Genomic DNA, 142,591 nt, shown 5'->3' with positions numbered 1-142,591 from the left:
TTGGGTCTTCTGGAAGTTGTCTGGACAAACGATGGAAAATAACACTGGGGATTGAAGATCATCCCTTGGCAATCTTGTTGTGCATTCCTATGCGCTACAGAAGGTGAAAGGCTATCAGCTCTTTTTTCAGCTGAGGTTTGTTCACATGAAAAGACGGGGCCACAGAAGCAGTCCATGAGATTAATTTGGGTTATGTGTTGTATAAACCAGAAAATTGGGATAATCGACTAGATCATGATTCAGTTTAGCAACGAATAAGGGTGTTATGTGAACGGTCTCTGTGCTGTCTGATTCAGATGATGATTATGGAAGTGGCCCTTCTGTGCACTGGAACGATGTCCTTTCTTTGTATGTCCAAACTCAACTTAAGTGGGTTTTATTTATTATTGTTTTATTCAGTTTGGATGCCGCCCAACAGTAAAATAACATAAAAAACAACAAAATATAGAACACTGACCAAATAAGTACAAAACTAATTACAGAATAATCACAGGATGACAATCCAACAACAAAACAAACGAAACATCATAAACAGGAGAATCCCATCCACTCTACCCCAATAGCCAGTACTTTAAGGGTTTCCAAACATCATCCGGGGGAGAGCCATACATATCTCAGGGGTGACCTCAATCCAGAGATCAGGCACCACTACAGAGAAGGTGCACTTCATGTTTGATCAGTGGTACCCAGAACACACTCACTCTGCTGGATCATACTGGATGGGCAGAAACCATGGAAGATCAGCTGCCCTGCAAGTAGCTGGATGCTATGCCATGTAGGGCTGTATAGGCAATTACCAGCACCTTGAATTGCACCCAGAAGTATATTGGCAACCAGTGCAACTTGTGGAGCAGAGGTATCACTTGGTTATGCCAAGGAAGCCCATCACTGCTTGCACCACCACATTCTGGACCAGTTGAAGCTTCCAAGTGGTCTTCAAGGACAGCCCCATGTAGAGTGCGTTGAAATAGTCGAGCCATGCGAGGACAAGGGCTTGAGTGACTGTCTGGAGGGCTAACCAATCCAGGAAAGGGTGTAACCGATGCACCAGAAGCGGCTATGCAAAGGCCCTCTTGTCCACAGCTGCCATTTGGTCTTCAAGCAGGAGCCGTGAGTCCGAGAGAACCCCCAAGTTGCGCATCACTCCTGACTGAGGAAGTGCAACCCATTCAGGAATAGAGATGGAAAATCCCAGGATCTGGGCAGTCCCAACAGCCACAGCCACTCAGTCTTTAGGATTGAGCCAGAGTTGGTTTCTCCCCATCCAGGTCCACTCAGCCTCAGGCACTGGGACAGGACGTTACTTGGTGGCATGGGGTCGAGAGATATAATTGGGTATCATCAGCATACTGATAACACTGGACCCCAAACCAGTAGATGATTTCACCCAGTGTTTTTATGTAGGGATTAAACAGGAGGGGAGAGAGTGGGGTGCCCTGTAGCACCCCACAGAGGAGGGAGTGACCTCTTCCCTCGCCAACACTGAATGGAATCAACTGCAAAGGAAGAGAACTACTGGAGTTTATTCAGAAGGATACTGTGGTTGATGGTACTGAAATCTGCTGAGAGATCAAGGAGCACAAGGATCGATGTACCATCCCCATCCCAGATCTGCCACAGATCATCAACAAGCGTGACCAAGGCTGTCTCCATATTAAATCCTAGCCTGAATCTCAACTGGAATGGGTCTAGATAATCTGCTTTCTTCAGGTCCTCTGTAACTGCAGCCTGACCACCTTTTCAACTACCTTCCCTAAAAATCTAAAATAGTTGGGTCCATAGAAAACCTCTTGAGGAGGGGATGCACCGCAGCTTCCTTCAAGGCCACCGGCAGCTCCCCTCTCAAGAGGCCGAGATCGCTGCTTGGACCCAATTACAGGTGACCTCCCTGGTTGCTTTTTTTTTTTTTATCCACACTCAATCGTTACCGATTCTATGGCAACTGCCTGGACAAATCCCTGCAGTTTTCAAGGCAAGGTGTTTTTCGGAAGTGGTTTGCCATTGCCTCCTTCCTAGAGCAAAGCCCAGCTGGCGAGCGCAGGAGGTGGGGTTTCCGTTGCTTCACGCCTTTCTCAGGCGTGCGTGGATTCCACGTTACCAGCAACTGCTCCCCATCTGTGCAAGCGCTGCCAGCATTTTCCTCCCACCGGGGTGAGAGTACCCATTTATCTACTCACGTAAGGTTTTGAGCTGCTGGGTTGACAGGAGCTGGGGAGGAAGCAGGAGCTCACTCTGCTGCGTGGAGCTGGGCTCGAACCGCTGAAGTGTCGACATTTCTGGCCAGCAACTTTTAGCGTCATTAAGCTGCTGCGCCACCACGTCAGCTTAATTAAATAATTAAGGTTGCTTAATGAGCCATAAAGGGTCTGGGTCCAGCAAACAGGTGGCTGAGCTAACTGCATAGGGAACTCTGTCCACTTCCACGTGAGTCACTGGCTTGAATTCATTCCAGATCACACCATCAGACTGGGCCTATGGCACTTTGGTTAGACCTGTCAAGTTGGAATCCAACTCCGAGTGGATTTGAGCAACTTTATCTGCCAAATAGACAGAATATGCTTCACAGCATCCCTGCAGATGATCCTGTGGCCTGTCTCTATCCAACAGGGACTGGGTCATGCTAAACAGGCTGTCTGGACAGCTGTCAGCGGATGCAATTAAAGTGGAGAAATATAAATGTTTTGCTGCCTGTATCACCATGAGGTAGTCTCTTCTGGTGCTTCTTCATCTCCCAGAGCTTCTTGCTAAACCAAGGTGCACTCCAGGAGTGGCCCACAGGGAAAGGCTGCATCCATTGGCCCATTCCAGGAGGCAAGCAAGGCTTTACCAGCATCACCCATCAGATCCTTAGAGAAAACCCCAAGCTCCATCTGGAATCCAGTAGGATCCATCAGTTGACTGAAGCAGGCCAGTCAAATGGGCCCTATCTTCCTGCAGAGGAGGGTGGCACCAGTAAGCCAGAAGGCAATCAGAGAGTGATCTGTGATTTAGGTAGTTTAAACATGACTTTTTATGTTGGCCTTTCTCAGCCACTAAAGTACCCTAAGATTTGTCATCTTAATGGGTTAATTTAATGGGTTATTTGTATTTGGTTATGCACAGCTGAAGCATATTAGGTTGGGTTAGCTAACTACCAGTCCCTCCCTCTTGTGCAAGTAGCTGCATGCAGAGAAAAACAGACTTACTTCTGAGTAAGAGTAAGTTGTACATAGTAACAATGAAAACATCAGCATGCCCATGCTTTTTAACAAGAACATTTCTTGTTGCATCTGCTGTAATTAAAGAGTTAGTCATAATATTAGTGTTAATTTAACAGCATTAATACATTTTGGAAGATTTGCTGAATATTTGCGATGAATGAGCTTTTTTGCAAGATGCAAATGAGCAGAGAATTCCTTATACCCTCCCTCTAGTGCAGACACTAGAAAAGAAATATAAGAAGGCAATATATTCGAGAAATGCCATCTAAATTCTACAGATACTGTCTCTCTTAATGTAATCTTAACCTACCATTTTAGTAATATTACTGCTTCAAATGACTGTGTACAGGAAGCCTTCTCATGTTGCTTAACGTAGTAAAACATTTGTTATATTTGTATAGCACTTACTTTAGCAAAGCTGCTGCTGCTTAGAAGTAAGTCCCACTGAATTCAAGGTAAATGTTTATTTGCAATCTCAATTTATTGAAATAAATGGGCTTAACTACAGCTGACTTCATAGGACTAGGCTGCTAGTATCTCACCTTTATTTTCAATTCTCACCATAGGTTCTCATCTAATTTGTTCTACCTGTGCATAAGTTTATTATTTCAATTTTTATTCCCAGTTAAACTGTTTCTGTTACTTTCAGTTATATCCTTGGCTGCTTCAGAAGATGTACATAAATTGCCTGTGTATAATGTTCTGTTTTCAGCCTAACAAATATTTCCCTTTCAGATAATATCACTGACCATCCTATTTGTTCTCATGCTTTTGATCTTCATTCTATTTACACTGTCATGTTTTGCATTTCTTAGCCACTATCTTTCCCAAGGACAATTATTTATGCCTTTTTTCATTCTTCCCGCCCTAAATCTAATGACACTGATTTCTTTTTCTTGTTAATGGTCAACTATTTAGTTATGGATTATTTCTTTGAATTGTCAAAAACTTTTAACGCATGTAATGCATCCTATACTTGCAGAATTAAAGATTCAGACCAAGTGTCAAAATGAAAACGGTTAAGCTCATGTCCTCAATGGCTACTTCCTAACCCAAATACTTAATTTTTTGTTAACATATCTTACCATTTTGTACCATCTACATGGCTTACTTATGCATACAGATATCTGCTTTCCTCCAGCAAAAGCAATAATAACTGGGTGTGAGACAGTAAAATTAGTACTGAGCTGTTCATTACATTAAGCATGCTTTAAAAAAAAAAAAAGCATGCTTAATACTGCCACTTCCCTTTCCAAGGAAAAGCAACAGCTCAGCAGCTGGTGAGGCATAATGATTAAATCATAAGTAGCATTCTATTCTCTTTTTCTGTGTTTTATAGCAGCAGTCCTCCAGATTTTCCCCCAAATGCCTTCTCCCTCCCTTCACTTATTTACCAGAAATGGCTTAATGTCTCTAAGCCAAACGTTCCCAGTCTTTTCCTTTATTGCAGTGTTGTCCAAACTTGGCCACTTTAAGATGAGTGGACTTCAACTCCCAGAATTCCCCAGCCAGCTGGGGAATTCTGGGAGTTGAAGTCCACTCATCTTAAAGTGGCCAAGTTTGGACAACACTGCTTTATTGTATGCAGACTGCTATAGTACTCCATCACTGAAAGCTATTGAGGACCACTTAGGGTTACCAATATGTCTCCTGCAGGTGATGAGCCAGCATCTAATGACCCTAAAATTAAATCAACAAATTTAAATGGCTAAAATCTCAAGAGGAGGAGCAGGTTCAAGAGATTTTGGGGTTACTTCTTCAAATCTTGTGAAATGAAGAGCAAGTACAGAAATATCTGGACTAGCGTGATAATTGGAGCAGATCTGCACAGCTATTGGAAACAGATGCCTATAGTATAACATTGAGTAATTTAGTAACCTCCCATTCTAGCATTCCCCCAAATATATGATGGTATTATATGAGATGATCTCTTCGTAGAAAGACATCAATGATTGCTTAACTCTGAGCAATATACTTCAATGCATCTCTGGCTGGAACCGTTGTGCAGGAATGAATGAATGAATGAATGAATGAATGAATGAATGAATGAATGAATGTGTATATAGTAGAAGTCTAAAGCATTTAAATGCCAAGTATTACTAAGTCTTTAGTGACTCAGACTCCTTAAAACTTAAAGCACCGCGTTTGTACTTTTTTTTAATGGCAGAATGTTGCAGCTTTTGAATTTTGTTACAAGAGTAAGAATATAAACAGAAAATAAGAACTATAGTCTCCCACTGTAGAACAGTGCTTCTCAACCTCAGCGACGTTAAGATGGGTGGACTTCAACTCCCAGAATTCCCCAGCCAGCTTTGCTGGCTGGGGAATTCTGGGAGTTGAAGTCCACCCATCTTAACGTCGCTGAGGTTCAGAAATGCTGCTGTAGAAGAATATCACACTTCCCATCACGGTGCCGTGATGTCCCAACAGCTCCACACTTACAGACTCACACCCATCCTAGCTCAATGCCTGAGGAAAAGCCAGGTCTTCATGGCCTTCTGGAAACCTTATTGCCATTCTGTCTACACATTTTGTTCTCCCACTGAAATATTTATATCCTCTCATCATGCCTTCTTTTCAAGGGGCTCACAGTGAAACTGGCCTTACCCAATATCTTGAGTCCATGAAATAGACCAGAAATAAACAGGCGATTGAACCTTGGCAGTATGAGCTTTATCCGTACATTAACTTCACTGGCTTCCGGTCTGTTTTCAGAATGCCGGTTATGATCTGTAAGGCTTGTGATTTTAGAGCACTAACGTGACGGATTAGACGTTTGGACCTTACCATTTTGTGCTGAGACTTTCCTCCATGTAGCTTTGCTCAATGAATTCTGCATATACTTGAGAAATCATTTTTGCAGAGGTGGTACCTGAGCTATGAAAACCCCACCCATCAGTGGAAAGAATTTATTTTGTCTTGCCTACAGTTTTTGTGTTTATGTTTTATGTATGCATTTCACGCACTTTAATTGTACACAGTATCTTATACAGTTGCAAGCTATACTCCTTGTAAGAATATAGCTGTAAAGAAGCATATACCTCTATCATCATCATCATCATCATCATCATCATCAAGAGATTTTTATCTTGCCTTTTTCTTATTTATAACTCAAGGCGGCGGACATACCTAATACTCTGCCTCCTATTTCCCCACAACAGCAACTCTGTGAGATGGGTTGGGCTGAGAGAGAGTGACTGGCCCAAATTCACCCAGCTAGCTTTCATGCCTAAGGGAGGCCTAGAACTCACCATCTCCTGGGTTCTAGGCCAGCCCCTTCACCACTACACCAAATGGGCTCTATTTTTAGGGGAAAAAAATTAACAATCATTTAGTAATGACTTATGAGAAAGTCTTGGTCCAGTACTCTTTACATCACAAACAGGCTTTGTTTTTAGGCATTTGAAACATGTCACAATTCCTCTGTGCCAAGTTTGAGCAAGACTGTCATCTCTTCCTGTAAGATTTCCAAGCTTCCATATCAGTTTTAGGAATAATAACAAAGATTTTAACTTTCATTATGTAAGAATTTTGTTGCAGGCAATAAGCATCTCTAACAAGGACTAAATTATGAGCACTGTGTTTCCAGTACCAGAAATTTACAATGATGTTTCATGTTAAAGTTACTGTGGGACTCCGAAGCAATATTAACTAGGTGAATCAACAAATCTACTAGCTGATTAATGATGGTAGGGTAATTTTAAGAGATAATGGCAACTTTTGACAGGCCAGCTGCAAATTGTTATTTTTAAGGTAATCTGGCTTTGGTATGTTGGAATAGACATTAAAGATAGCCTTTTCCTGTAATAACTAATAGAAGGTAATGATTGCAACCCTAGACCAACCTTCAAGTGCCCTTGAATGCAATAAGAATTACTTTTGAATAGATATGTATAGGATTGTATTGTAAGTGACTAACAACTTACATTTCTTATATTAGCAATACAAATAAGATAATCCCAAAAAGAAAATAACAGAAACAGAAAACATGGGTGGTGATGGGACAGTGGGAGAAAATATGTATTATTTATTTAATGAATAACATTTATATCTTACTTTTCGTTCAGGAAAGTTCTGCTCTGTCCCTGAAAGGTCAGTTGGATAAAGGATGCCCTATAGTTTCAAGTTAGCTTTGTGATATGACTTGAGTCTTCCCAACAATAATCCACCCACTGATTACTGTATTTTTATTTAGAGAACAAAAATTATTATTGGGGTAAGAAAATAATAAAAAGATTAAAAATATAGCAAGCGTATGCTTGGACTTAACAGTGACTTTCTTTGTTGTTTGCCCAGGGCAAACTATTTACATTACCTTATAATAGTTCCTTTGAAGTGTGAATTAATTGTTCAGAATATTAATTACAGTCGAGTTAGGCATGGCAAGTCCATGCCTGATTTCTAATATCCTCAGAAATGTTACCTTAATTTGTAAGAAAAGGAAGGTTTCCCACTGATATGGTTAGTGGGTTTTTTTTTTTTTTGTTCAATCTGTCAAGTAAAAAAGTAAACTTGCATATATAGTACCTTTAATTGGCCCAGATATACCATATCTATAGAAGAGTTTATGTAATTGCAACTGCATTGTTAATGCAATTATAGTTGTCTTAAACAGAGTTATAAATGCTACAGATTTGCAAAAGTTCAGTAATCTGATTATTTACCTCTGTCACACAATTGATGCATTTGCTTTTATCCTGTCTTTCAGTTCTATCCAATCATGACTTTCCTGGTCTTTCCCTCTCTTTCAATTCATTCTTTATACATTTGTTTTGTGATTCAGATCTCATTCATTCTCTTTATAAAACCAAACCATTTCAATGTACTTCTTTTGTGGTGGTCACTCACTTTTGTATTCCAGCCACTTTCATACAACACCCATTCATTCTTGACCCTTTCTCTTATTTTAGTACACACACTCCTAAAGTACCCCTTTCCCTTTGCATTCCACATAATTTTATGTTTCTCCTTGACATTGTAAATCTTAGAATCATCAAGCAGGATTTATTCTTACTATTAAAAGGACAAAGAAAAAAAAACACATCAGCATAATACAAACATACTGCTAATTATATCCAAAAGCAGTCTTAGGAAAAGCTGATTTAATACATAGGTAAGTGGATTGAACTTGAATTAGTACAGCAAAGCTAGTTTAGATGAAAGTTGATAATTCAAAGATAATCCATTTAGGCACAATGTCTCTATCTTTCAATTAGGATAATTAAAGAGAAGATGGTTTTTAGTGGAATTTTAATCCTTCTCAGAGGGACTAAATATACCAAAGAAGCTACTACAACATATGTATCTCATTGTACTTTTTAAATAATATTAAACTATCAGCATAAGAGTGGCTCCAGCTTTTGTTGAAAGAGAACATCAATTAGAGCCACTCCTTCCACTGATCATTTGTCTAGGATGATATGGATATGGTTACAGGCATAAGGATATGCTTGAGATTTAAGAATAAGACATAAGGCCTTTTAATGTGAAATAAAAAGAAAAATATTTATTTCTAACAACTCATTTTATCTTGGGACTCTCATACAAATATGTTCCATGTTAAATGGTTTATTTACTATATCTGATGAATGTGTTACACTATTGATCTGCTAGTGTTTTCATGTGCACATAGTACCAGTAGAAGCCTTTTTGGTTTTGAGCTTTCCTTTTAATTAAGAAAATAACACATGTTCTTCAGAGTATTTGCTTACTACTGTGAGTCAGAGGTCTCATAGTTGATGGCTATGGATCTCACAAAATATGATGATGATCTCATATTGAGAGGCTGGATTTTCAAACATAACAACTGAAACCCTTTAACAGATGTTCAGCACTAAAACCTGTTAAGAACAGATAATCCTCAGTTAACATGTTCTGAGTATTAGCTGCTTAACAAACTCTTGTTTTGACTTGGTTTTTGACAGATTAAAATTTCAGTGTTTGGCCACATTGTTAAAAACTGGGATTTGTTTAAAAGATTTTTAATCCCCTTTTTTTAAAACAATGTCAGTTTATTTTTATGTAGAAGTCTACAGAATCTGATTAGGATATGAACAAAGAGTCTGTATTTTTATTACATTTTGCACAATTTAGTCCTTTTTTAAAAAGTATACAATGGGACTTCACATCTAAGTAAACTTACACAGAATTGGCCTGATAATAAAAGGAATGAATATATTTGAGCTTGGCCATAATTAAACTAACCATGTCTATATATACACTTCATCCCAGATACTTTTGTAGTTTCTTGTGTGCAGAAGAATGCCACTGTGCACTCAGATTGCATGGGTAAGAAAGTGTTTTCCCCTTGAGTTTAGCATCGGCAACATCTCTATACAGTATACAAGTGGAACTGTCCTGGCAATTCTGTCAGTTAGCAAATCTGACTCAGGAACACACATATTTGGACAGGAGCCAAAGGCAGAGTTTGCTATCCTAAACATATCTGCTAGTGAATAAATCAGTCGGACTCAGTAGAACCTACGATATACATGCTTAGCACTGCAGTGATGGAATACTGAACAGTGTATCTTCTAGACGTAGTTTACCCGCTAGTTCATTGCCTTCACCAAGGCAAGCAATTCCATTGTAAACACATTTCAACTGATTCCTAGGAGCCTAGTTTGTGTGTAACTAGCAACGGGTTGCAAGTTACTGGCCACGATTCTCAAGCATTTAAAACCGACGCATACCGTTTATTCTGAAGTGGTGGTTGCACTATGTAGAATTTACATGTGGGCTGTTTTTGTACTCATTCAGTAAATCTGATCCACTCTCTAGAGCCACACATTTCTAATGTCTTTTTTAAAACAAGGACTCCTGATTGTAATGAGTACTAAAAGTGCTAAAGGTATTACTCTTTTTTTGAGAGCTATACTTAGAGTAGCTTTATTCTAGATGAAATATTACACTGTAGATTCTGTAAATCAAAACATTCCTAAAATATTTCCTGGGGATGCTCTAGATTTAAAGAGCCTATTTTCAAAACAATAGCAAAATAAACAAACCAAAACCATGCATTTATCAATGCATGATCAATTTTAAACATAATAACAATACAGTACTGTACCTGATTATCCTGATGCCCGTCCAGTAGCCACGCTTTCTGCAACTGAACTTTACTCTGCTAGAGCTTCTATATTAAACTCCTTCATCTTTTCATTTTTTTTTTTTAACGAATGTCAGTACAAGCCCAGGCAAACTTTAAATCCAGGAAAATAAAATTAAACACACACATCAAAGGGAGACAAGCAGTGCGACCAAATGCCTGTAATCTGATCAGTGATCTGTTGCCATACATCAAAGGCTGTGCCTTTGAGAGAGAGAGAGAACTTTCTTCTTTAGCAACCAGTAATACTGTGGCTTCCTCTTTTTCTTACATATATTTAATAAAAACTTATCAGCACAGGTCAACCTACCCTCTTTTTTGCTTGGAAGGGGGAAAATCCGTCTTTCTTGGAACTGAAAGCCTGGGTCTGTAGCTGGTCTGTCTTTTCTTTTTTTCCTTTTTCTTTTTTTGTTCTCAAGCTGTGCTCCTCACAGATTGTGTGTTGGAAGTTTTCCCCCAGTGCCAGCGGGTTCCGCTTAATGCCTTTCATCTCGCTGAACTGATCCCATGACATCATTCAATGCTGTGGGACTGGTTAGAGAACTATAATACAGCCTGTGGGGAAACACAGCTGAACTGCAGCAAGAGTCGGTGTGGTTTTTAATCGAGTTAGCTGTTGTAAACAGGGCAAGAAAGTCCTTTCAAACTTTCTGCTGTTTGGAATGTTCGTACGAATTTGCAAAAGGGCTGGCCCATTTTAAACGCCCTCGTAGGATGAAGTCTGTTAATGTTCAAGTAAGGACATTAGCTGGCATGGCGTGTGACTTCCATCCAAATTTCCCACACAGACCAAAAGGATAAACTTGTCAGTTCATTTGCAACAGCTGCCAAAAAATTACTACTGAAACCAGCAGAAGAATTTCAAAAAAATAACCCATATATAAATTCCCACACTTAATTCCAGTACTGATAAAATTTTAGAGAAAAATGTATTTATAAAGCTTCCAATGGTTATGCGACTTAAAATTTTGTTGGGGGATTTGTTCAGAATAAGACCAGCAGCCAAATTCTATGCATATCAATTCAGAAATGTCCTGTCCCCTAGGAAATACACATTGAATTAATGAGCTTTGTTACAAAGGGCTCCTGGGAACCCTTGTGTTGCTTTGCTCCTCACTGCAACTGGTGCAAGAAGTCTTGTGCAAGATAATTAATTAATCTTTCTCTGTGAAAAGAGTCCATACCTTGATCTGCCTGCCCCTTCTTGCTGATTTGTGGCAAGGAAACCTGATCTGGCTGCTGGTTTATTTTCTCTCCTTCAAGCAGTTGTGACGGGGAAGTGGCTGTGCAGTTTTTGGGCATTTCTGCCAAGTGTGGTTTGGAATGGAATGTTCACTTTGGTTCTTCCTCTGGTGGTGCCCAAACTGCCTTTGCACAAGGGGCAACATGTGGATATGAAAGTACTAATTTGGACATACAGTAATAAGCATGGGGACAGGAAGCCCATGATACCTTTGTCTGAAGCCATTCTAAGGCCCACCTTCTCAAGAATAACAAAGCTATGTCCATTCTTCTCTGTTGGAGGAAGAAATTACAGGAGCAACAAATCTCTTTGTATATTGAAGCGTGACGATCTATCCTTCTTAAGGAGGCACTGTTGTTTTGCATTATACTGTATATTGAACAATATTTATGATTCTGTCAGCTTGCTGGATTTAGATTTAGGAACAGGAAATGTTGATTCAGTCTCACCATAAAGTTTAAAGGAGGAGAAAGAGAAGGGCATGTGCATTATGTAAAATAGATACTGGATCAGGAAATAACATTTCTGATGGAATTTTATATACATAAGATCATATTTGAAGCACCATGTATTGTTCTGGTCATTCTGTCTAAATAAATGCACTACAGGGATAGAAAAGAAAATGGAAGCTTTAACGCAAATGGCACTTTTTAGTTTAGGAAAGATACATTGTGAGCATGATAAAAAAGTTTTCAGGATGTAGAATAGGAGCAACCAAGTGATGTCCTCTTTATTTTTGGTGCCTTTGAGTCAGTTTTGACTCCTGGGCAAGTCCCTGCAGTTTTCTTGGCAAGATTTTGGAAGTGGTTTGCCATTGCTTTCTTCCTATGGCTAAGAGAGTGACTGGCCCAAGTTCATCCAGCTGGCTTTGTGCCAAAGGAGGGACTAGAACTCACAGCCTCCCAGTTTCTAGCCTGGTGCCTTAACCACTACATCAAACTGGCTCTTGACCTGTTATACTAGTGTTCTTATAATCCCTTACCATTGACTCTGCCAGCTAATGAGAGTTGAGGTGCAACATGTTTGGCAAGTGGCAAGTTGAATACCCTTGGTGTAAAGAAAACAAATAGAGAATTTTTCTCTTTTTTCCTTAGGATCATGTAGTTCAACTGATTAGGCAGCAGATGCTGGACAGACAAAATAAAGTACTTGCTGCAACACATTAATTTACAGAATTTGCTGCCACAAGATATGAAAGTGGTTGCTACTTTACATGCCTTGAGAAGATGTCACTGAATCTTATAACTCATACCTGATCATCTTTAGATTAAGAGTATGCATTAAATACTGGGACTGAGCAAATCATTTGAATGCCAGTGTCTCACATCTTATCAGAGATTCAGTACATTATTTAAAAAGACTCACAGGTTTTCTGAGCATGCATGCCCATGCACAGATGATATGTTGGGATGTTTCTCCAAGTGGTTTTGTACAGCCCTACTAATAACCAGCTTCTAGCAAACAGCCATGGGATAGATTATGGCTTTAAAGCTCTACTTGTGGTCTTTCTGGGGGCATCTGATTAGCTGCTGTGGGAAACAGAATGGATCTTTAATCTAATCCAGACAGAAATGTAAAATATTCAGATTTTATAGTAAGATTATACACTATGCACAGCATTTGTGCTTGGTCTAACAAGGTCATTTTTTTTATGTTATAAGGAAGTTTTTGATTTTGAAAAGCTATGCTGGGAGGAAGAAAAGCATTTCTAAACAAGAGCTTTCAAATACCGTATGTATAATTAGAAGAGGCCATGTGTGAGGGAGAACATTCATGTTCCTTGCTACTTTTTGTAGAATGCTGCCTCCAGATCTTCAAGCACATCTCCACAGTTAGAAATTGTCTTTTAAACTAGAATAAAAGATAAGTTTTTAATGTCTTCTAAATGTTAAGATGATGTGAATGTGCAAGTATGTTTTCTTAATAGTGCATAATCTTATTAATAAACTAAATGCATGAGACTATCTCAGTAGCCTGATTGCAGGAACAGGAAACATTTAAATATGGCTGAGCTTCAATTCTCAGAAGATTCAAACAGCATGGCCAGTGGTTCAATAACATCTGGAGGGCTTTAGGTTCCATATTCCAGCTTCAGTGAATGTACTTGATGTGCTTTGTTTTTATTTCAGCACTCATACACCACTTAACTGAAGAGATTCCAAAAATGCTTTACATTATATCACTAAGAAATAAGAGGTTCCCTTACATTAGGCTTACAATAGAGAAGACACAGCACAAAAGGCAACAGGTATAATGAAAAGAGAAGAAAACAAACTGAGCTTGCAATTTCCAAAGTTATATATTTATTATAAAAATCAGTTTGAATCAAAACTGTTCAGCAAGGGAAGGAACTAAACTAATTAAAGCTAATCTTAAATCTAAGCTGAACTGGTGGTTCTCCTTATCATCTTTCCCTTTTCTGCAGTCAGTCTAAGTGTTTTCTTACAGTGACCAAGGTATTAGTAATTTTGACTGTTACAGATTCCTTGATGGCCAAGCCTTAGCTCTTCCAACATGATGTAGACTTTTATGAGACCCCAAAACTTAGTGATACAAAAGTTCATACATTCTTAATTTCAACCCTTAATAAAAGTTGAAATTAGGGGTCATAACATCTTTGTATTTTTTCCATGTGTTGATAAATGAGAGGACTATTTTAGTGTATAGTATAACTGAATTTACTATAGTGTTAAACTTGGAATGCAAATAGGTTTATTTTAAAAATATAATAATTAGCTCATTTATTTTGTTTTTAAGACTTGGGACACAATCCAACCAAATTTTAAGAGGCAGTTTGAAGAGACATCTGAAATGTCTCCAGTTGACTTCAGTCGACTTTAAAGCATTAAATTAGGCTAGAGAGATACCTTACTTTTATATAACTTATATATTGCAATTGCTGAGATAAGCTGTCCATTGACTTGCCTACTAGCTCTTGACTGTTCATGTCTGTGTTCTCATCTATTCCTTTCCCAGGTTCCATGTAATCTTTTACACATTCCTTCCAGTTCCATCTTCAACGTATCTTTATCATTCCTAATCTTTGAAATATTCCTTCCAAAATTCCATCCTTCCCTCATTCCCTCACTTCAGACTCATCCCCAATTATTTAGTTGTTTTTACTTCTAATTTTGGAAGCCCCTTGTTCTACTGTCTTCACCCACTTCAAACGTAATTTTTATTTCCATCAAAACACCGTATTTTCCCTGCCTCTTTTATCTCATTTCTTGCTTTCTTTGACGTTGTGGAGGGAATTTTTATGTTCTATATGTCTCTTACATGTTGATATATAAGTCATTGATAGTTCCTGAATATTTCTGCCTTTGCTTGTCTGTTGAATGTAAATATCAATGTATCTAGCCACAATAGCCTTAATTGTTAAACCATCTTTCTAATATATGTCATTGCTCTCTCATGACATATATGTTCCTGGCATTGTAACATGTGTTGCATCAATGAATGGCCTTTGATTCACTAGCTGTATGTCTCCATCAGCTGTAACATTCTCACGAGTACTAATAATGGATGTCCTTACAACTTTCCCTATTTCTCTTTGGGACATCCAGATTCCTGTGTATCCCTATTTGTACTCTTTATCAGTTGTAAAACAATTCTTTGTTTATGATCAGATGAGTATTATTCTCATTTCATTCTTTGTAACCCCATGGAAACACTTTGCTAACAAGTCCCTGGCACTCTTTCTTTTTAACTACAGGAGACCCGCAGCTCACTGTAACTTATTATCGGCCCAGCTGGTTTGATCTGGCGGGGTTGGCGCACTCCAGGATCCATTGATGAAACAATGCCATCTGTCTGGACCCTAAAAGCAGGCCTTGTCTGTAGCAGCGCCTGCCCTGGAATGAGGTTCCCCCTGAAATTTGAACAGCTCCCACCTTACTGGTATTTCAAAGGGCCTTAAAGACCTTTGGAGAGGACGACCAATGCCCTTTTCTTCCTTTTTTGTTCTCCTCTGGGTTTGTTTCTTTGCCATCGTTGTTCTTTTGTCTTGTGCTGCTTTTGTGTGTTTTGTATTGTTCTTTGTTTTTAAATGTTTTAACAGTTTTAAACCATCCAGACTCACTGGGAGTCAGCAGCATATAATATTATTGTTGTTGTTGTTGTTGTTATTATTATTATTATTATTGTGGTTGGTCGCACAGTCTGCCAGATGTTTAGACTGGATTTGGCATTTATCCACCTATCAAATCCTTCCCAAGGACCTGGGATAGGCAGATGTTGTTTGATGGTGTTAAAGGTATCGTTGCAGAATGTAATCTGTTCCAAGTAAAGCTGCCTTTTGCAATTGTCTGATGGTGATTTTGTCAATTCCAATGGTCTTCAAGTGGCGCTTCAGATGTTCTGGGATTGCACCTAAGGTGATTATAATGATGATGACAATGGTTGGTTGCACAGTCAGCCAGATGTTTAGACTGGATTTGGCATTTTTATCCACTTATCAAGTTCTTCCTATTTATCATCATCATCATCATCATCATCATCATCATCATCATCATCATCATCATCATCTTTAATAAAGCAGTTGTTGGATCCTCTACAATTTTTGGCATGTTCTTAGGTGATTTCTTCCACCACCACATTTAGCTATATTTCCTTTTCTTTTTCTTATGTTGTGTCTTTCTTTACTATTTTTTACTTTTTTCTATGCTCTGAATAATGTTGCTTATCCAAAAATGGAATAGCATGATGAATATGTATGTTTGCCATTGTCATGGTCTTCCATTTAATAATAATGATTTAGCCAAATAATTTCTAAAAGGAAAATGTAAAGATTTGCATTGCTCTCAAAGTTTACAGCATCAGTATGTTTCTCTATGAAATTGCAATATATCGTATCTATTGACTCACTAGTTCTGCTCTAAAAAAAATCTGTAACTAGCTTTGTATTTGCTGGATTTTGTATTTCAAAAGACTCTGTATCAGCATGCAAAACTTTAATAAGCTAACATTCTTTCTGGGAGATTTGGTTGAGTATATGAAACAATTTCCCCAGGCTATTGGAGCTAAATCAACAGTATTAATATATCTAAAATAGAATAGGATAGGGTCTTGTTTTTGGAAATGATTGCTGTTCTTGAAAACACCTTCACTGAATTTTTATAATGATAGAAACTTCTTTACGGTCCATCTTTCACAAGGCAACACTAATATTTGCCATATAATAGTTTTTTTCGTTTTAGTTTAAACATAGAAAATGTCATAAGAAAGAAGGAAAGGAAGAAACTGGGAAAGAACACATAAACTTGAAAAGAAGAAATAATTTTCTAATCTCTGTCTTTTTACAGTGAGATTTTTCATGTGCAGAAGAAGGAAAGTATTAAAAAATACTTTAAAAATATTAAAATATTAAAACATGCTGTGGGTCCCGTTTCCAAAGGAAGTCCATCTGGGGGGACCCAGGTGGTGTGCCTTTCTTGCTGGGGCCCCCACCTTCCCAAGGTGGGGTTAGCCCCATCTTTGTTAGCCTTACAGAAGGCCCTTAAAACATGGTTTTTCCACCAACCTTGGGGATCCCGTGGGGAGCTTGCAGGGTGCCTGTATGAGGTCAAGTAACTTGTTCTCCCGCAATCTTGGGTTTTATGTTTTTTTTTTTTGTTATTTAAGTTTGATTGTTTTTAGATTGTCATGTAGTTTTAACTGTTTCTATGTTTGTACGCTGCCCAGAGTCACGTTTTCATGAGATGGCCAGTTATATAAATATGCTAAATAAATAATAGATAAGTGGAGATAATCATATTAACTGTATTTATTTTTATTTTGGCATCAAATTGACATCACTCAAGGGCCAAATATGACCTTTGGCTGAAAAAATGCTGAACAGTCATGAAATGAAGTGGGCCTTCAGATACTCGGTCAATCTGTAAAAAAGGATGCATGAATACTTGATAATAGGGCTTGTTTATGTTAATGTAGTTTATGTTAATGTAGTCCTAAAGAAATTACACAATAATTTTACATAAAAATTCATCATGGCATAAAAGACTGCTGTACATTGGAAACATTGATGTACAGTACTGTGCAAAAGTTTTAGGCAGGTGTGAAAAAATGCTGTAAAGTAAGAATGCTTTCAAAAATATATATTGTAATTGTTTATGTTTGTCAATTTACAAAATGCAAAGTGAGCAAATAGAAGAAAAATCTAAAATCAATATTTGGTGTGGCTACCCTTTGGCTTCAAACCAGCATCAATTCTTTCACTTGCACACTTTGTACTCTTGCACAAAGTCAGGGATCTTGTAGGATTAGGGTCAGGTGTATGATTAATGAATTATACTAAGCAGGTGCTAATGATCATCAATTTCATATGCAGGTTGAAACACAGTCATTAACTGAAACAGAAACAGCTGTGTAGGAGGCTTAGAACTGGGCGAGGAACAGCCAAACTGCTACGAAAGTGAGGTTATGGAAGAGTTTTATGTCATAGGTCATACACTGTGGCAAGACTGAGCACAGCAACAAGATACAAGGTAGTTATACTGCATCAGCAAGGTGTCTCCCAGGCAAAAATTTCAAAGCAGACTGGGGTTTCAAGATATGCTGTTCAAGCTCTTTTGAAGAAGCACAAAGAAATGGGCAGTGCTGAGGACTGTAGATGCAGTGGTTGGCCTAGGAAACTTAATGCAGCAGATGGAAGACACATCATGCTTACTTCCCTTTGACCTCAGAAGATGTCCAGCAGTGCCATCAGCACAGAACTGGTGGAAACCAGTGGGACCCAGGTACACCCACCTACTGTCCAGAGATGTCTGCCCAGAAGTGGTCTTCATGGAAGAATTGTGGCCAAAATGCCATGCCTCCGATGGGGAAACAAGGCTAAGCGACTCAACTATGCACAAAAACATAGGAACTGGGGTGCAGAAAAATGGCAGCAGATGCTCTGAGAGACCGATGAGTCAAAATTTGAAATATTTGGCTGTAGCAGGAGGCAGTTTGTTCACTGAAGGGCTGGAGAACGGTATAATAATGAGTGTCTGTAGGCAACAGTGAAGCATGGTGGAGGTTCCTTGCAAGTTTGAGGCTGCATTTCTGCAAATGGAGTTGGAGATTTGGTCAGGATCAATGGTGTTCTCAGTGCTGAGAAATACAGGCAGATACTTATCCATCATGCCATACCATCAGGGAGGCATGTGATTGGCCCCAAATTTATTCTGCGGCAGGACAATGACCCCAAACATACAGCCAATGTCATTAAGAACTATCTTCAGCATAAAGAAGTACAAGGAGTCCTGGAAGTGATGATTTGGCCCCCACAGAGCCCTGATCTCAACATCATCAAGTCTGTCTGGGATTACATGGAGAGACAGAAGGATTTGAGGTAGCCTACATCCACAGGAGATCTGTGGTTAGTTCTCCAAGATGTTTGGAACAACCTACCTGCTGAGTTCCTTCAAAAACTGTGTGTAAGTGTACCTAGAAGAATTGAAGAACTGAAGGCAAAGGGTGGTCACACCAAATATTGATTTGATTTGGGTTTTTCTTCTGTTCGCTCACTTTGCATTTTGTAAATTGATAAACATAAACAATTACAATATATATTTTTGAAAGCATTCTTACTTTATAGCATTTTTTCACACCTGCCTAAAACTTTTGCACAGTACTGTAGAGGACAACACACCAACTTGACTGGGGTCACAGTCTCCACAAGAAAGGAAATAATGGCCTAATTAACCCATACTAAGCCATAGTTTATTGAATAAACATACTTTTCTGGCTTGCACTACCATATTAGGTCAAAGCCAAACCAACCATGTTATGACTGTGTGAACCAAGCCTAAAATTTCTTCTTTCAAAGGAAGCAGGCTGGATTTTCTGTTGATAGCATCAGATTTTAGCTTTTTAAAAAATTTTGGTTGAGAATTTTACATAAAGTAAAAAAAATCTAAAGAAGAAGAAAGAAAAAGGTGCAAGAAAAGAAAAAAAGAAAAAAACTAAAGTTATGAAATATAATAACTTCCGACCTTGTCTTCAACAATAGTTACAATCTTATAATCCCCCCCTCCTTCTTAAATGTTATGCAAATCCCTTCAGCCTTTTACTTAATCCATATCTTTTTTAGTCCTCAAACCCATAAATCATATCACTTTTTTCTTCTTTCAGCAAAAAGTCCATATAAGGTTTCCAGTCTTTCAAAAATGTTTTTGCTGTTTTTTCTCTGCCCAAACAGGTCAGCTTTGCCATTTCAGCAAATTCTGACATTTTCACAATCCATTCCTTACTATGGGAATTTCATTGTTCTTCCACTGTTGAGAGTACAATAATCTTGCTGCAATTACCATATATAAAATCAATCTCCCATGAGTCTTTACTAAGTCATTATCGAGAAGTCCCAATAAAAATAGCTCTAGTTTTTTCACAATATTTACCTTTAAAATCCTTTGCATCATCATATGAATTTGTATCCAAAATTTCTTAGCTCTTTCATAAGTCCACCATGCATGATAAAGTGTCTCCTCATGTTTTTCACATTTCCAAAATTGGTTTGAAATACCTTTGTGCATTTTTGATAATTTTTCTGGTGTCATAAAATAACAATACATCATTTTATAAAAGTTTTCTCTTGCTACGACATAGTGTAAATTTAGTAATAGTTACCCATATTCTCTCCCAAGTGTCCATCTGTATGTTATATCCAAAATTAATAACCCATTTTGTCATGCAATCTTTAACCTGTTCTTCCTCTGTTTCAAACCTTAAAGTTTATACATTTTTGCTATTACATGCTATTCATTGTTTGTATATAGTTCATAAAATTCCATTTTATGTTTTTCAATTCCAATTATCTATTTATCCATATTAAACCTTTCTTTTAACTGAGCATATGAAAACCATTGAAAACTATATCCTTCTGCAGTCAGTTGTTCTCTTGACTTCATCTTAAATTCTCCAATAGCATCGGATTTTATCATTTGCAATCTGCTGGGCAGATGTCAGATCTTTCATATACTTAAACTCAATCTTCTGTGGAATCATACCATTAAAATATACATGTGTTCACTTCCCTTTACTTCACGATGACTTGCAATTAAAGTTAATATTGCTGTGCTTTGGTAACTTGTGGGAAAATATTTAAGATACCTACAACAGAGGTGCTGGCAGGAGGTCAGGCAGAAGATTTTCTCTCTGCTGAAACTGAAGCCAAAAAATGTTTTAACTATCTGTCTAAGCCATTTTAACTGCCCAAAAGAAAATATTGGTTGCTGATACTACTTCCTGCTCAGGAGTCACTGATAGTCATCTTTAGCTCTGGTGGAATGCTTATAGAATCAGCTGTCACAAGTGCATGAGTTTCACCAGCATACCCTTGTTTATATGTATTTAAATGTATCTTTGTGGCCTAAAGTCATACTAGGACTTAGGAAATAATCTTTACAGAATAATTACAATATTCTGTAGAAAATTACAGAATTATAAGTTTAGAAATTGTAGATTTTATTTTAATGAGAAGTCTGTCATAGATTTATTGCATAGGCCTCTGGTTACTACACCTTCAAAAGGATATTGTAGGACAGAAGAAAACTGGAATTCTAGCACTGAAGATGTTACCTAGCCGGGTAATGAAACGTTTGCAAGAAAACAACCAAGCTCAGAGAACCCCAAAGACTCCACATATAAAGTAGCCTTACTGTTGCTCCTGTATTGGGAACCTTTGTTGTTGTTTAGTCGTTAAGTCGTGTCCGACTCTTCGTGACCCCATGAACCATATTGCGCCAGGCCTTCCTGTCCTTCACTGCCTCCCTGAGTTTGCTCAGTTGTAACATGCTTTACAGTATGTGCTACACTCAGGCTTAGTCTGGTAGCTGCATCATAGCTTTTAAGCCAGGTTCAAGGTTTTGCCTTTTGCGACCTAAGCCACCTGGGTCCAGGATATCTACCAGATTACCTTCGCCATTATAGAGCTGGATGATCACTATGATCATCAGAGGAAGAAGCATTGCCTGCACTGTGACTGCTCAGACTGCTACTATTGTGAATGTAACTCGGACATGCAATCCACATCACTCAAGAATAGGTTTAGCACTTGGTCATGCAGAGTCAGATTACCCCAGCCGCTCCCTCTGTTGGAAAAAGGAAACATGTTTGGTCACTCTAAAAACAGGCAGAAGTTTCTCTATCCAGGCTGGGAAGGAGGGGATTTTATCATCTGCCACAGACTCTGTTTAAAGTTTTGAATCTCGGGAAAAAAAGAGGAAGTTCAGGTATAAGGAAGCAGAGGACCTTTGTTTCCAGGGGATGTTTCCTGTTTCCTTTGTTTCCTATGTCTGTAGAAATAGGAAAACACATTTAGCCAGATTTGCATTAGGTTTTCTGATTATTACTTCTGATTATGTATAATGCTAAGTCTATTTTTCTCTATCCCTCTATATAAGCTAGAAAATTGAGTTTTGTATCAGTCTGGAATCATAGGCTGGGTATGAAGACATTATTTTTATTTAGAATCTTATTTGTTAAAATAATTTGGAACAGATTCTCAGTATTTTTCTCAGTATCTTTCCAGAGCTTCATAGCAATTTGTAGTAGACCAGCACCAACTTTTTGTCTGTCCAGAGAAATATATATATATTGAAGGGCATTATTTTGATACACAATTTTATATTCTATATATACACAATTTTATATTTTATATATATACAGTATATATATGCTTCACATAATGTATAACCATACCTATAACAGTGCACTCTATTTTATTTCTAAAGGATTAACTTACTTTTGTTTTGTAAAGAGCACTGGTTTCTTTCTTCCCCCCTTATCTCTTTGCTGAATGCCCGATTGTCTTCGAATAAGCAATTAGCCGAGTACAAGCTGTTTGTTGTACCAAGCTTTTTGCAACAGTTGTGGGGCCCTGCATTCTAGAGAGAAAGATAAGAAAAATCTTGTATGCCATTCCCTTGGTAACCAGAAGAAAAAGTTACAGTTAAGTTTACCTTCCTAAGAACCACCTTTCACTTGCTCAGACCGTCCCAAAAATCCCTTGTATGGGTATGAGGGGATGTACTATCTGATTACAGATTTAAATGTCTATAAAGCCTCTGATGTTTGTTTTGTGAGGTGTGATTTCATCAACATCTCTTGTTAATGTGTTGATTGGGGTCACCCAGCTGTGTCTTGATCAAAATACATCTGCTATTCATCAGAAGTCTCATCTCAAGTCTTCTTATTGGCATTTTATTGAAACTTGGGAAATAAAAGTGCCATACATTATAAATAATTTTAACCAAGCTGCTGTTGTCCTGTAATCTGGGTAGTTCTATAATTCTTACTTTCCTATGTTAAATATATGCACTTTAATGTTTAAAGTTAAAAGGGCTGAGTGGGTTACATTTTATTTACTGTTTTAGATTAAAGATTAATTTTATTTATTTCTTGTGAGATTAGTTTGTCTCTCAAGGAAGAGCTGACTCCTCTAAGACACATACCTCTCTAAGTCCAGGAAAAGACATTATAGAAGTTATTTCATTTCTTGCATTTTGATCTTTTATTTATCAGATGGTAGCTCAGGATAAGATCACTATTTCTCTCACATAGTTAGGATTCCAGGTAAGTTGTCCTCTGGAAGATAGGCAGTGGCAGTAGACACTACTCTAAAGCTGGAGGCAAGTCCAGGATGTAAGGCTGAGAGTTTATGGGAGAGTTTGAAACCGCCAGCCTTGCACTCTAGAAGCTCAGCCATCCTTTAAAGTTATCTTAAGCCCTTATTCACAATGGCACATGTCCTCTGAAATGTTCTCCCCTCTGATGAGTGGGAGGCAGCTCCTAATAGACTCCTATTGAATATAGGAATTATTGAAGACCTACTACTCAGAACTTTCTTGTTGGAAGGTTAAAAATAAATGGGTTTTCTTTCCCTTCTCAATACTCTATATTTTTTAATGTATGTCTTTTGTAACTGTAAGTTTTAATTCAGTGTAAAAGTACCGTATTTTTCTGACTATAAGACAATACTTTTTTCTAAAATCCTTACCCTAAAAACTGAAGGGCGTCTTATTCAAGGAAGTCAGCCGAGAATCGCGCGGTTGCAAAACTGCCCATACTTTGTTTCTGCAGAGAGGCTTCCTCCTATTGCTAGCCTCCAATCACGAGTGAAATAGCTTGTCTCCCAAACAGACTTCCTCCAGTCACGAGCCTGATGTAACTGACGTCAGCTGATGCTGAACAAACCAATTGGAGGAAGGCTGTTTGCAGAGACAAGCTATCTGCAGTTTTACTCGTGCTTGAATGTAATCAGTTAAGCAAAAGAGCCTGGAAATAGAGCTGCAGAGAGATGGTTTGGATCTCCTCCCACTGAGTGTATCAGGTCAATGTTAACTAATTACTAAATAAAAATGTGTTCTGCACTATCTTTAAAATATTGATTTTTTAATTTTGGGCTGGAAAAGTGGGGGTCTTGGGGGTGTCTTATTGTCGGAAAAATACGGTACTTGTTGATAAAGACAGGTTTTTCCCTTTTTATGCTACTTCCAAAAATAAGCAACCAGAATTTTGCTGAGCAGGATTTTTGGCCTTTTAAAAAGAGAAATAACATAGAAATGCTAGCCCCTAGGTTAATTGCCCTTTTTGCAATACTTTGATCTGATTTAGCTCTGAGACTATGAAAAGCTGCTGGTTTCTGCAGCTCAAACATCTGCTAAAGGTCTAGGCAATCTTGCTCAGACTAATTGGCAGTGCAAAGGGGGAAAGGCAACCCAACTCTGGGGCTAATCCTGCAAGCTTCCGTTTTAGCTGATTGATATAATTTCTTGAACATATTTAACTTCAAGTAATCAGACATAAATCTCAGAGTTTGCCTCACGTAGAGTTTTTATTAAAAGGCAATGCTCCATGGAAATTGAGAATTCAGACCTCTCTTTGGCATATAAATAAAACTAATTCCCCTAAATCTAATTACCCTGATCAGTCCTTGTCATATGATTGCAAATATCAATTTGGCTGGTCACTTTTGTTGATTAAGAATCTGTTCTAAATAGGGCAACTTTTCCTAGCTGGTAAAAAAAGCTTTCTTTCTTTCTGCATGCACGTATACATACCTGCTCATCACACTATTCCATTTATGCAGAATGCAGAAACAGAATAAGAAATACTAGGCCAAAATATTGAAGGTGTGAGATAAGAAAAAGGAAAGAAAACATACCTAAAACTAGTTTATACCAATACAAAACACTATACTGCTCCATATTTTATATTCTTGCAAACTCTCTTTGTTTCCACCACATCCATACACTGCTCCACGTAGTCTTTTAAATTGTTCTTTACATTTCTCACCATTTTTCTTTTAAGGATCTTATCAGCTCCATCCAACCACTACTTTCTCTGTGCTCTTCTTTGACTCAACCACTCAAGTTTTCCTTTATTTGTTTTGCAATTTGCTCTTCATTCATATACATATTTCTTTCATATTGGCCACTCATTTTATATTGTGACCCTATACTGTACCTTCAACATTCATTTATTCTTAACATAACTCTTCTTGTTTTAGTACACACACTTCTTAAGTACCTTAGTCGCACTGCAACCTGGCTAGTAAAAAGTTTGTTCATATGTAACTTTTCTTGATTAATTGATGGATGCTGTTTAATTGGCTAAGAAATTTGCTGGGCATGTTGCTAAATTTGAGAGGGAATTTATTTGCTTTATTTAATTTAATTTAAAATACATGTGAACTGATACCCGTCTGTTATTTTACAGCAGGGTGAAATAGAAACAAAAGATTTTCATGTAGTACAGTATACATCAACATGGAAAGTTGTACCCAGAGTGTGAAGCTCCATTCCTCAGTGGGACCAACGGGCTCTTCATTCCATAAACCTTCAGCAAGTTATTGAAAGTGTTTATAATTCTGTTTCATCTTTGGTTTGAATTAGGTTTTTTGTTTTTTTTTTTGTTCTGAAGTCTTTTAGAGGTAACCTGTTTGGATTATAGTAGTACTATGTGGGTGGGTATGCTTTGAAATAGCTTTGAGATTTTAGCTAATACAAAATACAGCTGCAAGAGTTTTATCTGTGATTAGCTATTTTAACAGTATCATGTTATGTGGTACTCTCTCGCCTGTATTAGTTTCTAGTTTCTTTCAAGTCCCAATTGAAAGGACAGGATTTAGTGTTCAAAGCTTTTCCTGGCTTTGGGCCTCAGTACTTGAGGGAGGATCTTCTCCTACCTATACATGCCCATATCTTAAAATAATCCACAAAAGTCTTTTTTTCAAGGTCACATTTTTTTAATGGTCACAAGGTGACAATAAGAGAAAAAGCTTTCTTAGAAGTGCCCCTCTTTGCTCTGGAATGCTCTTCTGTGAGGGAACTTCCTTGGCTATCTTTCTGCCATCAGTCTAAGGTTTTTCTCCGAGACCTTTAAAGCAGGGTTCCTCAACCTCAGCGACTTTAAGATGGGTGAACTTCAACTCCCAGAATTCCCCAGGCAGCATGGGGAATCTTAAAGTCGCTGAGGTTGAGGAACCCTGCTTTAAAGCATTTTATGATTTTGGATCAATTTTCCTATTTAAAATATTTAACATCTATATTTTGGGACCATGCAGTTTTGTTTCCAGTTATGTTTTTAATTCCATATTTATATTATCAACTTTATATTGCGGGTTTGATTTATTGGAATTTCACTGTGTATTATTTTCAATTGATTAAAATGCATATGATTACTCAAATAAGATATCTTTAATTGTTGTGAAACCTAAATAAATACTTAGGTCTGTCAAAGCCACATGTTTTTAATATCCTGCTCTGCTAAAAGTGAGTGAGAGTCATCACCAGCCAACCAAACACTGTCTTTTGTCCAGGACAATTTGACCTCCTTTGGTATGGTATCATGGCCAATCAATGCTAGGTATCAGTTCTGAGGAAGTTTCATACAGAAATTGCATATAAAATATTTAATAACAGCCACAGCTCCTCTATTTTTAATATAACCTCCTCTAAACTTGTATGGAAAGGTAAACTGGCGTTTTCAGTAGAAACCTGACTTAGCTTTCAATCAGTAGTGAACAGCCTATGATCCTTAGTCTAATTTCATATAACCCTATAGATAGTGATCTATGCAATCTCCAACAAGAGCAATCTGTTCTGTTTTGCTGCATGAGGATAGGAAGAGACAAAATCAGATAGAAAGAGGTGGAGAGAAGAGGGTACCAGAAAGAGACAAGAGAAAAAGAGTGTCAAAAAAAGAGAGTTCAGGTAGCCCCGCTCACTTACTAGTGCAATTTGGCTCCTAGATTGTTGTTTCCCAAAGAAATGCAGGCTACAACAATGGTTACCCACCTTGGGCAAATGAAAGTGAACATAAGGAGTAAATTTAGAAGGTAACAATGAATGGTGTACTTAGTTAGCAATTCTGATATTTTGGATATTCCATTCTTTCTAGGTAAGTGGTGGGGAATCTGTTGCATTCCAGCCAGTAGAATACCCCCTGAAAACCAGAAGACAAAATGGACAGATTTAGGCAGGTTTTGTGAGTCCTGAGCCTCAGTTAGCTCTGTTACATTACTCTCCATGTATTTAAAACTTGCCCCCTTCTATTACATTAAAAATAGTAGTGTTCCAGCAACGTTTACAGCTGGTCTTTTCTAAGGCTTTGGAAACTATTCAGCATTCCTGAGACAGTCACCAGGTACACATAAGGCCTCCAAAGTTTTCAGTAATCTTCCCAGAGCCTCCAGAAGTTGCTGAAAAGCAACAAATTTTAATATATGCAGATTCTTCAAGAGCAGGCAAGTCCACACTTTTAAAAGGTATCTACAGATGCCACTGAAAACTATTCCCAATATGAAAACATTAATTATACTACTTCTAACCACATTATAAAAAGGATGTGTTATAATTATATTTATTATTGTCTTAATGTACTTTCATGTACGTATCATAAACCATCTTGCAAGACAAGAGATATACTGTCAAACAAAAAAAGGGATCAAGCTCACAAGAATTAAAAGACCATTTTGAGGTAGGATTTGAGGGAGAAAAATGAAAAATTGGTATACATATGGCATGGCTTGAGAAAGTTCTACATATATTTAATATAATATATATCGAATCCTTATTAAGCTGTGGTTTTGTGGTAATTAGAGGCTAAATTCTAATATATTTTTTCTCCAAACCAACAAAGAGGTTTGTGCTATTTAAACAATTTTAGCATGAATGGATTTAGTCCATAAAATATATTAGACTTTGAGGTGACATCTGATGGCTAATTGTGTTAACAATGGAGTCCTTGGGGTTCTCTGAGCTTGTTTGTTTTCTCTTTTATTGTGTTAACAATTTCTGTTTGTTTTCTGATTTATTTTGTGAGTCGCCCAGTGTCACTCTGGAGTCGGGCAGCACCAAAATCAATCAGTCAATCAATCAATCAATCAATCAATCAATCAAATACAATTTCCTTGGAAATTGTTTTTTATGAGGAATTACCAGCATATTCTGGTACTGTTTTCTAACATTAAAATATGTTCTAGTTTTAATATCAATTACTTCAAAATGCCCTGTTGCTTTTAAAACACACATGATGAATCATAATAGCAATGACAGAAATAGAGAATAAAATGTTGTGGATGTCCACCTCTACCTAGGAATGGAAAAATAATATGTGATTCAACTTGGCACTCTCTAGCTGTTTTGGGATTGCAGTTTCCAGAATTCACCACCATCATATAGCATTTTGCTGAATGGGATTCCTGGAAATTGCCCTTGTAACACATGTGGAAGACATCAAATTAAGAAATTCTAGAAGATCTTCCAAACAAAGATATATCTCAGTACTGGTGAGATATACAGTTGTTGCAATTGTAACTACTAACAATTTTGACATAGACTTTGTGCCAATGGCATTGTATCAATGGATGAAGAAATACCATTTAAAGCCAGAGAATATTAATCCAGAAGCAACAATTCTTGCTACCTTGCAACCTTCAGATTGAAGGGACAATCTGCCCTCCCTTTGGAGGGCGTTCTTGGTTCACTTCATCTCCCACTTCCTAATTGGCTGGTTATTCCATAAAAGTCCTATAAATATGCTCATGCCCATAGCATCCCAATGTCTGAGTAGATCTAAAAACAGAATAGCATTAATCAATATTGGTGAATTTGCATCTGGATCCAAGAAATTGGGAGGGGCAATGTCTGCTTACCTGGAAGAACCTTAAGGACAGAGTCAGAGAACTTTCACTACAAGGTTTGCCTCTTCTTAGTCATCCTGGCATAAAATCCAAGAGAATTTAAAGTGTGTGCTACTCATTCCAATTTTACATGGATCTTATTAAAGAAAAATGAAAAAAAAATCCCATGAGTCCATCATGACTCAATTTGTAGTGTCAAAGAACAGTTCATGTGATGTTTCTTTTTTGCCTTTTGCAGCTTCCCACTTAAAACCACGTTTTTGTTGAAAACTTTTCCATTTCACTGTATGACAAGTTAATTGTTTCTTGCTCCAGATTCTATCAAAGTACATCAGTTACATCATCTAGATTCTTCCTGTACTACCCTCTTTTACTAGCTTGAAGGCAGGTTGCTTCATTAACAGAGCCAGGTTAGTTTTTGCCAAAAAGTCCCTGTTTGTTTTACAGTCCTGTATTTTTCATTATTACTTAATGTAGCTTTTCCTAATCAGGTACCTTCCAGATGCATTGGACTTGTAATATCCAGAACCCCAGATCAGCAGTAAGATATGTTGCCAGGGAATTCTGAGGGTCATCCCAATATATCTATGCTAGGTTGGAAAAGACTAGTTTAATTTAAAAAAACCTTGTAAGCAATTTGCTTCTAGACCAAATGTTGGGGCATTACTGGATGCAAAATGTATTGTGCCCCCATGGGTCAGTTGGTACCATCAGTAGGCAACTGGGGGTCTCGGCTTTCTCTTCCTGCAATTGCAAGGTTTGGGGCAAATGGGACACTTCGAACTGCAAAGAATGAGAAGTATGACAATTTTTTTTCCATCCCAATGGGGAGACCTCCAACTTGGCCTCCTTCCCAGTTTCTGGTCTCCCAGCTGGCCAGCTGGCTTGCAAGACTGGATAAAGGAGATAAAATATGTCATGCTAGGAAGTATGCTACCGTGCTGGCTAAACAAAACACTTGCAATGTGCTTGCTTTAATTATAGGGGGTTTTTTTGGTGTGAAACTGAGGGACTTGCTCGGCAGATGCTGAGCACTGATTGGCTGAGACATCTCATCTAATTGGCCAGAAAGGGCAAATTTTCAGCAGTTGCCATTTTACAGAAGTAAATGTGCCCTTTCCTGTGGCATCTTGATAATTTAACCAGTTCAAATAGTCACTCACACTCTGCTTCGTTTCAGTTGTGGAATTGAAAGACTTGGGAAATAGGAAGGCCGATCATCTGGAAGAAGTCTTGGATATCTATCAGTTTATAGAGATTTCAAGAACTGTCCCAGAAAAGATATAATCCAAACTAATTTAGAAAGTGACTTTAATCAAATTGCCAAAAGCCATTACTTCAAAGTGATATAGGAAGATCAAACACACCATACTATGCAGTAATTATAATTACGTACTTGAACATTTCAAAACATGGGCTTGAATTTAATATTCATTAAAGAAAGTCATTAATAATTCCACCTTTAATCAGCAGCTGCTGAACAGGAATCCCCACGTGTTCTGTTGCTGTTCTATGTTCTCTTAATACTTTTGGTCAATTACTTGGCCAGCTCCACTTACTCAAATACTTTCTATGTATTTGTGCAAAGCTTCAAACGGGTGTGTTGCTTCAGTGAAGATTTGTGTGAAGCGCCCTTTGAAGCAGCTTTGCTTCATTTCACTGCTGTCCTGAGGCCTCTTCTGGCAGTTCCAGAAGCAGGAAGAGACTTCTGTGTGTGTGCAGAAACTTCTTCCAACAGTTGGAACTAGCAGAGGAACCTCTTAAGTGAGGCCAAGAGACTTGTTATGGAGAATTGGGTTGCTTCTCACCTTGATGAGGAGACACACACTGTGGCATGAAGTACATTGTCAGAGCAAAACCAAACTACCTTGCACAGGTTTATTTTCCAACATTGCCTAGTTACAATTAGAACAGCCTGTCAGGAGTAGAAATATGCTGGTAGAAATATGACAATTAATAAAATGTATTGGTTGCAATATTTATTATGTAACAAACAAAACAGGCTAAAATCCTGTGAGAACACTACATTTGGTGGTTGTGGTGTTTTCAGAAGAGATTCAGCAAGATTTCAAGTGAAAACCCCATATCAGCCTGAAGTTTCATCATTCTCTTATAAGATCAAGTGAGATCTTGTGAAATTTGGGACATTAAAAAGTAGTTCCTTTTGTGGCACCATGTTATTTATTCCACAAGATTGCAAAATAATGTCAACCACTTGAAAAGATTACCAACCCTTTTGCTAAGAAATGATGGGGATGTGTGTGCATCACTATAAACCAGAAACAAACTGCGTTATGTATCAACATTATGTGTAATCATAATGTGAACGCAATAGTTACTTTGCCAAACAGCCAAAGAAACCTTTTCATCTTTACGTCGGTGGGGTAAATTTCAAGAAGCATTCGTACAAATGCAAATATGAAAATGCTAAAGTGTTTCTATACATCTGTTCAGATGGCACTACAATTAAGCCAAATGATTTTCTTTCAGAAGTTTTGGCTTAAAAAGGATTGTTGAGAGAATGGGCATTTTGTTCCTCCCTAGAGCTGTAAGACAGATCTTTTTAACGTATTTGTATGCATGTTAAAACTTTTTAAGAGGCTTATGAGGTCAAAAAAGTTGGGTGTTCTAAGGGCTGGTCTCTTACAATGGGACAATAGTGAGACACCATAGAGCATGTTTAAAGAATCTGCTAAAAAAGCTGGAGTTCCAAGTAACCCAAAAAGAGGTTTCTTGCAGATAGATTACCAAAAAAAATAATAACAATAATTACTAACAATTAAAAAATGTATCAGATGGTAAGTATGCAAGTAAAAACGCTACTAGAGAAGTACTAAATACCATTATTTGGTGCTGCAAAAATGTCAAATGTTATATCAGGAGTGGACAAACTGTTGCTTGCAATATTGGGGCTAATTTCAAAAGCCCTCTGCACACAATCGATTCATCTCTCTGTTAAGATCCCTGTCTTTATTCTTGGTTGTCTGCTGCCTGGCAGAGAAGGAAAAAGACTACATTAAGTCCTGTTTCTCCCCCTTCTTAACAGCATGCCCCCCCACTCCATGCAGCCCCCAATAAATTACCCTTGAGATAATCTGGCTCTTGCCAGAAAAAAGTTGCTCACCCCTGCCTTCATCTCTGCTAACTGAGAAAAGACATGAGCAAAATTAAGAAACTCAGAATGGCTTCATGCTGGGCAGAGAATGCACAGATCAGATTTTTGCTTTCACCAGATCAGTGTGTATGAATGTACAAATATGAAGACTGAATTATGAATAGTTTTGTGTGACTTTGGCATTGAAGATTGCTGATTGTAATAACTGTCGTGAGTGATGGAAGTAAAGCATGTCTGAAAATAAATGGAATGCTTTGTGGATGGTTCCACACAGACTAGGGCAATGCTTCTCAACCTTGGCAACTTGAAGTCATGTGGACTTCAACTCCCAGAATTCCCCAGCCGGTTGGCTGGAGAATTCTGGGAGTTGAGGTCCACACGTCTTCAAGTTGCCAAGGTTGAGAAACACTGGACTAGAGAGCATATTATCATTATTTATTTGAATTTATTAGTCACCCAACTCCAATGGATTTATAATGGAGTAAGAGAAGGATATGCCATGTCCCCTTGCTTGCTTAATGTATCTGTGGGAAATTGTGTAAGGAATGTTGGGTGTGATATTATAGGTGTGTTGATTGAGTTGGGTGTGATATGAATGTGTATGTACTTTTGTATATAGACAATGCTACATTGTTGGTTGACAGCCTCAATGTTTTGCAGTGAATGTTAGATAGATTGAATGATGCAGTAAAGAGTGTGCATCTGAAAATAATATATCAAAGACCAAGGTAGCTGTGTTTGACAGAGGAAATGAACAATTCCCAGTTACAGTATACCGAAATGGTGAAAAATGAGAGTAAATATATTAGTTTTTTATGTACCTTGGTAGAATACTTACTAGAAATAGGAAAATGGGTGGAGAAATTTTAGGATGTGCAGATGCTACACCTAGATTGTAGTCTGTTGTGAGGAATGAATCTTTTATGAGAAGAACCAGAAACGGTTGTGTATAAGATTGTGCTTCTGCTCACTTTGTGATATGGAACTAAAAGTTTGGCATGCCAAAAATTGAATGCAGTGGTAAATGTACAGTATATGCTAAAATAAGAAGAGATAGGGTAAAAAGGACTTTGGTTCAAAGTCCTTTTTACCCTATCTCTTCTTATTTTAGCATATACATTTATATATATGCTAAACATATATATAAAACCAAACACAAAACTGAGTGACTACTACAAAAGAATACCCTGAGATGGTTTGGCCATATGAAAAGAATGAATGAGAAGTGAATGGGTTCAAAGGATGGGAGAAATGAAGAAAGTCAGGGCTGGATGGAATAGATTAAATTCTCCGAAGTTAGAGGGGAGAGTTGAAGAACAAAAGGCAGCGTATGTATATGGATACACTGTATATGGAAGCTAGGAATGGAGAGTTAGTGTGAACTAGATTTTCTTGTTAGATTTCCTTTCCTTCTTCTCTTATCTCCTACCTTTAATTTCTTCTACTCACTCCTGCCTACTCTTTTTCTATGCCTTGTACAAGATTGCTTATCTTGAAAGGGGATAGTGTGACAGGTTGTATGCATGTAATCACCATTCTATTGCCCTTGGTATGCAACAGAGGAGAGATCTCAACTCAGCGTAATGTGGAGCCTATCTTGCACAGAACCATCCATTCTACTTTCTTCATAGAAGAAATGCTGATGTAAAGAGCACACTTGACAACGTAATTCAAGATGCATGATCATATGGCATGTGCATATTTTCCCCATGGGGTAAGGCGTAGTACAGTATAGGATGAAGGATTAATTTTCTCCTTTCAGTAGCTTTGCAGCTCTGATATAACCCTGGAGAGCCCTTGGCTGCTTTTTTTTCTTTCTTTCTTGTGTAGGTTGTTCATAGTTTTATTCTTGGTTTGGTTTAGTGTCTTTTTCAAGCCTTTCTCCAATCTATAGAACAGCTAGGAAAGAGCCAGTAGAAAGGGAAGAGTTGGCCAAACATGTCATGCTTATTTCACTCACCTATAAGACTGGCTTCTTGCTAGATTGTTCATCAAAGCAGAGTTAAATCAAAGCATGGTTTAGTATTATGTGTGAATCCAGCCAATGAATTGGTGCCAAAGAAGAAACATGGTGATATTAGAGTGAAAGGTGTGCCTAGATTATGCATATTAGGGTGTGGAAAGCTTCAAAGGGATGATTTGCTTCAGTAGTGCTTTAAGACAGAAAAGAGCCACATGGTTCAAAAAGGGAAGTTGGTAAGTGGCTTTGCTTCATATTGTGTTTAAGGCCTCTTCCAGTATATCCAGAAGCCAATATTCTTGTCTTCTAGCTACTGGATGTGCCAGAGGAAGCCCTAAATGCAATGCAGGGGGCTTACTTGGATGAATCTTGCCATCACTGCATCTCTAGTAAGCAAAGACCTGCCACTTCACAGAGGCTTAAATTTATTTATTTATTTATTTATTTATTTAGTTAGTTAGTTAGTTAGTTAGTTAGTTAGTTAGTTAGTATGGCTGCCTATTTGACCAAGTGACTCTGGGCAGCAAACAGAATTTAAAAAAATAAAAACAATTATATTAATACAAACATTAAAAAACATTGCAGCTGAGAATAAGGCACCCATCATAATGACTAAATTAACCACTAAACGGGTCCCTGCACACACCTGGGGCCCCAGGCCAGGCACAGAGCCAGGTCTTTAAGGACTTATGAAAAGCCAGCAGGGTCTGGGCCATCCTAATCTCCAGAGGGAGAATGTTCCATAAGGCAGGCATTACGGCAGAAAAGGCATGTCTTCTAGGGCCACAAACTGATATTCCTTAGCTGATAGGACCCAGAGCATGCCCATTCTGCCTGATCAGATCAGATGGGAAGAAACAACTGGGGAGAGATGGTCCTTCAAGTAACCCAGTCCCAAGCCATGAAGGGCTTTAAAGGTGACAACCAGCACCTTGAATTTCACCTGGAAGCACACTGGCAACCAATGCAGCTCATGGAGTAGAGGTGTTACATGCACTGAATAACTGATGCCATTTACTACCCATGCTGCCGCATTCTACACCAGTTGAAGCTTCTGAATGCTCTTCAAGGGCAGCCCCATGTAGAACATATTGCAGTAATCCAGATGGGAGGTCATGAGGGCATGAGTGACAATGAACAGGGCCTCCCAGCCCAGGAACAGGCACAACTGGCGCACAACCCAAAGGTGTGCAAAGGCCCTCCTAGCCATGGGTGCTACCTGCTCCTTCAGCAGGAACTGTGAGTCCAGGAGGTCTGTCTAAAGCAATGCCACCTCATCCAAGACCAACGATGGCATAAGAGGCTCCAAACACCCAAAGCCTTGCTTGGGTTGAGCTGAAGCCTGTTGTGCCCCATCCAGGCACCCACAGCCTCCAGACACTGGGACAGGATGTCCACGGCATCACTCAGGCAGTCTGGGGTGGAGATATAAAGCTGAGTATCATCAGCATACTGGTGATACCTCACCCCAAACTATCGGATGACTTCCCCAGCACCCTCATGTCAATGTTAAACAGGAGGGGAGAAGGAACCGAGCACTGAGACACCCCACATAGTAGGGGCTGCAGATTGGACCTCTCCCCTCGTATTAACACTGACTGGAACCGGCCCTGGAGGAAGAAGGAGAACTAACACAGCACTGTGCTGCCCACCCCCAACTCCTGGAGCCAGTCCAGAAGGATACCATGATCAATGGTATCGAAAGCCGCTGAGAGGTCAAGAAGAGCTAGGATGGATGCACTACCCCCATCTTGCTCCTGCCAGAAAGGGATCCAAAAGCATGATCAATGCTGTCTCCATCCCATACCCTGGCCTGAATCCTGACTGAAAGGGGTCCAAATAATTTGTTTCATCCAGAGTTCTTTGAAGCTGCAGCATGACCACCTTCTCCACAACCTTCCTTAGAAATGGAAGGTTGGAAACTGAACGAAAACTATCCAGGCTGGTTGTGTTGAGCGATGGCCCCTTGAGAAGGGGGTGCACCACCGCCTCCTTCAGAGGCAGCAGAACCATCCTCAAGGAAGAATTAACCACTGCCCGGACCCAATCACATATCCCTTCCCAGGCAGCTTTGACCAGCCAGGAGGGGCATGGATCTAATACAAAGGTGGCTGAACTAACAGCAACAAGAACCCTGTCCACTTCCTCATGCTCAACAGGATCAAACTCTTCCTAGATAACCTTGCAAGACTTAGCCCCCATAGCCTCCACTGGTCCTGCTTTAAGGCTGGTGTCCAATGCAGAGCAAATCTGAGTGACTTTATCTGTCAGATGCCTAGCATATTCCTCACAGTGATCCTTTAGGTAAACCTTGGAATTACTTCCTCTAAGGAGGGTCTGGGTTACCCTCCTTAGGGCTGGTAGGTGGCTCTCTGCAGATGCAATAAGGGCAGAGAAATAATTACATTTCCACAAGGACAGACAGGGAGAAGACTGGCAGAGCACATCCACGAGCACCAACTAGCAGTCAGAAGACATGATGAAAACTCCTTAATCTCACAACACATGGACAGACTTAACCATAGTTTTAACTGGGAAACTGTCAGCATTTTAGACCAAGCTAAATCCAAAAATGCAAGAGAATTCTTGGAAGCTTGGTATTCAGACAAGGCAGCAATTAACAGACACATAGAGATAAACAGCATCTACATACTATTCAAAAGAGACAAAAGACCAGAAGATTGCCTCACCAGCAATCATCACCCAGATAAGCAAAGATTACCACCAGGCACACAATCAAGCAGTAAACATATGCTAATCAAGGCTACCAGAGGAGCAAAACAAAACCCCCACCCCCACCAGCACTGGCAAAGCATGCCACAGTATATAAATAGAGAGCAAACCCCATCCCATTTTAGCACTGAAGATGTTACCTAGCCAGGTAATGAAACGTTTGCAAGAAAAGAACCAAGCTCAGAGAACCCCAAGGACTCCACAGTTCAATCCTGAGCTATACATATTCACCTCTATTGGTGCCACAAGGTAGCCTCTAATAGCATCTCTAACCCATTTTGTTTAGGTTTGCTCCTTGTCATCTACCAGTGGCACGCTAGGCATCTCTTCACCCACTTCATGTCCCTTAACTCATCTGTAAACCATAGAGAGTTTTGAGATCCATGGGTGCAGAGAGGCCACTCACGCATGATCCAATCCAAAGCCTCAGCTGCCTTCCCATTCCAGATGGCCACCAGGGCTTCAGTCAGACCATGCAGCAGACCTTCTGGAACAACCCCAAGCTCCCTCTGGAAACCGACTTGCTCCATCAGTCACCTGGGGTGGACCAATTTAATAGGTCCAGTCTCCCTGCAAAAAAGGGTGATGCCAGAGAATTGGAGGCTCACCAGGGAGTCAACTGACCATGACAGAGGAGAAACCAATATCTCCCCCAAACTCAGAACACCTTGCCACTGCCCTGACAGAAAAAACAGGTCAACCATATAACCACTATTATGCATTGGGCCCTGGATGACTTGGGACAGGCCTGTGGCTGTCATGGTGGCCATGAACTCTGAAGCTACCTTGGACTCCACTTCCAAGGAAGGCAAGTTGAAGTCCCCCAAGACCATAAGCCTGGGGAACTCTACCACCAACCTGGCTACAGAATCTAGGAGCTCAGGTAGGGAGGTTGCTATGCAGCATTAAGCTTATGCACCAGTGTAGGAATGTGGAAATTAGATGCACTGAAAGATTGAAATAATGCATGAGGCTTTATGCTTTTCATCAAATGCATCTAACAATTTCAGAAAAAAAGCCAAACAAGGATACTGGGACAATTAAGATGTGACAATGTGCAAGAACCCAGAATTTCACTTGCAAAAATGTTGCTGAAATTGTATTTGGAATTAAGGTTACATCTCTGATATTCCACCAGGCTGTGATTTCAGGGTAAGTGGCACTGAAGTCCATATCTGGAGGTCCTGCATGTTGTATCAATTAGTGTTTGATATTTTCCCTGCTGTTTCTCTGATGTGTTCTCCTCTGAATGAGACTTTTGTTTTTCTCGCTTATTCCTGTTCTCAGGATGCTTGGGCATTTCTTCGTGGTGGTTGTGCTTACTTTATTCTTGGAAGTAGTGAAGGATCATGCAGTTGGTGATTTTGCTGTTCTCTGTTAACATGTCTTTCCATTTCTGAAATCTCGCTGGCTGCAGTATTTCTCAGTATAACAAAGCCCAGCAGGAGCTCTTTCTCTATGATACCTTCCCCTAAGATTTGATGAAAGGATGGAAATCCAGGAATGTTGGAGACTGCTAGAGAGGTGATTATAGGGTGAAAGACAGGTAGCTCACACACAGATACCCCTTGACCGGCTTGCAGCTAAAGAATACCACATTCCAACCATGAGAATTTCATTTAAATTCTTTTCTCCCTTGAAAGAAATTTCAAGTGTAAATTCTTTCATCTAACTGGGTGAGAAGCAGAAGGAAAAATGCAAAATTTTCTGCAAGACACTGATATCTTTTATAACATCTTCCATGGATTCCAAGAGCTTCTGCCTAATGGCGTTTCAATATGAAGGTTGCACCATCTACTGGATGTATATTCTGGTGTAAATGGGACATGGCTGCAGCTAAAATACTTCAAAGGCAGTGTGGATGGAGGGGAAATTGTTATTGAGGATGTTTCTCAACATTTTACGTTTCACTTTATGGCTTGATTCATGTATCACAATAAGCTCTAAACTAAAGTTGTGCCCAACATTGACAGGGCACTTTGCTTTGACAAAAGCTTCTACAAAGTGACCTTTCTGAAGCTGCTTTATATAGTAAGATCGCATTGTGCTTCTAAAAGCAAAGCAGCCTTATTGCTTCCCATTGCATTTCAATGAATATGCAGATGCCATTTCTGATTATTAGAAGTGCCAGAAGGACATTGAGATATACATAGCCTCCTTAGTTTGGTGAGAAGAATCACATAGCTTGATGTGAAGAATCACGTTGCCTATGTGCACCTTACACATAAACTAAGCAATTAAATAGCTGCAGAAATATTTACAGATCATCAGCTGAGAACTGAGAATTTAGAACATAGGTTCTCCACACATTTTGCTATACAGCATATTTTGCTTATGTCACGTTCTGATTTCTGGGAGTTCAGTAGAAATGGCTTCTCTGAAATATTCTGTAGGTAATTTCTAACATTGCTTTGGAAATATCCCAATTAACAGATCAGGCTAACAGAATATATGAAAGCGAAACTTTCCAAACTTTTGCTACATCATCATAAAAAGATTTCGAGGAACTATCAGCCAGGCCTGAGCAACTTGGCCTCTGCAACTATGTCCAGGAGACTCCAATGGTCTATTAATATTTTAGAAAATTAATTGACAATATTACCTAAGATGGCCAAATTCACAAGATTTTAGAGCTCATATTTGCTGCCCTGTGGAATTTTAGGAGAAGGAAAGAGAAAGAGAGAATGAGAATTGGTAGTGCTCTGAGATTTGGGACGTTTAAAAAAAAACAAAAAACAGGTTGGAGTTAATTCCTGGCATTGCTTTGGGTGGTTCCCAGTGAAGAGAAGCAGACTAAACATCGATCAACAATGCAGGTCTATTAAAACAAAATATAAAAGAAAATAGTTAAGGAATAATAAGCTGTTGGGATTTTTAAAAAAAATTTGTCTGAAATGATGAAAGCTTTTGGCTTTTAAAATATATATTCCCAGCTCTGAAAACCACAGGATCTATTTCTGTTGATGACTGGAGTAACATGTGAGAGGTATTATTGATTTATGATCATCAATAATATTTGTTTTCTGGCTTGAAGGCAAAGTTTTGCCTTTCTCTCTTGCTCCAGTATGATGCTGAAAGTTGCCGGCCAGGAATGGTTGATACTTCAGTGGTTCGAGCCCAGCCTTCACGTTAGCAGGGTGAGCCCGTTTCCTCCCCAGTTCCTGTCAACCCAACAGTTCGAAAACTCACATGAGTAGATAAATGGGGACTCTCACTCCAGTGGGAGGAAAAATGCTGGCGGCGCCTTGCAAAAGGAGACGGGAGCAGTTGCCGTTAGCATGGAAGCCATGCACACCCGAAAAAGGCGTGAAGCAACGGAAACCCTGCCTCCTGCGCTTGCCAGCTGGGGCTCTGCTCTAGGAAGGAGGCACTGGCAAACCACTTCCGAAACACCTTGCCTTGAAAACTGCAAGGACTTGTCCAAAGCAGTCACTGCAGAGTTGGTAATGACTGAGTGCAGATTAAAAAAAAAAAAAAATGAGCACATTGGCATGGAAGCTGCTTAGCCTCCCAGTTGGGCAATGCAGTTATTCAGCTGGGAATAGAGGACAAGTAGAGGAAATCTAGCTGATTTCCACTAAATTTGGGCTATATAATATATCTGACTCCTGGGTTTGTCAAAATAGAAATGTTTTCCAGGTGTAAACATTGTTGATTGATGATAAAGATGGCTTAAAATGATTTTGCCATATTATCTGGACTCCTTTTGGCCTGTGATCTCTGAGGAAGTTTAGTCCAGCTTGTCCTCTAGAAGTGGGTGGCGAAGTGACCACCACGATCCACGAGATTGTTAACACCTATTTTATTTATTTATTTAATTACACATCACATTTATATAGCCGCCCATCTCACAAAGTGACTCTGGGTGGCGTTCAACAATTAAAATAAAATAACAAGTGAATAAAAACAGGTATGATAAAAAGATAAAAAGTTATTATTAGAATAAAAACATTATCACAAATTTTAAAAAAAGATTAAAAAAAAGATTTTAAAATATACAAACCCTACAGAGACAGCAGAATATCAATCCCAATATCGTAGAGCTGCAGTCCTAGATAACTACCATTAGTAGTCCCCAGTCTTTGCTTTTTGAGGAAGGTTGTTGAGACAGAAAGAAAACATCTGTGTTGGTACAGAGTTCATTATTTGATCAATATATTATAGCAAGATTCAGATTATAAATTCCTAAATTAGGATGAGCTGAATCTAATCCAATTTTGTAGATTAAAAACAGGTGTCCAGATGTTTGGAAATTACCGGATAAAACAGATCTGTGTACATTCTCTTTCCCCCCACAGCATTACGTTTTGTTGCCAAAAATGGGCAATAAAGGAAAGATTTAGTGTCAAAAATTTGGCTCACCTTAAATTATGTTACAATTCAGACTAACTTGACTGAGGATCAGATTTCAGTGGTTAAAATTAGAGGCTTTTAGCTATCAGCCATCTGCTTTGGAGAATGTAAATATTATGTATAATTATTACAATGTATTGACTGATGGAGGTATTGTTTTATATTCACATGGCACATTAAACTATAACATAGCTTAGTGACAAATAAGCTCTGTGAAGGCTTTACTGTATTTGGGATCTCTGGATCTTTTCCAAAGTTTAGAAGTCACATAACTCCTGCTACTTACAAGATGAGTTAATGGCTGCAGGTAGAAGACTAACAAGATGCATTTGCTGGTATGCTAATGTTTTCTAAGTATTCAATTTCTATGTTCCAGCACAGTAAGCAACCTATGGACCTTCAGATGTTCCTGAGTTATAACTGCTAGTGTCCTTCACTAATGACCATTGCTGGTTGGGCTGCTAAGAGCTGAACTTTGGTGACATCTGAAAAAAGACAAATTACCCATCTTGATTAAATTAATAGATTTAGAATGCATTCCTGTATTGAAAAATCACTGATTGAGGACCTACAGCAAGGATGGACAATATCTGAGAATTATGGCCTGCAATTTGGCTTCCTGGTCTTCTGGAGGACTGTAGAAACCCATGGAGGTATCATCTGGCAGGTCCCTGGAGTGAAGCCTTTTCTATCATGGTGCACGTCTTCTGGAACATCATTCCCCCAGAGATTAGACTCACCTCAACCCTCATGGATTTCTATAAGGTCCTAAAAAACTGGTTTTGTTGCTAAGCCTGGGGCCTGTAGTGTGTGGTTGAGCCTGTATCTTAGTTATGTTGATTGTGCTGTTGGTTTGATCTTGGCTGCTATATTTGTTATTTATTGTTTTGCTATGTTTTTATCTTGCTTTTATTCTTTGTTAGCTGCCTTGAGTCATATGTTTTTAGATGGGTGGCCATATAAATTGAATAAATAAAAAATAAAATGAAAGAAATAGATGAAGCCATTTTTAATGTATTTTTAAGGGGGCAGGGAGGAGATTTCCATGGTAGGAATGGGAAGCTTTGGGAGACACAATTTGTCCATTAATAACCCCAGAAAATGTCCTAAGTAGTGTCTTTAATTTTAATGGCGAAAAGTTTTTTTTAAAAAAAAATTGAGAGCAGTGTAAGGATGAGAATGAAAGTGATTTTCCTCTCATAGTTCTCTTGCTTCATTTTTGTCTTCTTTGTTGCAAAAGGGAGGGAGGGAGGGAGGAAGAATAATAGTTGTTAGAGGACTGGTGATTAATGGTTTTAGCAACTAGTAGCTCTCCAGATGTTCGCGAACTTAACAACTGGCATAGCTAGTGTGAAGCATGTCAGGAGTGGTAAATTAGCAACATCGGTAGAGAAACAAGTTACTCACCCTTGCAGGATATTGCTTTACTTTAATATTTCCCTTGTTTATTAGAAACAACCTGATATGAGACAACTACTATCTAGTACTGAATGAAGTATATGGATAAGAAATTCATTTTAAGAACATTCCATGGAAACTCTTCCAAGTGATGTTTCCTTTATGTTCCTTCTTTCTATGATTGCTATCTTTTGAGAATAAACGACAACAGTAAGATTTCATCAAGACAGGGTAGAAGTGTTTCTTTTGTATAAACCCATTGGATACAAAAGAAATGTGTTGCTTGAGGCCAGCCTCTCCTTGCACTCGGTAAATTCAGAAAGCGCCACCCTCAATCAGTCCCCACCAGCTAGGTCTTTCAGGAAACCCTGCACTTACATTCCTGTTGAAATAGGTGAAGGAGAATCCTATGACAGGAGAAGGAGCAAACACAAACTCAGCTCATTAAGGGAGTTTTCTTGGCAATAATGAGAGCTCATTTTTATACTGGGAGGGCAGGTCTTCCTCCTATACCTGCCCAAGTTTTACAGCCTGGGTAGTTTTCCCTAAGTGCTGCCACAGATTAGATGGCCTTGTTTTATTTTGTTTTTCTTCATTTTAAATTGTATATATGAAATTTACCTACTGATCTGCATGAGCCCAGCGAGAGAGAAAATCTAAATCACTTAACCTGCCTCACCTCCCACATGGAGGTTTAGCTAGAGGGAATGAATAGTGGCAAGGGGATTTAAGAGAGGATCAAGCTCCTATGAGAACAGAAGGAGGCTAAGACTTGATTCCTCAGCTAATGTGTACTTTCTAGGCCTTATGTGAGGGTTATAAGAGGCCAAAATCTGTGGCTTATTCCTAAATGTTAGATTTTGAGATACGGTTTGGGGCTGAAAACTGAGCCTATGCTGGTTTTGAATTGAGAGTTTTGCAGTAAGAAGGTCTTGTCATCGTCCATTTAAAGCTGTGTGTCATTTAGCTCCTTTCCAAGTCAACCTGAGGTCTTATGTGACTACTTGGGGTCCTCTGCTAGAGGGGGGCAGAAAAATGGTTCTGCACAGTATTTTCCTTTGAGATTTAACTCCTCTGTGCCCTTGTTTTGGCTGTAGCTGATGACTAATAAATTAAATGATCAGTACAAGGTCAGATAATATATTTAATACAAACTGTTTTTTCTATCTAGAGCAAAAAACCCTTATATTCCCTTCATCAGATAGTGGTTAAAATGATGGCCAGCATCACAGATTTTCCACTGATAGCAATTAAGCTTTTTCCTTAAAACTCTGCTGTGATGGAAGGTGAATTTTAGTAAACAAGGATGGTGGGAAGAAGGATTATATTGTCCTGTTCCAGTCCTTACTGGTCTTGATCCAAATCAGTCAGCCATTCCCTTGTTCTAGAGAAGGGTTGCCTAACTTTTTGGACCAAAGTCCTTGCTTAGCCTTTCAGTGGTATGTCAGAGGCCTCATGCTAACAAGTCAGCAGGGTCTGGACAGGAACTGAATTGAATTGAATTGAATAATAACATTTAATTAAATACCGTTAGCATAATTAGTCCCTGTATATTTAACCTTTCTCTCCTTCTGTCACATTAAAAGTTACAGTTTCGTAGCATTTTAGCGAGGAATATAAGACTTCAGAGGGCTCTTTGAAGCCCCAAATTGTGTACCCCGTAAAAATTAGAAATGGAGTTCTGTGACATTTTATTTATTTCTAATTTAAATTTCTATGGCTGCTCTGTGCAGCTTACAAAGATTAAAAAACAGAACAATATGTTAAGACATTAAATCCGCAAATAAAAAATGGTCATGCCAGGGGGAGAAGAAAATTACAATTAGCACCACATTTATACAACTTCCATAGTAGACACCTGCCCTGACCTAGCACAGAGACTAGGGAACAAGCCAGGATTTCAAAGGTCTCTTGAAGGACAGAGGATTGGGGCTCTCCAGATTGGGGGAGGAGGGGTGTTGTTACAAAGGGAAGATGGCACAACAGAGAAAGCACACTTCCTGATTCTCATAAAGTGGCACTGCTTAATAGATGGGACCCGAAGTATGCCAACCCTGCTGGATCGTATGGAACAGCAGAAACAATTGGAGAATGATGGTCCTGCAAATATCCTGGCCCTATAGATGACAACCAGCATCTGAAAGTGGTCTGGTAACTAGTGCAGTTCATGTAGTAGAGTGTACCAAGGCCTGCCCATAGCTAGGTGCACTGGTGCATTCTGGATATGTATCAAATATATTAGCTCTTCAATGAATTCAAGAGATAGATCACGCTTACTTTGTTTCACAGGTGCTTAACTTTCTTCCCTATTCTTATTGTCACTGAAGCTGTTAATGTTGTTGGCAAGATGCTTTGCTCCATTCAGTTGTCCAATTTCTCTCTTCATTTACACCCATACACGCCCACACCCACAATTATTGTGGCTTCTTTTCAGTTTGCAGGTAACAATATTTTTATTTCCAGTTCTTAAAAATAACAGTCTTTCTTTTCCTTTCTTAACTGTGCTTTCTGAACTTCAGATGGCTGGTTGAAGTATAACAAAGAAATGCTTAAGTACCTGTGTTACCCAAAATAATCCATCAGAGTTGCAGCAACTGGCCAAGCTTTTATCAACAGCAAAAAACAACAAAAAACAAACACACTTTTATAGCTGAAATAACATCTTGCGTTCTTCATTCCAGACTTTACGATCTTTTCCTGAGGTACACTTTCCTGTTCGACAAGTAACAGTTTTATAGCAATGCTAGAAGTCTGTAATTTACAGACTTTGTTTCAGTTTTGATCTTTGGTTGTTGCAAATGTATATTTCTTTCATTTTCTAATGACAGGATAGCATTGTTTTGGTCTTCTAATCGGTAGCCAGAAAACTATTGCTTATTTTCCTGGAGGTCCTGCAGTGCTACCACATGTCCTTGCATAAGTAGTTCTATGCCACAATAAAGCCTGTTTTGTCCTGATATCAGAAGGAGACTTGCCCATTCAGCAGCTTCCCTTGATGATAATCCTTGTGTTTGAGAAGCCCAGCAACAAAACTTGGTCTCTATCACAGCAGCAGATAGTTAAATTAGGGATGCACGTTTTTCCAGGCCAACTGCTGTGCTGGGCATTTGAGTAATATGCTAGGGCCATAGTCCCAAAATAAGTGAGGCTATGGCAAAAGCTACATTTGAACGAATGAAACTGAAAGGGAATGACATTAACTCAAAACAGTTAATATAATTATTCCCCGCAAACATAGTACTTTCCCCCTTCTATCACATAACAAATGGCAGGTTTGTGGCATATTTTGGAGGATGAGAGCTGTACCAAAGACTTTCAGAGCCTAAGATTCTGTTCTCCTGGCTTAAACATTTAATCAATTAAATTCTGCAGGGCAACATTGGAGTTGGGCGGCTATAACAAATTTGAATGAATGAATGAATGAATGAACATTTAGAATTGATGTGAGGAGACTTGGTATACAAGATTGGTTAATTTACTTACTGTGCCTCATATAATGCACCAGGAATTTTATTTATTCTTTATCTTTGTGTTTCTATCATGCCTTTTTACATGGAGATATTCCCTCATTTTATCCCTACAATAGCATCCATTGCTATTGTGAGATTGTGACAGGAGGTGGGCTGGGTGGAGAGGTGGGGATGGTGAGAGGGAGGGAGGCTTCATCAGAGCCAGCTGGTGAGCTCTGTGGACAAACAGAGACTTGGGCCTCCCCAGTCAAAGTCCAGCACGCTTATAGGAACACAACAGGGGTGTCCGCAGAGTGGGTCTAAAGTCAAGATGGCAGCTACGACTCTATGATCCAAGCCCCTCCCCAAGGAAGGGGGACATTGGTCTCAAAGTCATGGGCATATCTTGACTTTTTTGCCCCCGTGGTGCCCCTATACACACATATACACTTTTTACATAACGTAACTGTCAAACATGCGGTCATACACAAACATTTGTATTCCCTGCTGTGATCCTCTTGAAACTATTAATAATGGCAACCACAACAGATGGAGGAAGGCTGGAGCCTGGCCTGGAAGGGAGGAAGAGAGCCAGATCCTGGCCTGCAGAAGTCCTGAGCTTCTCAGTTGGGGTTTCCAATGGTGAGAGTGGTGGGAGAGCGGGCGGGGGGGACAACGGAGAGAGGGTGGGGAAGGAATGTGATGGCTGGATAACAGGAGAGGAGACAAAAGGAGTAGAAGGACAAACCAGTGAAGAGAAAGAAACGGAGAGCCAGAGGAAAGAGTAGTGGTAATGAATAGGTGCCTAAAGGAAGAGGAAGTTGGAGGATTTGGGGTAGTGGGGAGTGGTGGTAGGCTCCTTGGTGGCTGCTCCAGGCTCTTTAAAAACGAATATGAATCATTTAGCTCTTTTTAGATTGCCAGATGGACGGGGCATTGTGAGTGTAAACACTGGATTTCCCCAGAAAATAATTAGACATATGGTAGGCTTAGGGTAATGCAATGTATTTGAGAGTTATAATTTATCTTCCATGGAAAAATTTTGCCATCCAAAAATAAAACAGCTTTGCATGAGTGGCATGAATTAGCTCAAAGTAAGTTCTTAAGAGCAGCATCTCTCTTTCTTTCTGTCTTTCACACCCATAGATACCACATGCACAGTTGTGTGGACATATGTCTCCGTGGTCAATAAAATATATCCAAAAATCCATTTAGTGGCATAGTAAATCAACCTTACCTTCATAATCAGAGCCCTTGGAGAGCCTAAGCCTTAGCATTTCCAGTTGAAAGAGCCAAAAATGGTATTTGCATCTTTTCCTCCTTTCCAGGCCATGTTTTTAATGGGAGGGAATTAATTTATGTCAGCTCAAAAGATAAACACTGGAAAACCAATTGGGGGTAGTGTGTCAGAAATCCCTGTCCATCTCAGAGAAAATAATGTTCCAAATTACATCAAATTTTGGTGATTTCACCTCTGAGATCTCACATATTCTGACTTGAAAACTTGCAAGATTTGGCTGTGTCATGAGATTTTAGTCATTTTTTTAAAAATAAGTAACGTATAAAAAATAATTTTATTCTAGTGGTCTGCAGATACCATCTAGGAGTCTTAGTACCAGTGGGAACTGTACTCCCTTTTTTGACCAAGATAATTTTGCAAAGGGGGTCAAAAAAGTCAAGATGTCGACCACAGCTGTGTGATCAAAGTTGCACCTTTTTGTTATGCGTGTTGCATGGTTGTGCTTACCATCTTGACTTTTTTGACTCCTCCTGTGAACACCCCTCCTTAGGATCGTAACTGAAACAGCTGATTGCATAACCCTGAACAGCCGATTGTCATAGATTTGCACTCCTATGTTGGTAAAGATTTCTTTTACCTCCTCCCCTTTTAATATCATTTTAGAATTGATGCTTGAGTAGCATTCTGGCTGAAAGGCATTTGGGGAGAAGTCAGCATTCCATCAAACGTCTGATTAAATCTAAACATTGGCAACCTTTCCATAGAACAGAGAGGCGCCATTTTACCTGCAGTGACTGAAATAGATGCTAAAGACATTTTAAAATGGAAAATTGAGTTGCGTGCATCTGTTCCTTTGAACGCTGCTGCGACACTATGAAAAGAAAAACTGAATGGTAAATTATTCAGTCGCATTCATTGTAGGACAATATCTTTATAATGAAAATGCTGATCTTCATGTTATTCAGTTTTATGCATATTCATCTTGGTATCTTGTTACTAAAATCAAATTTCAAAAAACTCTAGAAAACCAAGAAACAGGTAATCTTTCCATAGTCCTACAAGGGCCCCTGCTGGATAAAATCTAGATAGCAGGATTTGAAGCTGCATTCAACAATATTGAATACATATTGCAGAGATGTTACAGTCCTGCAGTAGAATGAGCAAGAAAAAAAAAATCTGTGCTTTCTTCATTAGGCTGCAGATACCGGCACAGAAAGGAACAAACATTTGTGAAATTTCTTCCCATTTCTGCATCCTGCAGAATATCTTCCTTTTCAAAGTTGCTTTGCAAGGGAATGCTGAAATCAAAATAATTCTGAGATGCTTTTCTACTGTTATAATCACGGGATTAGAAAAATAATTACCTTGCTAATCAGAATATTGTAAGAACATTTTTAGCTCTTTTCATTTTGTGTGTACATGGACTGAGAGTCCTAATTTGCTAAAATAGGAAATCTTTGCACCATTAAAAATGGAGGAATTTATTATGGCGTAAGTGTTCTTGGACTCTAGATCATGGCAAGTAATTTCATAATTAATTGGTTAATCTTTACAGTTTTTACTGTAAAGTAAAATTTACTACAATTTTTATTGTGTAGCTGAGGAGAAAAGAAAGTGGGGCTGAGGAATGATAATTGCATCAACTGAAGAACCAGAATACTTGATAGAAATCCCTTGATCTATTCCATGAATCAAGTAATAATGAAAGTTTCAGGTTTTAGTCTTATTTCTTATATATTACTGTTTTATATTACTATATAACATCCTACAGGCTGGAGATTTTCCTTTTCCACTTTATGGTAATACTTCTTTGCAATATTAGTTGGGGAAAGTGTCCTTCAAGTCAAACTTGACTTTTGGAGACTTCATGGATGCATCCATGTGGCTTTCTTGGCAACAATACAAACATTTGCATTGTCTTCTTCTGGGGCAGAGCTGTCTGCAACACAGGGGTTAAGAGAACCAAAATAGTAGGCACAACTATAGATTGAAACCCTCCCCTCTTTGAATGTACAGGTAGTCCTAAATTACAATGGCAGTTGGAACCGGGATTACTGTTGCTAAGCGATGCAGTCATAAAGCATGATGTCATGTGACTGCATCGCTTAGCAACAGCAATCCAGGCAGTCCTGGTTACTGTTGTAACCCCAAGATGCATGAGCCATTAAGCAGCAGGAGTCCCAGGTAAGGAGTGCGGGGGTGATGCAGGGGGTGGGGGAGGTCCTGTGCAGGCTGCACACGAGTTGTGGCAGGGGTGTGTGCATGCAGGGAGGCTGAGGAAAGGAGGGCACGGTGCGGTGTTCAGGAAGGCTAGAGAGGAGACTTACCCAAGTGACTTGCAACCTTCCCTGCCAGCTTCCCCATTGACTTTGCTTGTGGGAAGCCGTCAGGGAAGGTCGGAAATGGCAATCACGTGATGCTGCAACTGTCATAAGCACAAGCTGGTTGCCAAGTGCCTGAATCACGATCACGTGACCACAGGGGCACTGCGATGGCTGGAACTTTGAGGACTAGCCAAAAGTACCACTCATTCAATGCTGTCGCAACTTCAAACTGTTGCTGAATGAGTGGTCAGTAAGCAAGGATACCTAGACATACAATGTCAACTCATATATGAAGGTGGGAGGAGTTCCAGTCCATGGTTGTACCTGCCAATTTGGCTTTCTTGGTCCTCCATTGTGGACTGCTGTGTTCTGGGATTTTTTTTTTCAGCTTTCCAATTTAACTGTGGGATTTCCTGTTGGTCTCTCATCCAAATATTAATTGGGTCTGACCCCACTTAATGTTTCAAGATCAGCCAAACTGTTGTTCTAACTCAAAAACTAAAGTTTATGATTCAGGTGGCTGAAGATCTTTCATTCGGCTTCAATGCACTTTACAAATTAAAGCTAGAGAAACAGAAATAAGAACTAGCGATTCTCCTTGGCTGTGACAGATGTCATGATGCATCCTCTTAAAATTTATCGCTACAACATGGTTGCTGGGCTTTTTGTTGTTTTTCCTACAGCAAAGGATCACATCAAACTCATACCACTGTTATGTTATGTTATTATTTATATAATATCTAAAATACATTGTTGGAAACAAATGCAGGAAAGAATTTACATTCTCACACCCCAGACTGGGAAGCCCATCAATTACACTGACAGTCTGGCAGATAATCTCATTGATCTCCTTTTTGGGGAGAAATATCTAGAAACTGTTTCTCTTTTCTTGTTGGTACTCAAAGATGTACTTAATGTTGCTCCATCAACACACCTGAAATTTCCTTGAATGACAATGGAATATAAGTAGTGAATACTGATTCCAGGATGAAGTCAGGCTGCACAGCTTTGAATGGGTGATTTGAGTGTACAAGCCTTTCGTTAAGTGCAGATTCATGCATCGAAGCAGGGAGCTACGTCCAAGGAAACAAGTCAAACTGGGTGATATTTAAATGCTTTGGAGCTTTCCAGAAACACTCCAGAGAACTGATTGCTTTTCTGCTGCTTCACAGCTTCATACAGACAATATACTGCAGTGTTTGTCAACCTTGGCAACTTTAAGATGTGTGGACTTCAACTCCCAGAATCCCCCAGCCAGCCATGCTGGCTGGGGAATTCTGGGAATTGAAGTCCACACATCTTAAAGTTGCCAAGATTGAGAAACACTGATATATTGTGCTCAATTCAGTGCCATATATGGAGAACATTTTGAGATGGTAAGACTTAAGTAACTTTGGGCTTCACTCATTCCTCAGCTTGGAGCTTCTTGAATGTACCCAGCTCCGAGGTTCAACTTCTTCTGCTGATCCTGACAACTTCCTTGCTGATCCTGACAACCCAACTGGGAGCTCAACTCAACCCTCAGCAGGTTAATATGAGTTCAGGCTGACCTTAATGTTAAATTCTGCACTAGCTGGGCAGACTGACGTCTCTCAGTGAAGAGCAAATGGGTGCAAGGCTTTATACCATTGTTCTAAAAGTAGGGATGGGTTGGCAAGGCTAAAAATGCCACTTCCTTAGGGCCAGCCTCTGTCTCTGTGATTTGCCTAGCTCTGTGACATATCTCGTTGTGTCAACCTGCTTCAGCTGCCTCCCCCATTTCACACAGATATTGCCAGCAAGCCTCAGCCCTGACACAGCCAATTCCAACCAGTGACGAGGGGTCCTTCCCAAGATGCACCAAGCTTGCCAACCAGCTATGCCAGCTTTCCTGGCATCCCCAAAAGCAGCAATCAGAGGCAGAAGAACTACTGCACCCCACACAGGCCAGTTAGTGGCCATTCCTTGGAGATCTGCCCAGAAGATTTCATATTTTGCCAAGGTGCCCCACCCAACTTGGCCTCCCACCAAAGCTACTGATGGTGGTCGTTCCCAGGAAGGAATCTTCCTAATCAGCTAGGCCAGCTTTCCTGGCACCCCAAAATACCAGTGATGACAGGGTCCAAAAAGCAGAAAAGCAAATGGAAAGCAAATTGCTTGGTTTTAGTATCTTTCTAATGTGTATAATTTTTAATTGGAATAGGACACTTCAGCCCATGTCTCTGTGCATTTGACAAATGATTTTGAGGCTGTTGTGATGTTCTTTCCTGAGTATGTCCATGGGAGGAAATGGTTGTAGGGCTTTACAGGTTAAAATTGACATTTTTGATCTTTCAGGACTTCACTGTCATAAAATCTTATTTTGAACTACTTTTTTTTGCACTAGTTAAAACCCACAATAATGCTGTACAAGGCTGCATGGAATCTGATAGATGTCTACGTCCATGCTTACGTGTAGATGCATCGTGGAAGGTAAACATTCAGTACAAGCTGAAACAGATCTACTCAGAAGCAGACTCCACTGAGCTGTTTCCAGGTAAGTGGAACAGAAGAATGTACTGAGTCCTCAAAATACTTGAGTAACTGATGTTCCCAGTGATACCTGAAATTAATGATCCACAGCCCTTTAAAAAAGAAAAGAAAGAGAGAGAAGAAAAGAAAGAGGGCGCTAGAGTTTTTTACTGCATTGGATTTGTCTTGTTTGGCTTTGCTAAGGTTGCAGCAGAGACCATACAGCGTTCCATAAGAAGAGCCGATTTTACGTTAAGGCGTATGTTCCTCTCAAGGAGTTGATACAGTTGAACACATACCTCTAAAGGAAGAACTGGGGTGTCACTCTGGCTAATATGTGGATGTTCTTTAGAGAGAAAGAGTCAGATCTAGAGGCTGGTTTGTGCTGGTGGTAACTGTTCTTCTGCTGATGTAAGTACCGGCTTGGCTGAAAACTGCTCAAGCGTTGTCGTTGGCTGTCTGGAGGAGATTTTATAGGATGCCCCATGCTGGTAGCTTTTATTGTCCTTATCACAGTAGCAGTTGCTTTTTAGTTTAGGAAGGGGCTCACTGTTTGGCCTGTAAATCTAGGAAGGTTTTAAATGTTGTTTTATTACTTTACCAAAATAAAGGTAAAGATGTAGGTATTTGAGGCTGAATGAAATGCAGGGTTGGTTGATTTGCTTTCTTGCACCCTGAGTTGGGGAAAATGCTCTTGTCACTGCAAATGTAGAGGGGCTCTGCTGGGGTACAGGACACAACCTGAATTTGAGATCCAAGTATAATGTCTATTGATTTTAGAGAAGATTCTATGGAAACACAGCAGGCATCTTTGGTGAGCTGTGCCCATGAGCGGAAGCCCTTGAAAACATTACTTTCATGATGCTACTCTTTGTTTGAAATGATGGATACCAAGCTTACAGGAGAATAAAAACATTCTTTACCCAACTGGTTGTAAGAATGAGAGTTTCTTTCCCTTCTTTTTACAATGACAATTTTTTCTTATGCCCTAGCATTATTATTTCTTTGACATCTTGGAAGATCTCTCTTAACTCTTTGCCAAGCGGATGTGAAGTATTGCTGATGTGACAGGGATCTTTGATTTTTCAAATGTTATAAAAGCCAGCAGTTGGATTCTGGATAGTAAGCTTTGTATGGAAACCTCATACCATATCTTTGGGTGCCTGGCTGGTGGATAATGCTTTCCATATGTTGAGCGGGTAGTAAGCATGAAACTGTATATTCTTACTAACAGGTGGAAAAAGGATAAACTTTCTTGTGCACAGGGAACTTAGAGACAATTGCTCAGTAATGAATATTTGAACTACAGTTGACTTTTTAGCCCCTGTATGTGGTTAAATTACTTGCAGTGGGTCCATCACTGTCTTGTAAAAAAGACATATAATCAGCAGGGAAATAAAGAGCAGAATGTTTACTTCCTCTGTAACATTTTGGTTTTTTAATCACATCCCTGAGATTTGAAACTTGAGTCTCTGGGCACCAATGTTCCTTCGTCCCTGTCTGGCCTTTTGCCCCATTCCGCTTATTTTAATTTGAAAGAAAATTTAAAAGGAAGCTGGTGTGCATCTCTATTTCCAAGAATTCCTGTGGATTCCACATAGGCTGCACAGATGTATCTAGAAAATAAAAATGGTGCTTTGTAAAAATGCCCACTTCTACAGAAAAAAAGAGAAATTTATAAGCTGAGGTTTGATTATGAATATCTTGGGGGCCTAGAAAATTGAACAAAAAGCATTTCCATTAGTTTGCCTTCTAATAAACTGGTATTTTTTAATTCAGTGACTGGGGAATGGCCAAATCCATCATCACCTCCACCTTTCTATTCAGGTGTCTGCTTTTTTTGAGTGCCTACAAGTTGCTTTTCAAATATCAGATGTTCCCATTGGCCCCAAAGGTTAGGACCCCTTATCTTATTTGTAGCAGAAATTCCATCAGTGTCCACTGAGAGTTATTCCTAATTTCAGATAGAGCAATTTGAAGTTGCTGCTCCAGGATCGCTTTATAATTTGGCTGATAGATAGAACACCTTGTCAGGCAGAACAATTTTCCTCAAACTGGTACCGTCTAGATGTGCTGGATTTAAATCCCTACACAGGTAGTTCTCACTTAACAGCTGCCATGTTTAGTGACTGTTCTAAGTTATGATGGTGCTGAAAAAGGAAACTTGTGAACAATCATCGCACATACGACTGTCACAGTGTCCTCATAGTCATGTGATTGAGATTCAGGCACTTCACAGCTGGCTCCCAACAGGCAGAGTCAATGGAGAAGCTGACAGTAAAACTGCAAGACCCAATAGTGGTTGTTAAGTGAGGACTATCTGTAACTCTTATCCACCTCTCTCTTGCTGGCTGGGATCCATCAGTGTTGAAGCCCAACACATCTTAATGACACCAAGATAGACTATAGGAGTTCTCAGTTGTCCTATAAAACATAAGTTTTATAAGTTGTTCTATAGATGGTTTTACTTCAATGCAAACACTTTATTCCAGGAGAGCCTGGATGAACTTATTTTAAAATAGTGTTTCTCCACACCACTCTGCAGAGACCCAGAAACCTAGGATTTTGTTTTTAATTGGAACAGTTTGATTGCCTTCATAGCTTACTATGATTTAGTCTATTTCAAGAAAATCTGAATGTATAATTGCAAAGGAAACTGGGCTCCAGAAAAAGATGCTTGCTACAGACTGAATTCACATGAAGAATATTTGTGTCTGCTGATGTCTATGAATTCTGCATCTGACAACTGCCAGCCTCTAGTAGTCAAAAGCTAATCCCTGCTGAGGGATCCAGTATGGTCTAGTGGTGATAAGGTTGGATTAGGAAGCCTGGGTTCAAATTTTATTTAGCCATAAGACTAAGTTTACTTAGCCCTGTAGCATTGCTATGAGGATAAATAATCCATTCCCCTAAATGTTAATTCTAGAAGTTCTAGAGGGGCTTACAGTATTGTGGTCTTCTAAAGAAAAAAAAATACATATTTTATGGAAATAGAATGATTCACACTTACAATACGAACTTGTAACAGTGAATGGCAAAAGCAGTATTTGGGGAGAAATAAGGTTTAAGTGCCTATGCATGATGTACAAAACACATTCTAGTTCATACCAAATTAGCTGCCTGGGGACGAAATTCTACAAGTTGTTGCCCAACGACAGACCAACAATTCTTCCAGGTAGAATCTACCTTATTTCAGGTTGGGAAAACTAGAGAAAAACTTCTAAGAAAGGTACTAAACACTGATGCTGTGCTGAAATCTGTTTTTCAATAACCCGTAATTTTTCCCCCCATGAAACTTGCTTTTTATTCTCCATTTTCAGGGTGTTTTCAAATTTCTTCCGCTTTTTCCAGGGCTTTTTAATTTAATAATGTAACTTGGCAGAAATAGCTTTACTGTTGCTGTTCAGTGTTTTTTCGTCACTCTGCAGAGGCTGCTTATTTGTCCTACATTTAAACAGCATCATTCTGCTGTGATGTTCTTCAGTCTGGGTGTTCTTCCTCTGAGACTGAACTGAAGTGCAGGAAGCCAGAAAATTGGAGAAATCATGATACTTTGAAAGATTAGGCAGTAACTCACACCCCTTTACTTACGCATTCTTGTATCTAAGATAAGCTCAGTAACCCAGTTCATGAGAATTGCACTGAAATCTCCTTTGGGGAAAAAAAAGCTTTAAAAATTTTTTGAAGGTTATTTTAAAAACAAAAGGTAAACAAACAAAGGCAGGTCTGTGTGGGAGGAGGTGGATTTTCAGACATGTTAAGAGTGTTAAGTCATTTATGGCTTTAACTTTTGAAGGGCAATCCTGTACATCATCCTGAGATCCTTGGAGAAAAGTTAGAAGATTGATCGATTGATCAAAAATGAATAAATACAAATTTGTTTTAAGTTTCATTGTAAGTTGTTTTCAGAATCACTTCAGTTCTGGGAATGGACATATCAAAAATGGGAAGAATTTAGATAGTCTGTACATAACCTGAAATATTATCCACACTTTGCCAGGCCTGTTGGTAGGGAAGCATCTAAAGCATTCTGCTATTTTTTTTTTTAAAAAAAAGCTTTTGAAACAAAAACCTGTCTTAAGAGGTTCACTGTGGCAGAAGGCACAATAAATCAATCTTGAAATGCCACCGTACTTTTCCTTGGGTTTCCTGTAGTGGTTTTCCTTTGAACACTCATGTTTTAACAGAAAGCACAAGAACATTTAGCATCAGAGAACTGTGCAAATAACACTAAGGAATAAATCTAGTGTTTATAAGTACAAATCTCTGAAAATGAAAAAGAAAGCACATGTACCAAGATTACAAAGCCTAGTATTAGAAGAGTCCCTGTTCTGGTGTTCCTTCTCATAAAGATCACCATCATGACAGTACTTCATGACACCACGTCTTCCAGAAGACAGTCTGGCAGGAAAAAAAATGGCAGCTGGTAGCTGCCAAAAATAGTTCTGTCACTAATCTACTGTCCTTGGAAAACATAAATTGGGAGACAAGGGAGAGAGAGAAATAGCTGCCATTGCTAACAGTAATATTGTCCTTGAGCAACCTTTGGGGAAAAGAATCCTCTGGAAATTTGCCGAAATGGTTCGCTGTCCCTCAACCCCTCGTGAATGAGAAGCTGAGCAGAAGAGGACATATTTTCTGCCCTACCGATAGGGCTATGATCCACAACGTTTTCTCTTTTCTGTGAGAAAGTCAGGGACATTTCCATTTTATGAGAATGCAGAAGACACAGGTGTCCAAGAGCTCTGGATTGTTGCCAGTGGGTTCAAACACAAGATAGATTCAGAACTATGCTCTGTTTTTATGAGGTTGGCCTCTGCCTGATTTGCACAAATTGCAATCTCTGTCTATGTATGAGAAACTAAATACAGATTGAAAAGTCACATTCTGATTTTTTTAATGCAGGCCTTCTTAGAATTCCAGATTAATGAGTTTGCAGAATGCGGCTATAAATAAACACATGCAGGCACTTATGAATCAATTATTCAGTTGCTGGGAAACAAAAGATGATATGCAGGCCTAGTTTCTGAATCGCTTTTCTCTGTTGGAGACTTGCTTTCAGATTCTTCCCACCGGTTTAATTTTCCTGCTCTAATAAGGCTGGTGCCTGGCTGGAAAAATGAAGATCATTCTACTGTTTTGGATTAAGTAGTGCTAAAACCAGAATTCTTTAAATGAAAAATAAGTGATAATGTGGAAAATCTGGATACCATTAGAATGAGGATGTTAGCTATCTGGACTAATGCAGTAGGTTGGGTGTTGGAACAGAGTATCGGCTTTGCTTTCCTCTGCAGGGCTACAGCCACAGCACAGATGCCTAGAGAGGTCCTCTGCTCTGCAGGAATAAGTTTATAATCTGGGGAGTATCTAGATCCAATTATTAATGGAAGGTTAAGGAACCTTTGTAACTAGAGCTGCCTTTTCCCAGGGTCACCTGGTTCATTAGTTACAGCCTTTCCTACATAGGAGTAGCCTCTTTATAGGGATGCATGCATGGTTAACCTCAAGGTTGTACAACTGCAGTGCATTTTATATATATCTGCCTTGAGATTGATGCAGAAGCTCCTGCTAATGTAAAATATTGAAGGGTCTACCTACCCAGACTGGTTTACGCTTCTTTTGAGGGAGCTGCGCTGGCTGCCTATGTGTTACTGAGACAAATTCAAGCCACTTGTACTGACTTTTAAAGCCATATATAGAGTCCTTAGGGGACACAGTGGCGCAGTGGCTTAATGACACTGAAAGTTGCTGGCCAGAAATGGTCGATACTTCAGCGGTTCGAGCCCAGCCTTCGCGTTAGCAGAGTTAGCTCCTGTTTCCTCCTCAGTTTTTGTCAACCCAACAGTTCGAAAACTCACGTGAGTAGATAAATGGGGACTCTCACTCCGGTGGGAGGAAAAATGCTGGCGGCGCCTTGCAAAAGGAGACGGGAGCAGTTGCTGGTAGCGCGGAAACCATGCACCCCCGAAAAAGGCACAAAGCAACGGAAACCCTGCCTCCTGCACTCGCCAGCTGGGCTCTGCTCTAGGAAGGAGGCACTGGCAAACCACTTCCGAAACACCTTGCCTTGAAAACTGCAAGGACTCGTCCAAAGCAGTCACTGCAGAGTCGGTAACAACTGAGTGCAGATAAAAAAAAAAAAAAAAAAAGAGTCCTTCATATTTGATTGATTATACGCCATCAACTCATTATCGTCTCCTAGAGGCAACATTGATTTTTTCCATGGTGCTCTGTCCTTAACATAGTCTTTCAAATTTTCCAACAATGCACTCATCATCACTTGATGGTGGTCATCCTCTTCTTCTCTTTCCATCTTTCCCAGCATTAGTGTTAGGTCTTTGCATAATGTGTCCAGCGTAGGATAATTTGAGCCTGGTCATTTGTGCCACAGTTGAGAACTCTTAAGTTGACATGTTTGATGATCTATTTGTTTGTTTTCTTGGCTATTCATGGTATTCAAAAGCATCAATACTCTTTTCTGTCCTGCTTCTTCAAGTCCAACTTTTGCTTCCATAGACTGTCACAGGGAATACCAAGGCTTGCACAATTCTGACCTTTGTAGGTATAGACACATCACAGCATTTGAATTTTTTTCCCCCAAGCCTTCATGGCTGCTCTAGTGCTAGTCTGCAATGTATTTCTTGAAGCTCTGTTCAGGTGATACATTTTCAAGGACATGAATTCAATGAGTCACCTTTCCCCTTTTCAAATTAGAGTGGGCTTCATGCTTCATTTGGTTTCTAAAATGACCAAGGTAGGGAGTGGTAGAAAACTCACCAGGGTGAGGGGCAAAGGATGGCAGAGAACAATTGTGCCACTTCCTTTCTAATCAATAAATGTTTATGATTGGCTAAATCTCATAAGAACCATTTTGTGACAGCACTAGTGACTTGTTCTCAACATTTCAAATGTGCCTGCTAGCAACAAGGTTTGCATATACTTAGACTGCTTAATCATAAGGCCTAATATGGATGTCCCAGGTTTATTTCTTAGTTTGGGATATAATGATCTATGTTTGCTGATCCAGTGTTTATATAAAATTAACAGTATAATGATAGCATAAAATGTAACTAGTACTGAGGGAGTGTGTTTGTGTATTTACACTTGTATGTATATTGATATTGTATATTGATATTGATAATCCCTGAATAAGAATATCAAGGTGCTACATGCAAGATAGGTGGGTATCTCCTTGGCTTCAGCTCTTATATTCTACTATTACATTGCCACAGGTACGTGCAGCATGGCTGTCAATCTAATTATGCAAGCAATGCTTGATATAATCCTACAGAAACATACCTTTCTGCCCTGTACAAATCACAAAATGTATGTTCCAAGGGAAAAGTTCTCATATAAATCTAAAATAATATTATACTAGAATTTTTCTTCACTTATTTCTACCTCTTGAAAAATATATAGAGCTTGCTTCTTAACACAAAGCACCAGTTCTAATGAAATTATCACGCAATGCCACTTAACATTTTTTATGTATCCACTGTTTGTATTCAGTATACAGTACTGTTATATACACATCCATACCTGAAGGATGATAGGTACTCACGTTATATTTAAGAGTTCCTAATTACAAATGGATTGTAATTGTCCATAATATGTTGGAAGAAGTTATCTGAGCAATTTATTTAGGTATGGTATGTAGCAAAACTCTTCTGGAGAGTGGGTAGCTACAGTAACTATTTGTTTACACTATAAATTTTGTCAGTATATATCTTATCAAAAAACTGAACTAGATTCAGTTCAAAGCAAATGGTTTAACTAAAATTCCCTATGAAAAAAAGCTGTAATATAAGAGAATACATTGGAAAGGAGAAGAAAGATTCTGAATTTAATCAAATGTTATTGCACAGTTTAACTTTATTACTATAAAAGATGGAGCCCATTAGGATGACTATATGTTGGGAATTTGAACAAATTTTTGTAGATTGCAAACATGGCTGTGAATAATTTTCAATTTGCAAGACAGACCTCACTTTTCTAGAAGGTTCTGTCTCCCAAAGTTGGAATGAACTCATATTCAAATAAACTTAGCAGTCTGTGAATGTAATATTCAGTAACTTCTTATATCCTTCAGCATAAAGCTTTTGGTTAGTTAAGAGCAAAATAAAAAAGGGGCATTATAATGCAAACATAAAATCAGTGCATTGTAGAAACAATAACCAGTGCTAGATTATTAAATACTTTTCTTAATATAAATTATTTCCTTCAGACGGAATAGTGATTAAATAAAAGATAAACCTCTGAACAGGACCATTGTCTCTTTTTGTATGTATTAACAATATGAGTGGGTTTTTAAATGGGGCAAAGCGCATATGGAGGGGAGAACCATCCAAAATATGGTTCAGTACATGAAATGATCAAATGGATCAATTATTTTTTTCATTCAAGGCATTAGCACTGATTAGTTAAAAAATATAACAAAGAGTTATTTCAGTTTTCACCACACCCTCCCAATTATGGTTCTACTGACTTCAATGGACAAAAGACAGTGGCAAAAAAATTAGATGGCAACATGAAGACATTTGGGGGCATCAAATGAACATGCTGCTCCCAGAGTTCTCAGATCTTAAAAAGGCTCAGACACAAACTACATGAAGCTAAAAATATATTGCAAATAGAAAGCTCAAAGTGAGGCCTTACTGTACACTGAGTTTCTTCAAAACTTTTTTTAAACATAGCAGAGACTCAGCTGCTGTCATTAATAACATCTGTTACTCAAGTTGGCATTCTTGGGTTGATGCTTAAAGGAGACAAAATTACTATTATTTCTGAGGCTGGTGGTCTCTTTCTGAAAATGCTTCTGAAGTATGCAGGAAAATCATGACCCTAATCTTTCTCCAGTGTTCCTAAAGATACACTTTCAGCATTGCAGAGGTTTCAGATAGCACATGGAATTGATACATCAAACAGAAAGAGCTACTCAGCTAAATTTGTTCACTCTGCGGTCATGTTTCTTGCATGCCTCTTGTATCAGCAAATAGTGTACAGCTGGGAATCTCCTGGGCCCCATGAAGGAGAACGTATCTGCTACTTATTATGCATGAATATTTAAGCAATTTAAGCTCTGAGTGTTAAAACGGTCTAAAAAGCAACCCCCGTGGGAGGGGGGAAATAAAAATCTATAGAGAATCACTGCAAAGCTTTATGTATGTAGACTAATTCTTCAGGGGTGGGGGCAGAAGTGGGCAAAGAAAAATGTGACTAGTGAAGAAGTCAAATCAGTATCAATTTATTTTGTTAGATGGAGTTACTAGAGTCACACAGACATGCAAATTGAATCTTGCCAGTTTCATAATAGGGCAGTGATAAAGATTCTACCAAATTTTGCTGAAGGGAAAAAAGCCAGCAATGTTTGTGAATTCTCCATAGTTCCAAATACCACTTCCAGCATTCAATCATTTGTCCAGATTCTTTTGTAATCTGCTACAAAAATGAAAAAAAAAAAAAGCAGTTCTTCTCCTGTCTGCACTGTTGGTCCTGTTTTACCTTTACCTCCCAGCTTTTTACTCTCGCATGGAGAAAATCTATGTGGTTGCTAAGAGTCAACAGTGACTTGATGGCACGTAATCAATCCTAGCTTTCTACATTTAAACCTTATGGAGAGCTCACCTTTCCAGATCAAAAAGCTCTCTGGCCATTGCCCCCACCCCTTTTCATCACTGAAACCTTCTGAAATAGTGAATTTATAATACTGAATAGAGCATCACTGTCTGTTAATTTTTCTTACTGCAGAAATAAAGCCAGCTACTTTATGTTCTAAGGAGTTGAGTACAGTTCTTTCTCTGGTTTCCTATTATAACGATGTAAAATCAGAGAGGTATGCATAATTGGAATGGTATACAGTAGTTGTATGTTAGCTATAAAGCTCAACATAATCATGGGGGGATGGGCACCAAAGTGAAGTCTTCCTATCCCCCCAAAACCTTCTGATTCTAGTATAAAATACACCTGAGGCTAATCCACCTTTTCTTCCTTGAACTTCTCCCTCTAGTAGGCCAAAGCAATCCAAGATGAAATTGACTATAGCTAATTTGCAGTAGACTAGCTCAAATTGTATGTCTTCTCCTATAACAGATCAGAAAGGGGAAACTTCTCTTTCTTTTCAGCTGGGGACAAGCCAGCATGCAAAGTACCAGGCCACACAGGTGCCAGAACTGGGACAGGATCACCTACTCTGCATGCAAGGGGTTCAGGTCCTGAGATCTTTAGTGGGAGGTGATGGGAAAGACTTCTGCCTGAGATTTAAAAAAAAAAAACACTCTCTGGTAGATCATATTTGGCCAAAGACTCTCATGTGGTATACAGCAGATTTCTACGTGCAACAATCTGTATTTCTTGAAAGGTACCAAACTTAGCTATCCAATATTACTATAAAGACACTTTATTGAGCATCAGCTGCAGGAAATCATCCAGCTTATGAGTCTGTTATGGGCTTTAAAGCAAACTGAAACATGAAGGATGGGGAGTTTACTCTTATCTTCCTCATGGCCTCATCAAGTCTTTTCTTCTTCTCTTAGAAATTCCTGTGGAGAAATACCGCTCTTATTTTCTCATGTTTTGTCTATTCATTAACGTTCAGTTCCCTTTGATGCATACTATAATAAAAAAAAAATGGGGGGTTGGGAAGGATTAAACATTTGGCTTCAGGCTAGTTGGCTGATGGCCAGGTCATTATGAGAAAGAGAGACTGAGAAGTAATTCACCAACTGGTGAATGAATGGGATATTCATTGCTGTTGGCAACTCTGTGAGTCTGACGTTCTTTTGGGCTGACCCAGGGGCTCTGGCACAACTAGTTTCAGTCAATGAACAAATTCTTAGGATAATAATTGCTAGGACAATTATTTTTAAACATGAAAAAAACTGATCTTGCAAGTAAACAAAGCATATAAAGATAACTTTGCATATCAATGCAGTAAACTGTTTTCAAGAACTTAATAGGTCACTCAAACAGGACTTATAATTCTTGATCCTTTTGGACAGAGGAAAATACATGTGAGAAACTTGTCAGAGGAATCAATTTGATATACTTTCTTTCTAAAGTAGCATATTTTTTTCCATCCACTCTTTCCAGAAATTTGTGTCCTTCTTATAAACATAAGATAGATTAAACTGAAGAATATGCTTTTATGGGTCTAAAACAAATTTGCCATTTATTTCTACAGGAGCAGGTTGGTAAGATTTGCCCAAACTGGCTGTGCCTTGGCTAAATAGTTGCATTAAATGATTCTGCTCTTTCTGAAGTCCAAAAACTTTACTTAAAAACCCCCACTGTTTATGAGAGATGAAAGCTGCCCATGTTTTTTTTGCAAACACTCTGATTCCCAAAGAATTGGAGCTCCTGCTATGTCCTTTATCATTACCGGAAAATAATGAAATGGAAAAAAAGTAATGAAAATAATCAATAGGTTACCTCAAAGTAACTTGATTATATCAGACTAGAAGTTTGCAATCCATTTGCTTTCCTATAAGTAAAAATATTCCTCTGTACAAAGGAATTCTATATTTTGTTTTTATAATTCATTGGGTAGCAGAACATTATAAGCAAGGATCTACTAGTTGGACTTCTGCTTTCCCAGTCCCTTGCCATTGGCCATTCCTACTAGGACTCTTAGAAATTGACGTACAAAACATCAGAATGGCACTAGATTTCTGCCCTGGTCTAATAGATCATCACTTGGGTCAGTGTTTCTCAACCTTAGTAACTTTAAGATGTGTGGACTTATGGATATCCACTATTGAAGCCTTCTCTTATCCAATAACATATACAAAGGAACAAACAGTTAGATATACTGAGATATTGAATGAAAAGGGTGAACTTAAAACTATGCAAGCGTTGGAAGAACAAGGTATAAAAATGAATTGGTTTTCATATTTGCAAATACAATCTAGATTTGATAAAGATTTTAAAGCAGAAGGCATTTATGATAAGCTGACTGTTCTAGATAAAATTTTGATGGGTACTGATGAAAAGGTGATTAAAAAACTTTATGGACATTTACTAGAATTTAAAATGGAGGAAGAACAGGTCAAAGAAACAGTGATTGCATGGGGGAAAAATTTTGGATATGGAATTGATTTAGAGAAGTGGCAAAAACTATGGTCTCAAAACTATAAAATGACAATGTCAACTGCATATAAAGAAAACTTGTATAAGATGTTTTACAGGTGGCATTTACCCCCAGCGAGGATCGCGAGAATGTGTAAGAACAAGTCCGATAAATGTTGGAAGTGTCATCAGATACCTGGCTCATATTACCATATGTGGTGGACATGTTCAGAAGCCAAAAGATATTGGATTAAAATCCACACATGGTTGGAAAAAATGACAAAATAACACATAGACTTTAAACCAGAGACATTTTTACTGGGAATTATACCGGAAACATACAGTAAAGAATTGAAATATCTGATTGTAAATGTTTTGACAGCGGCTAGAATTGTATTTGCTAAGAATTGGAAAAATGAAAAAGTACCTATGCAGGAGGAAGTTATTAAGAAAATTATGGAATGTGCTGAGATGAGTAAATTGACATTTGAAATTAGAGAGCAAGAAGACAAACAATTTTATATGATATGGGATTTGTTTTATCAATGGTTGGACGAAAAGATACAGTAATGTAATAGATTAGGAAATTATATAATAGAAACTTGATAAACTGATATAAATTACTATATATATATATATATATATATATATATAAATAATCAATGGACAAAAATGACAAATCTTATAATGAAAGCTGGTGTTATAGACTAGTCACAAATGATTAATAATTGATACTGATAAATATATAAATATACGTTGGATAGATAACATGAGAATCTATATAAATGGTGAGTGAAGACTATGAAAAGATGGCACAAATGATTGGTAACTGGCTGAAACACGGTTTAAGATGGAAGATGGTTTTTATGTTTTTTATGTTCTTGTTTGTTTATGTATGTTTGTGTTTGCTGTAAAAAATAAAAAACTTTAAAAAAAAAGATATGTGGACTTCAACTCCTAGAATTCTGGGAGTTGAAGTCCACATATCTTAAAGTTGCTAAGGTTGAGAAACATTGACTTAGACAATGAAAACTAGTCTTAAATTAATACAAATGGATTAAAGCAGAAACCATGTACTTTGTCCTGCAATTTCATTGAAGGAAGGAAGGAAAAGTAACTCTGTGCACGGGCTGAAACTGGAAAGAAAACAACGTGCAAAGGAATTTATAATTAGAAATATGACTCATAATAGCCAGCTATGTCTTCAGAGGAAATGACTTTCCCAAAACCTTCGATGCCTTCATTTCAACTTCTGCCTTACTCATTTTCTTTTTTTATCGTTTAGGAGCAAGCTATGATATTAACACATGCTTATTATCAGATTGAGAGAAGAAAACAGAGTGGACTCAGCCTCAGGGTTCATCCCCAGGCTCTCAGAAAGCAGGAGAGCAATAATTTCTACATTCCAATTTACTCTCCAGCAAGGGACACCATTAACCTAAATAAAAGAGAACATGATGTGTTTTTCTTTCCAGCTGCAGTACAAATCCATATATTTTCCCATCACGGTCTCTTCCCTGTGAACTGAAGTTGAATCCAAGGAAGCCAAACCCTCGGAAGAGAACGATTTGGAAGAAGCCAGATAAAAAGCAGCAGTGAGAAATCATTCAGTTTTGGAAATAAGGATTTAAAAAAAAATGTGCTAGATTTTGAGATATACAATCATAAAACTTGTAAAAAATTGCTGCATTTATGCCTGCTTCATATTGCTAATCAAGAACAATCATGCCTGGTGAAAGAAAAATGGCCCAGGATGTCCTCAGGTAAATTTATCTAACCACTATTGAATATCAAGGTGTATCTGGATTTATAAAAATCATCTAATGTTACTTCCTTCTTTTCAAAGGAAAAAAATGTGAAAAATTCAAAACAATTAGTTTTTCTATAAAATCAAGTCATTCCTCTTCTATTGTTTGAAGCAGCTTTGTGTTATTTTATTCCTGCTAGCATTCTCTCCAGAAATAACGTGTTGTAAATCATTATAAGAAAGGTCTTTGAAAAGCTGTGAGTTATTACTAAAGATAGGTCAAAATGGCAGATGTCCACAGAGTTACCAAAAGTCAGACCTGATTTGATGACTTACTATCATGCAATTAGCTTGATTCCATAGTGAAGGCCTTTTTTCCTAGCAGGGTTTAATTTCTATTGCATAAATGTTTCATTATACAGTGAAACCTCAATTTAGTAGGCATTGATACAACAGATTTTGCATTCAGTGGACCACATTTCTGCAGTGATTTGTGTCATTTGTATAATTATGTCATTGGTATAGACATACATAAGTTGCTTCATCTGTGTAATTATTCAGCTGATACAAATAGCTGGGATGTTATATTTTCATATTTAACAGACATTCAAGACACCTTTGTCCCCAACCAGTCTGTTAAAGAGGACTGAATGTGCCACAAATATGTCAACCCTTTAGGACTCTCCATGTTGAAGGGATGTTATTTTTCACCTGAAGTCATTTATAAAGCTTTGCAAGTCAACTGCATCTGCAGGGGGAGCAAGTGATATCATGCATATTGAGATATCATTGTGCAAATGATGCAAATGATGTATTTTACATCATTTGTTTCATGATGCAACAGATGCAAATTATAAAATTCATGTCATCTTATCACTGTGGCTTCTACTTAGAGTCTATGTTGATAACATGATTCCTTTCATTTTCATATGATATAAATAATTCCATTGGCAAGTAAATTTTTGCTTGCCAATGGAATTAAGTAACAGTATATTTATATGATGTATAAGCTTATATGAAGGGGGCTGTGTAAATATGTTAAAGAGAAACAACCTATCTTTGGATAAGCCCAAATGTTTGACATCAGTTACTCCTTAAAATTCAATTAAAAACTGGTGTATCATTTGAAGGGATGTTGCTTGGATAGTTCTGTCTGACAGATTTAGAGTGATAAAACCAAGGATCCTTATTATACTAATTCATATTATACTGACAAAAACCTGGATTCATAGCGAACTTGCAAAATGTGCATATATTAATATTGTTTTCTTTCCAAGAGCTAAAAATATATATTATGTAGATATTCCATGACTGTATCAACATCTTATTAATAAAATAGCGGAGGACTGCCAGTTTGATCAGAATAGTACAGTAGTTTTAAATTCTTTTTTTCCCATGGCATAAAGAGCAGCCTGAAGAAATTTTGATTTGGAAATTGGCAAGCCTCTTCCAGCATGCTACTCTGATCAAAATGTCATTCCTCATGGCTGTGTGTCCTTAAAAACGTAAGCAGTGTAATCAGAGATTTTCCATACAACAGAGAACTGAGTAGCAGTCTAGGATTAAAATAAAAATTGGGCACAGAAACTGGAATTTATTATGTAGGATCATGGGGAGTGGGAAACAGGACCTATAGAATGGGCATTCTTCTGTCTTATGATCACCATTCTTTTCTATACATGTACAAGCAATGTGCTCTCATGTCATTTTTCTCCATTTTGGCAACTAGAAATTTATGGCTCACACCCCACCTCTCTGCTGAAAACAAAATCAGTATTTCATTACATTTTTGGCTTAGCCAAAAAATAATGGCTTACAAGCCACCATGGCTGGTTTTATACAGCACATTGAGTCATAATAAACGATGTAATGGTTCAGCACAGTATATGAACCAAAGCAGGATTCAACATTCTCTGTATGAATAATCTATAATATACAGTAAAACCTTGATTTACCACAACACTAAGGGTCAGTTGCTGTCAAATTAGAATTTATGTCATTTATAATAACATTGTGTGCTTATTTACATAACTGACAAATGGCATTATTTGCGATAAAACCTCAATTTACAAACCTTCACTTAAACCATGATTTAATAGACATTAGTCTATCTAATGGGATTGAAGCCTGCCACGAGTTCTTTTTTAAACTGTACCTAATTAGATTGACCCAGACTCAAGAAAGACACAAAAGCACTGGACCCTGGACAGGTGGTTTCTTTATATCTCCCTATAAGGGATGGGGAGATGTTTTATTTTGTAAGAGCAAACATATAAAAGTGATATGCAAGTGCTTTGCTTGCTATGCTACTATACTTCTCTTCCTCTCTTTTGGACCATCCACTCCTTCTGAAGGAAAAGCACCTTCTTTTATTTGGCTGCTGTACTATTTGCTGGTGGCTGCAGAGCTTCCAAAACACACATCCCCTCCATTCTCCTTCGACACCTTTGTCAAGGTTGCAGCTTTATTGGCAACTCTGCTGTGCTGACGCTGGGGAGAAGGCTCATATGGGAGGGGATGAAGGCAGCACAGATGCCTACAATTTCACTAAGCAGCCTGCTCCTCCACAAAGCCCAAACGACTAGAAATTTATGGTTCACGCCCCATCTCTCTAATTATCCCACCCTTCTAATGAACGCAGAACGTGAGAATAGTTTTGCTTATTTGGTCTAAAGTGCATCTTAGTCCCGCATTTTGTTACTCATACTTATCAGCCAAATGCTTCTGGGATGTTTGCAAACACCTCCACTGTTTTCCCCCTGCAATCAGAGGCATCCACAGAATTGAGCGCTTTCATCAAGATGACAGAATGACACGTTACACAGTTGTGATGCAAGGACCATTCCTTCCGTACATGTGTGCATGTAACATCACAACCTATTTATAGAAGGGTTAGGGCTGGCATTCCTCCAGTGCAACTCTGCTTTCTAATTTGCCACCCCCTCCCCCCATGATCCCCTCTAGTTGCCTCTCCCTGCAACTACATTTGGAGACGCGCTACCACCAAAGTAATGTGTATGCAGTACTCAGGGGAATGCTTTCTATTCATAATAAGCAACTAACAATATATAGTTACTGCATGACACTAAGGAATGGAATATTCAGACCAGAGGCAACATTCTTATGAGGAATAAACAGCAACTATAAGTTTTTAATTTGATTACACTTCAAAGACTTAAATGACCGGTAACATGTTTCAACTGTGCATCAGAATTCAATTGTCACTTGTGCCCTGCCCTTAATAGGCGAACCAGGATTTGACTTCAAAAGCTGTTCAAGAGAAACTCGGGAAGTATAAGACATTCATACAGAGCACAAGCCTTGCATGCAGATTAATCATGGACATCTTCAATTTTCAGCATGGGAGACCACCTCTACAAACTGCAATCCCCCCTCCACCTTCTAGCAGTTGCCAGCACTCTTCTTGAACTACTGATTTTGGTTTCCTGCCCCCTTGAGATTCAGAAAATAGTAAAAACTATTGTAAGCCTGAAGTAGGCTGAACACTGGTGTTTTTAAAGTTAGGAATAACTACAACACCCTCCTCTGCCATACCCCCCAAAGAAAATCCAGCCCAGCCCTCATGCAGGATGCAAATCCATTGCTGCTTTGCCCATTGGTGCCCTTAATCTCCCCCAAAACATTAACTGTAGCCACCAAAAGGGAACCATCAACTTCTAGTGTACAGGGTATATCCCTACCTGGACCCTCCAGGTATGTTTTACTTCAACTCCTAGAAAGCAGAGGTGGTATGGCTATGCAGGTAAGGATTCTAGGAGATGACCAACACATCTAGAGGGCACCATGTTAGAGAAGGATCAGGAAGCCAGTAATAAGGAAAATCTGCCTGTGCTTGAAAGCAATCTCACTGTATGTCAGTACAAGGCAAGCTAGGATCAGCCATGTGTCAGAATAATAAAATTTGCCTACGCGTTGTAATGCTAGAATGGAAGGATACCAGATTTTTCCTCTTTTTCCTGAACTCTAGAGAGTTCTTTACAGAGAAATGAAGTTTCCATTCTCTATTTTACATTACTAAGTCAGCAATGAATAACTGCTATATTCTCAGTGGTCTGCAAATGTGTATTACGTTGCACAGATTGATTCAATATGAATATCTCGCTGTATAATCTCTGAGCTCAGACATAGTTGTAGCATGAGGTGCAAAACCAAAGAGAATGCCAGCTCACCTCATTCTTTTAAATATCTTCAAACTAGGCCCTATCCATCTTTTTAACTTTTTTTCCCCTCCTGCTTTGGACATTGTTTCCACACCAGTGACATAGGGTCACTTTTTAAGAACCTGAACAAATTTATCCCAAAGCTGGTAGATGTTTATCTATACTTTTCATCCTATGAATATTACTACTTCAGGGCATTAAGATATGCTTTCACCAATTTAACCGACTGATGCTTTTAAACTGAAATACAAGCATCAACATTTTCAGGTGTTTCACATTATTCTGAGACACTTGAAAGTATTGATTTGTTAAAGAAGACTCCTGAGAATACCATGGACAGCCGAGAAAACAAAGAAATGGATATCAAACACATCAACCCAAATTCTCACTCAAGGCACAAATGACCAGGTCAAATTATCCTGCTTTGGACATATTATGCAAAGACTGGAGAAGACTCTGGTGCTGGGAAAGGTGGAAGGAAAGAGAAGAAGAGGACAACCAGCAGCAAAGAGGATGGACTCAGTTGCAGTGGTGATGGGTGCACTGTTGAAGACCCAAAGGACCAGGCTAGGGACAGATTGTTATGGAGAAAATCTACCTATGTGGTTACTAAGAATCAGCGCCATCTTGATGGCTCATAATCAAATCAATCACATTATTTTAATGTTTAACATTCTTTGTATATCCAGAATATTAAAAAAATACTGATAAATGTGAACGTTAGCCTATCAATATTTAATCTAGCATATGTACAGAGGCTAACCAAATGTTTCTGTGAGTCCATAAACAGGACAATGACGATATAATCTGCTTGTAGTTTTCCAGTAGCGTATTTGGTATATACAGTGGTACCTCGGGTCACAAACACTTCTGTTCACGAACAATTCGGTTCACGAACAGCACCGTTCGCAAAATTTTGCTTCCGTTCACGAACTCCGCATCGGGTGATGAACAGGATCCGCGGCCATTTTCCCTGCTGTGACACGTGGTCGTGGCTTCCTGTAGGGAGGGTGACTCTCCCTCCAAACAATAACCGCCTCCCCACCCGCCTTCCTGTCCTCCACGCCAGAAGTCGCCTCAAGCAAGGTTAGTGTTCTCTCTCTTCATACTGTACTTTGTTTCATATTTTTGTGGTTTAAAAAAAAATACATATGGTTCAGAACGGATTAACCGTATTTACACTGAACCTTATTGGAAAATTTGATTCGGGTCGCGGAACGAATTAAGTTCGTGACCCGAGGTACCACTGTATAGTATTCAGCAGTGCAGTGTTCTTGAATCTGAAGGCTGCGTATAGCTATTTCAATCTATGGCATAATACTGAATAATATAGAGATATTTTGGGATTTAAATAGCGACTTAAATCATCATTAAAATCCTCCATTCCTATGTGCATGAAATATTTAAAACAATGGCATTAAAAATCCATTAGAGGGCATAAAAACTTGGATTAGACATAAACAACTGAAAGAAGGACATTACTTATTATAGTATGAAAAGTTCCATAACAGCATTGCATTATTTCACATTCAGATGTGGTTGCTGAGTCACTGGCATTTTCCTGCCGACACTGCAGAACCTTAACTGCTGCAGCTGTAGGTCCCTTGCTGCAGTACAGAGTCTCTTGCATTAGTCAGCCCCAATTATTTGTTCAGATTTATGCAAACCTTCTCCTGGCTCCTTCTAATCTGTTTCTTTATAGTTCTGCCCAGTAACACTTGCTGCTGATTACTGCTATGTGAGGTGGTCCCCGTTAAATGCAAACAGCCCTAGTCATTGAGAATCAAAGTTATTGCAAACTCCCAAAAAAGGTCATTGGTCTCTTTGGATTTATGCTAAAGCCCACAAAATTGCACTGTACTTGGCTGCAGTTCTTGGTAGTGGTTCAAGATAGTGATTCAATACAGGTTTTTTTCCCCACCATATTGGTCATAGAAGCTAATTTAAACCAGTCTTAAAGGAGCAACTCATCAAATGAATGGGGGAGTGAAATGCTATACTTCGGGGGGCGGGGGGAGGGAATCCATAAAATGGCATGAAGGGATAGGAAAGAGGAAAAGTAATTTTTCTTTTTTAAAATTCTAGAGTAGCAATTCAAACTTTCTGTGACTGCACCTACTGCACTAAACCATGGTTTATAAACCACAATGATTAGATTGAGGGAGACTGTTACACCCTAACTAAATCACAATTGACCCCATCCTGCTATCGTTGCAGCAGCAATGGGATAGCTGATATTTTAGCATTGAAGTTCCTGCACTCTGCCAGCTGTGCTGCTGCTGATGGAATTTTGGCATGCCATTTATTCCACAATTTTCACCTGCTGAAATGCTGCTAGGCAACACTTAAATAAAACAGGAGCTGCAAAAGATGAGTGATTGGTTTGCTTTCCAGGCAATCACTCAGCAGAATATATGACTGGGGCTATAACAGTCATCTGTGTATGGGTGCAGATAGAGATACAGTCACACTTTCATTGTACAGTAGTTGTTCTTACTGCTAAAATGCCAAGCTCAATAACAAGGGTTAGGCTTAAGATATCAGTCCCAAGTAGATACCTATGCTGCATTTCATTTAATCAATCAATCAATCAATCAATCAATAGTTCAATACTAGTTCAACTATTTGAAATATGTTCTCCCTGAGAGAAGAATAAGTACAGTGATTCATATGTTAGCACTCTTTATAAACACCATGTTAAAATTTATGAATCCAAGCAGGCATTTCCTACAATCTATATGCTAACAAAGATACCTTTGATCAATGTATTATTATTTAAAATGTTAATTGATCTATAACATTATCTAAGCCCTAATGCAGCTTGTTTTTGGCTGAGAATGTGATCCCAATCCCTTGTGGTTTGAAAAGCATGCTTTATGGCAGGGTTTTTCTGCTGGCTGGGGAATTCTGGGAGTTGAAGTCCACACATTTTAAAGTTGGTAAGGTTGAGAAACCCTGCTTTAGTGACTAGGGGTTTATACTGACTAGGGGGTTAGTAAACCCAGCAAACTGGTTTATTCCACAAACTAGGGTTTTACATAATGCATAGATCAATTTGTTTAATGATTTTTAGGTTTTGTGAACAGCTGCCATTACCAAGTTCTACCAAGATTGACTGATAACCGGATACAGATTTCATTCTAAGAATGCTCAACCGCTGTCTACAAATTATTGGTGCTGTTATCTCCAAACTGCCAATCTCCTGCTCTGAAAAGTGAAAACAGATGCTCAAATCAGATGCCATAAGTGTCCTTCTTTCTTGCAAAACAGCTCATTCACATTTGATACTATCTCAGGTCAGAAAAGGAAATGGATTGGCAAGAAGAGATACAGGCACCAGTTTTCACCATGTTCAGAAATTTCGCATAGGAAATTGTGACACTTCTAGTGTAGTACCCTGAGATAGTGGCTGAGCTAAAAGAGAAGTTGTGGTTCATTCATTCTTGATTGGGGAAGTTACCCTCAACAACTTGGCCAGAGGCGTGATCAATTAGTATCTTCTCAGCTAAACAGAAAGCTAAGCATAAGCAATGCAGCAATTTTCTTGGCCTACTTCATTTCCTTACCATTGAGAGACTGGTTAGGAACTGAAGATTAGGCAATAACCTTTTTATAAACTCCAAAACTTCTTTTATTCAAGGGAAGCATGAACTGCATGGTGACTTATGCTCCTAATCAATCTCACTGCAGTTTATATGAATTTCTTCATTACTAACTTGAAAAAATCCACCTTAGAAAATGCCATTCCATTTCCTTAAATTCCCTTGTGGATATACATATTAAGAAAGGTTATTATGTCAGTTGTGTGGAAATTATTTTACTGGAAGAGGTTTCAAGTGTAACAATATAAAACTTTCTTAATTAAAAAACTTAAGCTCTAAATGGATAATGAAACTAATCTTGTTTTTGTAAAAATAACGACAAATGAAATTTTACAATTTTTAAAATTGATTTTGGAAACTCTTGACATTTTGATATTGAGCAGACTCAATAACTTAAAATGCTACTTTTACCTCTAATTCTATTGGTATTTTAACACTGTATATTAGCATTCTTTACATTCTATTATTTCAGATTACAAATAAAAGATTAAGTTTTTTACTACAGTATATAAATGAGTTTTAAGAAATTACTATTGAGGAATGTTTCCATTTTCCTTTTGGAAATGCAAGATACTATTTGCGATATATTTAAAATTATGGGGGCTCAATCTTTTTCAGATATAATTGACTGGATATTTATTTCCATGAAGCCCAATACATGCTTAGAAACAGTGGCTAAAAGTTTGAAATTACGTACTATTCATTAAGTAGTATGACCCAAGGTACAATAGCTTATAGTCTGATCAATTATTTGGTTTGCTTGCAATTTTAATTCTTACTAATAAGAATTATTATATAAAAACAACTTATGACATTTTATTTATTCTTTCCTTTCTTTCCCTTTGTGTTTTGACTTTCTAATTCCTAAGTCTATGAGTGGTGATTGTCTTAATTTTATTCTTCTGTAAGACTCAAAATAGTGGAATAATGATAGAAAATAGTCTAGAACCTCAGTTTCTGTTGTCATATGTTGAAATCAAAGCATTAGGGAATGGGCAGTTCATCACAACATTCCCACTTAGGCATAAGTTTTTAGGTGCAAAAAATGGCTCCAAGTATGTAAGGAAGTACAGCATGAATATAAATATACTATTTGAGATGTGCATAGGCTTTCAGAGATGTAGTGTTTCTAGACTTCAGTTTCATCATTTGTTTCTTTAATAGGTACACTGCAGATCTGACAGAATTGAATATAAATCCAAAGCTGCTCCTTTAAAACGACATAGCAAGGGAAACCTTACTGAAAATAATACTTATTCTGAGTAGACTTCTAGCAGCTGATTTTTGCATGCTATACAGTGTGTTTAATTGATACGTTTGAGTTGAAAGACTCCCAAGGTGAGAACATACTGTATTTGACAAATTCTAAAAGCAAAAATAAAGAAATGGTTTTAAACCTGTGGAGTTCGGTTCACACCGCACTGAGCGAGAAGCAGCCCTCTTTTGCACTAGGAAGAAGTGAATTTAGTTTTGAGAAAAGAGGCGCAAGGCCCTTTCCCCGCTGGCTCCGAAAGGCGGTTCTCTGCATTTGCTGCGAGCTGAGTGAGCGCAATGCGGTGCGGAGAAGGGGCCTTTTGTCTACCTGATGGAGAAAACAGCTCAGTAAATGCACCTTTTTCATTCAGAAAACCACGGCCACGCAAGAAGAGGCATTCGTGTACCCACTCTCGCTGGCCAGGAGTCACACAATGGTGGGGGGGAAATGGGCGAGTGACTGGCAAACTGTACGGAGGCTCGGGGCGGGGGGTGCGTCACGACACCTCGCGGTCAGGATTCCGCAACGTTTTGCACCCAGCGAGACGGGGCTGTGTAAACCCTGCAGCTGTCGCCCGCCGAAAGCAGCGCCGCCCGCCCGCCGGCCCCTTCCTTTCTTTCTTTCTGCCCCGGCCGCCGTCCGCTTGACCGTCTGCCGTTCGGGCTGGGGCAGCGCCGGGCAGCGGCTCCCGCGCCCTTCCTCCATCGGATCCCACCCCTCCTGCAGAGACTCTCCGCCCTCCCTCTGCCGTCGGCGTCCGTCCGTCCTCTTAGGGCGGTCTCTCCTCTTCCCCATGTGCGGAACCGGCGGCGGCGCGGCGCGGCGCGGCGCTGGGCGGAGGAGGCGGAGGGCGCGAGGCCTGCCTGATGCTGCGGCTGCCGGATTGCAAGCCTCCCTCCGGATAGGCGGGCGCGGCGGCGACTTCCAACGGCCTGCCCCTCACGGAAAGGAGGCTCGGCCCGCGAGGGAGGCCGGCGAAGGAGCCTGGAAGGGCATGTGAGTGAGGCTGGGCGGCGCGCGCGGGGCTCCCCTTTGGTTGCGGGCACGTTCCAGGCGCCCCGGGCGGCAGCTCGTCTCTGCCCGGCGAGGATGGCGCTGCAGCTCCCTGCGGAACGGGGGGGGAGGGGGGGAGGCTGCTGGAACGTGGGAACGGCCGTTACCCGGCTACAGTGGGAACATGTTTGCTCGAGAGGAAGTCCTATTTTGGAAGCGTGGCTCGTTTCATAGCCTCGGGCTCTCCATCTCCTGCGGCAGGATCCCAAAACCGGGTGCCGCCGCCTCTGGCTCCTCGGCTTGGTGACGTGAGCTTACACAGTCACGGTGACGGTGGGTCTAATTGCCGAGCTTGCTCTTTGAACCGTTGCTTGCCCAGTCCCCTTCGGCTGTTTGGGCATTAAACTGTCGTAATGCTGTCCGGGGGTTAAGGCAAGTTAAGCACCTCTGGAAGCGCCACGTTACGGATGGGGTATAGGTGGGTATCTGCATTGAACGTTTCCATGCGTCGCAAGGTATAGATTCGAGCCCAAGAACGCACCCCGGTATAAATATGCTGGGTTTTAGGGTGGCCCAGAGGTCTTCTGGTATCTCTGTACCTTCTTTCCCAGTGACCTAGTTTCTTTAAGAGGAACGCAAGCACAGTAGTGGTAAGGAGTATATGTGGGTCTCTCACATTTTAAATCCTGGTGTGACATGCCCACGCCCTCATCTGCATTGTTCCTCAGCTGACAGAGCTACTCCTGGCACTCTACCATTCCCCTCCTAGGGATGCTTCTGCGGACTGGAGAAAAGAATAAATGTAAACTCCCGGAGAATAAGAGAGAAATGATGATCCTTATAGAGCGGAAAGGGCGCCCAATAGGTTTGAAAGAAAGTAAGAGTGGCGGAGAAATATCTCTGGTGTTTGTAATGCCAGAGGAACTTGGAATGAATGAGAAATAGTTGAAAGATGATAAAATTGAATGGGCTGATTCACAGCCACACAGCAAGGGATTATTTATTTGCAGTATTTATATCCCATCTTTCCTATGAGAGCTCAAGGTGACATATAAATAACGTCCTCTTGCTTCTCCTCAACAACCTCTGAAAGTGGGGCTGTGTAGTGCAGAGGTGCAAATACAACTCTTTAAAGCAGTTGTGTTTTTTTTCTAGGATCGTGTGCTAGCTGCCACATGATCCTGGGAAAAGATGTGGCTGCTTTAAAGGGTTTCAGATAGGTACTGTGTTTGAACCCTGTGTACACCATAGCACCTGCTTGGAACAGAATCTGAACCCACTGTACCACCCTGCTAGGAAATAAGTAGAAAAATAAATCCGGCCCAAAGTAATCTAGTGAGTTTCAAAGTTTGTGGGTAAACTTACACTCGGTTCACTGTGCCACGCTGGCTTTGGATTACAATGATAGCTTGCAGTTGAATTTCCCATGTAAATATATTACAGTTTCCCCCTATTATTAGTATTTTATTACATTTTCCCCACATAACAGCAGTTTGAAAACTTGGCGGACCTATCATATATGTGTGTGTGTGTGTGTGTGTGTGTGTGTGACTGTGCATGTGTGTATCATTTTTATGTATGCCTTGATGTTCTGAAAGGCAAGTTTTGGGATCAGTGTAAACTTGAGGCAAATGCACTTATAATCTTTGAAACAAACAAATTCCCAAATACCCACAGTATATAATGCTAGGCTGTCTTGATTCCTATTTTCTGTACATGCTACAGATAAATGTGAAATGTGTTCCATTCAAATGTGGTAATGCTGCTCAAAATAGCCCCTTAGTAATTATTCTACTAATCCTCATTAGTATTGGCCACTATTCCTTCACTTTCACTGCTGTTGCAGTGGTTATTTTTTTCTTCTCTTGTTTATTTTGCTTCTTTCTCATCATAGTAATCATTGGACTTTTCTTTAATACTGAATCCCTTATTTTGACTGTCTGAAGATGTTGGTCATATTGTAGACTTGTAAATAACTTCAACAGGTTGTCAATTTTTTAATAGCTTGCTGAGGTGTTTTAAGAAAAACAACTTGCTCCTTATCTCCTGCAGTTGGTTGCTTCATTTCTTTCAGTGCTGGGCGTGGAAATTAATGTTTTCCTTTCATAACGGGCCACAAGAATTTTTTCTGTTAGGCGCAGAAGACCAGCATTCTATTTCCCTTCTGTTAGCCCACTCAGCTACCTGCATAGAATTCCTTGTTACCTATAGCTGCAAGCAAGTGATTAAATAAAAAGTTTTCTTATTAGCCCATACAGTTTAGACCTTTGTGAAGAGTTAGGAGAGAGATCTTTTGGCTGCAGTTCAGTTTACAGAAAATTGAGGAGAAATAAATAAAATATAAGAATTACTAAACAGGAGATAGGGCACGAGACTTTAAAAGAGCAAACACCATAATTATTTAGAATATATCCTTGGTGTGCCATATTTAAAATTATGGGATATAGTTATTGCTGTAATAATTATTGGATATATTATCACTTGCCCCATCTCAGAAAGGATTGTGCAGAACTGAAGGACATACAAAATGGGCAAATATGGTTATAATAGGGTTGGAATATAGTCCCTGCAAAGAAAGTTAAAAAATATAGAAAATATTTGCTTAGTAAACAAACAAGTGAAGAGATAGATGTCTCTACAGATATTAAATTATCTATTTCAGAATTAGAAATAGAGGATTTTTTTTAAAATAGGTATATAGATAAACCTTATAATTATTGATAAGTTCTGAGAAAGATAACAAAAGCAGTGTCCAGAACAAAATCCAATCATTCCTCAGTCAGAGATATCCACTTTATCAAACCACTTAATAACTGGAACATGGTCTGATATAACATTTTGTCCATTTCTCTGTCCTTTCCATACTCTGACAGCGTATATGCTAAAATTTGAAAGAAACAGAGAAGTATGTTGTATTATTATCTCATAAACTTAAAATACATGGACATTCATTGCAGTTGAATGTAACTGGCTTCAGAACAGATGAAAATAAATACTTTTTTAAACCTAGTTCATACTTAAAATTTACTACTATAAATAATAGTAACCAGGACTTTTGTTGGGATTTAAAATCCTAGCAAATTATAAAGATAAGGTATATCCATGGATATTAATATGAATGCAATATACACTAAATAGCAGAAACCCAATTTATGGACTTTGCAGAGGGTTTGGGAAGCTTATAAATGTGATTTGTTCAGATTGCTGTATTTGGCAAGCCTTTCTAGGAGATTTGGCAGATAGCTAACACATCATGATATATGATACCACCCTACTATCTAGGCTTTTTATTGCTGCTTTATTTTTATTGTTAATTTATTTCTTCATTGTCGATTCAGGTCAGCCACAGTGACTGTTCTTCATAATTATGTGGGTTGCAGAACTTTTGAGGTACCTTATTCAACAAACGTGGGAGCCATAAAGGAGTTAATTTATCCTGAGACAGGTTTTCCAGTAGCTGAGCAGTGTCTGTTCTACCAGGGAAGAGAGGTAAGGCTCCTGCTGGAAATAGTGTTCCTGGCATCGCTGAAATTACTATCTTGCTTAAGAGCAGACGACGATGATGATCTTATTCAATTTATATCTTACTTTCCTGCCTGGGGCACACAGTAATCTGCAGAAAAATAACTAAAATATCAATTGGCCTAAACATATGTTAATATAATGCTGAATGTACCAAAGCTTTGGAATTGGACTGTTTATCAGGAATCATTGTCTAAAAGAATTACATTAAGAAATTGGGAAAGGGATATTATTCCAGATGTCAAGGTATGATTGTCGGAAATGTGTGATCTGTCTGTTTTGAAAAAGGCAATATTTTCTACTAATGAAAGGATAGAGCAATATGTGTTACTATGGCAGAGATTCTGTGATATCTTACAATAATGTCTTGTATTGTTCATATTACAGTAGTGAATTCATTGTAAACCAGTGACTATTGATTTTAATTTTAAAAAATCCTTTAAGATTAAAGGTTGATATATTACACTAATAAAGAATAGATAGTGATTTTTGCAAGCAGGGAAAGGTGGGGGTCAGGAAGATGAAAGTAACATTGAGATGCAAGCCTTGGACACCCAAAGGGGCAGACCTGCAGATGCTAATAGAAATGCATTTTCATTGGCTTGACATTGCAAAGTCTACTCAAAGTTTATCATGGGATAATAATTTTCTAAATAAACTTTATGCTCTTGATTTTGGACAATAAGTGTCTAAATAATTTGAGTCCCACATGCTTGTTTTGTGTGTGTGTGTGTGTGGATGGGTATGATATCAAACTCTTGCGATATCCAACAGCAGCAAGACTGCAAAGGGAATTTCACTGCTCTAGGTGGGTTTGATGAACCTGGCGATGAACCTGGTTATGTACAGGCTGTGCCCTAAGCGTCAGGCATCTGTGCAGGCAGATGAGTTCTCCAACCAAGCAGTAGAGTCTTAAGACTGCTGGGCAGAGAAAGGTGCTGGTTGTCCTTTGGGTAGCATTCTCCAAAGACTTTGGGGGAGAGGTGCAGAAGGAGGCTGGCCTTTTCCCTCAGCAGCCCCTTGAGGACATTCCGGAGGTCTGCCTTGTACAGCCCTTCATGTCTGACAGACATGATTGCCATCCCAGCAAGTCCATCAGGGAATTGCTGGGAGTCTGGTTTTCCCCAACTCCAAGGGCTAGCCTTCTCACCAGAGTGGAACTGCCACTTTTCATTCACCCTAATTGACAAAGTTTGGTAGCAGGAGCCTGGCCAACCTGGGGTGTCAAGGTACTCTTGACTACAGTGTGCCATGGAGGGTCCTTGATTGGAAGCTTAGTTCTTGCAGCTGTGGCACCAGCAGTCTCTGGTGCTGCAAATTTAGTGAGGACTGTGCTCTTCTTCTGGCAGGAATCCCTGGGGGTCCTTTCCACCCTACAGTGGTACTCAGCAGTATGTTGGGGCTGTTGCAGGAGCTACTGTTACATGCACAAAAGCTGTTGGAGGAGAACCCCAATGGTTGGATCCTATGTATTGCCCAATTCAGCACCAGTACCTTGGCAAAGGCCGTTTACATCCATGTGGAAAATTGAGGATCCTGACTTAATTTATTGCCTTGGTGCACACCTAACACTAAGCCCGAATTGAGGGCTTGGATGAATCTATTCAGATTTCTCATTGGGGAAGAGGGGACTTCTGCCAAGTGTAGTTTCACTTCCCTTTGTTGTTACTTTGTAGTTAAAACCAATTATTGCCCATTGTATAAAAACAGCTGTTAAAAATTCTGTAGGTATCAACTGTACTAAACTTTGTGCTAAACAATATTTCTGCTTCATATGTAAGAACAAATATAACCTGAAATTTCTTGGGACTGCATGGGAGACGAGATGGGCAGGGAATGTTCAGAGGTTGGCCAATATATTTGTGAAACTGGGTACTGACAATTCTGGTATACTAATGGAACTATTTGTTGCTTCATAACATATGCAATAAAAGTTCAGTACTTTTCTTACCAGCATACAATATTCTATACCCCAATGATTTTTTGAGGTGATGTTTGATAACTCTAGCCATTTATTGATTGGTATCATATAAGGTAATTAACTTTTGATGCATATTTAGGAATCTATGACATTAAAAAACACTCTTTTCCTTATAGTTATTGGATTATGTCAAGGTTGGGGATCTTCAGTCTTCTCAGAATCATGTATTTCTAAATCTTTCGTCCAAGGGCCTGAAAGGAGGAGGTATAGTAAATCATAATATGCTATCCATTCATTTCTTTACCTGTTCATCTTTCCTTTTTCATGTTTTTTCTATTATTACACCTCTGTATTTTTAAAAACCAAATTATTCTAATGAAAAAAATTAGGGTAGACATTCTTGTGTATCATCAATGAAGTTTATTTATATAGTAATTTGATGTAGAAATACATCTCTTTCAAATTCTAGCAGTAGCTTTACTCTGTTTCAGGAGTGTGTGTTAAATTTGATACTGCTGTTCATATGTAACATCGTACCAGAACAATCTTTGCCATAACCAGTATTAAATTTTCAGGTCCCCTTATGAAAGTAGTTGTGCTATAAGTGTTTATGAGACTGGATTTGTACATCAGATAAACCATAATGTGCAAAGGTGAACCATGGTTTGTTTTAGGATAGTAAACTAGTTTGAGGCCAGAGTTATATTGGCTTACTGATTGCATCTATAGCTTAGCAAGTTATATGAGCACTTACATTTGTGGTTATGCACTCACGCACCAGCCTATTCCTGTGCTTTGCCAAGACCTTTAATCAATCCACAGAGATACAAATGCAATTTCAATTAAAAAGGAAGGAATACAAGTCAGGACTTGACAAAATAAGCTGCAGATATAGTACTCATTTGTAATGTTACTTGTTTCTGGTGTTTTGAGAAACCATGGCTTTACAGGTTGAAGCTTTCTGTAATGACTGCAGATGTTACCATGCAGTGTTTTTGTGCAGCTTTCAAGTTTTGGGGAGAGGTTTGCACTGGCTTTCCATTTTAAAACGTATCTGGTTTGGTATCTCTATTTTTAATTCTCACAATATTTCTGATATAATGTTGCTCTAGAGAGATGTGGAAAACTAAGATGAGGTCTTCCATTTACTTGGCTTTGATTCAGGATGCTGTTTCCTGCATTGTGCCACGGATTGGTTCCACTGACCTAGGGAGTGCTCACGAGATTGCATTTTGCTAAGGAACCTCTTACTATGGAACTGGATTTGGGATTTAAAGTTTTATATCTTTATAACTTTAATAATCTTAAAGATTAACATCTCTTGTCCAGATTATTCAACAACATTCTTGTAAGTTTCCAAGGCATATTATGTGAGCTGACCAAATGTAAGTTTTCAGAATGAAAAAAAAAAAAAAGTGTATATTCACATACAGATAGTTTTCGACCTATGACCATTCAGTCAGCGGCTGTTCCAAGTTATGATGGCGCTGAATGAATGGTAGCTACAACCCCCATGATCACATGATTGCCATTTGCAACTGAAAGTCAGTGGGGAAGCTGTCAGGGAAGGTTGCAAGATGCTGGGGTAAGTCTCCCCCACCTGCGCACCCTCCCCAGCCCCTCTGTGCTTGCGCCAGCCATTCACACACCCTCCCTGACCCAAGCAGTGCCTCTTGCATACCCTCCCTGACCTGCATGGTGCCTCTCTCATACTCTTGTGCACCCTCCCTGACCTGCATGCCTTTTGCACATCCTCTCCAACCCATGCAGTGCCTCTTACACACACCCTCGCACCCTCCATGATCCACCTGGCACTTCTCGTGCACTCCCTTGCTGACCCTGACCCACACATCGCCTCTCATGCATCCTCACGCACCCTCACCAACCTGTGTGGTGGCTCTTGTGCACCCCTTCCCCCTTCGTGCCCCCTCCCTGATCTGATGTGCCCCTCACACTCCCTCCCTGACCTATGTGGCACCTCTTAAGCACCCCCTCACATTCGTGTGCATCCTCCCCAACCCTTGCACACACTTCCTGTCCCCCATGCACCCCCTCGCTCCTTCCCCCACCTGGCAGCAACCCCTTATCTGCCTGTGGGTCTGGGACTTGCAATGTCCAGTCGACTTACTTTGGTTGTGGGAAGCCAACAGTAAGCTGCCTCACCTAACAACTGTGGGATTCAGTTAACGACAACAACTGGGACTGCAGAGATTGCTGTCGCTAAGCGATGCGGTTGTACTTTACAACTGCATTGCTTAGTGATGGAAATTCTGGTCCAATTGCCATCATAAGTCGAGGACTATCTGTATTCAGAGTTTGGGTTGCTATTACAGAACATTTATATAGTACAGCATCAGTTCTGTGATGAATGACTGAAACCAGAAGCGTTCAGTTCAGTTTTATAAAAGAGAAGCTGAAATACTGAAAATGACAACTGAAAATGCATCATGATTTTAACATCACGGGCAAGAGCCAGAGCAAGGCTGACTGAAAAGAGGAGGCAAACTTTGGCAAATGTTAACTTTAAACTTCTACAAAAACTATCATTACATATATAATAGAGGCCATTGTTTTAAAAAGACTTTTCATTTCTAAATAAGAGGAATTCACATCATATCTTATTTAGTTGCAGTATTCAACTAACCAGATTTTGTTTGAAATCTCTGGTGGTTATTACTATTTACTTGATTTTTAACCTGCCTATCTGCTTCTGGTAAGTGAAATTAAGCTGTTACTGTGAGTCCTCCTGTAAACATTTGAAACCAATTCTGTAATGAAGAAGTGCATTTTCCAGTGTTCTCAATTATAGGAGTAGATATCAGTTTTTCTTCTTTTGTGTTAGGTCGCTTTGGACAAACCACTCCTCCTCTTGTCGATTTTCTTAAAGATATTTTAAGAAGATACCCAGAAGGAGGGCAAATTCTTAAGGTAATTAAAACTATTGTAGCTGTATAATATTAGTTTGATGTTTTATTAGTTATCTAACTTTGCCACTTTCTAGCTTTTTTATTTCCAAGAAATTGTAGTGAAATGAGTGTGGACTAAAGGATATTAGGTTTAGAGTTCAGACATAATACTAGATGGTAGTTAAATAAATTAAAAAAAAAAGTCTAGAAATAATGCTAAAAGGGCCAGAGAGCCTGAGAATTACTCCCGTTCTTTTCCATCATGATAAATCATGGTGTATTGTGATACTAGAGCAAATTCACTAACTACACAGATGCAGATCCTGAATGAAATAAAAGTGTGCACCCCAAATAGATATATAAATATATTTCCCCCCACAGAAGTAGCTATTATTTGCTTACCTAAAATTGGGTAATAAGCTTTTATAACAGTTTTAAGAATCATATCTAATTTGTCATGTGAAGGGTATTGTTTCACTTATGAATGCTTAATTTACATATAGAGGCATGTGAATGTTTAATTTACATGTAGAAGCAGAATTATGAAAGTAAACAGCCTTTTTCCAGTCCTAAGTTTTTGGCTAAGAAACAGAAGAATTCGAAGTGCTGGTAAGAAAATATTTAATCCAGTTTGTGGCAAAGAGGGAGAAGGAAGGCAGTGCCAGCACTGACCTTCCATCAGGTTTTGCTTCATCTAAGGATTTATATAAGGTTGTGGTTAATTGACAGATTAAGATCCTTAAACTGGTTCTTACTGAATAGCCCATACCTGTTATTTGTCATCCCAGAGGGCAGGATACAGGAAAGCAAATTCCAGTTGGATGTTGCAAAACATTTTCTAGCAGTAAGATCAGTTTAATAGTGGAACCAGTTATCTGGAGTGATTTTGGCAGCAATCCTGGTAGAAGGGGTTTTTGTTCACGCATGTACATCTTCAGACGATGAGGGGAAGCCCTCATGGTATCTACACCAGTGTTTTTCAACCTTGACAACTTTAAGATGTGTGGACTTCAATTCCCGGAATTCCCTAGCCAGCTGGCTTGATGCCAAGTTTGAAAAACACTGATCTACACTAAGTCTTCAAGAGGATGTGGGGGCTCTTTTCTTTGAGGGGGGGTTTCAATGGTTGCTTTGTAAAGCATCCCTCTAAACGCTTTGCTTAGCCCTAGTGGACAAATATTTGTTGTGGATATTTTCATTCAGGTCATGCTGCATGGAGCATGGTGTTTGATTCAGTGGCCTGATTGCCCTTTCAATTCTATCATTCGTTAATTCTGTGATTCATAATTAAGTTCCTGAATATTCTTCTTTTCCTTGTCCTGTGCAGTTCCTTTCCCATTTATAACTTTTTTGTTTACATCATAAGATTGAGATCAGGGACTATCTTTTTTCAACCTGTAAACTGCCTTGCATTTCCAATTCCAAATCAATCAATTAATCAGTCAGTCATTAATCTGAGCTAAAGTATTTTCCAAAAATGTCATCACCACCTTTGACAAAAGAGGTACCAGTTTGTAATTTTAATACAATTTTTAGTGTAACTGTGTTTTGCAACGTTCCTTCTTAACTTTTGTTCCTGTGTCATGTATGTAATACTGTAATCAACTAAGCTTTGGATTAATATGATTTAAAGTATTTTAACATAACATTTGTTCCATTCTGTTTCCAGGAATTAATTCAGAATGCAGAAGATGCCGGAGCCACAGAAGTTAGGTTCCTCTATGATGAAACTCAGTATGGAACAGAGAGCCTCTGGTCTAAAGACATGGCTCAGTACCAGGGTAAGATCTCTTTTTCAGCTCTACTTTCATTTCTGAATTATTTGTTTTCTTGTAACATCATAGCAAACTGGTAAAATTCCGTATGTGGAATGGCCCTGCCTGTGTAAAGATAGTAATATTGAAACACAAATTCATATTCTGTTGTATTTTAATTTCTGTCAAGACATACATAAAGAGCTAGTAACATCTCTTCTAACCCCATTTCCGGGACAGACAGAAGACTCTTATGTTGGGTTTTTACTGGCAGGTAAGGAACCCAAAGTATCTCACCATTGCAAAGTTTGCTTTCATAGTTTGTAAAACTCACACATTGTTGAAAGCAAAATAGTGCAAGCACGATTGTACATTTTTACCTGATGCCTTATTTTACATTCTATTTTGTAGGTTGTGTTTTGTAGGTTTTGTTTGGTAAGTCTTATTTAGTCTGGGTTGCTGACTTGCAATAAAGAATTTTATTGGATTTGATAATGGCAAACTGAGAAACATAGTGAAACTGTTTATTTTTGCTGCTATTCTTTCAGGAATACTTACTGATGTGTAATCCAGTTATACCAATTTATTTCTAAAAGTAACCTAATAAGGTGCCCACTATTAGCTAATTGATTGGTTCTAAGCAAAACCATGTAAATTACTGGATGGAATCACACACTGTGCTAAACAAAATATGTTTATTTGATTTGGCCTAGGGCAGTCTGTAACTCTAGCCAGTGTGGTTCATAAACAAGGATTTATCCCTTAATGTTTTGTATGAGTCCAGCCAATTATGTTTTAGTTGGGAAACCATAGTTAAGTCAACCATACCATAGCGTGATATCTGAACTAGGTACATGAAATCCTCATACAGACATGTGTGTGTGGGGGTGTGTGTGCACACTGGATTAGAGAGTTAGCTGGGATCAAAATTCATTTACCTCAGTTTTTCAATTTTAAGTAATTTTATTTCTAGAAGTCAAAATACCTATGCTGTACTGGCTGGTAAGATAATATTTTTGAGTTTACTTTGCTGTTTCCCCTTCAGGTCCTGCACTTTATGTTTACAACAATGCTGTTTTCACTCCTGAGGATTGGCATGGCATTCAAGAGATAGCAAGGAGCAGAAAGAAAGATGATCCACTCAAAGTGGGAAGATTTGGAATTGGTTTTAATTCAGTCTACCACATTACTGGTATCTGCAGTTATGTTTTTGAATTTAGAATTAACATTAAGTTCATGATGGGCAGGTATATTATCTGTGTATGCATTGGGATTTGCCATTTATTTTTTAAAAAATAAGTTTGTTTTAACACAAATTTAGTAGGAAAAAGCTGTCCATCAGTAGGTCTCTTTAAAATGTATTCTGGACAGAGTGACTTTACAAGATGTCTAGTGGACCATTGGAAGACTTGAAAAGCCAGATTAGGGATATATTATCATGAAGAAAATCTATCTGTGTGGTTGCTAGTAGTCGACACTGACCTGATGGCACATAATTAAAAAGAAAAGGGGGAAATATAGACTCTGAGTTGTTTCATCATCCTTACAGTTCTTAATTTTAATGTATGTGTGTGACTTCTATATTGTTAGACTTCAAAGTGTTTATTTTTGTTCTAAATGAAGACATCTAAGTACACATTTCTGGTTTTATCTTGTAGATGTCCCTAGTATATTCAGTGGTGACCAAATTGGAATGTTGGACCCTCATCAAAAACTTTTTGGACCCTCTGAATCAGGCCAGTGTTGGAATTTAAAAGATGACATCAAAGAAATCAATGAACTAACAGACCAGTTTACACCGTTTATTGGTATGTTTGGAAGCACGAAGGAAACCTTCAAAAATGGGCACTTCCCTGGCACATTTTTTCGTTTTCCTCTTCGCCAGCAACCTTCCCAGCTGAGTAGCAATCTATACAACAAGGAAAAAGTTCTAGAATTGTTTGATTCATTCAGAGCAGATGCCGATACAGTTCTTTTATTCCTTAAAAGTGTGCAAGATGTCTCCTTACATGTTAGGGAAGCTGATGGAACTGAGCGGCTAATTTTTAGAGTTACAGCCAGTGAAACCAAGGCTTTAAAGCATGAAAGACCCAACTCTATCAAAATTTTGGGAAGTGCAATAAACCAATATTGTAAAGGCATTCCAAGTAATAGCATAACGTGTGTGACATACCATATAAATATAGTTTTAGAAGATGAAAGCATTAAAGACGCACAGAAGACATCTTGGTTGGTATGTAATAGTGTTGGAGGACGAGGAATATGTAATGAATTGGACTGCTTGGCTGATGACTTGAAATATATCCCAGCTATTGGAATAGCCATGTCTTTATCAAGCAGTGGAGAAGAAAAAGGAGCTGAGGCACAATTATCAGGAAGAGCTTTTTGTTTTCTTCCATTACCTCCTGGGGAGGAAAGTAAGACTGGCCTGCCGGTTCACATTAGTGGGTTTTTTGGTCTTACAGATAACAGAAGAAGTATAAAATGGCGAGAGCTTGATCAGTGGCGAGATCCAGCAGCTGTATGGAACGAACTTCTTGTGGCCAACGTGGTCCCTGAAGCCTACGCAACTTTGATCCTGGAAGCCATTAAGCAAATGGAAACAGAAAAAAATTCAGATTTTCCTTTGTCAGCTGAGCAAATTTACAGGTTGTGGCCACAAAAAAATACAACAAAAGTTCACTGGCAGCCAGTTATAGAACCTCTTCTGAAAAAGTTATTCCAGGACAAAGTTATTTATTCCACCAGTGGCAACTGGATAAAGGTGGAGGAGGTATATTTTTCCGAAATGGATGAGAGTTTGGAAACTACCCAAGCTGTGTTAAACTACCTTCAGGACTCAGGAAAAGAGGTTGCTAAAGTACCAGATAATATTGCTAATGCAGTTAATCTTATGATTTCGGGTACCAAAAAAGTGACTCCGGGTACAGTACGGCAGGTGTTAAGAAAATCTGGGCATAAAGGATCTGCTGATGAAAAACTTTGTATCCTAGAGTTTGTGCTTGGAGATGGAAATTATGGTGAACTTATTGGATTGGAGCTTCTGCCATTACAAGATGGGAGTTTTATTTCATTCTCTTCATTGGCATCAGATCAGGATGCAGTCTATATAACTTCAGAAAGTTACCCAAGGTATAATATGTTTTATAAATTATGTTCTAGAGATACACAGTTTTATTTAAATAACTGATAGTATTATTTAATTATAATGTTTCATAATTCAGTCTGCCTTCTTTACCAGCATCATTTGCTTGTGCAGACTGAAGAGAAAGCCTGGCACATGCCTTCAGCCCACTGGCCCCAAATTTTACTTGTACCTGCAACAGGAGAGAGGAGAATGATTTTTATAAGACCTTTGGCTTGGAAGGAGTAAGTCCCATCTCACTGCATACTAGTTATTATCTTGATTAGGTTCCCAAATGTGTTTACATAATAAAAACAAATTCTTTTTTCATAGTATCTAGTTTGGTTCTTGTTTCTCTTCCAAGTTTCTATTTTCACCATTTGAAGAATGGTATAATTCTATACAAAGAAATCACAAATTATAACTGTCAGTGGATATGAAGGTGTTGGGTGGAGTGTAACCCTGTTGTCTTTAAACTGCAGGCATGGTCATGGCTTATATTAGTGCACTTAGCCATCCTTGGCTGATCTTGAAAAAGGTAAGCAGTATAAGGGCTGGTAGGTACTTGGATGGGAGCCCATCAGGTTGTTCCCAATCTGTAGGTGGTATTGGGTAATTGAAAAAATGAGAAAAAAACAACAGTAAATGACTTCCATATTTTGTGTAAAAACATACCCAGAAATAGAGTTATCCAGAGTTTATGGAGGCTGAAAAGTACCTGGTTCATTGAGAAGAATACATTGGCAGGTTGTATGAAAAGGAGCAAAGCCTTTTATTATATGAAATTAATTATATATAATTATTATGTAATTATATGAAAATATAATTAAAATTATATTTTAATTATATGAAAAATATATGAAAAAATCCTATATTATTACATGAATAATACAAAATATTTAGATGATCAATACTCTGTTTTTAATGACTTACTAGGTCCCTCTTCCCAGGTCTTGAAGGAAGATTACTTGCTGATAACTTGAAGCCTCACGTTTTAGCTGCTTTAAAAGAAGCTTCAAAAAGTAGAGGTAATATATGTATATGCTGTGAATTAAAAAAAAAAACAGCTGCAGTGAACTAAAGCACGGTTAGTGTCAAATGATCAGGATACAAAGAATGGTACATAAAAGATATAACTCAAAAAGGAAGAAGATAATTAAAGGGAATCAGTTTATGTCTTGATAATCAACTATTCTGGTTCATGATAGCAATATCACTGGTTTATAATAAAATGTAAAACACATTCTTTCCATCAAAATGAAACCAACTAGAGAAAGATGGTGATGGAAAGCACAAAATGAATGGATTAAAGGCAAAACAATATAAAGTGCAATTTAATCAGAGAAAGTCTGATTACGTAAACTATTTAAATTAGCCATTTAGATTTATAATTCTGATGGTCCCTGAGTAAAAGTGCTCATTGTTTTTTTGATGCAGCAGTTGAAAGACTTTGATTATTAGCTTTGTTGGGATATGCACCCGGGAAGCATTTTTGTTTGTTCTGGTTCATACAATTTCATGTATTACAGGAAAAAGGAATTGTAGTGTGGTAAATCCCCAAATATATCAGATTTCAGTAATGCCAAAGCAGCATATGGACTGAACAATTTGGATTTGTTTATTTGGATTTGTTCGGCACATATTAGAACCATTAGATCCCACAAACAGTATATGCCGTCGTTACTACTACAAATAGCAAATGAAGCTTTTTCCCTCCCTGAAAATGCATTTTATTATATTTTAGCCCAACAGCTTCTTTGGGGAGTTCAAGGTAGGAGGGTTGTCTGAATGGCTGCTGAATTGAAACCTAACATTTGTATGTGTTTGTTTACTGAATACTCTGCTCATCTCGAATTGCAGATTCATAATGGTTATTGTGCTGTTTGATTTGTGCTTTTCAAATTTAATGTACTTATACTAACTCTACTTAAAGCATATTTGAAAAATAATTGATACCATTAACTTGCCAAGTTTATAATAGTGTTCAGAATTGCCTTGTTAAATATATGATCCATATTTTATGTACATCCATCTTCATAATTAGCAAAATTGGAATAATGATTAGTTTATTGAGTGCACTCTTGAACATTGTAAGATAGATGGGTAGAGGTTGAGCTAATACAATTGAAGATTTCATCTTAATTTTTCAAAGAGATATAAATTAAACTATCTAAATGAAAAGCAAAACATTGAATATGTATAGCTTCATATACATTTCAGGTTCTGTAGGGACTGTATGCTATTTTGACATTCAGATGTTACCAGTATTTAAAAAAAACATACTTTTATTCACAAGAGCCCTTATTGTGAATGATTTAAATATGGCACTTAAAAATTAATCATGAATAGGTTTGACATTGCTGTTTACAGTTCTTTCATTTTGAAAGATAGATTTGTACCATAAGTATATCAGCAGACTTTTATTTTTCAATTTTGGTAATAATGAAAATTGATAGTCTACAACACAATGAATCACCAATTTATAGCACTAATCAGATTTTTAAGCATTATATGGAAATCAACTAGTTCAGATATTTGAAAAATAGATACTTTACTTTCCTAAGCACCAACGCAGAAAGATTTCCTAAGTGATAGAGAAGAGAGTGAGATAGGAATATCTTCAGTAAAAATGTACTTTTCTTTTTTTCAGTTATTCCTCTTATATATCAGAAGGAAAATCAGATAACATGCAGATTTGTAGTAATACGTGGAATTAAGCTATTTATTGAAAAATCATGATAGAGCTGAACATACATGTTCACTTGTCTGCTTGGATTTAGTAGCTGTACGAGTATATCAAAATATACTTAGAAGAGAGATTCAATTCTTCCCTGGATCTTAATTCTGCTGTAAATGGAAGAAGTCCTTCCAGACATGAAATCTAATTAGGATATATTATTGAGATGCCTATATAAGTAAACATCAATAGGATTCCATTATTTAAAATCTGCACTCTGTTAAACTTTCCAGATTAATTGTAAGCACAAAATAGGCAGATCAGATGTAGAATAATAACATATTCTGCATACTTGGAAAGTGAAACAACAGTAAAGGTGTCTTATGCAAGTGGTCTGTCAAACTGAACAAAATAGAATTACAGTGGTACCTCTAGTTACGAACTTAATCCGTTCCGTGACTCTGGTTGCAACTCGAGTTGGTCTCAAGTCGAGGTAAAGTTTCCCATAAGGTTCAATGTAAATACAGTTAATCCGTTCCGCCCTCCGAATTTGGTCGCACCACGAGGTAAATTTCCCCCATAAGGTTCAATGTAAATACGGCCAAACAGTTCTGAAACATATGCATTTTATTTTTAAACCTCAAAAACCTTCCAAACGCCACAAAAACCTTCCAAACGCCACAAAACACACCACAAGCCTCACCGAACGTCTCCTTGCTACCGCGATCTCGCCCACAGGAAGCTGGGAAAATGGCTGCGGATCCGGTTCGTAAGTAGAGGCGGAGTTCGCATGTCGAGGTAAATTTTTGGGGCCGGAGCTGGTCGTATCTTGAAAAATTCGTAAGGAGGGGCGTTCGTAACTAGAGGTACCACTGTAGTTGTGATGGCATCAAGGGTGTATATATGCCAGTAGTTGCCATTTTTCATGCTATGAAAAGGTATGTGACTGAAGGGCAAATGACCTGTTTGATGAGAAAGGAGCATGAATTTTCTGTTAGAGCCAAGCACATTATGACATGTCATTTTGTGGATCACAATAACTATTGATCTCTCTGTGGGTATCTAGCATGCAGGATAAAATGAGATTGTATACATCTGGTTGGTATAGAATTGGAAGGCTGCCTGTATGCTGTTTTTGTCACCTTTTGCCATTTTTGTTGACAAAAAAAAGCACCTAAAAGAAAGATGTGCCTTGTTTTTGTTTTGATTTGTTTTCTAAAATACTTCCAAATTAATTTTCAGTATTACTAGCTTTTTTTGTTTGTTTCATTTCAGGAAGACAGTGCACTCAGTTGCAGATTTTAAACCCTGAACGATTTGCACGGCTCATCAAAGAAGTTATGAATACATTATGGCCCAGTTCAGAGATTATGGTGCAGTGGTTTCCCACTTCTGATAAGAATCACCCACCTGTTTCTTGGCTCAGAATGGTATGGAAGAATTTGTATATACATTTCTCTGAAGACTTGTCTCTGTTTGATGACATGCCACTTATTCCGAAGACATTACTACATGAAGAAGATGTCGTAGTGGATCTTATAAGACTAAGGGCTCCATCACCAATTATTCTAGATGATGGATCTGAAACGCAGCTTCCAGAATTTTTACCTGAAATAATTGAGAAACTTGGTGGGATCATTCTTAAGCAACTTGACCCCTCTATACAGCATCCACTTTTAAAGAAATATATACATGCCCCATTTCCACATATACTTTTACAAATAGCAGAAAAACTTCCCTTACAGAAATTGGTAAGTCAGGTTACTTCATTGCCCACATCACACAAAAATGCTCTTAGAAGCTTCCTTGCTAGTTTAACTGATGTTACTGAAAAAGAAAAGAGAGTTATTAATGAACTAATAATATTTAGGAGAATTGAACAACCACTTGATGAAGACAATGCTTTTACTGCACTGAAAGTTTGTAAGGTACTGCATCACAATGCCAAACTTCCACCAGAAATAAAATTCTCTGTTTCACTGGTTGACAGCAGTGATGAAGCCACCATTCGTTTAGTAAACATAATGAAAGGAGAACAGTTGAAGACCACTGACTGCATAAAATTTATTTTAAAAGATATACAGAATGATTTTTATTCTACAGATGAAGCAATAAAAATTATGCTATGGATTCTAGAAAACTTGACTTTCCTCAAAAGTGAAAATGCAGAGGTGCTGGATTGGTTGAAACCATTAAAATTTATTAAAATTTCAGAAGAAAAAATGGTGTCTGCCAGTGAACTTTTTGATCCTGAAGTGGAAGTATTACAAGACTTGTTCTATGGGGAAGAAGAACTTTGTTTTCCCCCCACAGTTTTTAAAACTTCTCCAGATATTCTACATGCTCTGAGATTAATAGGCCTAAAATGTGAGAACAGTTTAGAAGAGAAAGACATTTTACGTGTAGCCCATAAAATCGAGAACTTGAAGGACTGTGCTAGTACAAGTCAGGATGCACTGACACAAAAAGCCAGAACTTTGTTAATGATTTTGAACAGACGTTGTTCATTACTTCATTCACCTGAAACAAAAGCCACATTGAAAAAAATTAAATGGATTCCAGCTTGCAAACAAAAGCCTCCAAATTACCCAAGTTCATTAATTTGGAAAGGTGATCATTGCTATCTATGTTCACCACCGGAAATGTGTGATATATCTCAAGCAACTTTAATAGGTTCTTCTGTTCCCCTTGTAGAAAGTGTCCAACCTAGTGTTGAAAAAGCACTAGGGATCACCATCAAACCTAACATCAAGTCAGTGTTAAAACACTTCAAAGTAGTAGTAGACTGGCACAGTTCCAAGAAATTTAGTGATGAAGATTACTATCAGTTTCAGCAAATCTTACTTGAGATTTATGGTTTTATGCATGATCATTTAAGCGAAGGAAAAGAAGCTTTTAAGGCCTTGAAATTTCCCTGGGTCTGGACTGGTAAAACATTTTGTTTACTATCTCAAGCAGTAATAAAATCACCACATGATCTTGATCTCCAGCCGTATCTTCATAGTGTGCCAAAAACCATGGCTAAGTTCCATCAGTTGTTCATCTGTTGTGGGTCAGTTGAAGAGCTGACCCCAGACCACGTTTCCATGGTAATTCAAAAAATATACCTCAAAAGTGAACAGTCTCTTACTGAAGAAAAGAGTAAGCAAAATCTTCATATTATGTTGAATATTATAAGATGGCTATACAGTAGTCAGATTCCAGCCAGTTTAAATACACCCGTTCCAATACATTGTAGCAAAAAACCTTATAAACTCACAATGAAGCCAATCCATGAATGCTGCTACTGTGATATCAAAGTGGATGACTTAAATGATTTGCTTGAAGATGCCATGGAGCCAATAATTTTAGTTCATGAAGATATTCCCATGAAAACTGCAGAATGGTTGAATGTGCCATGTCTCAGTACTAGGTTGATTAATCCAGAAAATATGGGGTTTGAACAATCAGGTCAAAGAGAACCCCTCACGGTAAGAATTAAAAACATTTTGGAGGAATACCCTTCTGTGTCTGATATCTTCAAAGAGCTGCTGCAGAATGCAGATGATGCTGATGCAACAGAGTGCAATTTCTTGATTGACATGAGGAGAAATAATGACATAAGAGAAAATCTGTTGGATCCAGGAATGGCAACTTGTCATGGACCAGCTCTGTGGTCTTTCAACAATTCCGAATTTTCAGACTCAGACTTTCTAAATATAACACGATTAGGCGAGTCCCTAAAAAGAGCAGAGGTTGACAAAGTTGGAAAATTTGGCTTGGGATTTAATTCTGTTTATCATATCACTGACATTCCCATTATTATGAGCAGAGAATTTATGATCATGTTTGACCCCAACATCAATCATCTCAGTAAACATATACGAGATAAATCTAATCCTGGGATCAAGATAAATTGGAGTAAACAGCAGAAGAGACTTAGAAAGTTTCCTAATCAGTTTAAGCCATTCATAGGTGTATTTAATTGTCAGCTACCTTTGACTATGGAGGCACCTTACACTTACAAAGGAACCCTTTTCAGACTATCTTTTAGAACTCAGCAGGAAGCTAAAGTGAGTGAGGTCAGCAGTACTTCTTACAACACTGCAGACATCTATTCTCTTGTGGACGAGTTTAGCATTTGTGGGCATAGGCTGATCATCTTTACTCAGTGTGTAAACTCAATGGTTTTGAAATATTTGAAAGCTGAAGAAGCTAATCCTGAGGCATCTCAAGACACTGTGACTATTAAAAAAATTCTATGTCCATCCAAAGCAATTACTACTCCTTTTACAAGCGTTCTAAAGGAAGCTGCTAAACTCATGAAAACTTGTAGTAGCAGCACAAAAAAACTTCCCACTGAATCACCAAAGTCTTCATGCATATTACAAATAACCGTAGAAGAATTTCATCATGTATTTAGACGCATTGCTGACTTGCACTCCCCAGTTTTTAGAGGGCCAGAAGATGACACAGTTTCATTCTTTGAAATGGCTAAAATTGGACAAACCAAAAGGCCCCCTGATGAACTGCCACAAAAAACGGTAGATTCTACCACATGGCTCCTGTGTGCTTGCATGGATACTGGAGAGGCCTTAAAATTCTCATTACATGAAAGTGGACGAAGGCTAGGACTTGTCCCATGTGGTTCAGTAGGAGTTATGTTGTCTGAAAGACAGGATCGAAAATGGACAGTGAAATCCAATTTCTGCAACTTAGGAGAAGTATTTTGCTATTTACCTCTTCGAATTAAAACAGGTCTCCCTGTTCATATCAATGGTTCCTTTGCTGTTACGTCAAATCGAAAAGAAATATGGAAAACTGACACAAAAGGAAGGTGGAATACTGTATTTATGCGACATGTTATAGTGAAGGCCTATTTGGAAGCTGTGGTAGTTTTACGCAACATGGTTTTATCTGGTGAGCTAGAAGATTACAATTGTTTTGCAGTGTGGCCTGATCCTGATTCAGTGCATGATGATTTTTCAGTTATATGTCAGGGGTTTTATGAAGAAATAGCTCACACAAAAGGCAAAGAAGGAATCAGAGTGTTCTCTGATGGCTCATCTTGGGTGTCGATGAAGAATGTCAGGTTCTTGGATGATTCATTGTTGAAACGTCCAGACATAGGAACTGCAGCTTTTAAGATTTTTCTTAAATACCTTAAAAAAACAGGTTCAAAGAATCTTTGTGCTGTGGATCTTCCTTCTTGGGTCAAAACAGGCTTTGAAGAAGCAGGATGCAAACAAGTGTTACTGGAAAATACTTTTTCAGAAAAACAATTTTTTTCTGAGGTATTTTTTCCAAATATTCAAGAAATTGAGGCAGAACTTCGTGATCCTTTAATGCACTATGTACTAAATGAAAAAGTTAGTGAGTTCTCAGAAATACTTTGTGTTACTCCATGCATTCCTTGTTCTTTGATTGAACATCCTCTGGTGGAACCTTCCAGACTGATCCATCCTGAAGGCCGAGTTGCAAAGCTTTATGATAAAGAAGATGGAAGGTTTCCCCATGGAACTAGCCAAGATTACCTTAATCCAGTAATTCTGGTCAAATTAGTTCAGTTAGGCATGGCTAAAGATGATATTTTATGGGAAGACTTGATAGAACGTGCAGATTCTGTAGCAGAAATCAACAGGACTGATCATGCTTCAGCTTGCCTCAGAAGCAGTATACTGTTAAGTCTCATAGATGAAAAACTTAAAAGCAGAGATCCAAGAGCTAAAGATTTTGCTGTAAAATTTCAAACGATACCATTTCTTCCATTTCTCACAAAACCCATAGGCTTCTCCTTGCAGTGGAAGGGTTCTGATTTTGAACCTGAAACAATGTTTTCTGCAGTGGATCTTTTCACAGTTGATTACCAAGATATAGTTTGTCTACTAAAACCCATTCTTAATGAAAATTCCCATTCCTTTAAAGGATGTGGGACTATTTCCTTGGCTGTCAAGGAATTTTTAGGATTGCTTAAGAAACCAACTGTGTCTATGGTTATAAAGCAATTAAAAGAAGTTGCAAAGTGTTTTGATGGAATTACTTTGTATCAGGAAAATATCACCAATGCTTGCTATAAATATCTCCATGAAGCACTACTACAGAATGGAGCAACAAAAACAACCATAATTGAGGAACTGAAAAATTACAGTTTCATTCTAGTTGAAAATGGTTATGTTGACCCCACAAAGGTATCTTTTCATCTTAATTTTGAGGCAGCACCACATCTTCATCAGCTGCCTAATAAATACAGAAATAATTTTCGTGAGCTATTTGAAAGTGTAGGAGTACGTCATGCTTTTATGGTGGAAGATTTTGCTCTAGTTCTTGAAGTGATTGATCAGGAAAGAGGAGATAAACCACTCAAAGAAGCAAATTTTCAACTTTGTAGGAGAATTATCAGTGAAGGTATATGGAGTCTTATTAGAGAGAAGAAGCAGGAATTCTGTGAAAAAAAATATGGAGAAATTTTGTTACCAGATGCTCACCTTGCCCTTCTACCAGCTAATTCTTTGTGTTACAATGACTGTCCTTGGATAAAAGTGAAAGATACAACTGTCAAATATTGCCATGCGGACATTCCTAGAGAAGTAGCAGTAAAGCTTGGGACAATACCTAAACGGCACAAAGCCTTAGAAAGGTATGCATCAAATATCTGCTTTGCTGCTCCTGGAACTGAGTTTGGCCAGAAAGAAAAATTGACCAGCAGAATTAAAAGTATTCTTAATGCATATCCATCAGAGAAAGAAATGCTGAAAGAGCTCCTTCAGAATGCCGACGATGCAAAAGCTACGGAAGTCTGCTTTGTGTTTGATCCTCGGCAGCACCCAGTTGATAGAATATTTGATGAAAAATGGTCACCACTTCAGGGGCCAGCATTATGTGTCTTCAACAATCAGCCATTTACTGAAGATGACATTAGAGGAATTCAGAATCTTGGTAAAGGCACTAAAGAAGGCAATCCATGTAAAACTGGTCAGTATGGAATAGGGTTCAATTCTGTGTATCATATAACTGATTGTCCTTCTTTCATTTCCGGAAATGATATACTTTGCATCTTTGATCCTCATGCTAGATATGCTCCAGGAGCAACATCAATTAGTCCTGGACGCATGTTTCGGGACTTGGATGCTGATTTCAGAACCCAGTTCTCTGATGTGTTGGATCTTTATTTAGGAGACCATTTTAAACTAGACAACTGCACAATGTTTAGGTTTCCACTTAGAAATGGAGACATGGCAAAAGTTTCTGAAATTTCTTCAGTGCCATGCTCTGACAGGATGGTACAGAATCTTCTAGATAAACTGCGTACAGATGGTGCAGAACTCTTGATGTTTTTGAATCACATGGAGAAAATTTCTATTTGTGAAATAGAGAAAACAACAGGCGCGCTTAATGTGTTATATTCTGTAACTGGCAAAGTAACTGACGGAGATAGACTGAAACGAAAGCAGTTCCATGCTTCTGTAATTGACAGTGTAACAAAGAAGAAACAGCTTCGAGAGATACCTGTACAGCAGATCACGTACACTATGGATACTGAAGACTCTGAAGGCAACCTTACAACTTGGTTGATTTGCAATAGGTCAGGTTTCTCAGCCATTGACAAAGTTTCAAAGAGTGTTGTATCGGCACATAAGAACGAGGACATTACGCTTTTCCCTCGAGGGGGAGTTGCAGCATGTATTACTCATAACTATAAAAAACCGCATCGGGCATTTTGTTTCTTACCTTTGTCTTTAGAAACTGGGCTACCTTTTCATGTGAACGGACACTTTGCTCTGGATTCTGCCAGGCGAAACCTGTGGCGTGATGACAATGGAGTTGGTGTCCGAAGTGACTGGAATAATAGTTTAATGACAGCACTGATAGCACCAGCCTACGTTGAACTTCTAATTCAGCTGAAAAAGCGTTACTTTCAGGGAACTGATCCAACAGTGTCAGTTTTACAAAACACATCTATGCACACTATGAAAGACATTTTGAAAAAATTTCTATCATTCTTCCCAGTTAATAGACTTGACTTGCAACCTGATTGGTATTGCTTAGTGAAAGCAGTTTATAGCTGTATTCATGAGGAGTCAAAACGTCTCCTACCTGTTGTGCGAACTCCAAACGTTGATGGTTCTGATTTGCATTCTGCAATTATCATTACTTGGGTTAATATGTCTACCTCAAATAAAGCTAAGCCGTTCTTTGACAATCTGTTACAGGATGAGCTGCAGCACCTCAAAAATGTAGAATACAATATCACAACTCGTAAAACTGTGGCAGAAAATGTGTATAGACTCAAACATCTTCTCTTGGAAATTGGCTTTAACTTGATTTACAGCTGTGATGAAACTGCAAATCTTTATCACTGTCTTGTGGATGCTGACATTCCTGTGAGCTATGTAACTCCTGCTGATGTTCGATCATTCTTGATGACATTTTCCTCTCCGGATTCCAACTGCCACATTGGGAAGTTGCCCTGTCGTCTTCAACAAACAAATTTAAAACTTTTCCACAGTCTAAAGCTTCTTGTTGATTATTGCTTTAAAGATGCGGAAGAAAATGAAATCCAGATTGAAGGATTGCCTTTGCTCATTACCCTTGATAGCGTCTTGCAAGTATTTGATTCAAAGCGCCCAAAGTTCTTAACAACTTACCATGAATTAATTCCATCTCGTAAAGATTTGTTTATGAACACACTTTACTTGCGGTACAGCAATATCTTACTTAATTGCAATGTAGCAAAAATATTTGATATCTCCAGTTTTGCTGATTTATTATCGTCTGTGTTGCCAAGAGAATACAAAGCAAGAGGGTGTATGAAATGGAAGGAGAACTTTGCAACTGAATCCTGGCTTAAAAATACATGGCATTTTATTGGTGAATCTGTAAATGACAAAGATGACCAGGAAGATGCAAAAACAACATTTGAGAATGTTATTGAGATCCTGAAGGATTGGACATTGCTTCCAGGCACAAAGTTTACTGTCTCCTCTAATCAACTTGTTGTACCAGATTGCGATGTGTTGCTTCCTCTCAGCCTTATGCACATAGCTCTCTTCCCAAATTCCCAGACTGATAAAGTTTTTCATGCTTTGATGAAAACAGGTTGTATTCAACTTGCCTTGAACAAAATTTGCTCCAAGGACAATCCTCTAGTGCCCCTGTTGTCAGGACATACAGCAAATATAGATAATCCTTCAAGCATTTTAAGAGCTATACATTACATGATTCAAACTTCAACATTTAAGACAGAAAAGTTAGCTGAAAATGACTTTGAGGCCCTCTTGATGTATTTCAGTTGCAACCTAAATCATTTGACTTCTCAAGATGACATAAAAATTTTGAAGTCCCTTCCATGCTACAAATCTATCAGTGGACGATACATTAGCATATCAAAATGTGGGGCATGCTATGTACTCACAAGAAGTATTCCCTCCATTGAAGTGGATAGATGGACACAGACAACTTCAGTTGCTTTTCTTGAAGAGAAAATCCATTTAAAAGACTTGTACACTGTACTAGACTGTGTTCCAGTAGATGATCTTGAAGTTTATTTAAAGCACCTTTTACCAAAGATTGAAAGTCTGTCTTATGATGCAAAACTAGAACATCTGATTCACTTAAAGAATAGGCTTTCTAGCATTGAAGAATCATCAGAAATAAAGGAGCAGCTGTTTGAGAAGTTAGAGAGCTTTTTGATCATTCATGATGCATGTAATAGACTAAAACCTGCAAAACATTTTTATGACAGGACTGTAAAAGTCTTTGAAGTTATGCTCCCTGAAAAATTGTTCATACCTCAAGATTTCTTTAAAAAATTGGAACAGCTTACAAAGCCAAAAAACCGGGCTGCTTTTCTGACATCATGGGTGGCATTTCTCCGAAATATGGGACTAAAGTATGTCATTTCCCAACAGCAGTTATTGCAGTTTGCTAAAGAGATCAGTATGAGAGCTAACACTGAGAATTGGACCAAGGATACTCTGCAGAATACAGTGGATGTCCTCCTTCACCATATATTTCAAGAAAGAACTGATTTATTATCTGGAAATTTCCTTAAAGAATTATCTTTAATTGCATTCTTGTGTCCAGAACGTGCTCCTGCTGAAATTGTTAGATTTCATCCACAGTATCAAGAAGTTAATGGCACACTTCCTCTTATAAAATTTAGTGGAGCCCAAGTAAACCCTAAATTCAAACAAACAGATGTTTTGCAACTTCTGTGGACTTCATGTCCTATACTTCCAGAAAAAGCAACACCTTTAAGTATCAGAGAACAAGAAGGAAGCAGTCTTGGTCCACAAGAACAACTTGAGCAGGTTTTAACAATGCTTAATGTTAACTTGGATCCTCCTTTAGATAAAGTTATAAATAACTGTAGAAATATATGCAATATAACAACTTTGGATGAAGATATGATAAAAACAAGGGCTAAGGTTCTAAGGAGCATCTATGAATTTCTTAGTACAGAGAAAAAAGAATTCCGATTTCAGCTTCGAGGAGTTGCTTTTGTGATGGTTGAAGAAGGCTGGAAGCTATTAAAACCTGAGGAAGTGGTAATAAATCTTGAATATGAATCTGACTTCAAACCTTACTTATATAAGCTTCCATTAGAACTTGGTACCTTCCACCAACTATTTAAACACCTAGGCACTGAAGATGTTATTTCAACAAAGCAGTATGTAGAGGTTCTGAGTCGCATATTCAAGAACTCTGAGGGAAAACAGCTTGACCCTAATGAAATGCGTACCGTTAAGCGGGTTGTTTCTGGCCTTTTCAAAAGCCTTCAAAATGATTCTGTTAAAGTTAGAAATGACCTTGAGAATGTGCGAGAACTGGCTCTTTATCTTCCAAGCCAGGATGGTAGATTGGTAAAATCAAGCATCTTAGTTTTTGATGATGCGCCACATTATAAAAGTAGAATACAAGGGAATATTGGTGTCCAAATGCTGGTTGATCTTAGCCAGTGTTACTTAGGGAAGGACCATGGTTTTCACACTAAGCTGATAATGCTGTTTCCTCAGAAGCTGAGACCTCGCCTCCTCAGTAGTATTCTTGAAGAGCAGTTGGATGAAGAGTCACCTAAAACTTGTCAGTTTGGAGCACTCTGTTCACTTCAAGGCAGGCTTCAACTACTGCTGTCTTCCGAACAGTTCATTACAGGACTTGTTAGAATTATGAAACATGAAAATGACAATGCATTTTTAGCCAATGAAGAAAAAGCCATAAAACTTTGCAAGACCTTGAGAGAAGGCTTGAAAGTTTCTTGTTTTGAGAAGCTGCAAACAACCTTGAGAGTTAAAGGTTTTGCTCCCATTCCTCATAGTAAAAGTGAAACGTTTGCCTTTTTAAAGCGATATGGAAATGCAGTAATACTACTTTACATACAACATTCAGATAGCAAAGACATAAATTTCCTTCTGGCTTTAGCAATGACTCTGAAATCTGCAACTGATAATCTGATTTCTGATACTTCCTATTTAATTGCAATGTTGGGCTGCAATGATATTTACAGAATTAGTGAAAAGCTTGACAGTTTAGGTGTAAAGTATGACTCTTCAGAACCATCCAAACTTGAACTACCAATGCCTGGTACTCCCATTCCATCTGAAATCCATTATACTCTTCTCATGGATCCAATGAATGTTTTTTATCCAGGTGAATATGTTGGGTATCTTGTTGATGCTGAAGGGGGTGATATCTATGGATCTTATCATCCAACATACACATATGCTATAATAGTGCAAGAAGTAGAAAGAGAAGATGATGAAAACTCCAGTTTTTTGGGGAAAATTTATCAGATTGACATTGGGTATAGTGAATACAAAATCGTAAGTTCCCTTGATTTGTACAAATTTTCAAGACCTGATGAGAGTTCTCAGAGCAAGGACAGTGCACCATCTACTCCGACAAGTCCTACTGAATTTCCAGCACATGGACCAAGGACAATTCCTCCTCTTTTTCCTGGCAGGGAGAGTCATAAATCATCATTTTCCAAACATCATTCTCCCAAAAAGGGTAAGGCAAATTCCCTATCAGAAATTTTAAGGGAAGTTACATCAGTGGTAGAACAAGCCTGGAAGCTTCCAGAATCTGAAAGGAAAAAGATTATAAGAAGGCTTTATCTTAAATGGCATCCAGACAAAAATGCAGAAAACCTTGATATAGCCAATGAGGTTTTCAAGCATTTACAAAATGAGATTAACAGGCTAGAAAAGCAGGCATTTATTGATCAAAATGCAGACAGGGCATCCAGACGGACATTTTCATCCTCAGCTTCTCGATTTCAATCAGACAAATTTTCATTTCAAAGGTTTTACACTTCGTGGAATCAAGAAGCCACAAGCCATAAATCTGAAAGACAGCAGTCTAAAGAAAAATGTCAGTCTTCTACAGGCCCTTCATATTCACAGCGATTTTTTGTGCCACCTACATTCAAGTCTGTTGGAAATCCCGTTGAAGCACGTAGGTGGTTGAGGCAAGCTAGAGCAAATTTTTCAGCTGCCAGAAATGATCTTCATAAAAACGCCAATGAATGGGTCTGCTTTAAATGTTACTTATCTACTAAGTTAGCTCTGATTGCTGCTGATTATTCAGTAAGGGGTAAGTCAGATAAAGATGTGAAACCAACTGCATTAGCACAAAAAATTGAGGAATATAGTCAACAGCTTGAAGGTCTTACAAATGATGTCCACACACTGGAAGCATATGGAGTGGATAGCTTAAAAACTCGCTATCCAGACCTCCTTCCTTTCCCACAGATTCCAAATGACAGGTTCACTTCTGAAGTTGCCATGAGAGTAATGGAGTGTACAGCATGTATTATTATAAAACTTGAAAACTTTATACAACAAAAGGTATGAGAGATGTTAAAGATATGGTGGATTCATGCCATATTTTTCTGTTTTTTTAAAGCTACTTTTTGGTGGCATGTTATTGTAGGTATGTCATGTATTCAATCCAATACCTTTGTTTAATAGGAGTGGAAGTCATTTGTTTATTCCCAGAGAAGGTAATTGCTGTAGCTGTGGTAAGAGTACATTTGAGTTCGCTTTTGCTAGCAAGAATTAGTTACTAAATATGATGGAATAAAATGTGATTTAGTTGTGTAGTTACTGTATGTCAGAGGCTACACAGATTTTAGCAGATTGTAAATGTAATATATCATGTGTTGATTAGGCCAAAACTAGGCATTCTTGCAGACCTGGTCATGTGAATCTGTCCATTACTAGAAAGCAATAGAGGTTGGCTTTATAACAGAGAAGTGTTGGGCAGGGAAAGAGTTCTGAATCCTTCCTTGGCTTATCATGGTTAAAAAGTTACTTGCTAAAAGTTGTATCATCCTTTGCTACTTTGCAACATTTCCATGAGAAGTTTATCTCTGTCACTGAATGCCATGTTCTGTCCTCAGGCATGCAGAGTTAAGATTATAGAGATTTTGTAAAAATCTGAGCCTATTAGCACATCTGTAGAACACGTATTTAAAGATTTGTCGGAGTCTGGGCTGTAAAATATGTACACAGTAGAATGGTACAATTAACAGGGCTAAAGTGCACTTTATATAACCAAAGCTTTGGACTATGGTTGGTCAAATCTGCTTGTATGTATCCATCCAACTTTTTTCCAAGAGGTGTCATTTTCAGTGTACTAATGGAAAACTGAGTATATTATTCTTTTTTTAAGAAGTTCAAAAATCTGTAGAGAAAATCTCTGCTGGAGCATTCTGTATACATTTGTTTGTTATGGACATTCATTTTATTCCAAGTGGAATATGGTTATACCTCTGCTGCATTTTCACATGAAAGGTTACTGTGGACTGCACATTGTTTTAATCCTAGATATTTAATGACTTCTCAACACGATGTATTTTCCTTATAATTTACTTTAGGGGCTTTTGACATGTTCACGTCTTTGGTTGAATGAGAATTGCATGTATATTAATAGCAAAATACTTTACTTTCTGTAGGAATTTTTGAAACTGCACACCAAACCATCTTTTCAGAACTTGCCTTGATTTAGCTTTTTGTTTTATTTATTTTTTTTAATGAGCCACCATTAGAGATAATACAAAAGTAAAAGTATTTTGGTATTCAGTGGGGTATTTTTTTAAAATACATTTTAAATGGTGCTGCAATATTACGCTTTTTTATTTTGTCTCACAGTGGCACATAAAGAAATTTGATTTTTTTAGTTCATACTGTTTCTTTTATAAATTGTTATACTTTTGATAACGCCATGTAAATTATTAAATATTTGTAAAAAAAAACATAAAAACTTGTACCAATAAACCTGCTGTAGTTAGTATTGTATCCCATTATATAAGTCATACATTTCACTGATTAGTACACTGAAACTATCATTTCACTTAAAGAATGTAACTTGAAAAATGAAAATGATTAGCGAAATTACAATAAAAATAATTGCAATACAGAAAGAAAAAAAAATATAGCTCTTCAGATAAATGTAAAGGGTGTTCAGTATGAAAAATATCTCAGCAAATTCTAGGCTTTGAAATCTTTAAGGCTTCTGATTGCAAAGCCATGTGATTATTTCTGCTGCTAAGTGCCATAACATTAATTTAATAATAAAACTCAAAAACTCTGCAGGCTGGTGTGTTGGTTTTTAAATCAGATTTGTTTTGCCAGTAATGTTCAGGAGAGAACCCACCTGCCCACACATTCCCCCCCCCATCCTTTGAACTAAGTATTTTACTTATATTGGTTGTTTTGCTTTTGTGGGAAGAAAACAGCAATTTTCAAATGTTACCTTATCTTTGAGTGTGCTGGAAGGCAGCTGCTGAATGAGCACCTGACCTGTAATTCATGGGCTTGAAACAGGGAGGAGAAAGTTTGGAAGTCAATTTGAGCTTCCAAAAAGCAGTTGAGTGGATGAGTTAAGACAGCATATAGGGAAAAAAAATCCATCCATGTTTACTGCTTTTGAAGAATTGAAACTTTTGTATTAGAATTACAAGGTAGAAAGGGCCATTTAGGAGATGAAATTCATCCCCCTATTCAGTGCAGGGTTCCAGATTAAAACATCCTAATAGATATTGTCGAAGGCTTTCACGGCCGGCATACGATGACTGGTGTGGGTCTTCCGGGCTGTGTGGCCGTGTTCTGGAAGTTTTGTTTCCTAACGTTAGGAAACAAAACTTCCAGAACACGGCCACACAGCCCGGAAGACCCACACCAGTCATCCTAATAGATAGTTGTTTAACAATTTGTGTGAACACTGAAGGGAAACTTACCATGTCTCTTCGTATAGAAGAGAGGTCATATGTTGGATGTGACCATTGTTTTAGTGGCTTGATTTCCCATATTTTTCCTATTAAAAACATAGTTGAGGCACCCTTACAATTTCTAAAACAGCATAAAAACAAAACTCACATGCCAGGCCCTAATACTTGAAGAAAGAACCAAGTTTTAGGGTGTTATGAAAGTCCAGCAGGATTGGGGCCATCTGAATCTCGGGGAGGCTGTTCCATAGGACAGGCAGAAAAGGCATGCCTCCTGGGTCCCATCAAATGTTGCTGCTTCACATAAGGGATTTGGAGTGTGCCTAGCCTGTCAAATCTGGTGGGACAGAGAGAAACCACTGTAGACAAGCATTCCCACAATTAACTTGGGCCTGGGCCATGTTGGGCTTTAAAGAAGACAACTAACATCTTGAATTGTACCTGGAAGCCAGTGCAGCTCATGTAGCAGTTATGTTACATGGGCATCCTGTGTTGTGTCCAAAACTCTTGTGCGCTGCCACATTCAGGAGCAGTTGAAGCTCCCAAATGCTTTTCAAGGGCAATCCCATGTAGAGCACATTGCAACAGGTCAACTAATAGTGCAACCGGGAAGTGATTAAAGCATACATGACTGTGAACAGTGCCTCGCGATCTAGGAATGGATACAATTGGTGTATCAAATGGATTTGTGAAATGGCCCTCCTGGCCCTAGTGCCACCTGCTTCTTGTGCAAGAGCCATGAGTCCACAAGGACCACTATACTGCACGCCAATTCTGTCTGGGGGAATGATACCCCTTTCAGAGTTAATGGAAGATCACCAGGTTGGGGTGCGTGTATGTGTGCACGCACTAAAAGGCATAGCCACCCGGTCTTGCTAGGGAAGCCTTTCTTCCTCACCCAGAGCTTCACAGCCTCCAGGCACTGGGTGTCATGAACCACAATTTAGAGTCTGACTCTGAATCTGATTCTGACACTGAGAAAGAACCTTGACAGACAGCATCACTTGGACAGCCTAAGGCAGAGATCTATACCTGAATTTTTTCAGTGTACTGGTGATACTTCACCCTGTGCTGACAGACATCTCCCAGAGACTTCATGTAAATGTTAAATAGAAAGTTGAGGATGAAATAGGATTTATTACAGACTGACTAGGCATTAAGCAACAGCAGAGAAAACTCACAGCTGCCAAAGTTCCCACAACCAGGCCTTGGGGCTGAGCACAAGGGGTTGAAACACAGCATTGGAAAAATGCCGAGGCTGCTTTCCCCAGGAACAGCCCCTCCCTGTCCTCTGCCTTATTTCCCATGCCTACTTCTAGTTACCAAGTTGGAGGTAGTTGAAAAATGATTAGCAAATCCAACCAAGGAATGATGTCAGAGTAGCTGTCTTGGCAGTTTTTCTGTTCCCCTACTTAGACCCAACTCCTTAGACACAGTCAATTATCAAGTACGCAGAGACAAATGGAGGTGAAGAGATTGTTCAGATCTGTTTCCTGTCACTTGGTAACTCAACTAGGGGACACCCATAACAGCATTCTGCTTATTAATAGGTTTTGTAGTGGGTGAAGAAGCCTAAAAGAAAAATAGCAGTATGAGAATACATAGGACTTTTACCATAGTCCTAGTGCCTAATGAGCAGAAAGTCATGATATACATCATATAAATAATAGCTTTGGGAAGTTATTTTTAAATTAGAATGCTTTTTGGATTATTGATATGGTTAGCCATCTAGGTGTTCCCTTGGCAGGTTGCCATAATATGCAGATTGATCAATGTTCCTTCTTCACATTTCTTTTAAAGTTTGATAAATAAGGAGCGTCTTGGAACAATGCCCTGTAGATCTTAGGCAGTAAATCGCTATTCTATGGCTGCTGAGTTTGGAGCTCTTACAGAACCAAAATGGATTTTGTCATTCATTTAAACAAGACTTTAATTGGTGAATTTCTTAGCATGCACAGAGAACAAGACTAAAAGCCTCTGCAACAGAAAGACTGCCATTCATAAAACAGCTGCCATAGTGGAAAGGCTGGTTTGTTAGAAGACAAACTGAATAAGGCTGAAAGGAAAGCACCCTATCCAAGAACCTGAATAGGATGCTTCTGAACTCAGCCTTCATGAAATAGTTACGCAGGAGCCAAAGTAATGAAGCAGAAAAGACAACATAGCCAAGAAACTTAAGAGCAAGGGAAAGATGGGGTTCAAGCTGCAAATGACAAATCATGCGTTTATCCACCTGATTTTTGTTTATATCTGGCAAAACCTAAAATAAGTCATGTTTTCCAAACAAATTACATTACCCGAATCTTCCACCTTGTGGTATTACAAACCAGGCAACAATGGCAAAGAAAATCCAATTATGTTTTGGTGCTTTATTGACAATCATGACTGTACTCTAAGCAAGTAGAATCTATATCAGCCACTGATAAGTATAACCTTCCATCTGGGCAAGCACAAATTTCGTAAAGTCCTTCAGAACTCTCAGATTCTCCATTTGTTCCTTGAAGCAAGTCTGGCAGTAGCAAATTTTGAGCATCGAGTATCTGCAAGGAAGAAGCACACCAATCTGTTTTGTAGCTGTACCAGTAACAATACAAGAGAAATCTTGCTGTACAACATTTACCAGGTAGAAATATCAAACTCTTTTCAAATATGAGTCCAGTAACAATTTCAGTCTAAAAAGGAGAGAGATATTGGGAAGATATTCAAAAACCACTTGTACAGTAGACTATTTTAGAACAAGCACATTCTTTCTTTCCTTTGATTCCATACTGAACAATTTAATGGAAGCTGTACTTGAGTTTGCAAATGAAAGTTCATAGTCTTCTTTATATTCTTCAATAAGCTCTAATGAGCTAGAAGTGTTCCATATATAGCCTGGGAAACCACGCTGAAAACACTGTCAAATTGTTGAAGAAAGTCTCCTTTACATGGTGCCCAAATCCACCTAGAAAAGTGCTTCAACTGATCCTTGAGTTAACCCAAAGAAATGTTTTCCAAAATTTAACATTTTGGCATGCAGCTGCTTTCATTTATTTAAAACATTTAGGTCCACCACTTCTCCAAGGAGCTTGGAGTAAAAAAAATGTGTAATTTCTTCAGTTTTTTTATTCATAACAACCATGCTGTCAGGCTGAGGAGCAGTGCTTGGATCAAGGTCTTCTACTTCAGTATATGGTGAAGAAGACAAAGAATGTTGTCTATTCTTAATCTGATAGTCAATTGTTATTCCAGTCAATGAGTGCATTTTGTTAACTTACTTAACCTTAATTTACTTCTGCCTTTTTAATTGGCTTATTTCTAAAGAAAGCACTGGGTGGCAGCCTTCTCCTACTTTCATTTGTGACATTCAGAAGCATTCTTAGAAATAAAGGATTGGCTTGAGTCTGGTGCTTTGCTTTACCTAGTATTAGCTTTCCATTTAATTTTTGTTTGTTTAAAAGTACATAAAAATAAAATCAGGTGGGGCTTAGAGCCTAGTGGATTCCAAAGGAGGTTCTGATGGCATCACATTGGGTATCCAGATGCTAAGGAAAATAAGTACCTAAGAACAAACTTCCTCAAATGAAACAGATATAAATATGGATCTGTGCACACACCACAATGTTTAACCCTGTCAAGCTGCAACACAGCAAGTTATACCTGGTTCCACTGGCAATTGCCAGGCACATGACTGATACCTGGCAGAGCACTATATGGTCTGCCCATATCTGTATCTAGCCATCTATTGAAGTTCCCTTACTGCCTTTCCACCCAGCATTACTATGGCTTTGTGCTGCTCAATCAAATTCGGAACTAGTACAGAATGGGAACCTTGCACTGAAACTGTTGATATTTCTTCAAATCTCCCTGGGCATGAAATGTAAGGATTTTTGAGACATGGAACGTTTGGAGAAGTAAGCATTTTAGCATGGGAAATTAATACCACTAAATAGAGAAGGTTGCATTTAAGTAAAAAAAAAAAAAAAAAAAAATCCCTTTGAACACTACGTTTCCTCTTTTTTCCCTCTTCATTTTGTTGACATTGGCAATGTCCTAAGAATATCCTAGGGATTTATATAAAATGAAATAACAGAATTTCTAAAGGAACAATTAGCCTTTGTCACAAACCTGACAAACCTTTCAAGGTCAGTAGTAGTCTTTATTTACTAGGACTAAAATTGACAGTTCAACTTATGTGGCAACCACCCCCCTTGAATACCAATTGTGAACAGGAAATGTATTGATATTCAATAAATCTTTAACATCTCACCATGCCATTGGTACTATGGAACTTAATATCCAAGTGAGAGAGTGCCACAATATCTCCATTTTCTGCTTTGATGTGAATTCCTCTTGGAGCATTCATGGTGAGAGACCGGGTTGGTGATTGAAGTCTAAAACCAATCATAAGAAGAGTTATCTTAACATTACAAGAAATATAGTTTTGTAACTTCTACTTCAATCCAAACAATAACTGACTTTTATAATAATGTCTTCAAAGTGATTTTGGAGGCAGATTTCCTCAATGTGATGTCATCCTGCTATTTTTGCTTGCTTGCTTCACTTACATGGTTTTTATTCCCCAGCCCCCAGCCCCAACAATTTATAATGTGAGAAAATATATCTTTGGGTGAAAGAAGCAAGTTTTTAGAGGCCTTGGATGAATGGGATCACCTTAATAAAATTGAAACCTAAAGGAATGTGCAGCACCCTTGAAGGTGGTATGAACTAGACTGATTGTAAACCCCTTATCACAAACATCCCCACAGCAATGTAAGAGAGGATGTCTTCTTCCTGGCAGTTGGCACCTTGAACAATTTGTTTCTTCCCCTTTGACACTACTGCTTTCCTTATAGATAGCAGTTGTTCCGTCCTTGTAGATAGCAGCTAAGAACAGGGACAGAAAGTAACTTGAGAAGTATTGCTCATTTGGGTATGCCTGCATCATCATATGAATATGTATACATATGTGTTCTTTTCCTTTCCCCTTTCTTGTAGAGCTGTATAAATATCAGGGCATCCATTTTGCCTACAGGGGAGTGCCTCCCACTAACCTTTGGTGGGGTCCCCCTCCAGTATGTACTGCCTAATAAACACTGCAGTGAAGCTTTGATTATTTTGCCTTTGTGTCCTGTGTTTTGATTCCACAATAGGTTTCTCAAAAGATTCATAAATTAAAACTACCTAAAATCAAACTCATTGTAAATAAAACATTAAAATATGTTGGGCTAGTTTGGCTTGTATTTCTAGGAGTTGTAATCCAACATCTGAAAGGCACTAGGCTACGGAAAGGGGCCTGACAGCAGAAGAAGCCAAGAATATCTGCATTTAATCAAGGTAATGCTGAATTTGAAGACTATTTGAAAATTCCATCTATTACGCCTTTAGTTCTAATGGTAGAAAAGCAGGAAGCATACATCTTAAATAATGCATTTGTTTCCCGCTCATTGTAGTAACAATACTGTTAGACTAGAAGAACTGTAAAGGGGATTTATCAAAACTTTGTAATGTAATCAAGGGCAGAATCCAGTCTATAGAAGTGTTCACAAGAAGCAGTTTACTTCTGAATTACTTGCAGGGGATTAGGAGTACATTTTATGCTTACATCCTGCTTGTGAACCTTCCCTAGGCATCAGGTTGTTTTGTGTGACCAAAAGGCTAGACTAGCTGGTGGTTTGCTTTGATCCAGGGGGTTTGCTGCAATCCAGCAGAGATCATCTTAAATGCTTAAAGTAGAATTATAATCTGAATGTTGATTTTCCTAGGCAGTACTGCAAGCCTGATCTAAGGGAGCCTGAGTCATATTCTGTGTATAGCAGTGGTTCTCAGCAACTTTAAGATGTGTGGACTTCAGTTCCCAGAATTCCCCAGCCAGCTACGGCAGCTTAATCATCTAGCTTGACTGAATAACTATGACTGCAAACATCCCTTTTTAGAAACTAGACTCAAATTACATAATTTGCTATAACGAGACATGAGGTGCAGTCTCTGTAGAGTTTATATATATTTGAAAGCTGTGAAAGCTCCTCTTTGAGCAGGTAGCGCTAAAAATTAGTTATTCCCCATTGTCCATTAAATTGGAAAGCGTATCACCCACAGCAGTGTCATTATGCAAAGGACACAAACTGCATCATTTGCTTCATTTGATATCATTTTACAGATTTGTGAAACCCTGCAAAAACAACAGGAATTTTACTCCTTGCGTTTGAAGTCTGTTGCACTGAGCTAATTACTCATCTTCTAAAAAATACCCCGCAAATTAATTCACAAAACCTCAAATGACAAGTAAAGCTATTTGTTATTAAAAAAAAAAAAAATCATTCAGACAACAGCCATGACAATATGTAATACCACAAGGTGGCAGAAAAGAACTACAGAACTTAAGTTTGATATTCTTTCTGTGTTGCTTTCAACTTAAATGCAATGAATTTGTGCACAATCCCGCTTCTGGCCAATGGATCCCTATGGGAGAGTTAAATACTTGCATATACTTTAAGGCAAGATAACACAACAGGTGAACTTAGTAGAGGCGACTTGGTTTTGTAGACCAACCTGATTTGCTCTTTAATACAGGAACATTACCAAGAAATAATGGATGGAACAATTTTTCAAGATGGAACCATTTTTTTCACTTGGCAAACAAAACAAGGAACAATTTTGGGTTGAAGGAAAAAATTAGGCATTTGAATCTTGGAAATTATGGACCAAGTATGGAACAGCAATACTGATAAATCTTCATGGTTGGAAACCAAGGGGACCCTGAATTAAAGCTAAGACACTAAAACTGAACTGTGGAAGTTACGGTATGCACAATAAATGAAATCTTAACAGTACCAAAGTGGGACTCTAACCAGATTATTTCTCATGGTTTTGTAGTAAACAGTGTGCAAGTAGGGTACTTGGGTAAGTAGTATTTGCTACTTCAGCAAGTATTCACATATGTCTACTGCTTAATGGAATCAACTTCCTTTGAGTCTTACAAAGAAGTATATAAATAATCATCCACACCCTGTGGGATTATTTTTAATATAACACCATGTTGATGCTATTTGTTTTAAATAAAATAAAATGTTCTAGTCATCTGGTTCCTTTGCAGCCTTCAATTCACCGGCTCTGCTTGTTCAGGGTTGGGTGTCTGATTTTATTCCTTTGAAACTGTGTCTGATTTCAGTATTGTATGTATGCACATCCCCTAGTGCTACTTTATTAATGCTTCTTGTTACCATTTCTTGTATATGATTTTATTTTTGCAAACTGCCTTGAGAAAGGTTTTGTCCCAAAGGCATCTTAAAACTATTTACAATGAATACATTTTCTAAAACAAAAGGGATCATTTGGCAAATGGATCAGAGGACATTTGGGTAAAAAAAGGACAAAAATTACATATATAAAAAGAGCAAGCCTGTCTGAAGGCTTCCCTAACAGTCCATGCACATAGGTAGATCAGGTTTTGGCTTGGTTAATGCATGAAATAATACATTCTAACTTTCTAAGTAAATAAGGATCAGGATAAGGAAGATGAGATTAACATACCACCTATATTTGAAGCATTTGCACCATGGGCTCCTTCATAACAAGTCTGTTTTTCGGTAATTCAATGCAAGTCATCTCTCAAGTTTTAGCAGTGTCTTAGCGACACTGAATTCTCAGATTGCTTCTTTAACTCTTATTATATGATGGTAGAAGATGACCTAGAGAGCATGATTATTTTATTGATATTGACCATACTTGCTAGTGTTCTCAAAGTTGCAGATATTCTTTTTCTTGGGATTCTGAATGCTGTATATATGGCCAAATGAGAGCTGATCATATTATCTGTAATATCGCTTAGTTACTTAGTTTTTAAATTAGTTTTCAATAACTAATGTGGTAATGTTTTCAATAACTAATGTGGTAACTTGTTCCTCCCAATTAATCCTTTCCCTACTACATTGAGTCCTTCAGTGAACTACTGATTGTTTATCATCTTACTGCTCTACAAGTCTAGTTTTACTGAAGAACACAGCAAAAATTTTGAAATAAATAAATAATAAATGCTTACTCATTTTTGAGAGAGATTCTTACCTGAGGGTTTGATTTTTGACATCATCTCCAAAACCTTGGATAAGTGGTGTTTCTACAGAATGTTCGCAAAGGGCACCTTCTGGACCTGAAGCAGAAAAAACAGAAATGGCCGTGACTTTTAAGTGTCAGATTAAGTGTCCATTACTAGTGGAAAATAACTTTTTCTTAACTACCCACCAAAATATCCAAGGCTAATTCAGAGTACATACTGTCTTTAAAGCATCTAAGATTGTTCCCTATTTTGTTAGCGCATTCATGCATATTAAATCTTTTTTGTTCATTTTTATTGATGAACAAACAAAAAAAGTTCCACAGTAATAACAAGCAGAAAGAAAAAAAAATGCATGCCCGTGTGCACGCATGCGCGCGCGCACACACACACACACAAATAATAAATCTTGATTGTACCATGATTCCTTCTTCATTTGATATTCCTGTTTTGAGAAAATTCAACCTATGTGGCTTTCCAATATATATATACATAAGAGTTGTGCAGTGTTTCAGTTTTAATTCCAAAAAAATGCTTCAGAGTGTGAGGGAGGTTAAATTAACTTAAAGCAGCTGCAGGCAACCTGAGGAAAGCACATTTTGAATACTCTTTTATTTAGGCTGGTTTAAATATTTGGGGATTCAATGCAACACTATGGAGTTTGGAAGCCTTGCGAAACATTAGCATAGCATATGTTAATGAGATGTTAAACCTATACATTCAGAATGAAATATCCACATAACCTAAATGAAAAATTAAAGATATGTGCAGAAGAAACATATTGGATATAAAAGTCACCAAGAAGTAAAATCCTGCTTGGGGGAAAACCTCACTGGAGCAATCTACCCACTGGCTAGCAAATAGCTGGATTAACCTATAAATGGGCCTCCCCATTTGACAATCTTGTTGACCTGATCTACCTGTTGGCTGATACGGAGCTGTGTTAACCTATGAGTGAACTTGTATGGCTGAAAACACAAAATGCTCTCTAGGTCCCCACCTAGGGGCAGAAGCAGACAACTGTAGGCTCTTCATTTCCATGTCTTTGCTCACTCTGCCCATTTCAGCCTACCTCTCTGTTCAGGGCCTCCAGCTTTTCTGGGGCCCAGTGCACCTGTATACACTGTGACCCCTTAAGTTGGCCCTGTATATTACTCTTCTATTAGCAAGAGCTTTTTTAAAAAATGAATTTCCACTGCCATTTGCCAATTGCACATTTCCTAGACCATTCCCCCAGTCCTCAGAAACAGATCTGCAAGGAAGTCAACAGAGCTTTAGAAGTAAGGTAAAGGTGGTAGATATCCCAGATCTGCTTGGATCACAAACAGAAGCTAGTTTCCAAACCAAAGAAAAACTGTTGTGCAGTATTGTCAGATGCAAAGATCTTACAGGCCTTTCATGTTAGGCCATTCAGTACTGTAGGCTGTACAAATAATTCAATGAGGTGCTTCACTCATCAGCCAAGTGAATGATTTGCAAAGCCTTAGTACTCAACTGAATAATGTTGCCTTTATTTTCACTTCCTCAAGTTGTACTCCATTCCTGATAACTTCATGTCCACGTCCAGCAGTTTTCTTAGCAACGGTGTAGAAATGCCATGCCATTTCTGTTTTTTGGGATTTTTTTTTTTTCAGATTTCCAGTGTTGCCAGTGGTCTTCCATCCAAGTATTAACCAGATCTGGCCATGCTTAGCTTTTTTTTTAAGACATGCTACCTATCACCTAGTTAATCATTCATCACTAATAATAAATAATTACTAATTAATCAAAATAAATATTTTAGACCTCAGTGTAAATGCAATTTTGAAGATGTTAATGTAACATTGTAGCTAAAATAGAAAATATCAATAAAATATTCAATATTCTCTTGAATTCATTAATACAAAAAAGTACTATCTGTATAACCAATTTCACTTTCAGATTACAGTTTTTATCTTCTAAATAATACTTTTTGCATAGTTTTAGACTTGCAAGCAAACCTGTGACTCGAAGTTTCTCTGTACCAATTGCAGTGTCACTATCATGCGCTGTAAAAAGAGGCTTTCCATGGAGATTCATGATCTGAAATAGTTGACTATGAAATTGTACCAAGTCTGGATCTAAAAAGGACAAAATATTATTAAATGGACTTTCATTGTTCATGTTTTAAAAATACATACACAGGTACACATTCTCAATGATGCAATATACAGTGGTACCTCGGGTTACGAATTTAATCCGTTCCGTGACTCTGGTCGGAACCTGATTTGTTCGCAACCCGAAGCAAATTTTCCCATAAGGTTCAATGTAATTACAGTTAATCCGTTCCGGCGTCTGCGGCCCACGGGTCAAGGGCGGAAAAACGGCCACGGACCACGCAGCAGGGCAGAAAAACGACTGCGGACCGCGCGGCAGGGCGGAAAAACGGCCACGGATCGCGTGGCACAGGCGGAAAAACGGCCGCGGACCGTGCAGCAGGGCGGAAAAATGGCCGCGGACCACGTGGCACGGGCAGAAAATGGCCGTGGACCACGTGGCACGGGTGGAAAAATGGCCGCGGACCACATGACACAGGCAGAAAATGACTGTGGACCACGTGGCACGGAGGAAAATGGCCGCAGATCCAGTTCGTACCCCGAGGCAGAGTTCGCAAACCGAGGTAAATTTTTGTGGCCGGAGCTGGTCACAACCCGAAAAGTTCGTAAGCAGAGGCGTTCGTAACCCGAGGTACCACTGTATATTTATATGATTGAGATAGTAGGTTTGCAATCCTATACCCAGTTACTTGTGAGTAAGACTCATTGGACTTGTGAGTTGATACATATATTGAACTGCAGTGCAAGTTTAGCATCTGATTATGTTCTCAGTTTCTGGTTTCTTTGATCAGAAAGAGCAGACGGAAAGAAAAATACTTCAGAGATGAGCCCCAAAATAGCCAGCATGCAAAAATATAGCACATAGCTCTTTGTGAAAAGAAACAATATGGACAAAGCAAGCTAAATTAACATTCCAGATTTGATATAATTTGAAATGCTTAATATGCAATACCTTGTATATTTACATAGAATCTTTAATTAATCCAAACAAGACTGCATGCTTAATTATGAATTCATCTATATCTAATCAATATGTATGTAATTTACAGCTTATATAAAATGGCTTAGTAAATTGGATATTGATATCTTCCCAGGAACTAAACTAATAAAGAGGTTTATAAATGAAGGCAAATTATCCATACGTTAATTTTTCAATAATGACAAACATATTTTTCTTTATTTCAGGTATTTGACTAACCAGGGCAACTGGCACATCTAGACTATATATGCCGTATATTATATGAGATCATAAAAAAATACACATTCATTTCTTTGCACATCAAACTTTCTAAATGCAAACTAAAGAAAAAGATATTATACCTACCGACGCTTAATCTGCCCGTGACATTTCCATCACTATTGCGTGCATTCAAAGTCACATTATGAGAAGACTGTAAAAGTAAGGAGGAATCCTAGGATTAAGAGAAAAAAGAATGCAAATATGTAAGACTTTTGGATATACCTTACTGAAAGTAATGAATACATTCACTCTTTACCAACTCTCAGTAACTTACAATGGTAGGAAATGTGGTGGGGCAAGCAGGGCTGCTAATTAGAATCCCTTACTATGCATGACTTTATGTCTTTCGTGTAATGCAGTTTTTCCCTTTTAATCTTCCTATATTTCACTTCTGCATAGTTCTTGACATTATTTTAATCCTCCCCTCCAGGGCATTCTGAGCACTTCAATAGAGCAGGGGCATTTCCAAAATTAAGTTGAAGACTAACTCCTGTAAAATCTATCCTTCTACTTTCCTTTGCCCCACAGGAAGAAAACAGTCACTACTGTCCTGTTTTCTTGCTGTGCCTTAGGGACATGGGGCAGAGGCCTTGAAGCAGGAGAAAGGGTGCTGGCATCTGAGCACACATTGTGTGCTCTGTTTGAATTCTTTGTGGGAGTGTCCCTACCCACATTTTACTCATGTGCTTTTGCATAAGAGCCACTTCATTCACTGCCATATATATTATACTTCATGGTTCACAGTAGCATACTCTTGGCCACAGCTTTGATTTAATAACCAAATCTGTATTTGGATGACATACCAATTTTGCATTTACATTTACTTCAGTTGTCACTGCAGTTCTATAAAATTATAATTAATCTATATGTCCCTCATATACGATCGTTAGTAAATATAAGGCCTGGGTAAATTGGCCTTGATTTCATCTGAATTAGAGATCTGAGATTCAGCAAAAGTATGACTCCACTTGGATTTTCAATTCAAGATTCAATAACAAATTAATTCAATTCTAGCCCTTTTGACATTTGATTTGAAAAACAGTTCACCCATATATTGTAATGGGAAATTATCAACATGCCTACAGTAGCTTAATATTTTTGACAAAATGGGATGGGAAGAGCAGAGCCTTTGCAAGACATAATCCTGTTAAGCTTCAGCTGAAGACCTTCAAGAATTTCACTACAATACTTTTTGGAAAAATCCTTTCTGCACCTATTTTCAGGTAGATATAGCAGGTCTGAAAAAAAAAGGACAGCACAGCACTTTTCAAACTATTGTGCAAAGAATCTAAGTTGTTGTGAGAAACTGCGATGCTCAGTTCCCAATGAAAGCAACTCCCCTTGAAACTAAGGCAGGTTCAAAGAAAAGTTCATTTATTGAGAAGTAGTGTACAGCGTCTAAAGCATTGCTGAAACTAAAGCCCGTGCATGCCAAAAGTTGATTTTACCCCCTTTCCAGTTCACCTTCCCCCTTCTGTCTCTCATTCTCTCTTGCGCATGTCAACGGTTCTCTCCTGGTCTCACGTTGGTATGGCCTTGAGCATTCCTGAGAACCAGATAACAGTCCATCTGTGCCTAACGGTTCACCTTCCAACCTTCCCCCCTCCCTTTCCTTTGTAATGGCAGAAACAAAGCAAGCAAACTAGCAAGACGGTTGATTGATTGTGAGGATTCTGACAGTTGTGTTAAAGCAGTGTAGAAACTGTCCTATTCCAAATTCATTTTTAAAGAAATCTTCAAAAGTCTTACTTTTCCACTTTTCTGGGGTGCGAGGCTTGGTATGACACTAAGAACATCCACTGATTGCTTTTGTGGGGGTGATGTGCTTTTCTGCCTTAGATCCCTGGCCCTTCCTGAATGCCAGGAGAATCGGAACACCTGCTGGCAAGTTTGGTCCTTCCTAGGAAAGACTCCCTCAAGACCAGCAGGACCCAGTTGGGTTAGGAAGCAGCATTTTCACTTTTTATTCCCCTTCTAGACGAAGTCCTTCAGTTTTAACATGTAGGTATCCCATTTTAAATGTTAAAAACAGTTAACATTTGGGTGATAGCCTTAAATGTTAGCTTGGCATCCATTCACTTTTATTGACAGATGTAAATGTGCCCCAACAATGCAGAATTTAAAAGTAAGGATTGACCCATTAGTGCATATTCATTTGATCAAAGAGTGCATACTGCCTTGAGCCCATATCGACAGAGCTGAGTTGAATGTTCAGTTGTGTTAGCACAGATATGTAATGTTCCATTAGCAAAAACCAAAAACATAAGGCTTGTGGTTGGGTACCTTCAAGAAGCTGCAAACTGAGAAAGTGAATGAAGACCAAATAAATTTGACTTTGCCACCACAAAAAAACCTCTAGTAATGATATACAATGATAAAACTTATTAGCTAGCTATGCTTCCCAATGTTGGGAAGCCCATCATCCAATCAGTCCCTCCTTAGCCTTCTTCATATATGTTTATGTGTGACAGAAAGTGAAATTACAGAACTGAATATGGCTGGAGCAATGCCAGAATCAGCAGAAAGACATCAGATCTGTGAAGTGCTTCAAAATAAACACCCTTAAGCACTTTTAGTCATGTGATACGTTTTGCTGCTTTAAATCAGGTCTCTGCTTCAATTTGCAAAGCTACTTTGTAGTGCTGATTTTATTGAAATTCTATCAAATCAAAACAGACTTTGCACAACTGTAGTAAATATTATTTCTTTTCAGACAAACCACATCATAATTCTATGCATATTTGCTCAGAAATAAGGCTTGTTAAAATCAGTGGGATTTGTCCCCAAATATCTGTGCATAGCTTCGCATCATTACCTTTCTGGAGTGAATTTCTTTGACGTATAATGGATATAAAAATTCAGATTCCCCTTCTAGACGAAGTCCTTCAGTTTTAACATGTAGGTATCCCATTCCAGTCTGGAAATGTAAAAAAACGTAAGTTTTAACAGCATGATATTAGTTATGTAAGTCATTGTCAAATTCTTTCCAAGATACCACATTTATCTTTTTCGAAATGCTGTATAATTTACTCATGAAGAACATCTCTGATGAAAAAGAAAGTCAGAAGATAAACATCTTATGAACAGAAGAAAGATGGTCATAAAAAGCATCTTCTAATGCAAGGTTTTCATAAGAGCCATCTGCAAGAATGCCCAACCTGCAAGAGGCACTGCATATATAAAAAGGTGCTGCACGTAAGGACTTCTTCTCCAGTCCAGATACCAGCAATGTATACCCCAAGCCCTCTTCAAAAGCACTGATTCTAAGAAACAATATAAGTTGCATGATAGAAAGGCTAGAAGTTGTCAATTTGTTCCTTTTCTCCTTTTGGATTATTATCATATATTATTGCTCTTTGAAAAAGACTTCTATATTCATCACTGCTTGGCATGCAAATAAATCTACCTGGTATCTGTCCCATTAAGGATTTAGGTATTTGATCAACACAGTAGCACTTCCTTACATGAAGAATTTCAGTAACTGACTCAGAAATGATGAAGTCCACATAAGGATTAAATAATGAATTTAAAGAAATACAAGTCAATGAACACAACTCAAAGCATGTTAACACTGTGTTAAATAAGGCTTACTCTGGAGTATGTTTGAGACTGCAGCCTCTGGTTGGGATCACATATCACATAAGCAATGGCTTCTTTAATATATTATGGGTTAACAAACCAAAATGACTGACTGTTAGCAATACTGTGATTTGAAAAGTACATAGCTGGGGGGTCATACATCAGGCTCAACTAAAACAAACAAAAAACACATAAAGACTTAGTGTGATATACAAACTCAGCTATTGAAACAGGATAGAAGCAGGGGAAAATATCACATTTGCTGCAAATAACTATGTTAAAACTAGATATTAGACAGAGGATCTGTGTTCAAGGAAGCCTTTCATGCCATAGAAATAACGTGCTTCCTCTCAGTGTTGATCACTGAGGGCCAATTTGCTCTAACCTAATTGCCTTGCTCCTAGAAATGGTGCTTCTGCTCTTTCAAAGCTTTGCACAGCCCTATATATGTATTTTGGTCTTTGAGTAATGTTTAAGTAAAGAAACACATTAAAGAAATAATGAAATCTTGTAGCCCAGTACACTGACTTTCAAGAGGAGTGCAGGGGATGGGGGAAGGCACAATAAAACAATAGTAAAACAAAAGACAGTAAATAAAAGACAATACAGAAATCCCTGAGAGTTTAAAGACTTGAAAAAAATCAAAGGCAAGAGACTTGTCTTTCGCCAAAGGCGATGGTTCTTTTTATATTTATAAAGATTCAGAAGCAATGAAGACACAAGTGGAGAGAAGTTAAATGATCTTTATTAATAAGCAGGCATTAATACATTACCAAGCAAGCAGCTTTCTTCAGTCTGTTGTCGGGAGCCCCAGTAATGACAACGAAGAGACCCCAATATAGCCAGCATGCAGCACCTTCCCGGATTAGGTCTGCATCGAAGCCCACAAGAGTAGAACTTTGAGGCTTTTTATCCTTAACTTAGAGGATCACTACGTGCAACTAAGGATGGCATGATAATTAATTACACCTGTTGTTTGCACGTCTTAAGATATTTCAAATTCCTCCAAAAAATAAGCTAAAGCCTAAAGCGGGTGGACAGCAGCCAACCTCATCGTTCCTGGTATACTCCCAAATTCCAAGGTTGTACCATCCTTAGCTAGTAACCATTCATGCAAAACAACATTCAGCTAAATAAATTTAACTCTTGATAGCTACTATGGCTCAGGAGACCCCAGGAGCAGAAGAGACAATTGTGGCAGACCAGTCCTGTCTCCTCGATGTACAAAAGTCTTCTGATAGTTTTCCTCTACAACTTGACACTGCAAAAATATTGGAACATTGAAAGCACATTCCATAAATCGTTGCCCAACATTTGCTGGGGAGACTATTCCACAGCAATCTTTCTCAACTGGGGTTCCAGTTTCTGTGAAAGGTCGCTAGAGGTTCCGTGAGAGATTATGATTGAAAAAAAATTTTTTTTTTAATTTTATGCGCCTTGCAGTGCTAGCTAGCACTGAATTTTGCATACCATGACTCAGTTACAAAGCCTGCCGCTTTGCTATTGATGTAAATGTAAAACGTGGATTTTGTAGGTTAGAAATAAATTGTATTATGAAGTTTTTGTAGTTTCTGTGATTTTTATATAGGGGTTCCCTGGGATCTGAAAATTATTTCAAGGGTTCCGCTAGGGTAAATAGGTTGAAGACTGTAGAGTGTCATCACAGAGAAGACCTTGGATATGACAGTAAAAATATAAGCAAAAGCAACAGCAAAAACCCAATTAAAGGAAAAAGAACACTTACTGGTGAAAACCACATTACTTTAAGAATCCAAATTGTCAGAGCAAGATTCACAACTAGAATGATGATCAGGAGGAGGATAAATAAATAAAGGCAGCGTTTTCTCCAGCCATAAATGCCAACATTGTAGACATACTGAGGTTCTGGTCTCTGTATGTTAGTACCTGGCGTTGTTGAACTATACTGTTCACGTACCATTTGCTGCAAAAAAAGAAATGGACACAATTAAGTTAATCAATTTATTAAAAATAAATATTTCAAAGAGTGCATTCTGCTTCAAGTTTGGAAATTGAACTAATAATTAAAAGTAGATTTGTAAGAGCTGTGTTGTTCTGATGACCCTCAAACAAAATAGCCAGGTAACACTGCTGATTAATAAAAGCGTTGGTTATCTAATTTCACTTAATAATGGTGTATCATATCTTATGAGCAATGAAACATTTAAAATAAAATATTTAAGGGCGAAGAAAAAAAATTACAAATAATTCAGACTGGCATGGAATAAAAAGTAACAGAAACTTGTTTAAAGGTAGGTAAAGTTTCATTTGAGTCAAGCTGCATGTAGTCCTCACATTACAACCCTAAATGGGACTGGCAACTCTGTCACTAAGTGATCCAGTTGTTAAGTGAAACATTACATGATGGCTCCGCTTAGCAATGGCAGTTCTGGCAATCCCAGTTGCTGTCACTGAGTGAATCCCATGCAGTCGTTAGGTGAGGACCCAACTAGATGCAAGTCATTCTTGGAAAAAGGTAAAAGATTGCCTACACTTCAACTCCCCCCATCCACCTATCTCCCCCCTGCCTTTTTTGCTGCCCGCCTACTCACTGCCCCCACTGCCCAGCCCTGCCTGCCACTTTCATCCCTGCCACACTGCGCGCTGCTGCTGTACTTGCTGGGGCCTTCTTTTGGGTGGGTACAGCTGGGGCTTTCTCTCATGCACTGTCCAGGCCTCCTTTCACACACCAGCCAGGGCTTTCTTTTGTGCGCTAGCCAGGGCCTCCTTTCACAAAAGAAGGACCTGCCATTGCGTGAAAGATGGCTGGTGTGCGAAAGAAGCCTCTGGCTGCGCCGGCGCAAAAGAAGGATCCTTGGCAGGGCATGGAGGCCCTGGCTGGCACATGAATAGAGACCCTGGCCAGCTCATGAAAGGAGACCCTGGGCAGCACATGAGAGAAGCCCCAGCCGGCATGCAAGAGAAAACTCTGGCTGCACCCACCCAAAAGAAAGCCCCAGCAAGTACAATAGTGGTGTGCAGTGCAGCAGCTGCAACAGCGGCGGGCAGGGCTGGGCAGTGGGGGCAGTGGGTAGGTGGGTTAGATAAGTCAGGGGGCTGGTAGACACCTTTGGGATTTTTGAGAATTATCATCACACACAGGCACCTGAAGAATTGCTCCCTTGCAAAGTGCTGTTTTTATTGGGGTGCCACTTTGAAGGGGCCCTTCAAATGAAGCTTAAATGGAAGCAACCCTTAAAGTAACATATAGCCCTGCTCTCTGTTCCCTTTGCTAACTGTTGTCTTCTTCATGGACAGGTGGGCACACTTTAAACATCACTTTTTGGAGCTCACTGGAGGCCCAGAGACATTGTTGCAAATAAAGTTAATGCTGGACTCTGTTTTTCAGCATACATCACCCAGAGTCACTTTTATGGGAGATGGGCAGCTATATAAATATGATAAATAAATTAATAAAATCTCCCCATTGTTTTAATTAGAAGTATCCAAAGATGCAATATTATGTACAAATAATAATGGGTCAGGGGGACTTGCTGGCATCAAGGGAAGAATCTATAGGCACACTCAGCCCTAAACACTGCAGATCCCAGTCCTAGATATTCAACTGACCTTAACTGACAGTGTACAGACAAAAATCAGTTATGGGGTAGCATTTTAAAAAATAAATCCTAAAAGAAGAGCCAAATGATAGATTCCAGAGTTACTTCCTTACCACCCCAGTTGGTCCCAGATGGATTTCTAGAAATCTGAACAAATATGGAGGGTACCAGGTTAGGGAAGTCTTCCTTAGATTATTCTTGATACAGGAATGGTGATCCATTAATGAGAACAAGTTTCCTTAAATTATAATATGAAGTGCAACAAGCATATGCATTTGTGGAACTAAAATGTAGCTAATGCATCACACAAGGCAGTTAACATGACTAACAAATATTCAGTTTCCATGAAAACACAACTGAAAGTATACAATGTTATACCCAAGCCCTTATATGGCAAAAAAACCCAAAAACCCATTATTAAGTAACATGATCATTTTTCTTCTCTCTATGAAAGGTTAGCCTTGCAGTTATAGACATTTGGTGCATGGAAAAAAACTGGAAACGAGGTAGGCTTTTCTAGCAAGGAAAAGAGGCAGTTCATTGCACTAAAAGCATGCTGCCCCCCAAGGAGTAACATGTTTTATTTTGATATTGCTATTTATTCCACTGCACATACGTAATGCCAAGGACACAAAGTCAGAGTCAGATGTTGTTCAACTCAGGGTTTAACCACATTTGCACAGTTACTATAATCTAAACTTACAAAAAATAACTTGTGTTCGTGTTTCAAGTTAATATAATAACAATCTAATGGCAGAAAAAAAGGCAGAACTGAAAGAACTGTCATACTTTAAAAAAACCCAGTCTATTAATGCTTTATATTAATTGTTTTATGATTCGTAATACCCACACTGCTTGCCTAAAAGACTTACCTTGGAAGATTTTTAAAAACAGCACAAACTGCAGATCTAACTAGGATCAGACGCCTTCAGCCTGACAATGAATTTCTACACTTGGACCCACGGTGGAAAATATTTTAGGCGTGGCTGACCTTGTTTACATGTTTGGCCACATTTCACATTCCATTGCCCTTCGCTGGCGGCATGGACAGGGCTAATTTTATTCTGTGACAAACTAGCTGGTGCTGCACTAATGCTTTAGGAGGTGAAAGGCTGGGTATAATTTGTATTTTCAGAAGGGTATACCTCTTATTAGAATGTTCATACTACATATTTATACTACCCTGAAGAGGGGGGGAAACCCCACTGGACTGTTAGCTATCTAAAAAGGAAGAAAACACTTAACTCTGCTGATATTCAGTGTACTGAGATAAAAGTCCAGACATTGTTGTAGACATACAACAGGAGCACACAACCTTTGGGAGTCAGAAGCCTGCAGTTGGCCTGGAAGTATTTGCTGGGTTAGGGTTAGGCACTCTCCGAAAATAGGTAAAACCAACACTAAGAAGTGGGCAAGCCCAGGAGAAAAACTAAACCTGATCTAACTGAAATGCATATCTAATGCGATTACTCCACAACCGTGTATTTAATAATTCTCTGTTAAATTAAATTAAATTCTGTTAAATTAAGAATTATTAATAGTGAGAAACCTTCTCAGTTTGGAGCAATATACAGATGGCTGGGGCTAGGAGCAGCCAACATTTATTTATTTAAGAAACTTATATGGCTGCCCATTTTAAGAAACACAACTCTGGGTGGCTCATAACAGTTATATAAAGTCAATCATCATAAAAAGGGAATAAAAACAAAAAGAAGGAAAAGGAAAAGGAAAAGAAAGAGAAAAATAAAAGAAATAACCCTGTGCAACTATCAACATTCAAGCACAAATGATCCCTTCACACACACATACAAACACATACAGTAGACATACAAACGGACAAACTGATCTCATCTTTTAAGCCAGGAGTGGGAATCTTTTAGTGGCAGGCCAAGAAATCCATTTTTGGGGATGGCTGGGGCTGTAATAATTGGGTACCTAATACAAAGCGGATAAAACCAAGATTTTCTGTGGGTTTTGCCTGGAGGGGCTGTTGGGGGGAAGTTTGGGAGTTTTTCTATGAGCCAACACTACAAAGGTTTTCACACGGTGAATCGCACCTCAAAATGTCAGGTAACTAAGTTGCTAATCTTAGCAATAACTATAATAAAATAGCTTCAAGGGCCGCAAAAACAGACTTCAGCATTTTGAACGAGGTGATTGGACACATGATAATCATTCCTTCTTCTCAACAATTTATTGGTTTCCTACTGACATTAGCAGCAGGAAAATAATAGTGTGACTTGCTCCAACCAATTGATAGGCTGATTGGTGAGAACTCTTTTCTGCTACTGTGTTCTGATACATTGCAAGTAATATTTATTCCTGCCAATTCTATTACCTTTTTGTTTATATCTCTAATTGCTGGCAAACAATTCCCACAGTCAGATCACCTGAGTGGCATACTGTATCTACATGTGAAAGGATCGGAACTTCTGTCGCTATAAATATATCCCCAAATTATGAAACAACAATAAGCCTTAGCAGTCTTCTTTCAACAGTAACTAAATGAGATTTTTAAAATCTCCACCTGGGAGAAAGAGAATGAGCATAATATTAAGTTATACTGGAAATAAAAGCGATTTTAAAAGAAAAAATATTTGCACTCAACAAGATAACTAATTTTATTCAAAATGAGTAGGCTAATAAAAGTTACCTATCCTCCCCATTCTATGCCAGTGACCTGAACTTTGCGTATTTGGAAATCCTGCAAAGAGAAGCAAGAAGAATTTATTTAAAGTACACTTGTTAGATCACATTACCTATAATGTTCAACTGATAAAAATAAAGACAAAGTTTAGGGGTTGCTAAATGAATTTTGGATAACTGGAAAACTTGCTCAATATTTTATGAGCTTGTATCTTGCCCTAATATGGATATTAAAAAGGACTGCTATATTTCTGCTTTGTGAACCACAATGGCCTCTCCTGGTTTAATAGTTTGAATCGCCTAGCCAAATTACAGCATTTCTGTTTAGTGATATAGCTTTATATCTCACAAAACTTATTTTCTATAATAAAAAAAAGCAAATCCAAAGTACAGAATCATATTCAATTGCCTACCTATTTTCATCTGAAGAAAAATTGAGAAAGATTGTATTGAAATGAAAGATGCCATAAATCTGCATGCATGTGAATACTATGGTAACAGTTAAAAAGAGAAATTGCAGTAAAACGCAGCCAATGCGAGGAAGCCCAAGAGCAACTGTAGGGTTGTAGAAAAAAATTAAGGCCCCCACTCTTCTGACACACAGCTTAAACAGGTCAAAATACTGTGCCAGCCCTGATGTATTTTATTTCCCTTTCATTGGAAATAGTGGGAAAGAAAAATAAAAACAAAGCCACTATAAATGGACAATTAAAAACCCTAAAAGCTCCATTCCACTTTTTGCTCTTCTGAGATGAAGCAGAGAAAAAAGGGATTCCTCTGCAAAATGTCTTCATTTCTACCTGACCAGGCTCCAAGAGTGAGCAAACTGTAGCTCCTTTTTGGTGGTTCCAGCTTCCATTTAGTAGCCCTTGGAACTGGCTAAAAGAGCATCACTAAAATTGGGTAGCAAACTGGGGTGGGCATGAACACAGCAGCCTAGTGCTCTTTCTATGGCTTCAGATTCCACTAAAGAAATTCAGCAGTAAATCAACAAGATAAACCAGGAGGATTTTTCACCTTGTATCTTAAATTTATAAGCCACCAAAGACCAAGATTTTCAGCCATGTCTTTTAGCAACCGGGGGATGGGGGTGAGAAGGAAGCCATGACCATGACATAAAGTTCTCTGAGAATGATTCCACCATGTCACTGTTATGACATTTTGCTACTCTTGTAACATCCCCCACCCAATTTTTTTTTTAAAGGAGCAGTTCCTAGGTACAATCCCCCAACAACAAAATAAAACAATCCCTGATTTAGGCTAGTAAACCACTATCCATAAAGATAATTCAACACTGCTTGTCATTAACTGCAGTTTATAGTTACATTCTGACTTAGGGCTTTAGAAATCCCAGCCATAGATGATGAATTAGGTGGGGATAACTCAGTACTAATTTCAAGTCTCTCTTCTGTGAAATTATTTTAATTATTTAAAGTACTTTAAAATAGATGCCACAATTTAGGAAGGATATTGACAAACTGGAGTGTGTCCAGATAAAAGCAATCAAGATGATAGGGGGCCAGGAAAGAAAAATCTGTGATTTATGGGTAAGGGCTGTTGGGTATGTTTATCCAGAAAAGAGAAGACTGCATGGAAGCAGAGTAACTATTTTCAAGTATCTGAATGGCTGTGAAGTAGAAGACAGGCAGAATTGACCAGACTTGTTCCAGAAGAACAAGGACAAGAAATAATGTATTGAAATTGCGAAGAAATGGATTTTGGTTGGACATCTGGAAAAATTTCCAAATAACAAAAACTCTTCAACAATGGAAAGACTGACTCAGAACGTGGTGGTCTCGCTCTACTGGAGGTGTTTAAATTGAGGCTGGATGCCTTCTGTCAGGGATGCTAATGCTATAGTAGAGGATTCATGTGTTGAACAATATGATCTCCAACTTCTTTGAAGTCAGTACAATTGAGATGCAATGGTAAACAGTGTGAAATATGTATTTTATACACACACACACACATATATACACACACGTATTTTGCACTGTTTATCATATACAGATATTTATTTATTAAACTAATGTATATACAAAAATAAAGAAATCAAAATTAAGAATCTAAAATGTCCTTAATCTTCATTCTCCTTATATATTTTTTCATTGCATTCAACAGATCAGGATGCTGTAACTCTAAGAAAACTATTCTAACTTCTACTGTACTTACTTATTTTTTATTACTTATTTGTCAGAATTATATCCTTGAATTTCAAAAGGTGAAGATAGCATACATAGTACTCCCTCCTCCAATTTTCCCACAGAAATACAACTTTGTGAAGGTTTGGCTGAGAGTGATTGACCCCAAATCACCCAGTGAGCTTCTATGGCTGACAGTGGATCTGAGCCTGTCTCCTCCTAGTTCTAATCCAAGCCTTTAACCACTACACCACACTATCATTACCCTAAGGAAAAGCAGAATATCTCATAAAAAATTAAAGATAAGGTACCAGCCACCAGTCATCCTTTTTCCAAATGCATGCTTTTTTATTTGTCATATAAAAGACATAATACTGTGGAGTTTGTTCAACATCCATCCATCCATCCATCCATCCATCCATCCATCCATCCCATCTCACCCCTATGGGTAGTATGTGTCTCTAAGGTTGGGCTGAAGTCATAATGGCAACCTAGGCATATATATGTAGCTTCCCTGGAAGTGACTTAAAAATGATTTGCCCTTGTCTTCTTCCAGGATTTTGATTTTTGAGTTCCCAATCTAGTTTATAGCCCTGGCATTTTGTGATGGTCTCTCATCCAAGTTGTAATCAGATCTGTGCCTGCTTCACATTTTCAAGATCACCTAGGTGCTACTGCTTGCTCTGGCATTCATAGGCATACGTTCTTTTGAATTTGAAAAGTACTGGACACAGCTTATCACAGCGTATTGCACAATTATGGTATGATGCTTTTTAAGGAGACGAAAATACTTAGAAAAGAAATGTTATATTTCCATAGAGACTTAGTATAGAGAATAGCCAGGAGACTGGGATGAGAGGCTTGGCTTGAGAGGCTTGACCACAAAACCATCAACAGATTTGCCAGAAGATGAATCATTTTCACTTTTTGAGCTCCTTGGAAGAAAGGAGCAATAATAATGTAACAGATGTAAATACTTTTGATATGCTAAAGGCTGGGGCAAAGTTGTACATGCCACCCCAATGAAGGATTGATACAGGAGCTGGGAATTAGCTGGTATTCATCAATGTGTATAGATCTGGAGCCAGGATCTTGGGTTGAAGAGCAGGAGTAGGCAGGAGTAGAGAAGATGGTGCTGGAGAGGTGGGGCATCTACAACCTGGTGCCCCCAGAGGTACAGTATTAGATGTCAACTCTCCTAAGTCCCACCACATCCTCAGCCAGGAAGCCACATCTTCTCCACCCACCTGCAACCCTAAAGCATGCTTACGCCGAGCAACCCTCGTTATTACTCCTTAATACCGTGTTTCTGAACCTTGGCGACTTGAAGATGTATGGACTTCAATTCCCAGAATTCCCCATGCTGGCTGGGGAATTCTGGGAATTGAAGTCCATACATCTTCAAGTCGCCAAGGTTCAGAAACACTGCCTTAATAAGTCTGTCAGAAAACTCAAACGTGGCAGAAAGGACCGGGCTTTACCTGCTCTTCCCACGACTATCCTCCTCAGGGGGCTGAGCGAGGGATGGCGGAGTCATCGCATCTCCCTTCTTCGCCGGGGAGACTGTCGAGCGCGCCCAGGAACGCCGGCCTTCCTCCGGCGGCAATCTCCCCTTCCTCCGCTGGCCGCCCAAACGAGCTGGTCCAGCAGCAGCCGCGGCTTTCTCGTCTCGGCGGCGCAGCCTCGCTCACCGCGCGGAGCGGAAACGCCCCTTCACCGCCTCCTTTGCGCCGCGGGAGAACGGCCGGGGCCGGTTCCCACTCCCCGCTTTTCCTCCAGCCCAGCAGAGTCCGGACGCTTCGCTGCGTGCCCGCAGCGCGCCCGTCTTTCCCGCCAGCGAAACCAGAGGCGCCGCCAGTGGCTTAGCCAACGCCGCCGAGCGCTCTGATCCACCTCTCCTCATCCCTGAACAGGTTGCTGAACAGGAGGGCGCGTGGCGGCCTTTTGCTGACCAACCGCAAAGACTCCCGGGTTGAAAATCTATCACCTGTTAGTTTTTAAGGCGCCGCTCTCAATTCTTGGTCCAGTTCTGTTCAGTCTTTGAAGGTTTATCATGCTGAGGAGCAATCAGATAGAATCCCGTACCTCTCAACGTTTCCTTGAGTTGGAAAGAATGAAAAAGACTTGTGAAATGACTGAAAGAAAATACGGTAGAATGGGGTCCTTTTTCTTGCAGCCTAACCTAAAATTCAAGAAATTAGCGAAGATAACCTCTCCTGTTCTATAGATATTCCATCTGCTGGTCTAGTGGGGGTTGCACTTTCCCTGAAAGAGCTAGCCCAGGATCTGGGAGATCTCTTGGACTCATGGTTCCATCTGGAACAGCAGATGGAAGTTGTGGCCAGCAGAGCCTTTGACCAACTTTAGTGGGTCTGCCAGTTACATCTCTTCCTGGACCAGGAGACGCTGAAGATAGTGACTCAAGCTCTTGTTATCTTGAATACTGTAATTCGCTTTAGACGGGGCTACTCTTAAACACTATTTAGAAGCTGCTCACTTGTGGAATGGTGCTGTTGGTTCAACATAATAATTTCTGTATTGCAGAAGCTGCACTGGTTGTCCATAGGCTCTTGACCCAATTCCAGCTTATGCTTACCTATAAAACCTTATAAGGCTGAAGTCCTTGTTACCTTCAAAATCTTCTTGAGGTAGAATCTGCCTACCTTACACAATGAAGCTGGGAAAGGATGTTTTGATGCCTACCGCTAAAGAAATCAAGGGTGTTGGGACCTGGAGGGTGGAATTCTCAGTGGCAACCCCATCACTCTGGAACAGCTTGTCCCCCGAAGTCAGCTTGTCCCCCCTACCTTTTAACTTTTAAAGAGCTCCTGGATGAAAGACAGGATATAAATCTAACAAACCAACCACTTCCATGTAATCCCCATGAATCAAGCGATATATATGCAATTAGCTTCACTTACAGCAGGTAGGGTTGGAGAACCCAATGTCCTCCAGATCTTGTAGAACTATAAGTCCTAGTATACTTCACCATTGGCCCCCCAGTTCTATGCTGGAAGCTGTAGTCCTGCAGCAGCTCCAGTTCTATTGAGCAATTCAAATAAGTCAGGCAGAAACAGCTATAAAATCAGGAGGTGTTTCAGAATGATTCTGGATGGACAGCAATTAACACAGACACAAAAAAGCTGTTTTTTCTTTATGTTATTTTCTACTGGAAATAACAGTAGGAATATGTGACAGTTACATGTGGAAAATACCATCTTCCCAACCCCCTTGTGTAAAATGTGGATGAGACCGGGTGGTAGCTCAACAAAGCCTCATCCAGAAGGAGTTTCATTCAGCTCCATGGAAGAGTGTAGTTACTGATAGCCCCCATTGCTGGTCTCCACATCAAAAGCAGACAGACAGTCAGCAGCTAAGCACAGGCCCATTGCTGACAGAAGGGATTCCTTCTCCATTACATATTTAAGTAGATGCCAAGGAGGTGAGAATTTTCTTCTTTTGGTAATAACTTTATTAGCACTAATTTTCTGGCATGGTTACTGTACAGGTAAAAAAAAAAAAAGTTTTGAATCAGGATTATTCTGCTTTCCTTCACAAATTTACTTATGCCATCAACCCAGCTGATGAATGGGAATGTATGCGGAGACAGACGCTGTTACATTCTTTTGTCATCTTCCCGTATCTTCCCATTTCTTCTGTCCTTTTTCTTTTCATGGAACATCCAGAAAAGGGAAAAGATGGAATAAAGAAACAATTACAATAGCTGGGTTCACCCAACATGCTTAACCTACATATTGAAATTAACTCATTTTCTGGATTTGTGCAATATACTGAATCGTAACTTAACCAAATGGTCATGACACTCTAAGACAAAAATAAACAAACCCTAGCCAAAAGACAAATATACCAAGCTTAGCATTTATTTATATACAGTTGTAACTTTTGTACCTACACTGATGAAGTGCATTGGTAAACAGATACTCTAAAGCTATCTGTCGAGAAGTAACCTATGAGAACACGTGTTTGCACTGAGTCGAAGCATTTATTTATTTATTTATTTACTTATTTATCAGATTTGCATGCCATCCAACTCCCAACAACTCTGGGCATTTAAAGTGCTACATTTCTATGTTTCGTTTTCACTTTTTGTTTTTTAACATTTAGCCATTGTGTAAGGTTGATGCCAGATATATCAATATCAACAATATGAAATTGCTATAGTATTCTGCTCTAGGTGTTTTTATTATAAAGGAAGCTAGGTGTTTTTAAGAATGACCATCCAGTCCAGTTGATGAAGTATGTAATAACAAACAGTTCAGATTCTGTACTAATTTCAGAAATAAAACTCTCTGCAATTGCAGTTGCTCAAGATCATCGATCTGGAAACAGGATTATCAAATTATCTGTTTGTATTGCAGCTAGAACTCCCTCCTTCCTGCTTTCATAGGATGAAAATTTCATCATCTGAAAACTGCCAGTCCAGTGAAACAGTTTAGGGAGAACGTGTTCCTGATGTTTTTTTGGAATTCCTTCCCTCATCAACAAAAGTATTTATTTTATTTACAATTATTTGTATCCCTCCTACTCAATTGATCCAAGGGCATCAATTACCTTTTAAAGCAAGTCACAAATATTTCTTAGACTATAGAAGCCATTGTAAATCTATTTTTGGATGATTTCTTAGACCTCAGATTGCAATTCTATACCAATTTACCTGAAGTAATCATCACTGCATTCATTTAGCATATTTTAAGTAGGCATGTATAACACGGCAAAATTAGCAATATTAGACAGGGGAGTTTTATGACTGAATCTCTTGTTGATTCATTTTGCAAACTGAAAGATTGTTAAAATCAATTCCAGATTTGATATAATGTGCTGATAAGAATAATGTGCTGAAAATTGCAGACTAAATATTTACAGTTATATATTTTTAAAAAAGCCTTCTGTAGATATTTTAAGATGTCACAATCAAAGGCAAATGATTGATGCTGCTGTATATTGAATGAATATGCCACTAAATTCCAGTAAAATTCTTGAATCTTACTTTGTTAAGGAACATAGAAGAGAGAACTTTGAGATTAGAAATCACCATCAGCATTACCTGAAATATTTTCATACAAGGCAATTTGAAAGTGTCCACTGAAATAAAGGGGAAAGGAAAAGTTCAGGGAAAAGAATTGACTTCTTTCTGACTTATTGAAACAGAAGCTTTCTAACTGTCAGCCATTTATATGTCAATGAGAAGTTAATGAAACTGCAGGCTGAATCAAATAGTGCTTGTTCAAACTAATTCTTACTCATAAGCCTTTATAAATAAACTTTAATATATTAAACTATTTTTTAGATGCCAAAGGAAGTTTCACTTGCATGCTTCAGGGGAATGAATGAATCAGCATAATCAGTATTTTGTCAAGGATCAAAACAAGTGAGATTGTCTGGCTATCAGTTTTGAATATGGATATAATACAGGTTTTGCCCTCCGAAGACTGGAAGTGCAGACAGAAGATCTGATTCAGAGTGTCAGAAAACGACAGACACGGGTTCGGTTATCCAGTAGACAGAAGTTTTTATTGGGCACGTTTGCAAAGGTGGGTCCCTCCCGCAGCAATGGAGGAACCCCGAAGCAAGGTCTGACAGGTTTTTATACCCCCTATCTGTCCTCCCCCTCCTACGAGGGCTTGGCTCACAATCTCACCTTTTTTACCGCCCCGGAGCGCCGCTAATTAACCGCAAAACCGCAGACATTCCACTTTCCGAATCCAATCAGCGCAATACACATTCCAATCCCCACTTGACCCGACAGCCGCCCCCTGCCGTTTCTCTCCACTCTGGTGCGAACGTGCCTCTTGCCTGCAGTCTTTCCTCCCTCCTGCCGTCCCTCTCCACTCTGGTGCGAGTGTGCCTTCTGCCCATCCTCCCACCAGCCACCCCCAAGGCTGCCCCATGGTGCACAGCGCTCTCCCCTAGCAAACATGGTTCGTTTGAGGCCCTCACTTCTCCCTGCCTTCTCACAATCCCCCCTTTTTCTTTTCACGCCTCTGTTGGGCCTCAAACCTGGCTAACAGGATTGCTCCCTCGTCCCGGACCCGGGGCTTCACACACTGGGACAGGTAATTCCCACAAGCAGGGAGGCATTGCATCAAGCAACATACTAGGACCAGTAAGGCAATGAAGCCAATAGCTAGTACAGAAAGTTTGTTTTAACCAAGCAAAGTTAGGTAACCAACTAGTGAGCCACGACCAATTCCATCCCTCTGGATCCTCGGATATGCGAGAGGCTAAGGTCTTCAACTTGGCTAGTTTTGCTTCAATATAATTCTCATTGTTGGTTAGGTTAAAGCAACAAAGACCTTGAAAAGATTCACAGCCTTGTCCTGCCCTTAATAGGAGATAGTCTATAGCTATCCGATTTTGAATGACCGCCCTCCTGATCTCAGTGACTTCTTCAGTGAGGGCTGCAATGAGAGAGGATGTAAGGTTGACACTTTTAGCCAGGAGGCAGGCCACCTTCCTTAGGTCCAGGTAAGTTCTTCCGCTTAGTGCAGGAACCCCTACTAAGGAGAGGGCCAGAGCCATGGCTTCTGTTTTGGACAAGAGTGTCACATCACTCTCACAATCAGATGGCAGCTCCCTTTTTCTTTTTTTCTTTTGATGGGTGCGCTTGCATTGGAGGCAGGGCATATAGAGAGGTCAGGCGCCCTATGGCACAAGGGCCCCTGAACTATAGGCTGGAACATAGGTGTAAGCTTCATGTCCACATAACAAAAAGAAACCTTTAGGTAGGTATAGAGGGGTTGAGGCGTAAGGGATATTATAGACCCCTCCACAAGTGAAAGCAGGACCTTTTGAGGGCAATGGGGGTGTACGGTTCTGGGTATTGTTGAAATATACACATTGAGTTGCATTGGTTATCCCCAAGAGATTTAGAGCCATTTGCCTTTGATTAGTCCAGGGTCTTGGTATGGGAGAAGACCCAAAATGATAGAACATCCCCCCACGGGGATCATCCCCAGTGATCAAAGCTGTCTGTGCCAATTCTACGCCTTTATGTTGGTCATCTCCTCCCCTGCCTTAGTTCAGTTCCTTTTAAGTTTTACTTTGAGTCCGTCTCCCGGTTGGGCAGTCCATGGTCGGGGGTCGGGAGCTCGCTTAACCCGATGGTAGTGGGTCCAACCCCCCTGTCAGGTCCGAACCGCTGATTCAGTTGTCAGGAGAACTTGGTATGGTCCCTCCCAAGACGGCTTCAGCTTCTCATCCTTCCACGTCTTTATCAGGACCCAATCCTTTGGCTTGTGGGGGTGTTGGTCTTTCAGCAAGGGGGCCGTTGAGCGAGGAGTCCCTGTTTTCTTAGAGACAAGAGAGATTGTGACAGTACCAAGAGATACTTTCTCAGGAAGGCATCCTTTAGCTCAGGGATAGGCTCTCCCATTGGAGCCAGGAAAGGTCTTCCCATCATCAGCTCGAATGGGGAGACCCCCACATCCTTGCGAGGGGCTGTCCGCATTCGAAGCAGGGCAACCGGAAGTGTCTTTGTCCAAGGTAGCCCTGTTTCCAATCCCAGTTTGGTGAGATGTTGCTTCAACACCCCGTTGGCCCTTCCCACTTTCCCACTGGAGTCAGGATGCCAAGGGGTGTGGAGTTCCCATCGAACCCCCAGGCTCCAGTACCACGGCTTTACAGTGTCTATCAAAGCCTGCACCCCCAGTGAGACCCTTCGTGCAGTTTCTCCACCATCCCCCTCATGTCAGCACGGCTCACTACTGGGGTCCCCTCAATTGTAACCCAATGACCTGCTTCCTCCCTGCAACCTTCCCTTTCCAGCAGCTGTGAGTAAACCCCGTTCCAGCCAAATTTTCCCGAAAGTGTGCACTACTCCCCAGGCGTATCGCGAGTCTGTGTAGACGGTGAGGGACACTCCCTTTCCCAACTCTAGTGCCCGTTTCAAAGCGTGCACTTCACACAGCTGAGCCGACCAGTCCGCTGGTAGTGCCCCCTTCTCTATTGTCTCTCCCTCCGCCGTCACTATCGCATATCCTGACTTCCTTTGTCCCTGCTCTACTCGGCTAGACCCATCCACAAACCAGACCTCACCCTCCTCCAGCGGGACCTCCTGCAGGTCCTCCCGGGTCTTTGTTTGCAGCTGCAACAGGGTGGAGCACTCGTGCTCCGCCGGCTCCCATTCTTTCCGCTCCCCCGCAAGAAACTCCGCTGGGTTCAAATTCCTGTCTGTTCCTACCACCACATCAGGACTTATCCGGAGAACTGTCTCATATTTCAACATCCTTCCTTCTGTCATCCAAGCAGCCGCCTGCTGACTAAGCACACTTAAGATCTGATGGGGTGAATGGACAATCACGGGGCTCCCAAAAGTGAGTTTTTTCCCTTCTGTCACTAGCACAGCAGCGGCAGCCACTGCCTGCACACAAGTCGGCCATCCCCTCACCACTGGTTCTAGGGCTTTGCTCAGGAAGGCCACTGATTGATATTTCCCAGCCCGTCTCTGAGTCAGCACTCCAATGGCAGTTCCCCCATGGGCTGTAACGTATAGGTGAAAGGGGGGGCCAAGTTCGGTAGAGCCAGAGCCGGGGCCGTCACCAGGCTCCTTCGTAATTCTCCCCACTTCTCTGTGTCCCCGTCTGTCCATTCTACCCTGTCAGATGATCCTTTCAACTTCTCATACAGAAACTGAGCCTTGCTCATGTACTCATCTATCCATAGCCGGCAATATCCTACTAGACCCAGAAACCGCCGCACCTCCGTTTTAGTATGAGGGGCTTCAACTGCATTATCCCCTGTATCCGAGAAGGATCAATCAACTTCTCGCCCTTCCGGAGTACATGTTCTAAATACTTGACCTCCCTTTCCACAAATTGGACCTTCCCTTTTGACACCTTCAATCCTTCTTCAGCCAACCAGTTCAATAAAGCCACTGAGTCTTCTCTCACCTTTACTTCCTTCTCTCCAGACACCAACAAATCATCCACATACTGCAGCACTCGAGAACCCCCAGGGGCCCGGAACCCCTGGAGTTTCTCTTCCAATGCCTGTCCAAACAAGAGGGGGCTCTCGGTGTACCTCTGGGGCAGCACCGTCCATCTCAGTTGTTGCTTCAGCCCACGCCTCCCATCCCGGGACAGCGGGTATTGGGCTTGCCGCAAACCCGTCACCCCTGGTTTCAAGGGGATGCTAATTGGGGCGATGCGAAACCGACCCGCCCCCCCCTCCCCTGCCCATACCTCAGGGTTCACGACCTCCACGTCCGCCTCTCGCAACAAACACATCCTTTCTGCCTGTTCCACATTCCACAGCTCCACTACTAGACTACCCATTAGATCCCTTCCCAGCAAGTTCACTCTCGCCTGTGGGATCAGTAACACATCTGCAGTTACCTCCTTCCCATTCCACTCCAGTCTCACTCCCTCCAGTACGTCTGCCTTGACCGGAGAGCCTCCCACCCCCATCACCGATACCGACGTGCCCCAGGATTTTCGCAATCCCTGGGATCGGTTGGCACAGCGATGTTCGAGAGGCTCCGGTGTCCACGAGGAACTGCTGTTCCTCGCCAGTGGGACCCACCGTGATGTTTACCAAGGGTTCCCCGTGGGTCCCGGTTGGGGAACCATGACCCCCCTAGTCGTACAGGGGGAAACTCCTCTCATGTTCTCCCGATGTTCAGCATTATTGGGATCCCAATTTGGGTCTGCCAGAGGGAATTTAGTATCTGCGGCCGGGGCATTTGGGACATTTGCATTCCTTTGCTCCCAAGCCCCGAGCGCAGCTCGCCAAATCTGGCCCCTCTCTTCTGGCGTATAGAGGTGGGCTAAAATGTAATTCAGTTCCCCCAGGAGTATTCCACCGGGCCGAGAAAAAGTTCCAATTGTTCGGCGGCGGTATGGGCGTTCTCTTGCATACGAGGGAGGGTCTTTTTTTTTTTTAATTCCCTCAACTCACTGGGTTTGATGGGAACCGTTACGTAACTGGTGACGGTCACCCCCTGTGCGTTCGTTCCGTTCGGGACTTCCCGGACGGGGAAGGCACTGGCCGACCTTAGAATAAAGGGCAAGTTCTGAATGTCTTGGTTCAGCTGGTCCAGCTCTTTCCGCAGCCCGGGATAGGGTGGGGGCGCCGGAGGGGGAGCGGTAGGAAGAGGAGGAGGAGGAGGAGGTGGCGGCCCCCATTGAGGTCCAGTCAGCCAGAGGTCCTCCTCATCTTCCTGTTCTTTTTGGACAAAAATTTTGGCTAACTTGGGTCGAGGCCCCTCCCAATGAACATGGAACCAGACTTCCACATAGGGTTCCTGTGTTAACATTTTATGCTCCACAATGTAGTTTTTTTTTTTTTTTTTTTTAGTTGGGTCACCCAGTAATTACTGGGGATTCCAAGAGTATCCCAATGGTAGGGGAATTCGGGGTCCACTAGTGGATATTTTGGCCATTCTTTAGTGCACAAAGTTATCATGGTCGGTTTTTCCAGACCCCTGGTGAATGGACACAACCAGGGTGTCTCCCATTGTTGCAACAATTGTCCTAATGGAGAATCCATGGGGATTCCCCCTACTGCGTTTTTCCCACTGGCCCCTGGCCTTACACTCTTACTCTGCGCCTTACCCATCCTTCCTGACTACGTTTCCCACCTTACAGAAGGTCCCGGACTCTTCTGTCCCCTTGCGGCGTCCAACGCCTCGTAACCACGCTAATCTCCCCGAGATTATGGGTAGGCTGTACTCACCAGACCTCCCGGAGGTCCCCTCGTCGGCCGACTTCCTCTTTACTTCTGTCTGACTGGCGATTGGAGTCCCGTCCTGGACCCGACTCCGGGGAAAACGGGAGACACCTCAACGGGGTGTTACGGCCGATTACTCACCGGTTCCCCACAGTCCGGTCCACGTCGAGGACTCCTGGCTGGCTCGCCAATTTTGTCAGAAAACGACAGACACGGGTTCGGTTATCCAGTAGACAGAAGTTTTTATTGGGCACGTTTGCAAAGGTGGGTCCCTCCCGCAGCAATGGAGGAACCCCGAAGCAAGGTCTGACAGGTTTTTATACCCCCTATCTGTCCTCCCCCTCCTACGAGGGCTTGGCTCACAATCTCACCTTTTTTACCGCCCCGGAACGCTGCTAATTAACCGCAAAACCGCAGACATTCCACTTTCCGAATCCAATCAGCGCAATACACATTCCAATCCCCACTTGACCCGACAGCCGCCCCCTGCCGTTTCTCTTCACTCTGGAGCGAACGTGCCTCTTGCCTGCAGTCTTTCCTCCCTCCTGCTGTCCCTCTCCACTCTGGTGCGAGTGTGCCTTCTGCCCATCCTCCCTCCTGCCACCCCCCCAAGGCTGCCCCATGGTGCACAGCGCTCTCCCCTAGCAAACATGGTTCGTTTGAGGCCCTCACTTCTCCCTGCCTTCTCACAAGAGACTCTCAGAGATGCATTCTTTATGATTTCTTTAGGAACATATCTCTAAGCTGCTTTCACTTCCCCAAAGTTGTATTTCAGGTCTCTTGGAGTTTATTATGATCACCAGTTTTATTTCTACATACTATTCCTTTTATTCTTTTTAAAATGTTTTCAATGTACTTTCCAGATTAGTATTTGCTCACTATCTTCCCTTATATGCTATATACCTTTTGTTTAGGCCAGTGTTGTCCAAACTTGGCCACTTTAAGATGAGTGGACTTCAACTCCCAGAATTCCCTAGCCAGCCATGCTGGCTGGGGAATTCTGGGAGTTGAAGTCCACTCATCTTAAAGTGGCCAGGTTTGGACAACACTGGTGTAGGCCTCTGGAGATTTATACTGTCCTCTGCAGATGTTCAGATGCAGTTACTGATCATTCAGCTAGTCCTGCTGCTGTTACCTTCCCCTTCTCTGAGACGTGTCATCGGTGGCTGAGGTTTTAAGCCATTAAAATTGACCACAATATTTTTGTTCTTTCCATTCTGAAACATTCACAGCCTGCACTATAGTCTCATCTTCAGGAAGCTAAAAGGAAATGCTCTGCTCACAGGCTCTACTTCATGACTCCTAAATTATTTTATATTTTATTCAGGAACACAACTTTGAGCTTAATGGTATTCTCCACAAAATACATTAAGATTTCAAGTGGAAACCCACAGATAATAAGAGGTATGTGAAATCCCCCTGCTGCCCGCTCCCTGGATATAAAATGATCCGTGATTGGGCACAGCAGTTTCAATTTTGATTTCAGGCAATAATAAAATTTCTCTTGAGTGCACACTTCTGCTGACTTTCTGTTTCATTCAGTTATAATTCATGGAAACTATTAGTTTTGCCTACCAACTTTTCTTGAAGATCCAGCCAGAATTCATAATTAGCAAATACTCAGTATTGCAGATTATTCTTTCTCAGCACAGCTATACTGTGCAGTGCTGAACTTAACAGGGCCACCATCAGTTTTATTATTGTCATTTAACCAGAAATCACAGAAATAACACTTTACGGTAAATCCTTGATTTAATGGACTAATTAATGGTAGGCAATGTCCCTTACTCCCAGATAGCCATTCAATCTGAAAGTATGTCATTTAGGATCATTTACATCATTTGCATAATGGTGCCACTATTGCAAATGATTCAAACTGCCCCAAATAATTTAAATATAAGTAATGCCAATTTAAGAGCT

At 39.2% G+C, this 142,591-nt stretch overlaps 2 protein-coding genes across 2 annotated transcripts; one reads left to right on the top strand and one right to left on the bottom strand.

Annotated features, from left to right (window-relative positions):
* The first annotated feature begins 75,347 nt into the window (after positions 1–75,347).
* On the top strand, positions 75,348–106,059 carry SACS (sacsin molecular chaperone). The gene is made up of 9 exons (XM_088140675.1): positions 75,348–75,585; positions 78,921–79,071; positions 81,202–81,289; positions 83,868–83,953; positions 85,601–85,712; positions 86,731–86,877; positions 87,344–88,817; positions 89,746–89,837; positions 92,762–106,059. The coding sequence occupies exons 1-9, from the start codon at positions 75,383–75,385 to the stop codon at positions 104,317–104,319; spliced, it is 13,911 nt and encodes a 4,636-aa protein (XP_087996801.1). The 5' UTR covers positions 75,348–75,382; the 3' UTR covers positions 104,320–106,059.
* Positions 106,060–109,043: 2,984 nt separating this feature from the next.
* Positions 109,044–126,226, bottom strand: SGCG (sarcoglycan gamma). Its single transcript, XM_007422528.3, has 8 exons — positions 126,071–126,226; positions 123,365–123,562; positions 120,857–120,958; positions 118,126–118,213; positions 116,706–116,825; positions 114,738–114,822; positions 110,944–111,067; positions 109,044–109,234 (listed from the first exon to the last, which is right to left on the bottom strand). Exons 2-8 carry the CDS (start codon positions 123,557–123,559, stop codon positions 109,064–109,066), a joined length of 885 nt encoding a protein of 294 aa, XP_007422590.2. The 5' UTR covers positions 123,560–123,562; positions 126,071–126,226; the 3' UTR covers positions 109,044–109,063.
* Positions 126,227–142,591: the final 16,365 nt, after the last annotated feature.

Source organism: Python bivittatus, unplaced genomic scaffold (assembly GCF_059951505.1).
Source record: "Python bivittatus isolate LINGU-HERP-01145 unplaced genomic scaffold, Pbiv_v1 ctg000340_np1212, whole genome shotgun sequence".
Classification (NCBI taxonomy): domain Eukaryota; kingdom Metazoa; phylum Chordata; class Lepidosauria; order Squamata; family Pythonidae; genus Python; species Python bivittatus.
The sequence above is the reverse complement of the archived record's forward strand: the minus strand, read 5'-3'. Positions and strand labels throughout refer to the sequence as shown.

Bases quoted from the DNA above. Each gene is read 5' to 3' on its own strand.
- SGCG (XM_007422528.3), bottom strand. From the start codon at position 123,559: ATGGTACGTGAACAGTATAGTTCAACAACGCCAGGTACTAACATACAG. The intron at 120,959-123,364 runs GTAAGTGTTCTT...TTACATTTCCAG, and splicing joins AAGTAATGTGGTTTTCACCA to ACTGGAATGGGATACCTACA. The intron at 111,068-114,737 runs GTAAGAATCTCT...GATTGGTTTTAG, and splicing joins GTCAAAAATCAAACCCTCAG to ACTTCAATCACCAACCCGGT.
- SACS (XM_088140675.1), top strand. From the start codon at position 75,383: ATGTGCGGAACCGGCGGCGGCGCGGCGCGGCGCGGCGCTGGGCGGAGG. The intron at 75,586-78,920 runs GTGAGTGAGGCT...TTGTCGATTCAG, and splicing joins GAAGGAGCCTGGAAGGGCAT to GTCAGCCACAGTGACTGTTC. The intron at 81,290-83,867 runs GTATAGTAAATC...CTTTTGTGTTAG, and splicing joins CAAGGGCCTGAAAGGAGGAG to GTCGCTTTGGACAAACCACT.